Source organism: Trichosurus vulpecula, chromosome 6 (genome assembly GCF_011100635.1).
Source record: "Trichosurus vulpecula isolate mTriVul1 chromosome 6, mTriVul1.pri, whole genome shotgun sequence".
Classification (NCBI taxonomy): Eukaryota; Metazoa; Chordata; class Mammalia; order Diprotodontia; family Phalangeridae; genus Trichosurus; species Trichosurus vulpecula.
Window position 1 is genome coordinate 171,457,539 of NC_050578.1, and position 144,179 is coordinate 171,601,717.

Consider the following 144,179-nt stretch of genomic DNA (forward strand, 5'->3'; position numbering starts at 1 on the left):
GAAGGTGATGAGAAAATTTTCTGGTGGTAAATACTAAATAAAAATAAAGAAAGCTCTCAAGGGAAACCTTGGTAGAAGGTCTAGTGCTCAAGAGTCTTAGATTAAAACCTCTCATGGGAGTAATTCTGCCTTTATAGAAGTGTGGGTTGAATGGCAATCTAGATATTTTTATCTCTAGTTACTATGCTTCTGGGATTTCTACTTTATATAATTCTTGGATATTTCTGGAAGCCTCTCTTTGTGACACTAGAGACAGAGAGTAATATAAGCTTAAAGTTCATTCTAGGGCAAATAGATTAAATGATTCCATTTCATTCTTCTCCACTATGGTGTCCATTCCTTTATAACAAATACTCAGAATTCAATCATAATCATCTTACCTTTATCTAGGCACAAAAGGTAATTATAAAGTTATAGGGAGAAACTAAACAAAGTTTAAAGAGGGTAGAAAACTTCTGAGGGTTAGCAGCAATGAGACAGAGGAGGTTCAGGCCTCCCATGATCCTTCCATCCCTCCTTCTAGGTGGGGAAAAAAAACCCTACAAATCACATCAAATCCCTTGCAAATAAGGGGATGAACTAGAATCATAGATTGTTAGACCAGGAAATGATTTTAGAGATTGTCTCCAGACCAACCCCGGAAACCAGTTTGTTGTTGTTCAGTCGTTTCAGTCACGTCCAGCTCTTTGTGACCTATTTGAGGTTTTCTTGGCAAAGATAATAGAACGTCTTGTCATTTCCTTTTTCATCTTATTTTATAGATGAGAAAACTGAGGCAAAGAGGGTTAAGTGACTTGGCCAGGGTCCCACAGCTAGTAAGTATCTGAGGCCAGATTTGTACTCAGGTCTTTCTGACTTCAGACTTGACACATGGCCACTGCACCATGAAGCTGCCCCTCAGAAACTAAGGTACTAGAGGGAAATGATTGATCCTAGAACTCATGTGTCCTGCTTCGGTTCAACTACTCTATCTACTACCCTCCTCTATCTCTTATCTCCCAAAAGAACATGAAGGAAAGTCCAAGAGCTGGCATAAGAGTGTTGGTTTTATTGTTCTACTAAAGGAAAAGTCATCAAATTTCCATATGTGATCATAAGAGACAAAACAAATATAAAACACTTTGTAAACCTTAAAGCACTATATAAATGCTAGCTGTTATATGTTGAATCAGCATTGGTTTTATAATTTTCCTTCTATAATGGGACAAAATTGAACTATATACAAAGAAATAATTTTTCTCTCACTGTTGAAAATGATGTGTGAGTATTGAAGAAAAAAAAACTTACATAAAATTAACTTGGATATATAAGCGGATCAGAAATAGTCCAGGAACATTCACAGAAAAAAAGACTGAAAAGAAGAGAGGTAATGCCAAGATTACAAACCTGCTAAGACACAGGGGAATTTCAACAAAACATTGTTCTCATGAAAGACTCTTGGTCTCTACTCCAGTTGTTCCTTTTACACTAAACCAAGCAAGCTTAAGAATTAAGAGGTCTTATCAGTTGAAGTGTATGTATTTGCACAGGGCAGAGAGTAAAGAATTCGGGGACTAAAGAATGTTGTGTAAGCATGGGAACGCATAGTGAAGCAGCAATATATGTAGTCTGGATACTTCAAGGCTCCTGGGTCTTCCTTCTTGGTTACTCATGTACCTGATTGTCAGTCATTTTGGGAGGGACATGTGTGGTGGAAATGTTCCTGAAGCATCTGTTAGGATCCATTACCATGCATGTATGCTGCTCCAGATACCAAGCACAAAACATATCAGAAAGGAAAGCTGAGGACGGTTTAGTTTTAGGACAGATGTCGCCTAAGAGCTCCATGTTGGATGCTGTCAACTGAGCTCATTCCCTGGCCCCTTGGGAGACATGCCTAACTGCAGGAATGGAGACATGACATCAAGGTTAGGTCAAGATATATCCTTATTTCTGTGAGGGAGGAAAACAAATCACACACTGAAAAGCTTAGCATCACAGGACTGGATTATGGGATCTTAGAGCTAAAAGTTTTGAATTTTAGAAACTTTTATTTTGCAAACAAAACTTCCATAAATTTCCCCATTCCATCATTTTCCAATTAATCTACCAAATGCTATTTGTGAGCATGATAAGGTTGCTATATGATGCACAGAACATAGAGTCTGAAAGTATCTTAAAAGAAATCATCCCATCTAATTCTCAGTCTCAGGACAAGATTTGTCAAAACCATTTTAGACAGATGAAATCTATTCCATGATGTGCCTAGATAAGCCTTTCCCATCTTTAATGCTTCTAGCTATCAGCACTGAGCTATGATAGGAGATCCTGAAAGACAAGGATTTTACCTTCTTAAAAACTCTTAAAGTATATGATGGGGATTCAAACTGATGATACTAATGTTACATACAAGATGTTGTCTCAGTTCTTTTTGTTCATGGGTATAGGTACTAGGAATCACCAGCTTCCCTACTATTCCCTCCCCTTTGGAAATCTTCAAGATACAGTATGGGATAAATGTGTTTGTGTGGATGTGTATAAGTGTGTACATGTACAAGTGTGATATACAAATAGAGATTAATATAGATGGATGTATATAGAGATGATGATGATTCAGTTCAATTCAATAAATAATTATTTAGAGCTTACTCTGTGCCAGGCATGGTGCTAAGCACTGGGGATGCAAAAAGAGGCAAAAGATGGTCCCTGCCCTATAAGAGCTTAAAATCTGATGGATGATGATGATGATGATGAAGAAGAAGAAGATTAGATAGATAGATAGATAGATAGATCTCCACCTCCAGGATGTGAGGGGAATAGGAAAGGAAAACAAAATCCTTGGGACACAACCTTAAGGCACAGACACTTAGATGTTGAGATAGAGGAGAAGTAATAATCAATTATTCACTGACCATGAACTTTCTTGGAAGGGAAAGCAGAGACCCATTTGAGTGATCCAAGAAAGGGTCATTCCTATACTAGAGAGCCATCTCTTTTAATAAAGAATTAAAAATATTTAATGCCTGACCTCATAGTGTTCCACAGCTGGTCTCTCCCCCTGCACAGAAGGCAGAGAAGTGTTGAAAATACTTCCAATGTGGTTCTAAGCCTTTATTGTGACCTGGATCCCTTTGGTAGTCTGGTGATGCCTATGGATATCTTCTCAGTATAATGTTATTAAATAATTGAAGGAATTGCTACAGTTAGAAATTAGTGAAATAGACAACGTTTTTCATATCCAAATTCATGGACACCCTGCAATCTGTCCACCAAGTAGACTCCAGGTTAAAGATCCTTAATGAAGAGAGTAAGGTTCTGGGAAGTGGATATGGAACAAAGAAAGGTTTAAATCAGCTGGAAACACCTTGCCCCTAAATGGCAGGCAAGAGATGTAACACTGACAATTGAGATACCACTGTAATTGCTAAGTGATTGCTTACATGATATAAGGTGACAGACCCACAGCCTACAAAACAGGTCTTCACTGATGCCTGAAGTTCCACTATTAGAGATTGATTCTTCTGTTTTAAGTAAAAGATTAAGGTAACAGAAATCCTTCAATATTAAGCATTGCCCTCTCCTGTCAGCTTCTGTTTAAAATGCAGACCTTTCTAGAAAGGGTAATGCATTAAACCTGATAAATGTGTTTATCCTAAATCTTTCCTCTCTGACAGGAAAGATAGAATACTAAGTCAGCTCTTAGATGGGGAGCAAAACAGAATCATAACTAGAACTCTAGAACTCTAAGGGATTTTGGAGGCCATCTAGTCTAAACTCCTCTTTTATAGATAAAGGTTAAGTGACTTGACCAAGATCGCAAGGTAGTAATCAACAGAGAGATGATGAAAGTGAGAAAGGGCAGAAAGAGGACAGGCAAGGAAGCTGAAGGTGAATTTTGTCTAGGAAAGAAGGAAACAAACATTTATTAAGCACCTTCTATGTGCCAGTCACTGTACCAAGTGCTCATTTGATCCTCACAACAACCCTGGAGGTAGATGCTATTTTTTGTTGGAGAGGAAAGGCAGGGCAATTGGTGTTAAGTGACTTGCTCAAGGTCACACAGCTAGAAAGTGTGTCAAGTGTGTGAGGTCAGATTTGAATTCAGGTCCTCCTGACTCCAGGGCTGGTGCTGTACTCACTGTGCTGCCTAGCTGCCCAGTAAATGCTACTATTAGCCCCATTTTACCATTAAAGAACCTGAGAAGTTGTGTGACTTGCCCAGGGTCAAGTAACCAGTGTCTGAAACTAGATTTGAACTTAGATCTTCCTTACTCCTGGTCCAATGCTCTATCCCCTGCCCCTCCTAGCTGCCTCTAGGAGCCTAGGCTGGGATAGAACTTGACTAACCAACCAGTTAGCTATCCTTTGGAATGTTTGGATGCAATTTGATTTTCATCCCTCAGAGCCCTACCCTGCAATTTTAATAAGGGAACTTTACTGTATTCATGGCATAATAAAGCCTTATGTATGACCAAGGAATAAATGGTTCTGGAGGGGAAGATATTTTTGATCACTTGGGGTTTAACTCACTGGGGGCCAGAAGTTTAGAACTTTCCTTAAATTTTTTAAAAATATATTAGATACTCCTTTTCATTCTTAAACAGAGTCTATTGAAAACAATTTATCTTCTTCTTGGTAACTCAGCATTATTGCAGTCATACCATGCTACAGCTCTGTCTGTGGCAGATGGCATGGGACATAAGAATGACTGGGAACTGACCCTACCTGCAACTTGCTTTCACGAAAAAGGCACTGGTGTCAGCTTGTTTGAGGGTCACTTGCTATGCAGCCTCATGGTCTCTAGGGCAGTATAACGTGGGGCTGCCACTTGCAAAGTCCATTAGTGCAACAAAGGCTGAAGCGGTATTCTCCCTAGTGGTCAACCTCCAGAAAATCACCTTCATTATTACCAGTGTCTTTTGACTTGGCAGCATTCAAATGATGGCTTACTTGTGATTTCTGCATTCCTAACACCGATCATGGAAACCTTCTTCTCAGTCCCAATCCACTTCTAGCTAATGTGAACTTTTTGGTCTTAGAGTTTGGTGGAGAGTACCCAGGAGTTGTTCAGGGAAAGATCCTCTCCAAGGCCTAAAATGTTCATCAATAGCAGAAGAATAACTGACCTATTTAGCCACAGTTTCTGCTAAGCTCTAAATGCTTGCTTCTTAGCAGAATTGTATATATCAGCCACTTTAATCCATTAATGTTTAATTTGATAATAAGATTGAAAGTTCTGCACAGTGTCTGAATGATGAATCACCTTTCACCTTCAATCTCTTCTACAATAACATTTCTTATTCTAGGTTGAACCAGTATGGCAGGTAGATCGTAAAACTAGTCTTGGAAATTCACCAGTTTCTTGCAGCATAAGGCCCCACAACTGTCTAATCAAAGAGTAATTTTTTTGTATCCTCAAAGAAGTATTACATTCTAAAATGATCTTTCATTGAAAAAATACGAAAAAAAAAACAAGAGATCAACTTGGAGGGGAAAAGCTATTCTTCATGAGAAAGAGCATGATACAATGGAAAGACTTAGTTTGGGAATAGAAGATCTGGGTTCAAATCCTGCCCCTATCATTTCCTGCTTTGTGACTAGGGGCAAGTCACTTAGCTTTTCTGGACTTCAGTTTCCTCATGGGCAAAATAAAGGGCTTCTAACATTCCTTCCAACTGCAAGTCTATGATATTATGATCCTATCTATGCATTAATTTGCATACTCTAAACAAGTAATGTGCCACACCTTTGAAAACTCAAAGAATTCCCAGTCACCAAAGCTTGTAATTCCTGAAAACCAGTGATATAAGACCATTTGACACCAGACAATCTGCCCATATTTTTTTTCATAAATCCTGAGGGGAAATTTGCTTCACTGGTGTCATCAAAATAGAAAACTTTCATCAACACTTCAAAATTATTCAGGAACCAGATAGTGCCCAAATCAATTCAACAAACATTTGTTGCTCGGCAGTAGGTTGTCTGAAAAAGGCACAAGATTATTTTTACTCTCATGATTTGTTTTTTTTTTTTTTTGCCATATGTGTCATCCTCTAGTTCCATGTGTTTTTTATTTTTATTTTCAGTTCTGAATTCTCTCCTTCCATCCAATGAGAAGACATGACATATAATGTCCACTACACATATGAAATCATATTTCTACATTAGCCATGTTAAAAAAAAAATAATAAGGGAAGTGAGAGAAAATTTGCTTCAGTCTAAAGTCAGAGTTCATTAGTTCTCTCTCCAGAGGTGGAAGGGAGTTCAATGTGATCAAAAAATCGAAATCACCAACCTACAAGTTCAATTCATGCAGTTTAGTTAGCTTTATTGGCTCATTCCCTGTCTGTCCCACCCCCATCCCACCTCCACTACACCCTTCAGTGAGCATGGAAGCAGAGTGAGGGGCACCCATGATTTTTTTTTCTAAGAATACATTATACAGAGCAGTTGAGGCATTCTAACTTAAGCAAGTGCATTGTATGGAACTGTCCTAAGGAAATACAAATGGTTCAGAAGCTATTGTCTCTTTTGAGCCTAGAAATCACATAGGATGGTAAAATAGGTTGGACCAACTCATGAATATTTTCCTTTACTCATCCATTTCAAGTCATATATAAATGTCCATTGTCTCTTTTATTATTAGAAAACCTTTCCTATACTTCTAACCCTGCACTTAGGGAAGTCTGGAATCTATATTCTAGATGGATTCTGAGTCACAACAAGCTATGCTGTACTATATCACAGTATGTTATATACTCCTTTTGCATGTGCTGCTGAATTATGTGTGCTTTCATTGTGAGAGGCTGCTTCCCTTAAGGACTATTAAAATGCAGCACAGCTTGCTGTCTCCTCCCACTCTAATTTCAAAGTACCCTAGCATTTCATTCCTCAACACACAAAGTAAAGGTATCCCATAACTTCAAGGGCACACTGAGTTGCTTGTTTCCCCAAGACATTACACCTTTTTTTCCATTTGTCCATTCAGAGCTAAGTCTCTCCCTCCTTCATTCTCAGGATATCTACTACTCATCACACCTATATCTGTCTGTTTCCACTCCCAATCTTGTTTATATTTCCACTATTTATTTCCCCTCCCACTTTTTTTCTTCACTAACTCCTTTCCCACCCCTCTCCCCCTTTGTCTGTTCTACCTCTTGTTGATAATTTCATACCTTTTTGGCATTAGGGCAAAAAATCTAATCTCTGTGCATGCTGCCAGTGATCAAAATGTGCCAAATCATTCAATAAAATCATGTCAGTAGTAATCTCTGTCTTTAGCTCTTAACTAGTTCATTGTTGCTGGTGCCTCTGGGGTTGCTGCCCTCTGTCACAAATGTTTTGGGAGACTTAAGGTGTGGAAGTTGTTTCAAGAGCCTACTTTCCAGACTAGATGCCAAATATTTTTGTCTTTCTCTATCATTTCATCAACCTGCCTAAGTTATTTTTTCATTTTATCTGATTCTATCCCTACATATGGTTGCAAGCCATGCCTCCCCAGTGAACCTAGGCCTGATTGTCATTTGCTGAGTAGCCAAGGTGTTACTGATAACAGAGAAGGGATAATCCACAGGGCAAGCAAACTAAATATAAAAACCATTGTTTTCATCTCAGAATAATTGGATTTTCAAGATAGCTTCAAATCAATTCCCAGGCAGAAATCACAAAAAGAAGATCCACATAGATTCTCTTTGAAACTTATTTCTTGCTTTTGAGTCTTACAGAATCCATAGATTTCTTCATAGAGAGTTCAAGCATCATCCCCTACATTAGACCTTTCTCCACTTTCACTCCCCTTTTTATCAGGACTCTCACCCTCTGATAATTATTTTGCATATACTTTGCCTTTACTTTCTTGTCTATATGTGATATCCTCCCAAAAAAATTCAGTTCCTTGTAGGTAGCAGCTGTTTTCATTTTTTTGCCTTTATATCTTTAGCACCTAATATTCACTTAATGAATAATTATTTAAATTGCATTGTTAGTGGGAAAAGTTTGATGGCACTTATGAGGTGATTACAGTTTTCTATAAGAGGACCAAATGAGTTCAGTGGATCAGTGAGAAAAGATTTTTTTTTTCTGTTTATAACCATAGAGTCAAATGGACATCTTGTGTTTTAAATTTTTAGACTCAGAATTTTTTTAATTAAGACCCCCAAATTTAATTTAAAATAACCTACTTGTCTGTCCACCTCTCTCAGTTTCTATGTCTCCATCTGGTTTTTCTCTATCTCACTGTTCCTCTGTCTCTGTCTTTATCTCTATGTCTATCTTTGACTGTCTCTCTGGCTTTTTCCTTTCTCTGTCTATAGCTCCCAATTTATCTCTCTGCGTCTTTATGTCTGTTTCTATCTCTGTCTCTCTGTCTGTCTCTGTCTTTCTGTGTCTCTCCCTGTGTCTCTCTCTCACTCTGTCTCCCGGTCTCTGTCTCTCTGTGTCTCTCTCTCTGTCTCTCTGTTGTTCTCTCTCTCACTCTGTCTCTCTGTGTCTCTGTCTCTCTTTTTGCTGCTCTATCTCTCTTTCATTACCTTTCAGAGAATGATTGTTGATACGAATTAACTGCTTTCATTTTTGGGAGTGTTACATCTCCACTTCAGAGCTGTTCTTCAGAGTTCCCCGGGTGATGCTTCACAAATACATGTGTCAAAAGCACAAGGCTTCATTCATTATTCATACTTGATGTTTCTGGTTTTAAATAGTTTGTTCCAAAAATACTACATGATCAACTTCTTACAATCCAGGATTGGTTGCATCATAATTTATCACAACTGCTTCAATCAAAGGCAGTTATGACAGTGTTTAAAAGACACCATTGAAAGTTAAATGTTTCTGCACGATGCAACAGTCATCACATGCAGTTTGCATCTTTCTATTCCACATAAATAACGGAATTTGGATATTTGGAAAATGTTAGCATATTAGAACACCATGAAAATAAGAATCGTAAATTCAACTTCTCGCTAATTCAGCTTTGCCACAGGTCATGTCATGCTATTTTCTTCTTTCCTCAAATTTAATAACTGCATACGATAAAACTGCATAACACACAGCCTTTATAACACAGGCTTTAGTCCTCTTCCCAAATCAGCACCAAAAAGGAATTCCACCTTACAATCGCTTCAAGGGAGCTGAAGCCTAGAATGTCTGAGGCAAAGAGGCCATCTTGTGGTGATAGATGGGCACTTGCAAGAACTTCTAAAAGATTTTTCCAGGTTAAATCCTTTAGTCATTAATTTAACAAATATTTATTAAGTAAATGCTATATCCAACACATTGTAATCAAGGTAATCATGATGTAAATGTTCCTAGTGATCTATTTACAGACTAAATTAAAAAAAACCTCAGTAATAAGTTTGGAAATTTAGGCTTTAATCTGTTCCCTTTCCTGCCATATGTTATATTTGAGTCTCTGCCTTTTAAAGAAGTTTGCTTAATTGAATTCTAGACAAATCGTTAAAGAGCCAAAAAACTTAGTTTTAAGTGATTAAGTGACTGTTGGGGACATATAAAAGTGTTGTCCTTATTTGATGATGGGAAGTCAGGTCAAACATAGTCTTTTAGGCCAGGTCATTAGAAAAGCAAAAAAAGGTTGGGGCTTCCATATGTCTGCTGTGCAGTTGGAGTAGAGACCAGCCTTGGAAAATCACTATTCTTAAGAGAGCAAAGTCATAAAATCAAAGAGTAGGAATAGACCTCAGGGGCTACCTGGTATAAGCCTTATCCTGACCAAGAATCTCTCCCTCTAACATTACTAACAAGGGGCCATCCAGCTTTTTTATGTAAAGATCAACAGTGAGCTATAACCCCAAACTTCAAAAGTCATCCCATTCCATTTTGGGACAACTCTTATTGTTCAAAAGTTTTTCCCCTTGACATCAAGCTTAAATCAGCCTCTCTGAAACACTACTTCTACATCTGCCCTTTGAAGGCAAAGTCAAATGCTCTTTCCACATGATGGCTCATCAAATACTTGGAAACTTCTGTCATGTTTCTCCCTCCCAAAAAAAAGACCCTGACAAGTCTTCTGACTAAACATCCCCAGTTCCTTCAAATAATTCTCATACAGCTCAGTCTCTCATCTTCACACTCTCCTGGTCGTGCTCTTCTAAACACTCTCTAGCTTTCTGTGTCCATAGGCATGTGTACAGGGTCTTCTGGGTTCACCCTAATACCACCTCCATCTCCAGGTGTCCTTATCTACATCTTGCCACTGGACCCAAATGGCCACAGAGGAGAAAGTGAAGCTGGTGATTTTGCACAACCCTCCTTCACTCAAATCCAATTTACTTGCAAGCCATGGCATCACCTTCCTGATGTCATGGTCCTCTTCAAGAGTGAAGGACAAACAACAATATGTAGAGGAAATAAGTGGCTTTGCACTTAATTAAATTACATAGCATGGCATTTTAGCTTTAAAGTGTGGATTATCATACAGTATTATGCAAATAAACACCAAACTCAGTAATACAGTTGTTGCAGAAATGTGCAGAAAACAAGAGTTCACTTATAGCATGTGTACACACTAAAACTGCTGTATCAACATTGGTTCTATCCATTCCTGTGATTACTATCATGTTAAAAAAATAGCTACATCAGGTATACCCAATGAAGTGTTTTACTCTGTTGATATTCTTTATCATATGTCATACCCCATTAGGATATAATAAGAGCCCCACCAAATATATTTACTATGATTATACATGTATAGACTATATCAGATTGCATGCTGTCTTGGGGAAAAGGTAGGGGAGGGAGGGAGGAGGAAAAAATTAGAACTCAAAATCTTATAAAAGTGAATGTTGAAAACTAAAAATAAATTAATTAATTTTTAAAAAATAAGAGGCCCACAGCTTTATGTTTTAATTGAATCATCTCATACATCTTTTTAATCTCAAAATATTGATCAATTCATTTTGAAGAAAAGGAACAAACTGAATTAGAATGATATATAAATGTCTCAGATTCAGTTAAGAATTTATAAAAATTTATATTTGTAGGAAGATAATGCTGCCACCAGCTTCACTGAATATGACAAACTGAGGAAGAAACAGCAACCTTTGTCTCCTATTATAGTTCAGTTTAGTTTGATTCCTATCTGGAGCTATCAGCTATTTCATCTGATGATCTGATCTGTGATATTCCAAGATTAGATCACCAGTATTATCTTAAAAGGTCCTTATCTGTCTAGATTGAACATAATTCCAGGTAATACAATAAGAACTAAAAAAATGTTTCCAGTCTGATTCTTATGAAAAGGATAGGTAGTCATAATATAGCCCATCAAAGGATGCAATATTTTGCTTTTGTAGACATTTTTTTCTGTTCTATGAAGCAACAGAAAAAGGTCATAATGACAGAGGGTTTCTTGAAAAAAGATTCCAGATCTTGCGTAGGGCTAATAAATGTTTTAAAAACCACCACTGTCAAAATCTCTTGCATTGATATGTAATTGATGGTTAAGTTCTAAAGAAGGAAAACCTATTGATGAACTGTTGGAGAAGCAGGCTTATCTGTCTCAGTATGAAGAATGGAGTCATAACCAATGTGGAACTGATTGATATTGTTCTGTTTTTGACAAGAGGCAGAAGCCCATTCAAGGATCACAATAAAAAGGTTTTAAGAAGTTTTGAGAAAGATTTCTTTCTGAATCATGTCAGCATGCTTCTATAATGGCAAAGTATTCAATACTCTCCATAAAACACCACCTCTCTACAACAAAAATGATATCCTTATGGCTTTTCTTGTGCAGTATAAGATCATAGCTTTATTAAATGGAAAAAGGTCTCAATAATTGTCTACAATACTGATGACCATAGACACCATAAGCAGATATCCACTGAGGTGTGACACTTTGACAATGTTCAGCTGAACATTTTGTGACTGTCCAGGGGCTATTAATAACTGATGCTCAGTTATATTCCACCAGCTTAATAAGGTCATTGGCATTCTTAAAATTCCCTGTTGATCACTTACGACTATCTGTTTTGGTAGCACATCTGCTTTGTTTGAATTAAAGAAGGAATTCAAATAAAATGTAAAAAACAATAAAATACTCTATGCACACTGCTATGAGTATTGATTGAACCTGACCCTGGTAGATGTTGACACTTCAAGTAAGCAAAACAGAACTGTCTGATTTTGTGTGTGTGCCTCATTCAGACTCTTTAAACCTTCCCAGAAGAGAGTCTTATGGAACCTGCAGAAAGTAAAGAAGAAAAGTTCACAAGAAGTAGGATGTCATTGGAAGACTTTGAAGTTATGGCCAAAAACAAAATGGACATGCAGAGGTGATGTGAGGCTGCTATCAAACAAAATGGCTTCATCATTTTACAAGTATACAAGAGATTACCACAACTTCTCTTGTGGACACAAAAGTCAGGAGCTCTACCCATAAACCAAACTCATTCAGACTCCTCTTTCCACTTCACTTGATGTATCCCATTCTCCAGATGTAGTAGAAGTGAGTAAGGCTCTTCAAGCTGCAAATCCCAACTTGCTTCAACAAGAATTAAATTGTTTGTATAATTCTTTGGCTGTGACAAGGAGCGGATATTTTCAATGACAGTGTGAAAATATGTATAGAGAACAATATATTAATTCCCCCACTTAAGAAAGAAAAGATATCCACTTATACTAATTATATATTTGAGTCCCATCATTACTATGATGCAAAAGAGGAAAAGGAGAAAATCATTGCATTTTACCTACCCCTAGATTCAATGCTGAGCAGTAGTGACCATGCATTTGAAAAAGAGATTTGTAAAATTATGACCACAATAGGAAAGCAGGGCTTAAACATTTCAAGGATGATATGGGAATCATTGTCAATGGATTTAAGGTGCCCTTCGATGAACTGGCAACTGAAGTTCAATTGCATAGGAATTATGATGGATCTATTCCTACAGACAGCACTATGAACATCACAAGAGAGTTCCTCAATTTGCTTAAGGAATTGGATCAGTTTTTCATATTCCAAAACTTGTGTAAATGCATTTGTTGCTTTCTAATCTTACCTCTTACAAGTTGTCCATATAAAAAAGCTTTTTTAAAAAGCAACACATATAAAAAGCAAAATAAAATGTCCCAACAATTCCTTGACTCACTCATTATTTTGTACATTACAGAAGAACTGACTTTCTCATTTAATTATAATTGTGATTGATTTAAATCAAAACAACATCTCATCTAGGGTAGGAAGATAAATAAATCTTAACCTGTTTTTGTCAACTTGGGTTAATATATTATCAGGTGAAAGTTAAATAGCATAAAAATTCATGGCATTTTTCTGTCGTTATCACTACATCAGAGAATTGGTATTTTCTGTCTCATTTTTAAAATTTGTTTCCTTAACTTAAATTTGTTCATTTTTTAAAACAAAATTTGAGTTTTAGTTCATTTAGTAGCATGAATAAAATAACAGTCCTTATGATTGAATATTCCATAAGTGTTCATTATTTATTTTAGATTCAGTTAAGAATTTATAAAAATTTATACTTATACAAAGATAACACTGCCACCAGTTAAACTGAATAAGACAAACTGAGGAAGAACCAGCAAAAACAGCCTTTGTCATCTACTGTGGTTCAATTTAGTTTGACTCCTATCAGGAGCCATCAACTATTTCATCTGATAACCCAATCTGTGATATTCCAAGATTAGATCACCAGTATTATCTCAAAGGTCCTTCTCTGCCTAGATTGAACATGATTCTAGGGAAGAAAATGGGGACTAAAAAATGTTTCCAGTCTGATTGGCATGAAAAATACAGGTAGTCATTATATAGCCCATCAAAGAACGCAACATTTTGCTTTTGTAGACAGTTTTTTTTTTCTGTTTTTTCATGTAGCAGGAAAAGGTCATAGTGATAGAGGATTTATTGAAAAAAAATTCCAAACAAATGTTTTTAAAAACCACCACTGTCAAAATCTCCTACATTGATCTGTAATTAGTGGTCATTTTAATGAAGGAAACCCTACTGATGTAGAGATGGACAAGCAAGTTTATCTGTCTCAACATGAAGAATGGCGTCATAACCAAAGTGTAACTGATTGATATTGCTTTGTGTTTGGCAAAATGCGGGAACCCATTCAAGGATAATAAGCGGTTGCCAAAGTCCATGTCCTAATGAAATGTCCTGCTCATGCCTTTGTCTATATCCTTTCTGAAATTTGGCACCCAGAGCTTAACATAAGTCACTAGCTATTGCCTGACCAAAGCATAATACAGCAGGACTATCACCTTTGATGTTAGAAGAAAACATTATATAGTGGAAAGAATGTTGAACTTGAAGTCATGAAGGATCTGAATTCAATTTCTTCTACTGAGTCTTACTAGTTGCATGACCCTGGGAAAGTCACTTAACATCTCTCTGACTGTTTTTCTATCATTAAAATAGAGATAATAATGCTTGTAGTATTCACCTAATAAGGTTGTTGTAAGGTTGAGTGATAATTATGATGATAAAGTTGAATAAAGTATTTAAAGCACTTTGTAAATCTTATAATACAATAATAATGTTAACTCTCATTATGGTTAGACACCCTAGCTCTCTAATTGCAGCCTATTATTGTATTAGTTTGCCTTTTTTATCCCCCATGCCTTATTGGTGTTTTATAGTGAGCTTGAAGACCATTAAAAACCCAAGCTCTTTTTATATTTTCCGGCCATACCTTCCAATTTTAGACTTGTGAAGTTTATTTTTTTAAACTCAAGTAAAAACTTGACATTTATCTCCCTTAAATTTCATCTTATTGTTTTGTACCTGACAATTTCGTTGGATATCAACTCTCATCCAATGTGTTAGCGATCTCTCCTAGCTTCATGACATCTTAAATTTAACAAGAAAACATTTTAACCTTTCAGGGCTTCATTCAAGTCAAAAATGTTGAACTGCGTAGAGCCACAAACAGATTCCCAGGCTGCTCCACTGAAAACCTCCTTCTAAGTTGACATCTGCTCACTTATGGTTACAAATTTACTGAAATATATCTACCTGTCTCTATCTCTTCATGGATAGAATAAAATACTTTATGAAATTCTTTCCTGAAATCCAAGTGTAATACATATATGGTTATGTATATATGCATTATACACAAATGATTTCCCTAATATACCAGTCTAGTAAACTTATCAAAATGGAAATGAGGTTATCCTGAATGTTTCATTCTTGAATGAGCCATGGTAGTTTTTGATGATGACTGGATCAGCCCTCCTTCACTTAAATCCAATTCACTTGCATGATGCCACCTCCATGATGTCATGGTCCTCTTCAAGAATGAAGGACAAACAACAACACTGTGAGTAGTAGGAGCTGTCCCACCAGGGACCCAACTAGAACTGACCAGTTGAACAATACAGCCCTTTTCTCTCTCTTTCTTCCTTCCTTCCTACCTACCTTCCTTCCTTTCTTTCTTTCATTCTTTCTTTCTTCCTTCCTTCCTTACTCTCTTCCTTCCTTCTTCCTTCCTTTCTTTCTTTCCTTCTTTCATTCTTTCTTTCCTTCTTTCTTTCATTCTTTCTTTCCTTCTTTCTTTCATTCTTCTTTCCTTCTTTCTTTCATTCTTTCTTTCTCCTTTCTTCTTTCCCTTCAGAAGTGTTGCAAGGTATCTAGTGGTTTACAGGCTAGATTTCTTTCTTAGGGACCATGCCTTAAACCCAAAATCACTCTGGCTCTCACTGATTGGCCAAAAATAGGTCCCAGGCCAAGCCCACTTTGTCATTGTTTGGGCCCTGATTGACTCAGAGTGAGTGTAAATAGGAATTGGCTCTGTTTTGGCCAGAAACCCTGAAGGTCTTCCCCTCTGGGTTTGATTTTTTTCTGGACTAAGTTAAAGAGTTCATTCTTTGCCTTATTTTTTTTTAACCTAGCCTTCATCACTGAATGGGTGTTGCCTCAGTCAAACTGAGACCGGTTGAAGACCTTAGCTTTAAATAGCCAACATCTTCCATGTCATCTGGGGCCATCTCCAGTCATCATGATGTGTATCTGGCCACTGGACCCAGATGGTTCTGGAGGAGAAAGTGAGACTGGTGACTTTGCACTGCCCTCCCTCAGTTAAATCAAATTCACTTGCATATCATGGCATCACCTCTATGGTGTCATAGTCCTCTTTGAGAATAAAGGACGACCAACAACCACCCTGATGACTGGATATAGCTGCTTGTTACTAAACTTTAATGCACCCGTGCTAGATTTGTAATCTATTTCTCATTTAATTCTTCCTTTTGTTCTGGTGGTCTGTAATAAACTCTGACTGAAATCATTTCTGTTTTTCTCTCCATTCATCCTCATTCATATGTTTTCCATCATGTTGTTTCCCTTGAGTTCCTCTGTTGCTTTGTTTGTGGATATCCTCTTGTTATGTAATGCTATTTTACCATTTCTTATATATTTTGTTCCATTAGAATAAGACATGCCGTTTCAGATCAGTATTCTAGTCATGAATCACTCAGCCCTAATCCCTTTAGTCTTAATGATACCTAGGAGGTAAAATTGGCCTTCTTGCATTTTGATCTAAAGTTCTCGCTACTTACCTGTACTTGATTCATTGTAGATAGAGATCTAGGCCATTAGTTTTGGTGATCATTCTCTCCTTGAATTATGGTCTCCCCTAAATTATCAGTCCTCTCTATTCATCCAATGAAGTATCTGCTCTTCTCCACAGTACCAGGCTTGGCAGATCTACGTGAGCAGTCTTTTTCTTCCCCTTCTCTTTACAATTTAAAAACATTTTAATTAGCTTTGCAAGACTCTAGGCAAATATTCCTGGAGGTATCTCCCTATTTATGAGCAAGGTTCTGTCATTCTCATCTTTTGGTATAGAAGTCCTATATTTGGAATCCATTATAGCAATTCCAATGTTATAAATCCTTTTATAGAAATTCTTGAATTTTGATTTAGAAATCTAAATTCTGAGAATTCCATTCTCAGATTTTATTTTCTCATTGACTGATCACTTCCTAAATCCAGGCTTGCACTCTGGACTTTATCATGCCTCAGAAATCTCTTAATCCTGGAAGTTCACTCTAGTCCTAGAATTCATACCCTGAAAGTACTCTCTGACCCTTTGACCTCTCCTTCTTATTGGATGTCTACTCTCAGAATCTCCCTTTTTTGGAAGACACCTGAGCTAGTCATTTCTTCATTCTTCTCCAGGATACATCTCTATCATCCCTCTACACCAAATGTCTTTATTCCCCACCCACCTCCTTTTCTGCTTCCTTTTGTGTGTTATCTTCCCCCTTCAAAATATAAGCTCCTTGAGATCATGGACTGTTTTTCTTTCTGCTTATATTTGTATTCCCAACACTTAGCACAGTGTCCAAATTATAATATATGCTTCACAAATGTTTGTTGACTGATGAACTGACGACTTTCCCATCTGAATCTTACTGTATCACTTGACAATAACAATGAAAATATCACGTGCAACCTAAAGTTGTCAGTTTGCCCAGGATTTCATGATACAAAAAAGTGCTTCCTAGCTTCCTCCTCATTCTATCATTTGTCTCCACATGAATCACCAGGAATAGGAGGTTGTCATCAGTTTGAACGAGTCTTGAGAGACTCTCTAATATCCTGCTCCAGGAAGATAGCAAAGCTTTCTTCTTGTTGATGCCAACTAGACAAGAAATCATATTAATATCACACAACAGTACCCAAATACCACTACTTACCTCCTTCCTCTGAGAATTACTAGTTGCCCTTTCACCTACTGACACTTACAAATCCATATCTTCCTTCCTTGGAGCACCAGAAGTTGCTCCTTGAAGAGATTGGGCACCTTCACCTTCTACCAGAAGATTATCACATTTATTATTTAGCTACAAATGTTAAGTGGCCCAGGTTCTTCTCTTAACTGGATCACATTCTTCTACCTTCTAACCTCCTGATACAGGTTCATATTCCTGATGTCCTGCCTTGGGTCTCCTATATACTATCCATGAAAAATAGGGATCATGTCTTGGAATTATATCAAGACCTATAATGCTGTCCATCTACCCTGTGCAGTTCCTGACCTCCCTCTAGGCTAGCATTCTTGCCACAAACAGATGAGCAGATCTTCAGTCAAAGAAAAAAAAGCAGCACTATGTCGTTTTAAAAATCAATAGTAATGTTGATATTCATTTTAGAAATCATTTTTCATGTTCTTTAGCATATTTGATTTTATTTCAATTCAACAACCTTTTATTAAAGCTCTTCTATAAACAAGGTACTCTACTACAAAGACAAAAGACTGATATTTCATGCTTTCAAAGATCTGACATTCTACAGGGTATTTCAAGATATTTTGTCACCAAACCTCCTCCTCCCTTAACAAACCCTCTTGGTCCTTTTTTTTTAATGTCCTAGAATATATCTCAATGTGTTCTGTAGCATTTCTTTTTTCAAGTGAAAATTTTTATATTTTTTCCAATTACACATAATAACTTTCAACACTTAGGTTTTTTTTAAAATTTTGAGTTCCGAATTCTCTCTGTATCTCTCTGTTTCTGTCTCTGTATCTGTCTATTTTTCCCTCTCTCCCTTCCTCCTTCCTTTTAGCCCTCCTTGAGAAGGAAAGCAATTTTATATAGATTTTTTTATGTGCAGTCACGCAAAACATATCTCCATTTTGTCCATGTTCTTCCGCCTCATTTCTGTGGTTATTTTTTGTAAGACAAGAATGTCTCTTCAATTTGTTCTTTTCATTAACAGAAATACTATTGAGGAATATTTTTATCTGACATCATTTGTTTCCAAAGAATATATTACTTTCAGGTTATTTATGGTTTACTAGGACTATTGGTCTTCTTGGGGTTTAAATTTAAATCATTTGCCTTTTTTTTTTGAATTGTGATTTCATTAGCATCATAAAATTCCTCTACCAATCCAAAATTGATACTTTCTCACTTCCTGAACAATTAATAATCATGGAGAGTTGTGCAGGGCACTAAGAGATTAAGTGACTAGTGATAAGCCTAAAAAATTCATAATTTGCTCTTTTTTCAGGAAAACATACAAATCATTAGAACATGTTGGTTCTTTTAATTAAAAAAAAGCTTACTAAAGAAAATTGTCCTCAAACATAACCATAGATGCAACAGAAGGAAATTAAACATTTATTTGCCATGATTCATTTCATTTGTTATTCAACAAATATTTATGAAGGATCAACTGCAGAACATTCAAGGGTATAGAGATAGAAACAAAGTTTATAAGAGACATGGTGTCTTTGCCTTCAGAAAACTTCACTAATATAGACTGGCAGAATTCAGGGGGTATCTGAAGGAGAGATTATTTTTAAGAAACTACAAATTTGTGCTTTGCAAATGCATTCGAGACTTGAAGGCTAGGTGGCATGATGTATAGAACACTGGGCCTAAAGTCAGGAAGACTTGAGTTCAACTCAGACACCATCTAGCTGTGTGGTCCTGGCAAGTCACTTAACTTCTATTTGCCTCAATTTCTTCAACTATAAAGTGGAAATAGGAAGAGCATCTTCTTCCCAGGGTTGTTGTATGAATCAAATGAGATAATATCTGCATAAAACACTTAGCATAGTATTTGGCACATAATAAGTGCTATCTATGTACATACTTATTCCCTTCCCTAGAACAAAGTATTTCAAAGTAGCTTTTCTGTGTAGGAAGTGGTGAACCTCCTTTAATGAAGAGGTGATATTCATTGTCCTTAAGGACATATATTTAGAAATAATATAGAACCCTGTGATTTAACTGATACAGGGAACTTTCAAGGACACTCTTTGTACCAATGCTAACTGGCACCTTTTCTCCAATTTATAGTCCTAGAGAACTACCTAAATCTCTAAAAGGTTAAGTGTGACACAGCCAATATATATGTCAGAGAAGGTACTTGAACCCAAGTCTTCCTGGTTCTGAGACCAACTCTTTATACTATACCATGCTTATCTCCTGAATACTATATAAAAAATAATAGGTCATTTGAGTACAAATGCTTTAAAGTGTCAAAATACTTTAAAGTGGCTGGTTTTCCTAAATAGCTCAAAAGGCCCTTAGAATCCTTCATATGTCATTCATTTTATTAACAATTCTACTTTTCATAGATAAAAAAAAATGTGTTTTAGAGCAGCCTAACTCTAATTGAATATAAACTCTAAATGTATAGATTTGTACATGTGAAGTTTTCCTATGTTTATAAATATCAAAATTACTTTATTTTTGGCACTTCCGTTTCTTCAAATATCTGTGTCAAGAACCTCTAATTGAGATGCTTCAGTGTCTATAATTTCTAGTTATGTGACATCTTATGGTGGTTGGAATGGTGGCTTGGCTTCTAGATCTCATGGTTGACTAGTTTCATTCCATGTAATACAACTAAATAGTGAGTCATATGTCACATATGACATTTACATTTCAGTGCTAAGAAAATAAACTTGGGAAACAACAGAGGCCATTAAAATGTAAGGGGGGTGGGGGGGTTGGACACTGGCTAAAACTTTTAAGTTGGGCATACCAGAGGGAATTAAGTTTGCTGAACATGAATTGTTGACCCATGAAGAAGCACTCAAATCTATGAATTTCCTTTTATTGTCTGATTAGCCCTTCTGTTTGTCTTAATTGATTTCAGGAGGCCATCTATCAAATAAATTAAACTGTGTTATATGGAAGCTGGCAATATAATTTTGACAGAAACTCTCTCCAGGATTTACATTAACATTTTCCCTAAGGGAACAAAAATAGAAAACCATGGTTTTATTGCTCCACATCTGACCCCAGCTGAAGCTCTGAAAATACCTTATTTTCCCACTTATATTTGAGCTCTTCTGAAAGATCACTCCTCCCAGCCTTTCGGAGATAACGAGATAGAAGCCGTTGTTTATCAACTGATGTAGGGAGGGTTTTCTTCCAGAAGGAAAGAAATTCATAGATCTGCTCTGTTAGATTATCAGGATTCTTCAGTTTGACAAGTTGAATGGTGCTCCGTCGCAGAGGGAGGGATGCAGCAAGGGATGCTGCATTTTCTTCAGACAGTTCCTCAGCCAACCAGTACAGCAAGTTTTCCCAAAGGGCTTCTGTGAGGCCAACATTTAACACTCATTATAGTTATCAGAGATCAAACTGATACCTATTCTTAAGTGACATGTTTATCTGGTTTTCCACATCTCTTTGGTGAAAATGCAATCTCTAACTTCAGAGCCTGAGGAAGATTTAATGCAACCCAGGAGACAGTTGTTTGTAATATTTCAGTAACTGCTCAAGGGTGTCTGATTCACTGCAACTGCCAGGTTTCATCTGTTCCTGGTAGTATATATTAAGGGAGCTTTTATGCTTAAAAAAAATTCTCTCCTCATGATGAATTTTACTTATGCATTAGCCGTACTATAATTCCCAGGCAGCAAATTTTCCCCCAACCTGATGTTAAAGGAGAGAGAGATTACAGGTTTAATAGCAGCATTGAAGAGACTGGGACTAGAGCTGAAATGAGCCGATCTGCCCATTTGATATTGATTCAGGATTAGCCTCAGAGAAATTCTGTTACCTTTTTAGTACAGAACTGTCATATGTATGAGGAGAAACTTATACAGTGAGAATACATTAAAACCTGAGTTTCTATATATAAAAAAATTCCTATCTGACTTGGAATCATTTATATCTAACTACATATGATATATAGAGAGACAAATTGAAATGTATACAGTTCTGGACATGGAGCCAAGAAGACTCATTGGTGGGCTTGGAGTCAAGAAAAGCTGGGTTCCAATCCTACTTCTTAAACTTACTGTGTGATCCTGTATGTTGTCACATGATTATTATATATCTCACAATTTGCTTTAATGGGGGAGGTTCCAGGAACTTCTACATTGACAAAGTCATCAGTATTATACATAGACTCCATGTACCAGGTACCACCCTCTTTTAAAACAGCTGCTGAGAGCTTCATCTTCTAAGAAAATTAGAAATATGTAAATGGTAGCAAAGAGGCAACATTCACAGTGTTAAAGGGCCGGCCAGGAAGTCAAACAGACCCAGGTTCATCTTTCCTCTGATATATACTAGCTGTTTGACAGTGGTCAAGTTACATAATCTCTCAGTGCCTCCAGGAAAGTCCCTAAGAATGAATGAGTCACCAAGCTGCATGAATGGTAAATTTCTTTACTGAGAGTTAAGCCTTGTCAATGAAACCACATATTCGAACTGAATTATTAGCTGTTGTTACTAGCTGTGTGACCCTGGGCAAATCATTTAATTTCTGTTAGCCTGAGTTTTCTCATATGTAAAATGGGAGAAGTAGAATTTGTACAATCTGCCTCATAGAGTTCATTGTTATTAGAAACAGGGGTGTGGTATAACATAACAATCCCATTAAAATAAGTTCTGAGGTTCATTTGAGGCTCACTTACTTGGTACGTGTGAATTACTAAATAATAAGCTATTTTACTAATAAAGCAGGTTTCATTCAGAGACAGGGTAGAAAAATATTCCTAGTTCTACTCCTGGGTCCACAATTGTTATGTGATTACTTTAAGCATAGCTATGAATGAGCAGTAAATAAGTGCAGAGTATTATTTCACACTGAAATACATGCATTTTAAAATTATTGACCTCATACATGCGGGATAGTTATCATATTCTAATATTTAAAACCTACTAGTCAGCAGTCAAGTACAAACTGCAATTATTTATTTACTAGAATCAGCAATCATTAGTTCTATGAGTAAGCCTATGTATGCAACCATCCACATTTCTGGTAGTTTTAATACCGCTTTAATTTCATCTGCATCGAATTATCACTAGGGGAATATTTTTAAAATATTAGTTCATTTGTACATGTATTTCCTAAAGGACAATGCATTTATTATGTTGATGAATCAACATTACTCTTATAGCACCCTTGAGTGGAAAGTAATTTTTATAATCAACTCCCTTACATTTTTAATTGCAAAACTATTTTTCTATTATTTTTTTTTCAGGAAGAGACCTACTCACATGAAAATGTTGGGATGATGGAATGCAACCTGGAAAAATGGTTACCTACCTGAAGGATCTGTAGACATTCGTTTAGTGCTCTGTGGATGGTTGATTAATTTCTCATGCTATTGGATGAAAAGGAGGCAGAGGAGCAACAGAAGTAAGTCATTAATTTGGGGACAAAATCTGTACAAATAACTTATATGAGCCCAAACCCTTCTTAGAAATAGAGGAACTACAGTGCATAGTGTGCAAAATTAGTTTGTGCGTTGGGGTCTGGGTGTGCTCAGCAATTGCTTTTTCCCAGACTTGGGCTAAGATTAATGTCACTGGATGCTGATCCAAAACTTTCAGCAAATTCAGCTCAAAGAATACACATTAATGTCATTTTTATAATCCATAAAAATTACTGTGCAGCACTCATACTAACCAAATAAATGCAATCCAAGTAAGATTGATATCTTTTAAGATGAATCTCTGAAGCCTAAAATAATAGCTTCTGTAATGGTTAGTGCTTTACAATTACAAAATACTTTCAAATACGTTATCTCATCCAAGCTACTTGTCAAGCCTGTAAGGTGGGCACTATGAATGTTTATTAACCCCACTTTGCAGATAAGGAAACTGAGGCTCAACGAAATTGTGTCTAACCCAAAGTCATACAACTATTCAGTAACTGACAGAGCTAGAATACAAAAACAATACTCTTGGCACTCTGGGGGTGGAGCCAAGATGGCAGAGTAGAGAAAGCATTCAGCTGAGTTCTCGCAACATCCCCCTCGGAACAACTTTAACATACTGCCTCAAATCGAGTTCTGGAGTGGCAGAGCCAACAAAGGGTCAGAGTAAGACATTCTTCCAGCCCAAGACAATATAGGATGTTGAAAAGAGAGAGATCTATAACAGAGAAGAGGGGGATGAAACACAAGTAGTGGGACTAGGTGGTAGTGACAGAAGCAGTAGCAGCTTTGGGAGTTCTCAAGGTAGAGATGGAAAATGGACCTGGCAACTGATCACAAAGAGATTTCAGGGGACCCCTATGCTAGCACTGGACATAGGATCAGATACTGTTTGGCAACTCCATTGCCTATACTCACTTCTGGGTCATAATTCTGGCAGGGAGGAGTACTTTTGGTCAAGAGGTAGCAAAAGTCCTGAGGAACAGATCATTTCCAGTCCCAAGGGATCAGGGACTCTAAGGAATAGTATTGTTTCTTGTCCCAAGGGAACAGGGGCCCTAAGAAGTGATATTAATTGCAATCCCAAGTGTTCAGGGGTCCTTTCTGGGTAAGGACCAGAATGAAGACCAGGAGAGCAGTGACTATACCTCTCCCCAGATCATACCATCTTAGAAGCACTGAAAACTTCCAAACCTGAGGACTACCTCTGAAAACATTGGTGCAAAAAAAGCCTAAAGCTCAAGACAGTTCTTCCCCTCACCCTGTTTCATGCTGGGAAAAAGGTTGAATGTTAACGTGAAGTTCCAAATCAAGAAATAAAGTGGAAAAATGAGTAAACAACAAAAAGGAACCTGACCATAAAAATCTACTATGGTAACAAGGAAGATCAAGACACAAACCAAAAAGAAGACAATAATGTCAAAACAGCTACAAACAAAGCCTTAAAGGAAAAAAAGTGAAATGTGCGCAAGCCCAAAAAGACTTCCTGGAAGAGCTAAAAAAAAAAAAAGTTTTGATATCAAATAAGAGTTATGGGGGGGGAATTAGCTAAAGAAATGACAGCAAAGAAAGAAAAGGATGAAAAGACAATTAACAGATTTGTAAAAAAAAAAAAAAAAAAAGGTACGGCAATACTGAAGAAAATAACACCTTAAAAACATAATTGGCTGAATGGAAAAAGATATTTAAAAAATCGCTGATAAAAATAATTCCTTAAAAATTAGAATTTGATAAGTGGAAGCTGACTTCCTGAGACATTAAGAAACAATAAAACAAAGTCAAAAGACAGAAAAAAAAACAGAAGAAAATGTGAAATATCTCACTGGAAAAACAATTGACCAGGAAAACAGATTAGGGAGAAATAATTTTTAAATTGTTGGTTTACCTGAAAGCCATTATTAAAGAAATATTCTAGATGTCAGATTTCAAGAGATTGTCGAGGAAAAATGCTCAGATATCCTAGAACCAGAAAGTAAAATAGAAAAAAATCTACCAATCACCACCTGAAAGAAATCCCAAAATGAAAACTCCCAGGAGTATTATAGCCAAATTCCAGAGCTCATAAGTCAAAGAGAAAAATACTTCAAGCAGCCCAAAAAAATGTCAAATATTGTGGAGCAAGAGTCAGAATCACATAACATTTAGCAGCTACCACATTAAAGCAACATATCACAATGACCAGGTAGGGTTTATAACAGGAATTCAGGGCTAGGATTAGGATAACTGTCAGCATAATTGACAATATCAATAACAAAAATAACAAAAGTCATATGAATATTTCAATATATGCAGAAAAAACATTTGACAAAATACAACAGCTATTCCTATTAAAAACATTAAAAAGCATAGGAATCTTAAAATAATAAGTAGTAGCTATCTAAAACCAAGAGCAATCATTATCTGTAGTGGAGCTAAAACTTGAAGCTTTCCCAATAAGATCAGGAACAAAGCAGGGGTGCCTATTAGTTGATGTCACCACTATTATTCAATATTGTACTAGAAATGGTAGCTTTAGCAATAAAAAATAAAAATAAATTGCAGGAATAAAAATAGGCAATGAGGAAATAAAACTGTCACTATTTGTAGATAATATGATGATATACCTAGAGAACCTTAGAGAATCAACTAAAAAAACAACAATCAACAACTTGAGCAACGTTGCAGTGTATAAAATAAACCCATACAAATCACCAGCATTTAGATATGGTACCAGCAAAACCTAGCAGCATGAGATAGAGAAATTCCATTTAAAATAACTAAAGACAATATAAGATACTTGGGAGTCTACTTGTCAAGGTAGGACCAGGGATTATAAGAACACAACTAAAAAAATACTGTTCGTAGAAATAAAGACAGAACTAAACAATCATAGAAATATTAACTGTTCATAGGTAGGCCTTGCCAATGTAATAAAAATGACAATTCTACCTGTCTTTACTTATTCAGTGCAATACCAATCAAACTACCAAAGAATTATTTTGTAGAGTGAGAACAGATAGTAACAAAATTCATCTGGAAGAACAAAAGGTCAAGAATATCAAGGGAATCAATGAAAAAAAATGTGAAGGAGGGTAGCCTAACAGTTCCAGATTTCAAACAATATTACAAAGTGATAATCATCAAAACAATATGATACTGGCTAAGAAGCAGAGTGGTGAATCAGTGGAATAGGTTAGATATATAATACACAGTAACAAATAACCATAATAATCTAGTGTTTGATAAACCCAAAGATCCAAGCTTTGGGGATAAAAAAATCAACATTTGACAAAAATTGCTGGGAAAACTGGAAAGCAATTTGGCAGAAACAAGGCATAAACCAATATCTCACATTGTATACCAAGATAAGGTAAAAGTGGATAAATGATGTAGACATAATGGATGATATCATAAGTTAGAGGAGCATAGAAAAATGAACCTGTCAGATCTATGAATAAGGGAAGAGTTTATGACCAAACAAGAGATAGAGAGCATCACAGGATTTAAAATGGATAATTTAGATTACATGAGATTAAAAAGCTTTTGCAAAAATAAAACTAATGCAGCCAAAATTAGAAGGAAAGCAGGAAACAGAAATAAATTTTCAGCAAGTTTCTTTGATAAGGGCTCATTTCTTAAAGATATAAGGAACTGAATCAAATTTACAAAAATAAGAGACATAAAAGTAAGCTTACATAAGATTGAACAAATAATGTACTAACTCTGGGACAAATATCGGCAACTCAAATATGTCAAGGAACCATCATGTACATTATTATTCCTTTTCAAAAACGTCTAAGAATGTTGATCGTAGTGAACTTTTTGCTTAATACTAGTGGTGTGGAGGAAAGAAGACTGGATTTGAGAGATCTGCCTTCTAGGTCTTGCTAAGTCTTTGATATACTATGTGACCTTTGTTGGCCAAGTCAGTTGATTAACAAGCATTTTCCTATGTGCCAAGCACTATGCTGTCGGCTGGGAATACAAGCAGCTTATGCCTTTGAGGAGCTTACAGCCTAACTAGAGAAGAAAATGCACACACATATACAGGCAGGGCTATGATGGAGCCACCCCAAACTGGCTCATGAGTGGCCATTGTTAAATTTTCAGTGTGAGCATTTACACCTTAGAAAGGCACTGTATAATTTCCCCTAAGAAATCCAACTCAGATTCAGCTCACTGTTCATCTGCAGGGCCTGCCCAACACATCTGTATTGATTAACTAAATAAATGGGCTGCCTATTGAACTTCATGTCATAGTTTAAAAAATAGCCATTCTTCATCCACTTCTTTTCTTTGGAAATAATTTAGGCTAATTGATTTTGAGTGGCCATGAATTTCATTGAGAAGGGTCTGTAGTATTCTAAGGCTCAGCTCCATAAGGTCAGTGTCAGCCATAAACAGACACATGGAAATTTCTTCGCTTTGCACTGTTTACAAGATATCTCCCATTGATGGTAGCAAACCATTTGTAGTACCTAAGGATACTGATAATCAGAGGATTGCTGAATTAAATTACCACTGGTTATGCCTATCAAAGAAGTATCATGGAATACAGGAAAGCATTCTAAACTTGAAGTCACAGGACCTCAGCTTGTGCTGCAGCTTTCTACCCCTGCAACCTTGGATGAACAACTTCACCTTTCTGGGCCTCGATTTGCTCATCAGTTAAATGAGAGGGTTGGAGTAGATGGCTTCTAAAGTCTGTCAAAAAAACTGTGTAATAAACTGTGCTAGGTACTAGGAAGAGTGTTCTCTGAGTTTGACATCTCCATGGAATTCACCTTGGGAGAAGAGGGACTTTATAGCAGCATGCCAATCTAGCCTATCATACTTTTGAAAATAATCAACAGATTGGAAAATACAAACCCAGTATTCTCCACCTATTTTAATCAGTTGTATGAACATGATGATTAGCCCACTGTAGAAAATCATTTGCCATAAGAAGATAGCTCCAAGATGATGCTACTCACACACTGGGAGTAGTGACCAATATCCACCAGGAAATACATACTCAGCTGCAACCATAAACCCTGCAAAGCAGCAAATACTACAAATTACTGCAAAACCTTCAAAATAACAATCACAAAGGAGATGTCACATCCAGAGGGGAATAGACCCAGTGAGGCCAGCACAATAATATCACCAGAAATCACTGTTGTTCCTGAAGCATCAGGAAGCATAGGTTATCCTTCCATACATATTCCCTATGAGAGCTGTGCTTTGAACATTGTTCCTTATGAATACTCTTCATGCATCATTTCCCATGTATACCCATTCTTCTAAATGATGGCATGTGCATTCGTCAGAGAATATACCTCAAGTTTAGTGAGAAGGAAGGTGTTCTATTACTATGTTATTTTATTCAATGTATTTGCTTTGATTGCTTTGCTTTTAATTGCTTTGAGCTAATTGTGTCCTGTGGCTGGCTGGGAAAAAAGAAACACATTGATGGGTCTTCATGGTTTTGAGGGGATGTAGACCAATAGAATATCTTAACCTTGGAGTAGTCTATACTCTCAGGATTTTCAGTATAACCTTTTAGTGTTAACTTCTAACACTTAGCTTTTAAGCCCCCACCTGTGTTTATCTCATTAACAATCAGCAAATCAATTTAATTAACTATTTTAGAAAAGATGATATTGTAAAAACAAGTAGTACAAAAGATTGCCCCACCACCACAACCTAGGGCTCACTCTGCCAAAAATATACATATCATTCATTGGAGAAGGAGGTTCAAATTTAGAGTAATATGATAGGATGTAGGATACACATGTGGCAAAGGATAAGTCACAAATCCTGGTACAGTAATTCCCTTCTCTCTTTATAGAGTCCTCACCCAGCTCACCTAAGGTGCAGCTCTAAGCCAAGTGGGACCCTCAGCTGGGTTCCCAGGATCTCATCCTTTCTTGAGTACATAGGCAGAGCTTTTCTCTTCCACAAGGAATCATGCTGTCTAGAACTGCCTCTTTCCATATCTGTCTGTGCTGTCCTTAGGATGTCTGTCCACTTCTGGCTGGATGAATAATTTCCCAGTGGTCTAGTCCCCCCAATTCCATGGTCAGTGGTGGGAAAAAATATTGTTCTCCCAAACTTGAAAACTCCACTCTTGAACTGACCTACTGTTTTTATACGTAAGCCCAAGAGAGTGACTCATTCAACCAATCACAAGATTTTTCCTGAGTGGTATCATTTTGCCCTTATCCAATTGCCAAAGCCCTATAATCCTCTCAGATTTACAAGGACTTATCCACATACTCTGGTAGGTTTGTGGTAAAATACCTTAACATCTACTTTGTGATTACATTCTAGGCACATTGATTGATTGATTGACTGATTCTGAGGATGGGGAGGGAGGGGGAGGATCACATTTCCCTCCCTTGCCCTTAATACTTTATGATTAAGTTCCAGATTGTCTGTCATTACATTAATTGAAGTGGGGAGGAGGTTGAACCTCTTTCCACCATCCTTGATTTTTTTCTGATTTTTCAATACCTTCCTCTCTTTTAGACATCTTGAAAATCAATGTTCCAATGCTTTCAAAATTGTCTGATCTCTAGCATAGAGTATGTACTTGGTCAGTTCCACCTATTCTTCCTGTACTCTTCTTCTTTAGTATCATTTCCAATTATGCATATAGAACATCTGGGACTTGTGTATAAGAATCCAAATATAGTAGTTACATGGTCATTAGTGGTGAAAATAGTTTGTTAAAGAAATGCTAAAAGACCTGTTCTGGTTTTCTGGTCTTTCTTCCACTTTCAAGTGTGAATAAACTTGGCATGTTTTGACTAAGACTCATCTCCTGCCACGTTTCATGCAATTTTTTTTCCTCCTCTGCACCACTCTTTTCTGTTTTATGATGTGATACTGCTTTTAATCTTTTGCCATCCTCCCATATCACATTTTGTAAATGAATTTCTTTTTTAAACTAGGGTTGCTATTGGCTTTTATAGATCTTTCTTGGAATAGAGATCAACTATTTGCTAATTGAGATGGTTTCTGGATTCTCTGGGCCTCCATGTTGTGATGATTGCTTAATGTTTTTAAAGGTCTGTAGGAAATGTTGACGGTCTGTGTTATCAACTTTGATTTTTTTTAACATCAAAAGCTTCTTTGATTTCATCAAGTGGGAACTTGTGTAAATTCATTCATTACCTTTTTCTCATCTTTATTCTTTTTTTTTCTATTTTGACATGGATTTTAACATTTGCTCTGACAAATGCTGCTATTCTGACTGTGAAGAGTTAGTTAAGAAATAACTCTCACGTTAGAATGTAGTCATTTCCTGACTCTCAAGATATAATCAGTTCTAGTTTTCATAGTCATGTTCACTGCTTGTCAGGTCAAGATTCCTTTTGCTTTCTTCTTTAAAAGATTATTCAAGATCTTTAACATAAGACTTCTCAGTTCGTTTTATGTCTTTGACCTTTTTTGTTTCTTAATACTGAATTACATTTTCCAAAACATTTTTTGCCGTCCTCTTGTTTTCCCTTCATATTGAAGTCAATTAGCATCAATGAGTTGGTGTAGAGGACTTCCCTATCGTTATGTTCTAGAACAAATATTGTCACATAAGCTACAATTATCTTCAAAGTTCTTTTTATGTTTACTGTGAGCACTGTAAGGCGAAATTACTGGGGCTCCTATGAAATGGTTTTGTTGCCTTTGGGCACAGAATGAAACCAAACCTGCTAGCTCCTTTATTTTGTCTCTCAAGGAGAATCTACAAACCATTTGTTCCTGGGTTTTTTGATGATTATTTATGTTTTAGAGATTTTTTTTGTCCTTGGAATTTGAGGCCATACTGTAAATCTTACAATGTAAAGGAGCCACAAACCTTAAATACATAATATGTTAATTACCTTTAATTTAAGGATGTTAAGAGGGAAAAATTAATCAGTTCTAATATCTTCAACTATTTAGTCAGGATTTTAAAAAGAAAAAAAAGATTCACGTGATTATGTAAACCCTTAAAAATTATTCAGGGTTATATTGTAGGGAAATCCATCAATCAATTTGTTTGAGGAGGAAAAAGAAATAAAAATGAAGTTCAGTGAAAAGTAGACATTCTGAAGAATTACATCAAACCCATGTGCCTGTCTTTCTTTCTGCTCTATTAGACAGGTTGTGCCAGCAAAGTTATTTGACTTTGAGAGAAAACAATTGCTTTTGAGCAGCTTCATCGTTTACTTAGAAATCACATGTCAGGAGTTCAGTTGAAAAATAGGGAAGTTCATTGTTTAACTAGCATTACTTGAAAGCAGAACTAGGGTCAACTGATTGCTTACATAAATCTCCAAGCTAGGAACTATTTTAAAACGGAAGCAGATAGACCACTCTGGCATAAAACAGGTTGAGCTTTCAGGGCAAAGGTTTGCAGCTGAATACAACCAGCCAACCCCCGCTGAATGAATTTGTCATAAAATTTTTATTTTAAATTATGGTTTATGGTGCTTTCCCTGAGCAATAAAATTGCCGTTGAAGCTCTATCCTCACATCACTATTCTTATTTCAAAATCTGCAATTAAAGAGTCATTTCTTTGCCCTTAGTCACATATAGCTATGTCTAGAAGAAATCATCATTAATTTACATATAATTGTGAGCCGAATTTACTGGATCCTTATACACCACTGATTCTAATAGGAGGGGAGCTGGGGACACATGAGTACCCTGAGATGGCTGAGAAGAAGCACTAATAGTCATCTTTTCCCCAAAGCCTTGTTTGATCCCCTGAATTACCCTAAGGGATGAGCATAGATCCTTATGGCAATCCACTAAAGGCCTCCTTCCAAATTTATATGAAACTAATAATGACTTCTGTTTGGGTCTATCTATTAAGTGCATTCTAAACCCATTGAATTATTCTACCACAGCCTAACATACCTCTTCATCTTTTCCATAATAACAGCATAAGAGATCTTATCAAATACTTTGCTGCAATCTAGGTAAACTATAGCAACAGCATCCCTTTGATCTAGTAGATTAATAACCTTATACAAAAGGAAACAGAGTTAGTCTGGCAGGACATGTTCTGGAAGTCATCCTGGATTGTTGTGATCACTAAAGTTTCACTATCTCTATAGTGGTTAATATTCTAAAATTTTCCCCAGAAACTGCGGCTGATCTCACAGACCGCTACTTTGCAAATTTGATTCTCTTCATTTTTTAATAGTGGTATAATATTTGTACTTCTTCAGTCTTGTAGGACCTCTAGTGTTCTCCATAGTCTTTTGAAATTTATTGGCAGTGACTCAACGTTCACACTCTGGGATGTAGGTCATTCGACCCTGATAGCTTGAACTCATCAAACGTGCTTAGGTGTTCCCTATCTCCCTACATATTCAGATTATCAAATTCCTATCAGCATTTTTTGCTTTGTTCCTTCTAGCCCCCAAAGTCTTCACCTTGGCAGAGAAATTAGAAGCAAAGAGTTTAACAGAAGGCCCTTCTCTTCATCATCAGTTATCTTTGTCTCATCTATCACATGTAGTGACTCTGTGCCTTTAAAAAAAATATGTTCTTTTCTCTAATGTGGCTTTAGAAAGTAAATAAAAGATAAAAATAAAAACAAAAGCCTTTTTAAATAAAAACCTTATTTCACCTGCTTAGTTTACCTTGAGTTTAAATATACTTAACACTATTCAAAGTAGGACTACCCTATGCTGTTGTACTCATCCTCAATATATATTGACTCTATCTTCTTTATATGTATTTTAAAAATCAAAGTTGGTCAGGGCAACTAGGGGGCACAGTAGATAGAGCCCTGGGCCTGGAGTCAGGAAGACCTGAGTTCAAATTCTCACTCAGATAGCTTACTATGTGACTCAACCTCTCTTGGCCTCAGTTTCCTCAACTGTATTAATAGCACCTACCTTCCAGGGTTGTTGTGAGGATCAAATATAATAATACTTATAAAGTACTTACCACAGTGCCTGGCACATAGTAGATGCTATACAAACACTAGTGATGATGATGATGATGATGACGACGACGAACTCCCTGAGCATTGGTCTCTTGAGATAGTTCACACTTTATCCTCCTCATTGAAATCTTTTCTTTTACTGTCTTCAGGAGCACATTTTTTAGCTCTTCCCATGACTCTTGGTCTAACTTTCCCTATAGAATTTTAGGTTATGAAATCCTATCCATCCTTTTTTTTTAATCTTGAAATCTGTACTTCCAAAACCTAAGGCACATGAAATTTAGCCCAAGTTGCCACTCCTCTATTGCACATTCTAAGATGGAATGTTCATTCCACTTCAAAATTCCCAAGTTTCAAGGGTTCATTTCCCCCTTAGTAAACAACTCCTCTATGTTGGTGAAAAACAGATGAAGAATACAATTCTCCAGATCTTCACCCAAATGCTTCCCATTATGTTTCCCTGCTCTAATTTCTGGGTTTTTTCATGTTAATTATATCTTCTTAATTAACAATGCTAACCTGCTATTTTTTACATATTTATATATAATAAACAATATAAATCTATTTATATATTTAACATTCTATAATCATGTTCCATCAATGGGCCCCATCTTATGTCTCAGTAGTCATGGAGTTTTGGAAATGTAATTTAGTCAAATTTGTCTCTGCATTAAGCTCTTTTGTTCACTTTTCATTTTATCAATACTTCGTACATTTGTGTACAGACAAATACTGGGTCCCTTCTTGGATTTTGTCTCATACAAGGTTCTGGGTGTCTCTACTATTATTCTTCCTATGTTGTAATTTCTCTCCACAGCAAGAGGCCTTATTCTGGGGTCCATGGACTCCCAAAATATATTTAGGGGAGTCCATTAACTTGGAGGCGGAAAATTACATCTCTGTTTGTAATTCTATTACCTTTGTAATCTTATGTACTTTACCTTAGGCATTTAAAAACAGCATTTTCAGAAGGGATCCATAGGCTTCACTAGACTGCCAAAGAGATATATGAGACAAAAAAAAGAATTATGAACCCTTGCTCTATGTTACATAGCATGGTAGATACACATATACATTTTGCTCTTCCTTTCTAGTTTAAACTTTGTTTGTTTTTTAATTAGATTTCCAAAACTCCAAGAAAATACATTTTGATTAATCCTTGTTTGATATACTTCGTCCCTGGGCAATAGTCTATAATTCCTAAATTTCTATTCATGGTACAGAAATCAAATTCGTATTCTCAGACATCACCTTTACAACCAATTGTTACCTTCCAAATCTGCCTTTCTCTTCTAATGCCACTGACTTCAATAAGCAAGAGTGATGAAAGCACCACCTGTGCTCCTTGTGGTAACCAGGCTGGACATAGAATCACAAAGACCTGAGTTCAGATCCCACTTAAGATGATCATTAGCTATGTGACCATTTTCATTTCTCTAAACCTCAGTTTTCTTATCTGTAACCACACCAACTTGAATTCCTTTCTACACTGAGACTAATTAGTAATAGTAAAAGCAAAATTGATCATGAAAGTAAATTGCAATATTATAGGTTGATGGAAAAAATCCTTATAGGATGTGTAGAAGCAAGTATTCATAGCACTGGTATGTGTAAAACTATAAGTGATATTGGCAAGTGATTAAATACTTTGGCAAAGTGCAGACCTTTGAAACATGAAAAAGTTATTTATGAAAATTAAGCTGCCTACATCATAAATGATTCATTTCCCAAGAAGATGCTAGATGCCAGAACATAAGTTAATACTAAGTTCTAAATAATTCATTCAACATTATTAAAAGCCATCTGTAAGCCCTAAGACAATCTTAGATCCTATGAAGAGTTTGAGATATATGCACTATCAGAAGCAGTGTGGTACTTATTGGAGAAGATAGATTGATAGATAGGTATGTATATTTATGTACACAGGTATATATATATATATATATATATATATATATATATATATATATATATATAGCAATACATATATATATATATATATATATATATATATATATATATACATGCATGCAATAGAGACCTCACTGTACGTCTTCTTACTTGCAAATAACACTCCCAAAGCTTCCAACATGTTTTTTCCCACCATCTTAGCATGTAATCCATAGATCAATTAATACTTTGTTATACTCTTTATGGAACCAAAAAAGAAAAATACAAACATAAAGTAAATGTTCCATAATAAGAAAATACAAAGGTCCTAAGGACAGAGAAATTGCTTTTGTATCATTTGAAATATCAAAGTAAGGTATACTGACAGAGTATATATGTTGAATTTGTAAAACTAATTGGGAAGATTCCAAGAACAGAGCAATTGTTTACAATTCTTTTGAAACATCAAATTAGATGGATAGGCGGAGCCAAGATGGTGGCTGAAAAGCAGGGACTTGTGTGAGCTCCCCACCCAAGTCCCTCCAAAAACCTATAAAAATGGCTCTGAACAAATTCTAGAGCTGCAGAACCCACGGAATAGCAGAGGGAAGCAGGGCTCCATCCCGGGACAGCCTGGATGGTCGCTGGGTAAGGTCTATCCCACAGAGCTGGGAGTGGAATAGAGCAGAGCCCTGAGTGGGCTGCACCCGGACCAACCAGACCTGAGAGATGGGCAGAACAGGCCCAGAAGTTACCAAACTTCTTAACCCACAAACACCAAAGACAACAGACAAGGTTAGTGGGAAAGGCTGCTGGGATAGACTGAAGGAGTTCATGGTTTGGCCACCACCCCAGGGGCAAAGGAGGTGGTGCAGCTCTGAGGACAGAACTACAACTGCAGTTGCTTCTGACCCCAAGCCCACCTGGTGGGAAGAATTAAGTGGCGGATCAGAGCAGGAGTGCAGAGCCTCCTTAGATCTGAGTCACAGTCCAGGTTGGCGGTTCTTGGGGGAGGAGGAGCGCTGGTGTGGCAGAACTTGCCATGTAGAAATAGCTCTGAAAACAACAGCACAACCCCTCAAGCTTGGGACAAAGTACTCTCTACTCCACAAGCAGTCATACCCCCACAGAAAACTCAAGGATCAAGTAGTTGGCTGGGAACATGGCCAGGAAGCAAAAACACACCCAGATTCAGTCTCAGACTTTGGAATCTTTCTTTGGTGACAAAGAAGACCAAAACATACAGACAGAAGAAGTCAACAAAGTCAAAGAGCCTACATCAAAAGCCTCCAAGAAAACATGAACTGATCCCAGGCCATGGAAGAGCTCAAAAAGGATTTGGAAAAGCAAGGTAGAGAAATAGAGGAAAAATTGGGAAGAGAAATGAGAGTGATGCAAGAAAACTGTGAAAAACAAGTCAATGACTTGCTAAAGGAGACTGAAAAAAATGCTGAAGAAAACAGCAATTTAAAAAATAGACTAACTCAAATGGCAAAAGAGCTCCAAAAAGCCAATGAGGAGAAGGATGCCTTGAAAGACAGAATTAGCCAAATGGAAAAGGAGGTCCAAAAGACCACTGAAAAAAATACCAACTTATAAATTAGATTGGAGCAAATGGAAGCTAGTGACTTGATGAGAAATCAAGATATTATAAAACAGAACCAAAGGAATGAAAAATGGAAAACAATGTGAAATATCTCATTGGAAAAACCACTGACCTGGAAAATAGATACAGGAAAGATAATTTAAAAATGATTGGACTACCTGAAAGCCATGATCAAAAAAAGAGCTTAGATATCACCTTTCAAGAAATTATCAAGGAGAACTGCCCTGATATTCTAGAGCCAGAGGGTAAAATAGAAATTGAAAGAATCCACCAATCGCCTTCTGAAAAAGATCCCAAAAAGAAAACTCCTAGGAATATTGTTGCCAAATTCCAGAGCAAGGAGAAAATACTGCAAGCAGCCAGAAAGAAGTGATTTGAGTATTGTGGAAACACAATCAGGATAACAGAAGATCTAGCAGCTTCTACATTAAGGGATCAAAGGGCTTGGAATATGATATTCTGGAGGTCAATGGAGCTAGGATTAAAACCAAGAATCACCTACCCAGCAAAACTGAGTATCATGCTCCAAGGCAAAATATGGATTTTCAATAAAATAGAGGACTTTCAAGCTTTCTCAGTGAAAAGACCAGAGTTGAATAGAAAATTTGACTTTCAAATACAAGAATCAAGAGAAGCATGAAAAGGTAATCAAGAAAGAGAAATCATAAGGGACTTACTAAAGTTGAACTGTTTTGTTTATATTCCTACATGGAAAGATGATGTGTATAATTCATGAGACCTCAGTATTAGAGTAGCTGAAGGGAATATATATACATATACATATATATATATATACATATATATATATATATATATATATAAATCAAATTAAGGGATGACAGAGGAATATACTGAGAGATGGAGAGATAGAATGGGGTAAATTATCTCCCATAAAAGTGGCAAGAAAAAGCAGTTCTGTTAGGAGGGAAGAGGGGGCAAGTGAGGGGGAATGAGTGAATCTTGCTCTCATCAGATTTGAACTGAGGTGGTGTAAATACAATCAGTGAATGAGAAGATCTTCCCTGCCCATTTGAGTGGGCATCAAGGGCAGGGCTCTCAGGGTCCTGGGGGGAGTGGCTAGGACTGGAGTCAGTAGTAGGCTCCTGAGTTCTGGTCACGTGATGACATGAAGCCTGTGGTGGGAGGAGCTTGCTGAATGGTTGGAGCAGAACTAAGAGGCAGTTGGTGAGAGCAGTTAAGAGCTGAAGGAGAGAGGAAGCAGTCAGCTAGCTGGAACATAGCTTGGAGATTGCAGCAGAAGCGGTGGCGACGGTGACAGGCGCTCCAAAAAAAAGCAGGACTGACCCTCGTGGAGACCGGAGAGTGCTGAGCAGGGGCTTGAGGCCAGCAGGTGGTCTTCTTGCTGGAGGACCCTGGCATTGGGTGGGGAGAAGCACCAGTATGGCTTGGCTTGCTGCCGTAATGGTTTTGTGGCCTCCTGGTCACTATTGTGAGATGGGCACACCGGTTTTGGAAGGTTCTTGCCAGGACATAGAATTGGGGACACTGGTCCGTGGGTCTGCTACTTTTGAGTTTCAATAAATGCTTTAACTCCTCTGCCTTCTACTTAGAGAATTCCTTATATCCTGTGATTCTGGACCATTCAGGCATATTCATGGTTATCTTTGAAATCATGAATTCTGCCTTAATGATATAGGAGGGAATAACATACACACTCAGTTGCGTATCTTACCCCACAGGAAAGAAGGAGGAAGGAGATAAAAATGGGGGAATGATAGAAGGGAGGGCAGATGGGGAGGAGCTAATCAAAAGCAAACACTTTTGAAAAGGGACAGGGTCAATGGAGAAAATTGGATAAAGGGGGATAGGATAGGAAGGAGCAAAATACAGTTAGTCTTTTACAACATGAGTGTTGTGGAAGGGTTTTGCATAATGATATGCATGTGGCCTATGTTGAATTGCTTGCCTTCTTAGGGAGGGTGGGTGGGGAAGGAAGAGGGGAGAGAATTTGGAACTCAAAGTTTTAAAAACAGATGTTCAAAAACAACAAAAAAAAATTTTTTGCATGCAACTAGGAAATAAGATATACAGGCAATGGGGCATAAAAATCTATCTTGCCCTACAAGGAAGTAAGGGAAAAGGGGATGGAGGTAGTGGGGTGACAGAAAGGAGGGTTGACTGGGAAAGGGGCCATCAGAATATATTCCATCTTAGAGTGGGGGGGAGGGTAGAAATGGGGAGAAAGTTTGTAATTCAAACTCGTGAAAATTAATGCTGAAAACTAAAAATATTAAATGAAATAAATAAATAATGGAAAAAAAGAATGTAAACTCCTTGAGATGAGGGACTTTCTTACTTTTCTCATTGTATTCCTCAGAATGAATGAATTTTTTTTATTGATTCATTAATTCAAAAACAAACAAACAAACAAAAAAGAAGCATCAAATCAAGACAGATTGACTAGGTAAATATGTTGAATTCATAAAACTGATTAGCAAAGTGACCAACAACACCCTCCACCACTCACTCACCTTAGGCAAATTCAATGGTAATTTACAAGTAGGCAATTGATGCCAAAAGTCATTAAGTGTAAGTGGTTGGTGCAAGTTCTTGGCTATTTTTTCTTTGGGTACTTTGTAAACTGCAACTGTACCCTTGTAATGAGGGGAGCTGTAGTTGCCAAATTCATCCACCTCCTTGAGCTGGAGTTCCAGGCTGGGCTTCCTTTGTAAGTGAAAAATAAGCTTGTAGTCTTTTCCATAATCTTTTCCATTACCTAAATTTAAGTAAAATGTGTTGGTTACCACCACAATATAATAGATGAATTCGGTTAAGCCTTTGGCAGTCAAATAATCATTTAGTGCTTGAAATGAAATACATTTTACATTTGATTCAATTTCCAATGTCTCGTTAATCTACAATGACTTGCTTTCAGATAAAATACGAATTTTCACAGGAATTGATACTCACCAAGCAAAAGCAATGGAAGTAGAGTGGAGTACAAAGAGCACTGGACTCAGAATGAAAAGAGTAGGCTTCTAGTCCTGGCTCTGTCTCTAACTAGCTGAGTGAATTTAGGCAAATTACAGCTCCTCTGGGCTTATTTACTCATCTATAAAAGTATGAAGGGAAGTCTTGCTGAGGTGATTTTGGTTTTTCTAAAAACAACAGGATCTGCAAGAGCTGGAAGAGGAAACCAAGTTGAGCAACATAAGACAGTTTTCCCATGATGCTCTCCAGTTCTAATGACTGACTATCCTAAACACAAACAATCTGTGCCAAACGGGGAGCAGTGTTCTTTGGCCTCCACTGTTACAGTGACTAAATTCTGTTTTCTAGAGTGAAAGAGATGTCCTGCCCAATGCCTAGTAGAGTACACAATCAAAAAGTATCTAGTTACAGAAAGGAGAAAGCATCCGGCCCATCCATCTCTCTCATACATGAAAGTATATGAACCCCCACAAATAGAGAAATATTTATCTGTATTTTGAGTATAACATGCCTATAATAATGAGTGTAGACACTCTCAAATTTCTCAAAGAGCTATTATTTGGATTAACTTAAATTGGATATTTATTTTAGAATTCCATGTTCTTTTTAAATTCTAAAGGCCATTTTTACCCATGAAGGCAGAGGCATTATGGTAGAAAGAATGTGGGATTTTCAGATAGAAGATCTGTGTTTGAATCCTGGCTCTAGGACTAGCTCCCCATGGGACCTAGGGTAAGTTACTTAATTTCTCGGATTCTCAGTCTGCTCAATTTGTAAGATGTGGGAATTTGTTTATATAATGTTTAAGGACCTTTACAGCTATAAATCTGTAATCCTGTAAGGGTGATAGTTTTGAACTTTCTTGGATATAAAAGGAATATTGGATTAAAGTAAATTCCTGCCTTCAGGCAATTTCCTCTTCAGATTCTGGTTGGAAGTACCAGTTAGTTCCTTACATGAAACACTTCATTTCCTATCTCCATAATCTTTGCTGGTTATCACCCATGCCTAGAATTCTCTCCCTTCCCATTCCTGCCTCTTAGATTCTCTGGCATCCTTCAAGACTTCGCTCAAATGCCACTCTCTATGGAAGGCCTTCCCTGGTCCTTGTATTGAGAATCAAGATGGGCTCTTAGCATTTATTCAACCAAGTGCCCTTAAAGAGTTTGGCCTTTGTTTCCTTGATTAAATTAGGAGTCCTTGACCTCCTTGCCTCAAGGGAAAGCCTAGTTTACATGGGTTTGAGTGACATGTTCATGACATCAGAGTCTTTTAGACCACATGGGTTTAAGTAGAATTTTTGTGACCATTTTAGGTCACATGGGTGAGTCGCATGTGTGACTCACCTTTGACCCTGAAAAAGATATACAAATGCAGAGGTTGGCTTTCTTTTTCGGAGCTCTGAGCCACAGCAGGAGTGGTGCATGACTCTAGGCCAGCCATTGTTATTAGCTCCCCAGTTTGATGTTGATGCTTCTCTGGTAACTGTATATCGTGATTTTGTCAGACAGTAATCTGTCTGTCGATTCATGTTTATTTTCTCTGTTTGTATTCGCTCTGCAACTCAGGGTGTTGGCTTTTCTCCCTGAGCTGAGTGAATGATATTTGTATTCTGGATTAAAGTAAGATTGTTAACCCCTTCACGTTGCTTTCCTTATTAAAGAAGATCAAAAGAACCAGGGCTTGCAGCGTTCTGTGTGCTGGTTATTGTTGGTTTTACACAGCCACAGCAGCTGCTAGCCGGATTGTTACAACAAAGCTGCTAGTGTCTTCCCCGTGAAATTACCTTCCGTCTGCACTATGTATATCACATGATGTAATTATTTATACTGTTGTCTCTTCCATTTGAATGTGAGCTTTGAGTGAAGACACTGCTTTTGCCTTTCTCTACAGCCCCACCTTGGTACATCATATGGTCTTAATAAATATTGGTTGATTTGACTTGATTAACAGTGTGACTGCTGGAGGTACAGGAATATTCACTTAGGCCTAGTCCTCTCAGAAGTATGCAGGAAGAACTGGTAAAATAGGGAAATGATCATTGTCAAAAGTCTGCCAGCCCCATTCATTCATACTCTCAAGCTGTTTCTGCTTATTTCTCCTTTATTTACCCTTCCTTTACCTGCTGTTCCCCACATCCAGGTTCTGAGACTATTTGAGGCTAAAACACTCATTGATAGTATCAACAATGGCACTATTTACTACAGCCAGTATACAAAGCCTAACAAAGGAAATATTTCAGTCATCCACATGACTTGTTTGGGTGGGACAATTCCGTTTTGTGTCTGTCTGTGTCCTCCGTGGGAATAGAGGGTGTATACCACGGCTTCTGCTCTGGAAGCCAAACAGGAAGGAACTTCTGCCCTTCCTTTCCCCTTTCCCTTTTCTCCTCTCCCCTCTATTTTTCTACGATTTCCTTGTCACTTGAACAGCCCTTCTTGGCTAGTTTAGACCACATTCATTTCACTAAAGGCCCCTAGATCAAGACAAATGGCTGATGCTGCACAGAAGGGGTTCCACATATTCCTAGGATACATTTTAAGCACCACAGGAAGGGCATCTCTCAGTTTTAAAAATAATTTGCTTCAAAGTTGCACAGAGTTGTAACAGAGTTGGAGAAGGGCTAAAGGGAAGGGTATCCAGGATACACTTTGTGAATAGAATATCAAAGGAATCCTAGAAAGGAACATGACCCAACTGAACCTTCCCCTACTGCTGTGAAAACTACTAGATTTCTTTCATTGATTGGAGATTTCATTGGTGGAGATACATGAATCTTAAGGAAGAGGATACAGTCAGAACAATGGCTAAAGCAAATGTTTGGTTCTCTTCTCTCCTCCCCACTCACATATCTTTCATCACTTACTCTTGTCTTTGCTTTGTTATCTTTTATTTCATCTCAGTTTGATCTCTTGTTTGCTTTCTTAGTCTTTCATTTTCTCTTGTCTCCGTTTCCCCAACTACCTCTCTAACCCAGTACACGTGTACACACACACACACACACACACACACACACACACACACACACACATGATTTTCAACCCTTTCCCCTTTCCCAAACTGAATCCCAAATTGGTTGGACTAATATATGGTCATTTTACTTTGCAAAGGCCCTTTCTTCCTTGTATATCAAGGAACATATTCTTTAAATGTGTAGGTGAGCAAATCCTTTTTTTAATGTTCCCATCTGAGATTTGGAGGACCCATAGAGGAGGAGCAGCTTAGATTAATGAAAAGAGCCTCATACTCAGAATCTGAAGACCTAGATTTGAGTCTAGGTTTGATATTTTTGAACTATGCGAAGGTGATTAAATTTCTCTAAATCTCAGATTCCTCATTTGTAAAACAAGGGTCATAACATCTGAACTATCTACCACACAGCATTATTCTAAGGAAGTGTTTTATAAACCTTACAAGAGTCAATATGTAAATGCATGTTATAACTGAATTTATTCTACTCCCAGGGTACACTCATGTATTCCCCATAGACAGCTGGCATTGTTCATTCTCTGTACATTCCACAAATGATGTAGCAAGACTATCGTTACATCACAAAAAGATGACTTCAGATGCTCATGACTCCTTATTTAAAAAGTAAATGGGAATATGAAAATTAAGTACAGAGTGGTTACACTTTCATTTGTGAAGGGATGGGAGAGAAGACACTTCTTTTCCTTCCTTTCATAACACAGAGAATATTAAGGGAAGCATGGGATTTAGAGCTGGAAGCAACCTTCGAAATGATTGACATTAACCCTCATTATTTTTACAGATAATTAAATGGAAACCCAGAGAGTTAAAGTAATTTATCTAAAGTCACACAGCTAGTAGATGACAGAGTTGGAATTTTAACCTAGGACCAATGACTCCAAGTTTCTAACACTTTCTAGCACACCACACTTCTCTAGGTTTCTTTCCATTGAATAATGACAATCCAGTCTCTGACTAGGATGAAGCATAGGGCAGAATACATAGATGAAAATGTAAAAAAGTGTTTGTACTTACTTGAAGCAAAAATGTTCCCATTAAACCTTAAAATAATCTGTTCTCCTTCTCTCATTTGGAAAAACTGGGATGGTTGTGGAGGCCCACTAAACCCTCTCTTATGTAGGCTCTGAAGCTCTTGGCTCAAATCTTTAGAAGGCACTAGTGAAACAACTGCTTTATGAGGGTTTTCTTTATTTCGATATAGTACTACACAGGCCATGGTACTGAAGGTAGCTTCCTCTAGACACTTTGTGAAAAGGACTAGATGGGAATTGTCCATGGTGGAAGAAAGGCGAAGCACAAGAAATCTGCATGAGAAAAATAAGAAGAAATACTCGGGAAAGAATGTAACTGTTATAGACATATAAACAAAATCCATTATCAGTTGCTCTTCAATTAAAGTTAAATAGATGGGTGGCAAGACAATTCAGTGCATTAATAGAGGCAATAGACTTTGGTACAGTTAGGAAATGAGTCTGAGTGGAAATGTACCAATGATGAGATGCTAAGCATTCAATGTTCTTCTATAATGAGATAGATAAGCAGAAAACAGATGATACTAAGATAAATATATAATTCTCCATTGTTTCCTTTTCAACTCACCACACATTTTCAGTGTAGCATATTTAAATCTGGACAAAGGAAGCACCATTTTTCAAAATGTAATTGTTTCTTAAAGCAAGCACTGTTATAGATTGTAAATTAAGCAAATATGGAAAAGGGATTATCAACAGGACTCAAAAATAATTTTTCTTACTTATCTTTTTCGGGGTAAAAATGAGTATCTTTATATTAAATATACACCTTGAAATACTTATCCTTGTAATTGTCTAGGTAGAATATAAATGACTGTGATGTTTACCCCTAAAGAGTCTTTCAAAGAAAATTTCTATGGACTATTTCTTTTCCCCCCTTTTCTTCTTAATAGCTGCACAGAATTATATAGGTTCAAAGGTCTTCACACACATTATTTCATTTTATCCTCATAATAACTCCTGAGAAGTAGAAAAAACTGATACTGTTAACCTCATGTAACAGATGAGGAAACTAAGGCTGAGAGTTCAAATGACCTTCCATGCTCACACAGGTAATAAGTGGTAAATTCAGTACTTGAACCTTTGTTTCCAGACTTTCAAATATAATATTTTTTCCACCATAACATGCTGCCTTTCTTATTTGAAGTGTATGCTTCTGAGAAAAAAAAAACACTCTGATACTTACTAAATTATCTACATTTGTTAAAAATAAGAAACACTTTATACTTTATATTCTTCAAAGTACTTCTATAACAATTATCACAGTTGCAAACCTTAAAGTGCCATGTAAGTGTGAATCAACTGTAATCTACCATAACCACCAATACCACCAAATGCTATAGAAATTATATTCAAAGGGGGAAATCATTTGTATTAGAACAAAAAGAGCTGGCTCAAGAAGTGAATGCTACCTTTCTATCACCTCCAACCACTACTAAAAAGTCAGAGCTATAGAGCTGTTCCCTCATGGATATTCTCACACACACACACACACACACACACACACACAGAGCCGAAACATTCAATTGGGTCAGTCAATGTAGTGAATTCAGGCCTAAGCTTTCGCCCGTCTTGTTGTTTAGCAGTCTCTGGGGCGACATTCAGATGACTGACTTCATCAGTTTCCTGACTTGACCAAGGATGTAGGCACTGCTTCTGTTCATATAGCACAAAGTGCAGTGACCGCGTTAGTCAGCACATCCTGTAGAAAATTTCCTAGAGTTAAGGCACTGTGCAAGATACTGAAGCAGCACAGAAAATTCCTATTAATGCCAGTGCCTTCCCTCTGTTGATTGGCTCCAATTTAGCCTTGGGAACAAAATCATGTGTCTTGTTTGTACATAGTTGTCTGCATGTTGCCTCCCTCATTAGACCGAGGACTGGTTTTTCCCTTTTTCTTTCTATTGCCAGTAATTAGCACAGTGCCAGGCACTTTGTTGGTACTTAATAAATGCTTGTTGACTACCTATAACGTTCTTGAAACACTTCAAGAAGCTTATGATTTAGTAGAAGAGACTTTTCATCTGCATGTAAAGGGGTAACAAAGGATGAAGGAAGTGTAGGATACCACCTAGAGAGGTGGTCTGGTATAATAGAAGAAGGAAGGAAATAAACACTAAGTGCTTACTATATGCCAGGCCCTTTGCTAAGCACTGTGAACATAAATACAAGCAAAAAAAAAAAGACAATCCCTACCCTCCAGGAGCTTATATTCTAATGAGGGAAGACACCACAAGAAAGGGACAGGATAGGAAGAAAATAAAGATAGCTGGCTTGGGGACATAGTTTTGAAGTCCAGAAGAATTCAGGAACAAGACCAAGACCAAGAGAAGGAAAAAAAGGCAGGTCATCCTTAGTCCTTCCACAAAATGGAGGCACCAGGTAGAAATTACTAATGAGAAAAGGGAGAGGAGGGAGATTGCAGAAAGCCCATGATGAGTAGATGATGAGGGTGGTAGGATGTTCCAGGATAAGGAGGCCTGAATTCTAGAGTGAGCCCCAGTAGAGGGGGCCTGGTTTTGAAGTCCAGAGGAAGTCAGGAACAGGGCTGGGAGAATAAAACTGGCATCAGAGTTAGGAAGAACTAAATTCACCAGTCTGATCCTGGAAAAGGTGCTTAACCTCTTAGTGTCTCCAGCAACTCTCTAAGACTTCAAATTATAGAGAAAGGACTCATCAGTATTGGTACATGTAGTTCCCCACTGAGAACTACCTTTATCAATGAAATCACAGTTTTGGTCTCATCCTTCCTCTCTTCCTCTAGCCCTCAAAAAAAATGATAGTATCACTTGAGTGTTTCAGACAGTATGGAGAATAAAAATTCAGAAAAGAGATAAAATAGCATATCTTGGGGTGGTCAGGAAAGGCTTCATGAAGAGCGTGGGGATTAGAACTTAGCTGGGGAGGGTCAATTTGAAAAAGGGCAATGGAATATACAAAGGCTGAAAAATAGAAAATAGGAGTTTGTGTCTGGAGAAGCAGAGAAGATAGATAATTGGATCAGAGACTATATTAATTCATTTATATTTATTAATTCATTCAAAGTTTATTTCATTGAAAGTCTAATATATGCCTACTTCTGTGGTAGGTTTTGTATGGGATATAAAAGACATAAAGGTCATATGAATAGGCAACTGAGAACCATTGAAGGTTTACGGGGAGGGTTATGATCAATGTAAGACCAATTAGAAAATTAACTCAGCAATAAACTAGCTAATGAAAATAGAAAAACTCAAGAGAAGAAGAATGGATAATTTAATATGGTAAGGCTGGACGAAGTAGGAGTTTTCTAAAAAAAATGACTCTCAGATTTTAAACCATATAAGAGAGTTACATTTCCATTTGATATAGTAAAATATCAGAACTGTCCCTACAAAAAATGAATCATGTGGATGACTGAAATATTCCTTTTTCTAGTCTGTATATAGACTGTGACAACAAAGACTCTTCCAGTTTCCTTGGTGACAGAGAGAACGATGGTATCATTTTCAGAAATAGGGAAGTCAGGAAAGGGTGCCAGTATGGGGGGAAGATGATGAGTTCATTTTTAGACATGTTGATTATGAGGTGATTGCAGGATATCAAAGTGAAAATATTCAGTAGGAAGCTGAAAAAGTGGAACTGGAGCTTGGAAGAGAAGAAGGCTAGAGATTTTTTAAATGTGGGCCTCTCCTATGTAGAGGAAGTAGCTTAAATTATAAAAGCAGTTGAAATGTAGAGAGAGAAGAGCCAACTAAGGACAGAGCCTTGGAGGATGCCTGAATTTAGAGGGTAGAAGGTACAAGAGGACTTGGTAAAGACAGAGCCAAACGCATACAAAGAGGTAGAGTATCACAAATAGTGTGAGAAACAAGTCAGGATAGACTTTGAAGAAGGAAGGTCTAGCCAATAGTATAAGTTATTGAATGGGAGTCAAGGAGTAATAGGACTAATAAAAGACCATCACATTTGCTATGTTGCAGGTCACTGATGACCTGAGAAAGATGTGTTAGTAAAATGAGAATAGAAGAAATCTGACTGCAGAGCTGGCTGTACCTTAAGGAGCAAGCCTAAGAAACAGGGGACGATAAATGAAAGCAGCTAATAGAGAACACTTATCTGAGAAGCTTTAGAGTAAAATGAAAGAAAAAGGGGGTGGCAGGGGATGGGTATCAGCATCAGGGATGTCCCTTGTAGCCTTTTCAAAATAGAAGAGACTTTTATATGTGAAAATGGTTACTTCAAATCAACTCAGCAAATATTTGTTAAGCAACCACTATACACAAGATATTATGTCAGATACTAGGGATACAAAGCCAGGAATGAAATAAATGTTTATGATTATTATTTATGTTGTTATAATTTTTGTTATAGGCCCTAGTTGAATGGAGAGGGAGAAGCAAATGTACAATTAACTGTAAAATAAGTGAGAGTGAAGCAAAGGCAAAAGATAGATAAAGGCAAAGGAAATTTTTTTAAAAAATGAGAAAGGAAAAGTCATTTTGACCTATTTTGAGGATGGACAAAGTGAAAACTTTGAGGAGTTGGCAGATGAAGGTGAAAGTATGGCCAAAAATCAGTTTCATTTTGGAGAACGTAAGTAAAAGCATAGAGACAAAGGGGGCAGGGAAGGAAGAGAGAATTAGTAGTTCAACTTGGCATTGAGAATACATGTAACAGAGTTATGGCCAATGGAGCTCTATCCTTATAAAAGGTACAATGTATTCTGCCTGCTTCCAGTATATGTGGAGGAAGTTGAGGAGCCTGCTTCCAGAAAGGCATGATGACCTTTAATGAAAGGTCCCCACTCTCCAATTCAGAGAATACACAGACATCCTCTTTCCAGTCCCCTTATGTAAAGAAGAGGAGCCTTTTGACTGGCTGCTGAGACTGCCTTGAGAAGGCTTACAAAAAGCATTAACTGGCCAAAGTACTTTCTATTTCCTGCCTAACTGTGTTAGAGTGAGGAGGTAAAAACTACTATAAGCACTTGAGGAGGAGAAAGGCTTTTGTCCTTTTTCTGTTCATCCAGGCTGCTACCAAGTGGCCAATGAGCAAACTAGCCCTACTATTGCTTCTGTCTATTTTTTTTTTTGCTTTTAAGTAGAGTATTGTTGATGGATATTCTGACCTATCAGTGCTCACAAGGTCATAGCCATCTTTTCATTGGGTAGGCAACAGGAGAAGCACATTATATACATTCTTATGATGTCACTCAACTAGTTCCTCGTTACATATATAAAGTAAGGTTGCATGAAATAAGGCTTGAAGAGGTAGGTTGAGGTCAGATTATGGAGGATCTTGAATAATAGAGACAGAAATGTATGCTTTGGTTAGTCATCAAGGGGTCATCACTGAAGATTTTGAGTGGAGGAATGACATGACTGTAGCAGAGCATTAGAAGGATCACTTGGGTGGAGCTGTAGAAGATACACAGAAGAGGAGATTGACTACAAGCAGGAAGACTAGTTAGGAGAACATTACCATAAATAACCCATATCAAACTACCTGCCTTCTCCATGAGGAGGGACAGGAGAGAGGAAGGGAGAGAATATGGAACTAAAAAGTTTTAAAAACAAATGTTACAATTTGTTTTTACATATAATTGGAAAAAATAAAATAATCCATTTTTAAAAAAATAAAATTTCACTCTCTGCAAGAAAAAATAAGAACAACACAATAATGAGAAGCCAACGGGATATGAACAAGGCAGGATTGTTAATAAAACGATATAAGTGAGGGAATGAAGAGGAAGAGAAAGATATGAGATACTGTGAAGTAAAGAAAGATTCAGTGGTTGCATGTGAGTCGGTATGAGCATGGGATACTGGAGGTAGAATCATGCTGTTAATTAAAAAAAAAAGGATAGGTCATGTGGGGAAGGTTATAGATAGTTTTAGGAGACAAAATGATAAGTTCAGCTTGGGACAGTTTGAGTTTGAGGTGCCCTAAAACATTCAAGTGGAGATATTGAGTAGTCATCTGGAAATGTGCAATGAGAGTTCTGAAGAGTACCTCAGAAATAGAGATGGAGATCTGAAAATCATCTGGTTGCTTGTAAGTTAAGTAAGAGGAGAGCATCTTGGGAGGCAAGGGAAGAAAAATGTTCAGGAGCAAGAGGGGACTGAATATTATATTTAAAACTTGGTCAGTGGACTAAATGATTAGAGATCATTTTTGACCTTTGAGAGGCCAATTTCAGCAAATCTATCTCAATGTCAACATGTACAAAACAGAACTGTTTTCAATCACACGCTTCACCCACGCTCCCATCCTGCCCTTCCTCCAAACACCAATATTGCTGATAAAACTATCGTCATCTAGTTTCACAACCTCAGAGGCATCCTCAACTCTTTCCTCTCTTTCAGCTAATCATTTACCAGATCTTATTGATTCTATCTCCATAATACCACATGCATCCATTCTCTTCTCTCAACTCATACAACCACCACCCTGTTTCAGGCCCTTACCATTCCTTTAGCTACTTTTACAATAGATTGCTCATTGGTCTCCCTGTTTACACCCTCTCCCCTTTCCAATCCATCCCACCTACTGCTTCCAAAATAATCTCCTGAAAGGAAAGTTCTGACCTAATCACTTCTGTGCTCAAAAAATCTTCAATGGCTCCCTACCGCATTTAGGATAAACTACAAAACCCACACCCTGACATATAAAGTCCTTTACAATATGCTTCAGTCAACCTTTCCAGAGTTACCACACTTCACTCCCTTTCCCATGTTCTATGTTCCAAAGTGTCCTATTTGCTCTTCTTACAACTGGCATCCCATCTCTCACTTCTGTGTTTTGGCCTGGAATGTCTTCTATTCTTAGAATATATAATTTGTTTCAAAGTTTAATCTCTAGGGCTACTTCCTATGAAAGGCCTTCCTTATCCCCCTTGTTAGTGCTCTTCTGTGCCTCAAATTACTTTATATTTCCTTATTTGCTTACATGTTGTGTCCTCCACCAGCACGTGAGTTTCCTTGAGGCCGGGGACAATTTTCTATTTTTGTCCTTTTATCTCCAGTTTCTAGTATAGCACTTTGAACATAACACATACAAGATAAAGGTTTGTTGAGTTGAACTGTTGTTTAAGTGCTAGAATACAGAGTTGAGGAGTGAACTAATAGAGAAGAAATGGAGGCAGTATAGCAGACCACACTTTCTAGAACAGAGGTTTATTTTTTTTTTGAGGCAATCAGGCTTAAGTGACTTGCCCAGGGTCACACAGCTAGTAAGTGTCAAATGTCTAAGGCCGGGTTTGAATTAAGGTCATCCTGACTCCAGGGCTAGTGTTGTATCCACTGCACCACCTAGATGCTACTTAGAACAGAGGTTCTTCACCATTTTTGTGTACCATGGAACTCATGTGAAATGCTCTGTTTAAGCATATGGATGCCTTCTTGGAATAATGATTTTAAAAGCAAAAAAATAAATACATAGAATTTTAAAAAACAATTTCATTGAAATATCATTATCAAAATATTCCTAAAACAGTTTTATGGAACCCAGATAAAGAACCTTTGATCTAGGAGTTTGTAGACAAGGAAAACAGAGAGCTAAGACAATGTTGAGGAATCCATTCATTTTACTTTATGCAGTATATATACTGGGCTAGTGAGTAATATAGAAATCATCACAAACAAGAGATAATCACATGTTCAATTAAAATAGATAACGTCTATATAACCTATAAAATAAACCTATATCTGATTGCTTACTATCTAAGGGAGGGGAGAGCAGAGAGAGGGAAGGAGGGATAGAAATTGAAACTCAAAACTTAAAAAAAGTTTAATAATTGTTTAAATGTGTAACTGGGGAAAAATTGTGTGTGTGTGTGTGTATATGTGTGTGTGTGTGTGTAACCTAGAAAATAAAATCACACAAAGAAAAAGGTTATAAATTTAATATTTTAAAGTTGCTTAGTGAAAAAGCAAATTTTACATATATAGATCAAAGGTAGCATATTGTTCCCTGCACTGTAATATATAGTGAATCTAAAGTTTAAATATATAAAATCTATCAACATCTGGATCTTTACTAGTTAGTAAACTCTACCTCAGTCTACATAATACCTTTTGGTTCAAAAGAAAAATAGCAGGGATTTTGGCTAAATGCTATTTAATAATGGGAGTCAGTAGGGTATAATGCAGAAAGACTGGGACTAAAAAAAAAAAAGACTGGGGCTCATGGCCCACCTCTGAAACATACTCACTGTGTGACCCTGGACAAGTCACCTAATTTGTATGTTCTTTAGAGAGGTCTCTCAAGTTAAAAGTTTCAGAAAAGCTGCTGACCTGCACTGATAAGAGGAAGTTTCCTCACCAGAGAGCTCTTTGTATTAGTAAAATCTTAGGCACAGTCTCTTTGCCTACTATGTAATAACTATCAATAATGTTCACTTATATTATTGAACATTTTAGACAACTTTCTACATACTTATTTGAAACACCCTGTTGAGATTAACAAATACTTTTAAAATTTCAATATCTGTCCATTGATTGAGTCTAAAGATTGCATATATACATCTACATATATATATCTGCATTCAAAAAGATTCTTTTTCATGTGGCTTCCATCTCTTTATGCCTTCTAATATCTCCGTGGACTCCTAAGACATCTAAAAAAAGCCCATTTTTATAATTAGATCAGCTGCAGTGTATTGAAATGGGAAAAGAAAATGAAACCACTCCTGAAAAAACAAAATCTAGTCTACATAAACATAGTCATTTGATGAACATAAAATAAACAGCTTTCCCATAATCTTTATGGAACTTTCAGGAATGAAGATATTAACATAGAATCATGCTGAAGTTAGAAAAGTATTAGAACTGTCAAGACAAGATCAGATTAGTTTGGGGGCACATCTTTTGTGAAACTACCGTGAAGGGAAGTAATACCTTATATTACCTAGACATAAATTTGCTAACCCTGTTTTGCATTTTCAATGCAGCCTAAATGACTCTTCAGTACTTCCACTTCTTGAATTATGATACTCATCTCAGGATTTCTGCATCTGTAAACATAAATTATGGTGCATCAAGAACCAAGACGTTGAAAACCTTGTGCTCATTTACTGAGGCTTTACCTGTCTAAATGTTCATGCAATTCAAATGATACAGTTCCACTCTGCACGTTTCTCACAACAATATCATCGAGGACAAACCAGCTTCCCTCTCTGCTTCTGAAACCGAGTAGCTTCAAGGACTCACTGACATCCCCAGGTTTTCTTATAGAAGCACTCTTGGCCCTACGTAAGGGGAACATACAAGAAATTAGTGACATGGCTATAAATAAAATCACAATTATAGACATTAAAAAATTGTCACAGAAACATTAAACACTCTGCCATGGGTAGTCAAGAATAGCCAAGAATAAAACTCTAGTCCAGGGGTAGGGAACCTGAGGCCTTGAGAACATATATGGCCCTCTAGGTCCTCAAGTGCAGCCCTTTGACTGAAGCCAAACTTCACAGAACAAATGGGCCCTTTGACTGGATCTAAAGTTTGGATTCAATCAAAGGGCCATGCTTGAGGACCTAGTGGGACACACGTGGCCTCAAGGCCACAGATTCCCCACCCCTGTCTTAGTCCCTTCAGCCCACTTCTCATTTCTCTTAGCAGTAATTTCATAAGGATAGGAGGCAAGAACTAGACCTCTGAATTCACTGGTATGGGTAAAATTCCTAGATGAGAAAGTTCCACATATGACCAATATAACTTAGCACCTTCTCTTAAACTTATATGGTGGGTTAGATAAGACATCACCCCATGATGCCATTGGTCCTCTTTGAAAGGAAAGGACAAACAACAACAAGAACTGTGTTAGAGCAGAGATTCTTAATTTGGCATCCATAAATATCTAGGGTCCATGGATAGATTTCAAGGAGTTTGTGAACTTGGCAGAAAAAAAAATACACTTTATTTTGATTTAATTGGTTTCCTTTGCAATACTACGTACTTTATTTTATGCATTTAAAAACATTATTCTGAGAATGATCCATGGTCTTCACCAGACTGCCAGAGAGATTCATAACACAAAAAAGATTAGGAATTGTAATACAGAGTTGCCTAACATATTGAGAGGTTAAGTCACTTGTCAAGGGTCACACAGTAAGTGTCAGAGGTTGCATGTGAACCCAGGTGTTCCTCACTCTGAGACCAGCTCTCCATCTACTATGCTTCTTATGGTAGTCTGATATTTACTTTAATTTGCTTCAATGATATTTAATAAATATTTATAATATTACTGCTGTATTCATGGTCCTGAGGAGGCAATAATAAAATAAGAGTCCCTGCAGTCAAAGATTTTATAATCTACTAGGCAGTTGACAGGCACACAAATATTTATGATACAAGGCAGAATGGGATAAATGCAAAGGAAAGGTCCAGATGATGTGCTATACAAAATATGAGGACTAGGAGAAGCCCTTATGGGGGAAGTGACCCCTGGATCCAACTCTGAAGGAAGAGGGTGATTGCAAGAGGCAGAGATGAGAGTGTTGAATAAGTGGGAGGGTATACTCCAGGCATAGGGGAATCATGTGATCAAAGACACAAAGACAGAAGAGGACAGGATGAGAACTGAATTTGGCAAGCAGTCACTTTAGGTATAATACAAAGTGCATGAAGAGAAATAATGGGGGGAAAGATTAGACTTGAAAGGTAGGTTAGATCCAAATTATGGATGGCCTTTAAAGCCATTTTATAGAATTTCTATTTTATTCCAAATGTAAATTGAGCAGAGAAGTGACATGATTCCAAGCTCTTTGAAGCGAATGTTGGGCAGATCATAGGTTGATTGATCTTGAGCTTAGACAAGCCTTCAGAGATCATATAGTCCCATGCCTCCAAATAAATGAGGTAACTGAAGGCAAAGTTGAATGACTTTCCCAAAGCTACACATAAAGTAAACATTAAAGGTGAGATCCGACTTCAAAGTCAGCATTCTTTCCACTGTACAATGTTGTCTGGTATCCCGAATGAAGCCTGCAATGATGTGGTTTATCCCAGGTCTAGAAATGTAATCCCAGGATTCAAACTCCCACCCTGTGAAGTTGTCACCTTAGAACAAATTCAGAATTCTAGAACATCAGCCAACCAACCAATTTCCTAGAAAGACTGGGTTAAGGGGAGGAGTCCCATGGATGTGCAACTGGACTACTTCCTGGGTTCTCTTAGATTAAGGCAGAATTCCTTAACTCCTGTCAAGTTGGATCTTCAGTCTTTGTAGCTCCCACAGAATTAAACCATTCCCTTAGAGTGAGAGAGGGCAAAGTCTCCATTTACTTTGTGCATTTTGGTGTAAAACTTGGACTATATCTTTCCAGGAAAAGACAAGCAGTCATCATGGTATCCAAGGAAGCCTGGTTCACTACAGACATGACTAAGTAAAATTCCAACAATTTATATTTCTTCCTCAAATACATCACATCTTCCTTTTTAGGGTGCCTTTCTGAAAACTATGATTTTAATATCAGGACAATGGAAACAAAGAAACAAAAAATACATTGAGCAGTATTATAAATATGTATACATGTGTGTGTATTACTACATGAAAAAAATGCATTTTCTCTGTCACTCTAAAATGTCCTATTCCATAGCCTTGAATGGATTTCCCCTAATAAACTGCCCTTTTTCTTCTAAGTGATATCATTGAATGACATGAAATATTCAAGCACAGCAATTTATATTGATAAACTGAAAGTGAAATACCCCATATTCTTATATGTTACTCATAAGTTTTCTTATATATGATACAGGATATATGATACAATATATAATATATTGGCAGTTAGGTGGTACAGTGTTGGACTTGGAGTCAGGAAGGATGGGACCCTAGGCAAGTCTAACCCTAACCCTGAAAAGACAGTTTGACACATTAGCTCAGTGTTGATGATTAGCTCACAAATTTTGAGGTGGAAGGGACTTTGGAAGCATACTAGTCCAACCCTTTCACCTACAGATCATAATTGTTTATATTTCATTCCTATCTGAGTAGCAGCTGTATCTTCCTTACTTTCTGTGTCTTTATCTATGCTGGTTTGAAGTTGGTTTGGAATTTAAAAATATAAAAAGAAATGGGGGAGGGCAGGAGAGTTTAAATGTGAATATATAGTTTGAAATCTATATTTTATAGCAAAAAGTTTAGATCAGTCTAAATATCAGATCAACCTACCCCACTATATATTATCAAGAAAATCCAACTTAGTTCTTTGTGATAAACTAGACTGCAATCATTTTAAACACAAAGACTATGTTTTCTTATTCTCTTACATTTCCTATAGCATCTAACCCAGCAATCAGAGCATAGTAGGAAATTCTGACATCGTGTCCATATCTTTATACTTAGGAATACATAGTATTTTACAATTTGCATTTTCTTAGTGGAAGTATTTCAGAATAATCCAATAGAAATATTTTCCTAAGAGAGTACTTAAGTCAATCATTTGAGTTTCTTTGTCATGAATTCATCTTCTTTTATCAAGACCTATCATTTCACTCTAAGCACAGGGAACTCCTGACCTAGAGATTCCCCATACTAGATTAGCAACTCATCTCTAACTTCTAGCTTAGAAAGTTGATAGGGCCCTTTGAGGTCAAATGATTTTCCCAGGGTCTCACAACTAGTATGTGTTAGAAGCAAGGCTTGAACTTGGGTTTTCCTGACTCCAATGTCGATCTTCTCTCTACTATAACAGGCTGTCTCTCTCATCATTTTTTGATATGTCAAGTTAACATGTCAAGGTCTTACTCACCGGATGGGGTAGGAAGTTGTGATCTTTCTAGAAGTAGCACTAGTTGCCCTATTGTGGTCTATCTCAGCACCATGAGTTTTTCTTTCTGTATTTGGAGAACAGGGCAAGATGACAGTGACTGGTTTATGAAAAGGATGTGTTGCTGGGTGTTGGAGATGAATTAAAGGGCTAGTTGATACTACTGAATAATAAAGATCTTGTTTCATTTTTAATGTTGACACTAGGGAAGGATCAATTGGCTGGACCTAAACAAATTAGAAGAAAAAGTAATTAAGTCTCATTGATTAACTTTTGTTAGAAGCAAAATACAATTTTTTATGAGCTATTTGTCTTGGTGTATTATAGAATATAGTTTTGTGTGTGTTGTTTCGTCTAATAAATCCAAACTTTTATGACTACAACAGCCCCCATAACATCTCTTTCCTCTAAATTATCTTCAGTCCAATCGTTTCCACCATGAAGCCACACATATTATGTAGGTACCCTCCATCTTTTCACTTTTTGTTCTGAGAGCCGTAGCCAAATCAATACTACCATTTCCTCTCAAAAGGGTGTCTCAATTGACCAGCTTTATTGTTCCCTTCACAATCTCTGTAACTTCCCAGTTACCCTTCTCTGACCATGACTCTCCTGTATCGATATTTTATTTTTGTAAGCTTCTCAAAGCAGGGCAAATCTGGATCTGATATCTCTGATAGAAAATTTTTTAAATTACTATTGGTGGTCTGGTGAGGGGGTACACATGGCTGCTGTTAGGTATCCACTGTCTTTCCACCCACACATCTACATAAAATTGAAGTAGAAAACAAATTTCCAGACTTCTCTGTGCAGTGACTGGATAGGGATAGCAATGATATATTCTAAAAGTGGGGGCAGTTAAGAGGAGGCAGCTAGTTTCTTTATCAGTCTTCAAAATCCTCACATCAACACAATCCTCCAAACCCTCATGGACACTTGGCTCCCCTCATTGTATATGGAAACTGCCAGAACAACCCCTACTTTGGAGATTCCCTTCTGAAGTAATTGTATTTGTGTATATTAAAAGTTTTTCTGTTTGCAAGTTAGAAGTTAATATATTCTATGTAACTTTTCTAAGAAGCCTTACTATATATATGAGCTCCCTACCCCAGCCCCAACCTCAACTGTAAGATAATGGCAACTTCTTCCAAGATCATTCTCAGGGAAATTATTAGCACTTGCACTGGGGGACCACCCCCTCCAAACTCATTATTGAATAGTAATTTTAAAAATCACTCACAGAAAATTGTGGAGGCATGCTAACAGTGAAATACTATGTTTTATATATATAATATCTATTTTTAAAAATCAATTTTACATGATTTAGGTGTAGTACCACTTAAAGCATAAGGTTGAGGGTTAGGAAAGTATTCCATATTCATCTAACAATTTAGTTATGAATATTGCTGTATTTGTGTAATATATCCCCCATACCACATTTTCAGATGTACCTTCCTTTGGGCAGAGCAACAAGAGAAAGAAACTCCCTCTCCCTCTCCCTCTCCTTCTCCATCTCCCTCAAGAGCTCTAACAGAAAGAAAGACTATATACTTTAGGATGAAAGGGCATGATGGCAGCATCCACTTTTTCCTTGAAGAGTGACCAACGAAGCACAGCAGAGACAGATTATAATGGTTCACTGTCCATGTGAGCACAGTTGAACAAAGACTAGAGAACAAGCAAGTTGTTGAAGAGAATTGGTTAGCATAACAATGGCCTACCTAGGAGCAGTCCTGCAATGCCAGAGGTATGAGTTGCCTCTTGAGTGGTTTGCCATATTCCTTGTGTGCATACCACTTCATCCATGCTACGCCTACTCTTCCTACTGATGTGCATGCTCCTGGAAGAGTGACTCCTCATTTTATGTGGAAAATGCTTTGTTGCTACATTTCTTATTATACCATTTCATTAAATGTATTTTCTTCTAAGTCCTTTGGCTAATCATTAAAGGTAAATACTTCAGTGGGATATGCATGAGCTATGACTTTAGGAGATGCCAAAGATTCACAGAAAACTTTGAACCTGTGACAGCTATTTACTGCCGAAGCAGCCCAGCAAGGTGGGATACTACACAGTGATAACATTTGAAATTTCTGCTAATATGGCAAGAATTCAAGTTGGGGGAAAAAGAATGAAAATGATCTATTTCATCACAAGTGGTTAGTTTATGGTCCAGGGACTCTGGGGAATAATTTGGAACTATGCCCAAAAAGCTCTAAAACTGTACACGCCTGGGTCAGAGCCAAGATGGAGGCTGGAAAGCAGGGACTTGGTAAGCTCTCCCCCAAATCCCTCCAAACACCTGTAAAAACTGGCTCTGAACAAATTCTAGAGCTGTGGAACCCACAAAACAGCAGAGTGAAAAGGCAATCAGTGAATGGGAAGATCTTTCCCTCCCATTCACTGGGCTTCGGGGGCGGGGCTCTCAGCATCCTGGGGGGAGTAGCTGGGACTGGAATCAATGGTAGGCACCTGAGTTCTGGTCCACATGACGACATGAAGCCTGTTGTGGGAGGAGCTTGCTGATTGGTTGGAGCAGAGCTAAGAGGCAGTTGGTGAGAGCAGTTAAGAGCTGAAGGACAGCAGAAGCAGTCAGCTAGCTGGAACATAGCTTGGAGATTGTGGCAGAAGAGGCAGCGACAGCAGCAGGTGCTACAAAAAAGCAGGACAGACCCTTGTGGAGACCAGAGAGTGCTGAGCAGGGGCTTGAGGCTAGTAGGTGGTCTTCTTGCTGGAGGGCCCTGGCATTGGGTGGGAGGGGAAGCACCAGTATGGCTTGGCTTGCTGCCATAATGTTTTTCTGTGGCCTCCTGGTCACTATTGTGAGATGGGCATACTGGTTTTGGAAGGTTCTTGCCAGGATGTTGAAATGGGGACACTGGCCCATGGGTCTGCTACTTTTGAGTTTCAATAAATGCTTTAACTTCTCTGCCTTCTACTTATATCCTGCTATTCTGGAACATTCAGGCATATTCATGGTTATCTTTGAAGTCATGAATTCTGCCTTAATGATATATAGATATACACCATGGGCCATGCCAGGAAAGACCAGACCAGGAGTTGGGCGGAGCAGGCCACAGGGCCATGAATCTTTGAGTTGTGGCAGTTACCAGACTTCTCAACCCACAAACACCAAAGACCATTGAGCAGGTTAGTGGGAAAACTGCTGAATCTGGGTGAGAGCGGTCCGGTCCCAGCCCTGGGGGTGGCAGAGGTGGCATGGCTGTGGTGGCAGCAGCATCAGGAAGCTCCTGTGGCTGCTTCCAGAGTTCCAATGTCAACTGCTTCCAGAGACCATGGCTCACCTGGCGGGAGGAGTCAAGCTGGTGGATCAGAGTGTGAGTGCAAGGAATGCTTTGCTGGTGAAGAGGCAGGTTCTCTCGCTGTGCCCTCCTTGGATCTGGGTCACAGTCCTGCTTGGCGGTTCTGGGAGGAGAAGGTGTACTATGGTGGCAGAACTTGCAGTGACTGGGGAGTAGAAGTAGCTCTGAAAACAGCAGTGCTTGGACCCTAAAGCTTGGGACAAAGTACTCTCTTCTCTACAAGAAGTCATACCCTGACAAAAAGCTCAAAGGTCAAGTAGTTGTCTGGGAATGTGAACAGGCAGCGAAAAAGGACTCAGACTCAAACTCAGACTCAGACTCTGGAATCTTTTTTTGGTGACAAAGAAGACCAAAACATACAGACAGAAGAAGTCAACAAAGTCAAAGAACCTACAACAAACGCCTCCAAGAAAAAACATGAACTGATCCCAGGCCATGGAAGAGCTCAAAAAGGATTTGGAAAAGCAAGGTAGAGAAGTAGAGGAAAAATTGGGAAGAGAAATGAGAGTGATGCAAGAAAACCGTGAAAAACAAGTTAGTGACTTGCTAAAGGAGACTGAAAAAAATACTGAAGAAAACAGCACCTTAAAAAATAGACTAACTCAAATGGCAAAAGAGCTCCAAAAAGCCCATGAGGAGAAGAATGCCTTGAAAGGCAGAATAAGCCAAATGGAAAAGGAAGTCCAAAAGACCACTGAAGAAAATACCACCTTAAAAACTAGATTGGAGCAAGTGGAAGCTGGTGACTTTATGAGAAATCAAGATATTATAAAACAGAACCAAAGGAATGAAAAAGTGGAAGACAATGTGAAATATCTCATTGGAAAAACCACTGACCTGGAGAATAGATCCAGGAGGGAGAATTTTAAAATTATTGGTCTACCTGAAAGCCATGATCAAAAAAAGAGCTTAAATATCATCTTTCAAGAAACTGTTAAGGAAAACTGCCCTGATATTCTAGAACCAGAGGGTAAAATAGAAATTGAAAGAATCCACCAATCACCTCCTGAAAAAGATCCCAAAAAGAAAACTCCTAGGAATATTGTTGCTAAATTCCAGAGCTCCCATGTCAAGGAGAAAATAATGCAAGCAGCCATAAAGAAACAATTCAAGTACTGTGGAAACACAATCAGGATAACACAAGATCTAGCAACTTCTACATTAAGGGATTGAAGGGCTTGGAATATGATATTCCAGAGGTCAATGGAGCTAGGATTAAAACCAAGAATCACCTACCCAGCAAAACTGAGTACCATGCTCCAGGGTAAAATATGGATTTTCAATAAAATAGAGGACTTTCAAGCTTTCTCAATGAAAAGACTAGAGCTGAATAGAAAATGTGACTTTCAAACACAGGAATGAAGAGAAGCATGAAAAGGTAATCAAGAAAGAGAAATCATAAGGGACTTACTAAAGGTTTTGTTTACATTCCTACATGGAAAGATGATGTGTGTAATTCATGAGGCCTTTCTCAGTATTAGGGCATAGAGTGAGTTGAATATGAAGGGATGATACCTAAAATAATTAAATTAAATTAAGGGGTGAGAGAGGAATATACTGAGAGAGGGAGAAAGGGAGAGATAGAATGGGGTAAATTATCTCACATAAAAGTGCAAGAAAAGCAGTTGGAAGGGAAGAGGGGGCAGGTGAGGGGAAATGAGTGAATCTTGCTCTCATCAGATTTGACCCTGATACACATTCAATTGGGTATCTTACCCCACAGGAAAGAAGGAGGAAGGAGATAAAAAAGGGGGGACAATAGAAGGGAGGGCAGATGGGGGAGGAGGTAATCAAAAGCAAGCACTTTTGAAAAGGGACAGGGTCAAGGGAGAAAATTGAATAAAGGGGGACAGGATAGGATGGAGAGAAATATAGTTAGTCTTCCATAACAAGATTATTTTGGAAGTGTTTTGCATAATGATACATGTATGGCCTATGTTGAACTGCTTGCCTTCTTAGGGAGGGTGGGTGAGAAGGGAAGAGGGAAGAGAATGTGGAACTCAAAGTTTTAAAAGCAGATGCTCAAAAAAAAGGTTCATTTTTGCATGCAACTGGGAAATAAGATATATAGGGAATAGGGCATATAAATCTATCCTGCCCTACAAGACAGTAAGGGGAAAGGGGATGGGGAAGGGAGTGGGGTGACAGAATGGATGTCTGACTGGGGAACTGGGCAATCAGATCTGATATATGCCATCTTGGAGTGGGGGGGAGGGTAGAAATGGGGAGAAAATTTGTAACTCAAAATCTTACGGAACTCAATGTTGAAAACTAAAATATTAAATAGTAAAATATGAAAAAAACAAAAAAACTGTGCATGCCTTTTGGCACGGAAATACCACTATGAGGTTCGTATTCCAAAGAGATCAAAGAAAAAAGAAAAACCTATATCTACAAAAAATATTCATAGCAGGTCTTTTTGTTATGGCAAAGAATTGGAAATTGAAGGGAATGCTCATCAGTTGGGGAATGGCTGAGCAAGTTGTGGTTCATAGTGATGGAACACTATTGCTCTGTAAGAAATGACAAGCAAGATGCTTTCTAAAAAACCTGAGAAGACCTATATGAATGGATACAAAGTGAAGTGGGCAGAACCAAGAAAACATTATACACAATAACAGCAATATTGTATGATGATTAACTGTGAAAGACTTAGCTATATTCTGATCAGTGTAAGGATCCAAGACAATCCTGAAGGACTTCTGATGAAAAATGCTATCCACTCCCAAAGAGAGAGCTGATGAACTCCTAAAGGACGACATTTATTACTTTATTTTTAGTGCTTTTTTCTATAGCATGGCTAATATGGAAATATATTTTGCATGACTTCTCATGATTTCACAGCAATATCATATTGTTTGCCTTTCCAATTTGTGGGGGAGGGATTGAAGGGGAGGGGAGAATTCAGAATTTAATTTTTTTAAATGAATGTTTAATAAATTAATAATACATTTTAAAAGATTAGAAAAACCAAGCAATATATACCCAAAAAATGTGGTTAGTTTAGTCTCTATGAAACATTAGGTTAAAATATTCACAAAACATCATGTTATATAATTCTATCTGAGCTCTAAGGATCCATGTCTCATTATTTTCAATATTGCTTTTAATCTTTATAAGCCTCAGTTCTCTCATCTGTAAAATGGAAAACGTAATACTTGCAGTAACTACTTCACATGATTGTTGTAAGGATTAAATGAAATAATAACCACAAAATTCTTTATGAAATATAAGACTCAGGAATTATTGGTATTTTATTGGAATAATCCACTTACTATTATTTTAAATATTATGTCTCTCATTCATCCATTTGTCAAACGCACAGTTGCCAAGTCTTTAAGATTCTACCTCCACAACAGCTTTTGCAAATATCCACTTCTCTCCAACGGAAGGGGGTAAGAGGAGGAGAGAAGAAAAGCATTTATAAATTGCCCACTATGTGCCAGCCACTCTGCTAAGCACTTTACAAATACTGTCTCATCTAAACCTCACAAAAACTCCAAGAGGCGAGTGGCATGATCATCCACATTTTACAGATGAGGAAACTGAGGCAGACAGAGATTAAAGTGACTTGCCCAGTGTCACACAGCTAGTAAGTGCCTGAGCCCTGATTTGAACTCAGGTCTTCCTGACTCCCAGACCAGGACTCTATTCACTGTACCACCTAGCAGCCACCCTTCTAGTTCAAGTCTTTATCATTTCTCGCCTGAACTCTGGTTAATAGGCTACTAACTGATCTTCCTGCCTCCAATACTTTTCTTCTCTGATCCCTCGACCACACAGCTTCCAAAAATGAAACTCCTAAAGTACAAGTCTTAACTTCGCTGCTCAAGAAGCTTCAGTGTCTACTTATTTCTACAAGATAAAATGCAGACTCCTCTGTTTGGCATTTACAGCTAGTCACATGGAACAATGGGGAGAGAGCAGAGAATTTGATGCCAAAGGAGCTAGGTTCAGATCCCAGAGCTGCATGACCTCATGCAATTCATTTACCTCTGTGCACCAGAGTTTCTTCATCTGTAAAATAAGGAGGTTGGATTAGCTAACTGGAAGGTCCCGTCAAGCTCCAAACTTATGATTGTGTAGATTCTCTCAGTATGACTCCAGACTATCTTTTTGGTATGATTTTATATTAATCCCCCTTATACACCCTATGTTTCAGTCAAACTTTTATTTTTGCTGTTACCCATACATAATCTTCTGTCTCTCATCTCTGTGCCTTTGCAAAGATGCCCTTCAATGCTTTCCCCCCTCTGCTTCTCAGGATGCCTAAGTCTCTTTAAGGTGCTCTTTCCTACAAAAGACGTATCCTATTAGTTATTATTGCTCTCTGTGCTCCCAAACTTACTTTGTATTTCCCTGGCATATGTCCCATACTGCCTTGTCTGTGTACACACCTCCCACCACTCCCCAAGTAGCACCTTAAGGTCAGGAGTTATTTCTTTGTGTCTTAGTATCATTATCAGCTGAACAAAGAACAGGCCCTTAATCAATGGAGGTTTTAGTGGATTGAATTGAATGAAAAGGCAACTACTATGATGCATACTTACCTTTAACTGTACAAGGACTGAAGAGCTGAAAACTCCCAAGGGGTAACTTAAGGAGATCCTGGGGTCCATGCTGAGCTTTAGAGAAAGACCTTTCTTTGGAACCATGAAGGATTCTTTCTTCAGGCATGATACCACAGAAAAGATGCCAAGTTTATAAACTTTTACTTCAGCCCAGGTTCCCTGAATGAATTATAGCACAGAAAACAAATGCAAAACACTGGGGCATGGGAAAGAAAGTCCTACATTTCAGTAATTTTGTAACACATCTTGAGGTTCATGTCTAGCTAACTGTGTTCTTCATTGCTTTTCAGGGAAGACAAAAATGGTGAAAAGAAAACCTCTTAAATAGATAGCTACCTGCACAAATAAATGAAAATTCTGCATACGTAAGTTCCCAAAGATGTTAAAGTTTAAGAATCAGAAAGGCCAACAGACTACAAATTAACTGACTGACCACTTGTATTAGATGGGAAGTCTATATTGCTCCAGGCACACTTTGTGATTTTCCCTTATACCCAGGACACACCCACAAAATGTGGGGGTTAGAGTAAATGGTCTTTGAGTTCCATTCCATTAAAACCTAATTCTCATTACCATTATAAAAGGTACTGTGGCTGTTAAATTTAGTCTGTGAGAATACAGAACTAATTAAAGCCACCCTGATTTTGTCTTAGTCTTTCTCCTCAGGTAAACTAATTAACTATATTCTGTTCTATGACATCAAACTCCACTCTCCACTCTGGGAAAGGATCTCACAAATGTGTATCCTTGGACATTAAGGAAAATAAGGGATGGCTACTACTTGGTCTTCCTCTGGGAGTCCTGTGGTCTGTACAGCCTTCCTTAAGGATTATTATAGGGTTCTTCCTCAGGACTTTGTCCCTGCCTAGGAAGTCCAGTGATCCCCAAAACCATGTTTCTCACACAAGTGATTGGTACCATGATACACAAATTATTGATCATAGGAAGAACAGATCTCCAGTCCAACACAAATAATCAGTAGCATCATCTTCATATTTCAGGTTGTTATTGTTGTGTTTGTCCTTTGTTTTTGAAGAGGACCATGACATCAGGGAAATGATGACAGGACTTGCAGTCGACTTTGATTTGAGTGAGGGAGGGCAAGGCAGGGACACCGGCCTCATTTTCTCCTCCAGAGCCATCTGGATCCAGTGACCAGATATTCATCAGGATGACTGAAGATGACCCAGAATGCAATGTGGCCCTTTTAGGCTAAGGTCTTTTCATGTACTCACTGATAGTGAAGTAACCGCTAATTCAATGAATAGGGCTCTTTAAGAAGTGAGTCCAGGGATGGCCCCTTTAATTAGAAAAAAAAAAATCAAGCTGGGAGAGGAAGACCCTCAGGATTGCTGTTCCAAAGAGAAACAGTTACTATTGACATACACTCTGAGCCAGGAGGGCCCAAAATACAGCCATTAAGTGGAGCTTGGGCAAGGACTTTCATATTTCAAAAACAACATGGTCAGCAGTCTGAGTATATTAACAAACTTGGCAAAATAGAAGGATCCCCAGCATTTACCAACCTTATGACTTCCTCGTGTTCCTTCCAATGAACTTGGGGTTATATAACTTGATTGAAAGTCTCTATCAGACACTTTCACCATGATGTCTCTGTAATTTCCCCGGTAGCGTGCACTAAATGGGATTGCAATGCTGATTGGAAATGGTAGTCCCCTCTCCTGGTCTGAGTACTCAACAGTGATGACGTTGCTAACCAATTCTTCAGAATCATTAACCACCAAAGAACTAATACTATTTGTTATCTGGCAGGTCAGGTTTTGTAGAATAGGTGATGGTGCTATGATATAACAAGCTACTTTGGGGCTGGTCTCATCAATTGGAGTAATGAGATATCTGTAAAAAAAACACATGATGTTTTTCCTTCACATAATTTTATTTACATATGTATATTCATATATTTGATTTGATAAATGATTATACAATTTTTTTTATCATATTACAGTTTAAATTTGAAGACTGCTATAGAATCTCAGAGTTAGAAGGGCCTAGAGATCATCCAGTTCAATGCCTACTTAGAGCATGAATCCCCCACACAATTTTCTTGGTTATCCAGTATATGTTTATACATCTCCAGCAATGAAGAACTCACTGCCTCATGGGGCCTGTTCTAGCTTTGGACAGCACTAATTGTTTGGAAAAGTCTAATGTCCTATCTTCTTCCCTTTGGCTAAACAGAAAGTTAACCCCTAATCCAGATGACACCTCCTTCTCCTCACTCCTAGATCTGTGGATAACCACACCTTGCTTCTTACTCTATAGCCTTTGACCCCTCAAGGACATCTTGGACTTTACCCTTACCTCCCCATATGCAATCAACTCTCACAACCTGGAGAGTCTTTGGCTTTTATCTAGTCTCCCTACCTCTAGTCCTTCCTCCTTTCCAATCCAGCTTTCAGCCAGCCACCCAAGTAATCATTGTAAGGTGAGTCTGATGGTATGAGCCTTCTACTCAAAACTTTCATTGGATCTCTATTGCTTATTGAATAAAACACAAATTCCTTAGCCTGGCATTCAAGGCCCTCTAAAATAATGGCTCAGGTGTCATACACCTTCACGTACTTTATATGCCAGCCAAACTGGATTGTTGCACAGACTTATGTTCATTTTTACCATTGCTCCATTTTAAAGAAGGGTCCAAATTCCTGGAAAGCTCTCTATTTTTACCACCACCTCAGAGTCTTTCTTTCTTTTCATTTAAGGCCTACCTTTTCCATGAAGTCTTCCTCATCCCCTAACCATAAATAATTCTCCTTGTCCCCTTCCCCATTTTCCAGATCTCTCCTATACATATCTTATCTTATGAGTTGTATTATATTTACTTACGTATTTTTTCTTAATCACCACCACCCCCTAATTAGGCTGCAAGGTATTTGAGGACAGGATAATAGAATTAGAGCTGAAATGAATTGTAGAAGTCATCTAATCTAACCCCCTTATCTTATAGATCAGGAAAGTGAGGCAGAATAAGGACCCAGGTACTTCCATCTCCAAATTGAGCATCTATGTTACACTGCATCTCTGAATCTCATTTCATTTTTTATCTCCAATACCCAGAAGATGCTTTGAAATAGTGGTTACTTAACGTTTGCTGAATTGAATTCTTTAAATATCTGAAGATGGCTATCATTTATTCTCTAATTCTTTTTTTCTTGAAGATAAGTATCACCAGTTCCTCCAAATAATCATAAATTTTGAGTCTCATCCTCAACATAAAAGTATAGTAGTTCAATTTTAGAATTAGAAAGAACATTAGAGGTCCTCTAATACAATTTTCTTATTTTAGTGATGAGAAAACTGATTTTCTCTCATCCAAGGTCACATGATAACTAACATAAATAAATAACAGAGCTAGAATTTGAACTCAAGTCAACTGATTCCAAACTCTACTTTCAAAGTCGTACTACCCCACTTTCAGGAAATATATTATCAGAAAAGAAGGTGGCCACATAATGAAAGCAATGGGAAGTGGATGGATGGCCTGAGTGCTGTGTTGGTACCCACAGGATGTCACAAATACGTTGAGTAGATCCTCTGTGGAGTATTTATGGGTATACACGCACAAGAATAGCTCAGAATGAGAAGAAATGAGTGGATCGCAATCACAGTTGCTGGATTTCCATGTTTTCTCCTGCTTATGTAATGGATGACATTCTATAAAACTGGAAAACAGTTTAAATAGAAAGTCTATCATAATCCAGCCTCGTATTCAGGAATGATTCTCTCTGATATTTGCAAAATGTATTCCAGGAAGCCATATCAAGGTTAACTTCTTCCAAGAAGCCTTACAAGCTTGACAAATTAAGCAGAAAAGGGGAGTTCATCATGGCATAAAACCCAATAGCCCCAACTCCACCCTATAAATTTTGTTCCCAATAACTGAACTGATCTATAATGGACCTTCTCACCTTCAGGCATGTGAATTACCTAGGAGCTATGAAAGAGAATAGGGTCAGGGCAGCTAGGTGGTGCAGTGAGTAGAGCACTGGCCCTGGAGTCAGGAGGACCTGAGTTCAAATTCGGCCTCAGACACTTGACACACTTACTAGCTGTGTGACCTTGAGCAAGTCACTTAACCCCAATTACCCTGCCTTCCCCCATCCAAAAAAAAAAGAGAATAGGGTCTTTTTAAGTGAGTTATCCACAGAGGCACCCTAAAGATTCTTTGTTTGCTAAACATTTTATATTAGGAAGGGTGATGGCTCCTGATCCTGCGGTAGCATGATGAGTCATGATCTAAATTTACAAACCTGAATAGGTTATGTTGGACGACTAGGAAACCACTAAATGAGGAACACCCACAATGCATGCTATAGGGTGTGGTGTTGGTTTGAACTGTTTAGGCCTCTCTGTGACTTACTTTGAGCTTTGCTACTATATGAAGTACTTTATTTCACATGAAATAAAACACTAATATAATTCTTTTAAAAATACTCCTCACTTCAGATTTTACCTGTGACACTTTCTACCTTTGTGGCCATGGGTAATTCATGCTATCTCCATGGCTCTCAGTTTCCTCATCTGTTAAATAAGAGTTGGATTAGATGGCCAATGAGATCCGTTGTACTTCTCAATCTACTATCCTGTAATCTGTAATTCTGACAAAGAGGCAATAAACTTGAAGTGCAGAATGAGGCATAGCTTTTTAGATATAGCCTTGGGTAGATTTGATTACTTGACTCCGTTATAAGAGTTTTGTTTTTGTTTAGAATTGCTGAATGCAGAAGTTGGGAAGGAAATAGGAGATAATAAGAGTGATGAAAGAAAGAAAGAAAGAAAGAAAGAAAGAAAGAAGGAAGGAAGGAAGGAAGGAAGGAAGGAAGGAAGGAAGGAAGGAAGGAAGGAAGGAAGGAAGGAAGGAAGGAAGGAAACGGAGGGAGGAAAGGGAGGGAGGGAAGGAAGGAAGGAAGGAGGAGGAAGGAAGGAAGGAAGGAAGGAAGGAAGGAAGGAAGGAAGGAAGGAAGGCGGGCCATTGATGCATGTTTTTAATGAATAAAAGGGAAAAGAAAAAAGTTCTAAAGCAGATACAGAAAAGCAGAACAATTTTAAAACTAACACATTGAATTTATTATTATTTCAAAAAAAAATCTCTGCATAATACAGGGTCCCTAAAGTCTAGACACATAGGAAAAATGCATATTTGGAAATATTTGGAAGATTAACAGTCCTTAGCCCCCTTAACTTCTTTTTCTGGGGTATGCTAAAGAAGAAGGTGTCCTCAATGAAAATCACAGATGCAACACACTTGACTGAACTCATAAAGAGTGAATGTGCTAAAATAGATGGCAACGTGGAGTTATTGCATCGAGTTCATGTGAATCTTGCGAAGCACATCAACCTTTGCATCACAAATGATGGAAATCATGTTGAAGATGTTATTTGTTAATATTCCAATTAAATAAAATGTTGTTGAAAATTTCATTCATTTCATTTCTTGAAAATATGCCAATGTGTCCAGTCTTTAGGAACACCCTGTAGCAATTCATGATTTCATGTGCAATTTTCTGTTTTTCTCTATGAAAATGCTCATATTTGTTGGTGTTTATTAGAATATCAAGCAGAATTATTTTTAAAAAATACTCAATGTATTAAAGCTAATTGAGGTATGTGGTGACTGTTTCAAACTACTAAGGTATCATTTAATATAAAAGAATATCTTAAATATATATTTTCCTGGGGGGAAATGACCATACCTCCTATAGGTACCTAAAATGCCAAGAGAAAATATTGTTTATTCACCTGACTTAATCTGGTTTATGGTAATTTTATTTAGTCTTATCAAAGCCACCCTGAACTGACAGAGATACTGAAGCTCTGTGATTAGCTTAAAAATACCAATTTGGTACGGAATATATCAAGTACCTTCAACATGTTCCATTTTGGTATTCAGATCTTTGTTATCATTGGTGCAAAGGTACTATTCAATGAGAAAACTGTCAATCAATGTGACAAGTGTTTTTCAGTTTATAATTTTATTGAAGTGCATGATTAAATCTCATCCACATTCACACAGCTTGTAGATGTCAAAGGGGAAACTTGAATTCAGATCATCCTGACTCCAAGAAATCCTTATATCCACTGTGCCATGAATGAATAAAACACCAATTAAGTTCTATGTGCAAATCCCTTTACTAAACAGAAAAGAGAGTCCATGCTCTCAGAGTCACATTCTAATGGAGAAGACAACACACATGAAAGGTTTCAGCTGCAAGTCAGTTGGAGACGGGCGCAGAAGCAAAGCAAATGCAATGCCTTTTCCTTAATGTCATTACTTAATGTCGCTAGTTCTAGGGCAGTTGAGTTCTAGGTCCTGGGCTGTCTCCATTGGGGTCTGAAGGAAGATAGTGGCTAAGGTACTGGTCATGGTTGGTTTGCCTGGCAGATGCTGCCTCCTGTCTCTCCCTCAGGCTGCCTTACTGCTTCACTAGGCTGACTCGGTTACCTTATAAGTGGCAGTTGGCTAGCATTTGCTATGGATGAATGGCCCCTTCTCCACAGGGATGAATCCCTATATGATGGCTCTAAAGACAGAGCTGAAAGCAGAGCTGGTAGTCTTGAGGATGCTGCCACTCTTGGGGCTCCTGTGCTTATGTATCTACTGGGAGATATAGGTCAGCAGGTACTGCTTGAGGTGGTAAAGAAAGAGGGCCCCTTCTCTAAAATGATTTGGCCTCTCACTGATGGCTTTGGGGTAGGCTACAAAGCAGGTCCAATGGCCTGGGGAACATTGCCATTCCCAAGCCTCTTGGGTTCAGAGTATCAGACTGTCACTATCAGGATCTGAGGGGAGATGGTGATCATGGAGGTGGGTATGGGGATCTGACTTGTTTGGTACATGCTGGCTCCTGTGTCTCTCTCAGGGTGCCTCACTGCCTCAGCTAGGATGGATTGCCTGCCCTGACACGATACCTCTCATGGTATCTTAAAATATATTTTCATAATGGGAGAGTTATTGATCTGGAATACATGTCTAAATTTCAATTTTATCATAGTTATTCTGTTTCTTTCATATTTAATCAACTATCCCCTCCCTTAATACTAATGCCTTCTGTCTGAAATTAACTTCAGTTTATGTTTCACATATCTTGTACATAATTGCTTTCATATCTGTCTCCCTCATTAGATTAAGAGGTCATTTGGGACTTTTTGCCGTTTTTTTTATCCCCTGTGCCTAGCACAGTTCTTTGCACATGCTAAGTGATTAAAAAATGCTTGTTAATTAATACAATTAATCAAATGCTTGATTTGATTGATAAATGCTTGTTAACCCTTATCAGTGTGAGTTCAGTCATTGGGTAATACAGCAACTGGATCCAAAACATTTCCTTTTATTTATTGATTCACTTCTGAGACTGGACTATGTTTAAATCCTCAACTTTGGACTCCCAAGGAATATGATTTCTTTTCTGAAGTTGGGGGAATTTATGTCTTCCAGACAACCTTATTATGATATATAAGGTACCACTATATTTTAGCTAAAAGAGGAGTCTAGAACTAGGCCACCATGCCACTTCCCAGAATATCTTGAAACCATGCTGCCTATCTTACCAACCTCCCCTATCCTCCCTGCCAACAGTAACTCCTCTATATGTGTTTTTTCCTTTATTACAATGCAAGTTTCTTGAGATCAGAGACTGTTTCACTTTTGTATTTGTATCCCTAGAGCTTAGAAGAAATGTCATTTAGTGGATGGAGAGCCCGCTAGACACTTCACCTCAGTGCTCTCAAAATAAATGTCTAAGAGCATAAGCAAAGAAGGTGCTCATTTACATTGGTAGAGGTAGTTCTCTCACTGAAAGTTCTAGTCCAGTCCTATCCCACCCAAAGCACTTAGCACATAGTAAGCAATTAGTAAGTGCCTTTTCATGGCCTAACATTGATGCTTTGATATTTCTGGGCTTCAGAAAATCTCTATTCTGTCCTTCAGTGCCTATCACTGCCCATTCATGCCTTATTCTGTGTGAATTTTGCCCACTTTCTACCACAGATCCTCCTTGAAGGATCTAGCCAACAAAGTTAAGACATAATAACAACCTACTAGTACAGTAAAATTCTGTTATGTGCCTAAATTGAGAAAGGAAGGAATGAATTAATTCATTAGTCTTCCCCAGTATCTCTACCCAAAGACTTCCAGACTCCTTTCCTGTCTTACAACTTTAAATTCTTCTCCCCCACCTCCCAAACTCCTACATCCTTTTCCATTGTACAGATTCCAAACTTCTTCCCTTCACATAAATCTCAAATTTCCTTCACCTCACAAAACTACAGACTCTCATCTTGACTCACAATACTCAAGTTTCTCCCTAGCAGGGACCAAAACCTTTTCCAGCTCAAAAGCATTCGTGCTTTCTCCCCTTAAAATTCTCAAAACCTCTTCATTTCACATTTCCTCTCAGAAAACAAAAACAAAACCAAAAAAAAGTTACCAAAAATCATCTCTCCATTCTCAATACACATAAAATGCTGACACAGCTTCTTCTGAAACTGTACCTTACACATGTTTACTTATATAGATGATACACTAAGATCATCCTAGACTCCAAAACTCTGAACTGAACACAAACAGAATCCTTAAACCTATTAGGTAAGGTACATTGGTCAAATTCTCTCTTTGCTTCGAAACTGACATCTATTCAATCCAGAACACACCTATAGGTGAGGGAAGTGATACAACTATAACAATGAGTGAAGGAAGTAAATATGGCATTACTCTACATGTCCACTGGCTAACCCCATTACATAACTGCCTGGTCTTGTTATTACATTTGGTTGAATATGTACTCTAGGAAGCTTGCCAGAACATCCCAAACCACAAAATATGTAGCTGACCCTAATAACCACAACAGCTGCATCCAGTCAATTAGTATTGTCTCAGAAATGCACAACATAAATCTATAAAAGCCTTCTGCAGCAAACCCCCAATGTCTTCCTTCTTCTCCACAATACCTCTCATATCTGCCCCCATCTCTCCATACACACAACTACCACCCTTGTATAAGCATCTGTACTCATCATCTCTCTCCTGGACTATTACGATAGCCTTAAAACCAGTCTCCCTCCTCCAATGTCTCCCCAATACAATATAACCTTGATTCAGATGCTAAAGTGATTATTCTACATGCAGGTATGACCGTGTGACTCCCCTATTCAGTAAACTCCAGTGGCTCCTTCTGGCCTCTAGAATCAAATATAAATTCCTCTGGCTGTATTATTTAAAACTCTTCACAACCTAGCCCCAACCAATTTTCTTAGCTTATTTCATATGACTTCTTTTCACACATGCTAAGGTCTAGCCACATTCCTATTTTTCTTCACATATAACATTCCATCTCCCATGTCCATTTCTGTCCCCCATGCCTGGAATGCACTCCCTCCTCTCCATCTCTTAGAATCTTTAGTTTCCCTCAAAGTTCAGCGAAGTTCCACCTTCTATATGAAGCCTTTCCTGAACCCTTGAGCTACAAATGCTTCTCCTCCCTGCTGCATGTAATATTTACCTACATGATAAATACTATCTCCAGACTAGACTATAAGCACCAGAAGAACAAGGACTCTCAGTGTTCTTCATTATTTTCCCTGGACTAAACACAGGGACAGGGGGCTACAATCAAAACTTAATAAATACTTGTTTATTGATTGGTTGACTTGAGTTGACAAGATCCTATTTCATGCAAAAACTCTTTGGAGTCAAAGTTTCATTGCATCTCTGCAGAACTGAAAGGAACACATGGGAAGCTGCATATCAGCCAGCCACTGAGGCCATGAACTTCTCCATACCACAAATATCCTTGTTTTAATTTTGTCCTTCCTTAAACAAACCCTAGCATTAAAAAGCAAAAAGCCCCATGCCTGCTTCATTTTTTTTCAATTTTCCAAAAACAAAAGGAAACAAAATAAAACAATCCAATATACAGGGAATTTGCCCACAAATGCAGGAGATTTTGCAGGCCTTGCTTCTTTCATTTTCTTGTTTGTCCTAATTTCATTTAAAAAATACATTTCTTCATAAATCCTACATGTTGTTCACAAATCCCCAAAGCTTCAAGTCCACTCAGATGCTTAGATTAATAAAAGCATGGCAAAAAATCAAGAAGCATTAAATACCTATATAATAGGATGCAACATCTCAGTCACTTCTCAGCTACAGCTCTCCTTTCAGGTTGAGGTTGTTTTTCACTTTCTTAAATCTTATCAGATTTAAGGGAGATAACTTGGAAGTTCAGTGTCTTAAAATAAATTTCACATATCCCCACAAAGTAGTAGTAGTAAATGCTCAACAGATTGTCCACACATACATTTGAAAGGGCAGAAGAAGCTATTGGTGATTCTCTTGGTGGTAGCTGCATGAGTGCACCAAAAAGATCCCCAGTTCTGTGGTCCTATTGTGATGTGTTCACATGGTTTGTGGAGATATTTGTCCTTGTAACCCCCAACTCTGAAAAAAGGCATTGCTCAAATATTCATGGGCTACCACTACCATGACACAAATCCATCACAATATAAATTATATAGATTGTTTTGGATTTGTGTCACAAAATGAATGACAGTGATACAGGTGTGGCTGTGTTTTAGTCCCAGACATCACTTACTTCTATGTCCTTTTTCTTAATTTTCACATGCCATTCTTGTATTTTTGTATGTATACACATGCATATGTGTGTGTATATATATATATGTATATATATATACATATATATATACATATATATATATATATCAAGTTTATTGATGTCTTTTGTTTTTGCAAAAACTAGGAGGTAAAGTTAATCAGATGGCACCTGATCGATTAATCTACCTCCAGACCATTTGATGAAATTAAAGGATATAAGGATATAATAAAGGATATTACCTGTTAGGTAATAGAGATAACACTTAAATAAAGTGCAAAGAAACATATGCACTTCTTTTCTCCTTTAGGAAATATGAAGAAAAATTTTTCTATCAAATTTGATGGAATTATAGGACATCAATGCAGTGTATGGATAAAGGATCATCTGTATCTTAGTGGCCTTTACAAAACAATACACACCATCTAAGGAGTCTGACCAGTCATGGGACAGTAAGAGCTTTGTAAGTATGGAGAGAGATTTAGCCCTGATCGGGAGTTAAGCCTCAGAGGAACAGACCTAGTGAGTCCTGGTGGTGGCTGACCTGTTTCACAGACCTGCTGCTCCCAGAAAAAGCATCATTGAGACACTAGGAAAGGAAAAAGAGCATGGGTTCTTCAATGCCGAAGGAGTAAGTTTACTAAGTCATGGAAGTACCCTGTATGTGCATTTTTCTTTTAGTGAAAACTTGGCACTCTTCTTACTGGTAGAGTGTGTGTGTGTGTGTGTGTGTGTGTGTGTGTGTGTGTGTGTGTGTGTTAATAGGAGAATGTATCCAGATTTATGGGAGGAACACTTTGTTGCCATTGTTCTTGATATCAGTTACAGGAATGCCTTTGAACTCATTAAGGGAAACCCACTGATACTGGCTTATGGGCTACATTGTAGCCGCTAGAGTATTAAGTATTCACATACACTGAAAACCTTTCATCTCAAGTAGTTGTTGACCTGGGCACCCATGTGTGAATGTGAGTTGGGGGATAGACTAGGCATGGAACTATATAGTCATTTCCTGACATATCTCACCTCAAAACCACCGTCCAGGAAGCTTTTCCACATAACAAGAAGAAAAGAATTAAGCAAAACCAACTTGTTGGCACAGTAATTGTATGTGTCAGCAACTTCTGCATTACAAATCCTCCCCTCCTTTTCCTGTGCACCCCACTCCCCAAAGATTTCCAAGGTCATTACAGTTATCTAGAATTGAGATTCATTTCAGGACTGCTTTCATACATAGTATTGTATTAACTGTTTATAAAGTTTTCTTGTTTGTGTTTACTTATTCTATCTGCTCATTCAAGCATACATATATTTCTCTGAATTCATCATATTTATCATTTTTTGTTGCAGAATATCCCACTGAATTCATATAGCACAATTTGTTAAGCTATTCCTCAAGAGATGAACACCTACTTTGTTTCCAATTGTTTGGTTTTTGCTACCCCCAAATTCCTGCTATGAATATTTTATCATAAATAGGACCTTTTTTTTCCTATTTTTTAAATTCCTTGAGGTATGTAACCAGAAGTGAAGTCAAAGACTTTGAATAATTCACTGATTTTTCTGACTTGATGCTTTTTTTAAACATAATTCTAAATTATTTTCCAATTCCAAATTGACCGATTCCCAACTGTGACAATAGTATATTAATGCCCCATCTTCCCACAAACTCTCCAACATTAATTACTGGCATCTCTCTTCATCTTGAATGATTTGACATTTTGTGAAATCTTTGAGTTGTTTTTAGTTAATATTTTCTTATTATTAGTGATTAGAGCAATTTTTCATTTAATTGTGCTAATTCACTATTCTTCTTTTGAAAAATGTTTATTCATAGCCTTTGGTCATTCATATGTTGGAGAATGGCTCTGGGTTTAGTTGTATATCTCTGTATTAATTCTCTATAAATTTTAACAAAGTCTTCACTGATGATTTATTCAAAGATCATTTCTAATTAATAATTTCCACATTGCCCTACCTGCATTGATTTTATTACCACAGAAGTTTAATAATATTACTGTCTAAGTGGGGTCATAAGCATGAGCCATTTCATAACTGTATTTCCAAGCGCAGAATTCTTATGAACACTGGGCATATTTTATAAATCTGCCCCATAGAAATAAGCCTAAGTCTTGAGTGTGCCTTGGCAAATTGACTACTCAATAACTCATGCAGTCTGGAGTTACTTTGAATGGGATTTTTCTTTCTATTGATAAATCTCCATTTCCTCTTTTGTGTGTGTCTATTGCAATGTATACTGATGATGATGATTCTGGGAATTTATGTCATTTCTGGTTACTTCCCTAAAGCTATCAATCATCTTTGCTGATTCTCCAGAGTTATTTAAGTAAGCCACAATATGATCAGCCAATAGGGATATTTTTTTCCTCTTTTTGTCTATTTTATTCCTTTAACTTTTTTTTAGCCTTCTATAATTGCCATCACTAACATTTCCAGAACTACTTTCAAATAATAGTAGGGAGGGCATCCTTCCTTTACCCCTGTGTTTATTAGAAAAGGTTCTACTATTTGTCCATGGTAGATAATATTTGCATTTGGTACTAGATACATACACTTTACTATGCTAAAAAGAACCCTTTCATAACCATGCTTTTTAGTTGTTTTTTTTAAAGTATAAATGAATGGAATAATTTCTATGTCATCAAAGTCCTAAACAAATAATCTCCACATAACTTTATCAAAGGGATAGGATTGACTGCATTAAGACTGTACATATCTAAATTATAATATAATTTGAGGAGGGAATGTAAACAATTAGAGGTTCTAGAAAAAAGCATTCTCCTGTTGGTGCCTGAGTGGAGCCTTGAAAAAAAGCTAAGGATTCTAACATGCATTCCAGTCATGCAAAGACAATGAAAGGTATCCAGCTTAGTGGAGAAAAGGCGATCTTCTGTGGAGAAAATCATGCATTTTAACTATTATACAATCAAGCCTCTTTCATTCCAGAAGATAATCAACACAAATCCACCTTAGTTTCTTTCACAGCCTAAAGGAGTAGAAAACAAATTCTCACTTCACTAAATTCCAGTAGGATAAGTCAGGGTTTCTATTCCACAGTAAATTCAAGGAATACTTCATTGCATGGGATTATTTCTGCTTTATTTATGACCTCCAGGCCAAAGGACAGAATTCTATCCACTAACAGGGAGGAAGTAATTGCTGGGGAAAAATGATAAGAACCTTGGAGGGAAGTCACTAATGCCATCTTAGAGATTGTGATAGAGGAAGAGAATTATGGTGAGAATATATTATGCATCCTAGCTTTTAGGAAAGATGACTTCCAAGGGGTCAGAGGAAAGAGAAGATTCCATGGACAACAAAATGCTTCAGGAGACATTGGCCTGGGAGGGATGGGATCCTCAGATGAAGATGCAGAGGAAAAATCCATTGAGGAGGAACAACGGGATTTATCTGAAGAGACTGATATAGATACATGGAAACTCACTAATAAGCATATTTTAAAAAGAAATATACAGAACATGGAAGCAAGTTAGTGTAAGATAAGATTATATATGGGTGTCACAATCCTGTAAAAATATCCAAAATACTAAAGTTCAGAATTAAGTGAGGCTGGCATGGGAAAGAGCACAAAAATGGCATTTTAAAAAATTTTTATTTCCAGCTAAATTGAGAGAAAAAGGAAAATCAAAGAGATAGGACTTTTACTTGCTACCATGATAACTAACAAAATAGGGTAGGTAGAATTGCCCGGCCTCCCATTTTGTTTCTGTTTTCTCTGCCAAGGGGGGTAAACCTTATACTTGAAATGATAAAAGAAAAATGACTAATAAAGAGTTTATGCCCAGGATCAGTAAAGAAACAGTGAGAGAATAACTAGCTGCCCTTAATGAATTTCAGTTGCCTGGCACAGATGAACCTCTTGATTGTGTCCCAGGTAACCACGTAGACATGATTCCTGTAGCCGATGGGAGCCTGGTAAGACAATGTCCATGATATTTGAAAGACCATGAAAAGCAAAAGAAGTGTCACAAGACTGAAGGACAAATGTCTCGATCTTTATACAAAAAAAAAAAAAAAAAAAAAGAGGAGAACAGAATCTGTAAAACGTAAGCCAGTGAGCTTAACTTTGACTTCTGGGAAACTTCAAGAAGAAATAATTGACCAAATGTTGTTGGTCCTTCATTTTCGAAGAGGACCAATGAGATGTGTTGACTCATGTATAAATTAGATTTAAGTGAGGCAGAGTTGTACAAATTTGTCAACCTCATTCTCTTCCAGAGTCATCAAAGTCCAGTGGCAAGAAAAAAAGATCAAGATGACTGGCAATGCCCCATGAAGCAGTGAATGGCCTTGACATCTCTGATGTCTGACCAAGCCCTAAGCACTCTGCAAAACATGCTTCAGCCTCTTTCAGGGCCATTGGAATAAATGCCCAGCCACTCATTCTGCCTGGGAAAGTCTTCACACACTTGGTGTGGTCACCCCCCTAACTCACTGACAGGTTCGATGCCTGTAATTTACCTTCACCCTGGTTTAGCCCCTCTGCCAAGGTGGTTTTACTGGGGCATGGCCACTGCACATGCTACATCTTCTTGGAGCCACAGGTGAGAGCTGAATGCCAAGTAAACACCAAAGGTAAATGAGCAGCCCTGAAAAGAGCTCAGCAAGCCCTCACACCAGAGGTACTGGTCCTCTTTGAACACTCAAAGTAGAGCAGTGATTATAAATTATCAGAAGGACTTCATCAAGGGTAAGTCATGCCAGATTAAGCTCATTTTGATTTCTGACAGGATTGCCCAACTAGTTGAGAATATAGTTTACCTAGATTCTAGCAGATCTTTTGATAAAGCATATCATACTTCTCTTGTGGAGAAGATGAAAAGGTAGATATTAGATAAATATATATCAGATGGGATAAGAACTGATTGGATGGCCAAATTCAAAGAGTGGTTGTTAATGATTCAATGTCACTGTGGCAGGAAATCTGCTGTGGAAAGCCCCAGATATCTATGCTTGGCTAAGTATTGTTTAATATTTTTATCAAAGACTTGGAGAAAGACATAGTTAGCATGTTCATCAGATTTGCAGATGACAAAAAGTGGGGCAGGATAGCTACTGGCTACCAGTAGTAGATAACAGGATATAAAAAGATTTGACAGGCTAAATCGGGTATCAGCAAACTATGGCAAAGGGCCAGATTTGGCCAGCTACCTGTTTCTGTACAGTCCAGAGCTAAGAAAGTTTTATATTTTTAAATAAAGTCTGATTGTATTTTTTAAAAACATAAAGGCCATTCTTAACTCATTGGTCTATGTAAAAACAGACAGCGGGTGGATTTGGCCCTTAGGCTGTAGTCCTTTGGGTTAGATGATTATTGTGGTCCCCTCCAATTCTCAAATTCTGTGATTCTGAGAGTTAGGCTGATTAAGATAAATATGCTCCATATAAAGCAATGATAAAGCAAAATTAATTAGAAATAACATGCTTTCTAAAAAATCTTGTAGGTACTCAAGTTTAAAATATTCATATCTGTTTCACTTAAGACATTTAAAATCATCCCCTTTCTCTTTGAAAGAATTCTTTCCAATGATAATTTGAAGATGAGAATAAAAGTCAAAGATCCCAAATCTAGGCCTAATTAAGCCACTTCTTTTTCCATTTCCCTGCTCTTTCTTTTTTTTAATCTCATGACCCAAATATACAGTTTGAACACTAGCAGAACTAGACCAAGATGGAACACGTTTCTGTCTGATATGAAAAGATTCCTTCATGTGAGTTAAGCTGTATGAGCTGCTATGTCACTCAATGAAAGGTTTTATTTTTCCTTCTCAGTTTAAATTTCAGAATTCTGGGTGTCCATTTCTTGAGTTTTCCTGAAGACAGATAGATGACAGCAGAAACCAAAATTGCTCTGGTCACTAGAAGAACCAGTAAAACTCAGGCAGATATCTTAATGATTGAAGGCTAAGGGCTGGTCCAGAGTACTGAACTAAGCCTGTCATCAATTTATTTACCCATCTATGAAAGACAAGATAGAGATTTGTTCTATTTGAAGAACTGTATAACCCCCAATTCTAGATATTGCTGAGAAAAGGAGACCAGAACATGAATTGTGTTCCTATTAGGTTCTAGATTAGGTAGAAGGCTTCATACTATCTTGTGGTCACATGCAACAAGATTTGAAGCCTTAGGAGATGGAAGTGATTGTTTTTTTCTGCTAAGTTTGGCTTCTTGGTGGTTTCCTGGTTTGCTCTGGTAGAGCAATTTATCTTTATGAACTTATTTTAAGTTTCCCTTTCACCTGAATAAAAGCCTCTTTTACTTTTCATCCTTCCACACACTACCCTCTGCATTTTTAAATTCTAAATTTGCCTTTACCACCCACCGGAATACAGTTGACCTGGGCAACTTTATCAGCCTCTCCTCATGCCTCTGCATTACAAGATTGGCCAGAGAACAGGTGGTAATCCCCTAAATAATTTTCTCTCAATCACATTTCAGCCCAAATATGTTTGTCTGAAAGGAGGGAGAAGAGGACCTTTAAGAGAATGAACCCAGGATATTAAGGTTTCATGCCTCCTTGCCCAGACACTTCAGAAAACTCCACTGATTTCATTACACTTTAATTATTTGTGGTTCCCCACCCACCCACCTCTCACTACATTATCCCCATCTGCTACTTTATGTAAGGAGTAAATCAGTTGATCTTAACTGAATTTTTAGTTTTTCCTTGGCTTAGAGCCAACCTTCTTTTTGTGCTAATGCTCCCTAAACCCTACCCAAGCACTATTACCTCCAATTCCACAGCTTTACAGGGGTCATCTCAGAGAAAGCCTTTGTGGCTAGATTGTTCAAGGCAAAGCTTATGGTCCCCTTGATTTATACATCCCCACTGTTGTAGCAACTCTCTCCTGTCATCTACAGGCTCCTAAGGCAGGATCCAGGCAACCTTAAACTAGGAATTCTTCAAAATTCTTTCTGGTATTATAGACCCTTTAGCAGTCTGGTAAAGCCTGTGGACCTCTTTTCAGGATGATGTTTTAAAACAATGTTAGGAAAAGGTAAGTTTCAGTTAGAGGTTAATGAAAATAATGAGTTCATTTTTTCCCATCCAAGTTCATGAACCCACCTGAAATCTACCTGCAGACCCCTTTGGGGTTCCACAGACCTCACATTAAGAAACTTTGTTTTAAATAGGATAGCAGAGGGTAGAGCTTTGTGTTTGGTTGCCTTGTATCCAAAAGCTTCTTGCAAGTTCCTCAGTCTTCACCATCATGAATTGAACATTGTACATTTGAATTACATCTGTGGCCTATAGCTCTTCTCACAACATCCCCTCAATGTCCCTCAGATTTCATTTGGTCACAGTCTTCATTGCTGCAGTGTTTGTAGCAGACAATTGGTGCCTTGTACACAGTAGGTGCTTAATAAATACCTGTTGCCTGAATAAGGGACTTCAGAGTTCATCTTATCCATCTTCCTGCTACTTACACTTCAGTTCAAGTATCGGAATAAAAGGTCAACTTTAACCTCTCTTCCAAAGGCCCCAGGCAGATATGAGAGAAGCCCTCATAGCCAGAATACCAAGAGCTAATTATCTGAGACAGAATCTAAAGAAATGTTTCTTCAAGCAGCATCCTCTATCATTTCCTTTGTTTTTTCTATCTCTCCATCTCTGGCATTAGGCCTTGGTAATGCAAGAGCATGAAAGTGCTGGCAAGAATAAATGGGCATTTTTCATTATGCAAGGTCCTCATCTCCCAATGTTTCTGCTAATCGCACAACCAGGCTTCATACCTTAGAACATGTAAAGTCTTGTAGGATTCCTGGCCTATTCATTTATTTGCAGCATCCTCTGAAAACCCTCCAAGCTATGTGTGATGAGCTGCTTGGAATAGAGTTGAGTAAGGGACTCCAAGAGTCTGCACTACATGGGATGACATGATGGGACAATTGGTCAACTGGAAATTGACCTTCCTTTCCTCTTCGCTCCAGATCATCCAGTGAGAGGTTTATGTGTACAAAGAAAATGGGTAAGAGGATCTCATTTTCTGAGGCCCGGTAGTTAAATGCTAAGGTGTGCACCTAAAGTTAGTCAAATTCCTCTCATTATAGGGACTTTTAGAGGCTATTTGGTCCATCCAAACAGGATGATATCTAAGATCATTAGAGGGAATATTAAGTTCTATTTAGGAAGGCCATCATGCTAAGTGCTCTATGTAGACAGTAAGACCACAGACTGGTCTTCAAACAGAGAAGGCTCTTTAAAGGTGCTCTCATTCATCCTTTTGCCTCCAGATAGTCCTGCCTTTAAGACTGTTAGAAGGTAGCAGGGCACTGTGCTCCTTGAGAAAGTGTCTTAAACCCCACATCTCATCCCCTACATCTTCCTTTCCCTGACTAATGTCTAAGAACAAAATGTTTACTGCTCAGGTTGGCTAAAGAAAGGCAGTAGACCTAACCACTTACAGAGGAGAGGAGAAGTGAAACCAAAACAAGGAGGAGATGATTTCCAGGCTTCTGCTTTGTACTTTACTGACCACGGCACCTCGTGAAGACTTTGGCAATTTGTCTAGTTCCTTTACAAGCCTTTTATCACACCTATAAACTCTACAGAATCACACTGCTGGTGTGATTCTAACCAACCTGTTTTAAGTGACGTTTACTTGATTGTAGGGATGAGAGAGAGGATAATAAGCCAAACCTTCACTTCTCCCTACATCAGGCCTTTATCTTTCTTGCAACACATATTCAATGGACCGTGTGAGGTAAATAAAATGTGAAGACTTCACAGGGAAGATATATATATATATATACTAAGAAATGTTTAAAAATCAAGAAATAGGAAAGTGAAAAAAAAAATTCTGAGGCTGTGAGAGTCTAATGGCTCAGCCTCTGGGAAAGTTTACCCTGAAACTTTTTGTTCTTTCTTCTGGTTCTGGTTTAAAGATTTGCCCGGTAAGAACAGGGTCATAATGACCTGTTCTTCTCTACTGTAAAGAGTAGAGAGGGTCTTCCCCTCCCCTTTTCCAATTCTCCTTCTTTAGATTTATAGATGTCACCTCAGTTGTAATCATTAACTAAGGGAATGGGAATTGGAGTTTCTGTGCCTCAATTTCCTCGTTCTTTGTCTAGCTTTCATGCTCAGATTGTAAGCCCACCTCCCAGCCAATGGTGAGAAGGGTCAGAGGAGGGCGGGAATTCTCTTGTGTTAGGTATAACTATGGGTGCTTTGCTCCTTGTAAAGCACCTCCCTTGCTAGATCTGTTCTAGCAGAGGATGCCCAATTCTCAAGAATTGAATAAAATTTATTTCTGTTCCCACCCTGAAATGGCTCCTTATTAACTTTTAATTGGTGAGGGTCTTTCATCCCACACAGGAATATGCTCAGGTACATACCTGGACATTTTAAGAGGAGCTATTACATCAATTAGGAATATCACTAAGGCATGTGTCATTGTACATACTTTAAAAAAAATCAAGTCCTTTCACTATAAGGCCTTATGGCAGTTCACACTCTAGATTTGGGTTGAATATAATGATAGATTTGGATCTGAAAGAGGCCTGGCAGAGTAAATGCTTTAAAAATGCTTAAAAACTTACTGACTTGACTCCAAATCTCTTTGCACTATGCCAAACTGGAATAATAATTAAGTAACAAAATATAATATTTTAATAGGCAGGGTTCATTGATGAGTAAGTGGCAGCTAGGTAGAGCAGTGGATAGAGTGCTGGGCTTGGAATCAGAAAGACTCATCTTCAGGAGTTCAAATCCCACTTTAAGCACTTACTCGCTATGTAACCCTGGGTGGGTCACTTAACTCTTTGCCTCAGTTCCTCATTTGTAAAATGAGCTGAAGGAAATGGCAATCCACTGGAGTATCTTTGCCAAGAAAACTCCAGATGGAGTCATAAAGAGTCAGACACAACTGAAATGACCAAACAACATCAATGGGTAAGAAACTGGTTCTTTATACAAATTAGTAATTTTTTGTCTATTAAATGGCTTTTTGCAAAAATCTGGTATTACATAGAAGACTTTACCAAATTGGAATGTCAATGATATGATAAAAACAAACTTGAAACAAAAAACAAATTTTCCCTTATAAAAATGAATATTTTACATTGAACATACATTTTAGGAATAGGAGAATCATGTCAGGATTTCCTCAATTATTAGTGTCCTCCTGCTCAAAACACTTTTTATTTAACTATTTTGTATTTATTTGTATCTATGTATGTGTCAGGCACTGAGTCAGAGGAACTGGACTTAAATCTCATCTCAACTATTTATTATTTTTGTTAGAAAGGTCACTTTACCCCTCTAGACCTCAGTTTCTTTGTCTATAAAATGGCACAAATGGATAGATGCTGTTCAAGGTCTCTTCCAACACCAAATCTATTAGTTTATTCTGTTTCTGCAGGGATGCCAAGACAGGGACCATTTCCAGATGGTTTTGTTGAAAGTGTGGGTCAGATTAGTTGGAATAGGAACATATGTCAGACACAGCACCGGGAGCATGGAACTTGAGAGTTAAGGAAAGAGGCTCAGAGATAGAGCAGTAAAGAAGAAAGTAACTCCCTCTTCCTTTACCTTTAGTACTACTAGGGAGCTCCCTGCTCTAATAGCTTTCAGAGAGTGTCACTTTTAAGGTGCAATGCCAACCCAGCCTTGAAAAGACAGGTGGCCCAGAACAGCTTGCGGCCAGAATATGTGGACCAGAGGAAAAGAAAGTGGTTTGTACTGATGAGTACACTCTGCCCTGACCAGCAAGATCCAAAGGGAATTTCAAAATGCAACAATCTGTGAATTAGCTAACTGAGTCACTATTATGTTCCCTTCTTTTCACTACACTCTCTGCATAGGTGGTGATGGGAATTTGTGAAGCAAATGAACTTCCAGGTTATCTCTTCCCCTAGAGAAACTCAAGAGAATAAAACAAAATAGCCTGAGGAAGATGATTTGTCTTCTCTTTAGAACTGGACAGACCATGAAAAGACTGTTTTATGATACAAGTGGCTGATGATTTCTTGATTTTACCAGCTAAATGACTAATCCAATTTAACTATTGTTTAAGCATGACCTTGAGGTGAGTGATTGAAAGGACACCTGAATCTGAAAGGGATCAGAGGGATTGGTAACCGGAGTCAGAGCCATGGGTGAATGGACAGATAATCCTGGACATAAAACCTGGGATGTAACAGTAAGGAGCTGAGTACTAGGTGACTGACAGTCACCTGCCCCCTAGTTCTGACTACCAGCAGGATCAATCACGAAGGTATCCTGTTTTTCTTCTTGGTGTGGTTTCTCCCCATTTATTAATTTCTCTTATATTCTTTGCCCTTTAAGCTAGCCTTTACCCCTCTCTTCTCCTACGTTCCCACCCTAATTCTGAAAAGGACCCTGATCCTGTTTTGTCTCCTACCACTTTCTTTCAGAACTGGAATAACAGTAGACGAAGTCATGACTCCCTAAACATCACAGAGATATGGTGTGAAGTGCAATCTCTGATACCCTCTTCCAAGGGAGTGACCAGAATACATGACGATGACAGGAGACTCAGTAGCAAACTTGAAATAATACTAAAAATAGTTAACATTTAATGACAATAATAATAGCAGCTAGCATTTATATAAGGCCGACTGTGAGCTAGGCACTGTACCAAATGCCTTACCAATTTCATTTGATCCTCATAAATACCCTGGGTACTAAGTGCTATTATCTCCATTTTATAGATGAGGAAAGCAAATGCTAAGTGACTCACCCAAGGTCATGCCACTAGTAAGTATCTGAGGCCAAATTTGAAATCAGGTCTTCCTGACTCCAGGACAAGTTCTCTACCCACTGAACCACCTAGCCATTTATACACAGCACTAAGGTTTACAAAGAATTTTGCATTTATTATCTAATCTGATCTTCACAACATTCTTGTGAGGTGGGTAGTATTTTTATCTCTTTCTTTAAAAATGAGGAAAATCAGGCTGAAAAGTTAAGTGACCGGCCCAGGGCCACACACATAGTATCTCAGGCAGGATTCAAATTCAGTTCTACTTGATACCAAATACAGTGCTCTATCAAAAAAACAACCAGGATCCTGTGGCTGCCTCATCCAAACCAGAGTAAGATTCTACTTGTAGGTCTACTTTGTGGACTTCCTTCCCTTTTAGAACTCAGCATTTCTAAGAAAGATATTAGACGTACCATTCTAAAAAAATCTCAGCAACACAGGCCCAAATACTTACCCATCTGTGAAGACCTGAAGCCCCTGCTCTCAGTTCCTTTGATATTATTGTTAACAAAATTAAATTTGTTCTTAGTATTATTTATTGAACTGAAGACTTCTTCCGCTGCCTCATTACAACCCTCTACCACAAGTACAGATCTGATACTTCTTAGGATTATGGATATTCAGAGCTATAGGGAATCTTAGAAGTCATTTAATCTAATCCTTTCATTTTAGAAGAGTAGGAAACTGAGGCTCAAGGAGGATGTCACTTGCCCAAGGTCATACTGGCAGTGATCTTCAAAGGCAACTTTTAAACACAGGTCTGACCCCCAAAGCCAGAGTTCTTGCCACTGTAACAAATTCTAATTTTTATGTGTGGGAGGAGAAAGAAGAAAGTATTGTAGGATGCTATGGTTTAGGAACTGCTAAGGGACTATCTACTCCGGCTGCATTATTCTCAAGAAGTAAGATATGAGCATATCCATAGACAGTGATCATGATGGCATCTGTATATCCAGGCCTAGTGCTTAAGTGTTTTCACACACCAGTGTTCTCTCTGGACACCCCTAGAGGCAGTTCTTTACAGTAGACTTTCTACTGTACCTTCTAGTGACAAACAAAAGAATATCTGTTCCAGAAATTTCTCATTTAATGAAATTGTCCAACACTCTCTAGAATTCAAAGGGGTAACAAAAGCAAGGCAAACACCTCACTTTGGGAATGCTAAGCTAAAGGAGGTATAGGAAAACCAAAAAATATATACCTATTATCCCAATCGTTCCATGCCATTATATTGTGGGGTGGAGAACTCCAATTTTGAATTCTTTCTAGGGCCCCAAATTAGCTGGTCATAGCTTCCCTAGAATTGCTCTCAGAAAGCAAGGTTTAGGTACCTCCAACCAGTATCTGAGAACCCTTCTTCTGTCAACTACAGGACACAAATCTAATTATTCCAAATCCTTCTTCACCTACACAGGGGCCAGAGGCATATATGCAAATAGAATTTTATCTCCATGACTTTTGTTTATGCTCTTCTTCCTGCCTAGAACACCACCCCCAATTGCAATCCTTTCCTGTTGAAATCCTACCCATCTTTTAATGCCCATTTCAAATGCCACTTGTTCCATCAATATTTTCCCTGGTCCTTCCCAGTCAGAAATTACCTTCTCTTCCTTTGTCCGTGAAGAGCACTCTCTTATATTCCTATAATATTTTATTTTGCAGCAAACTACAACTATACAGTAAGTCTACAGCATCTGTGCTTGTCATGTTATCTAGTAGACGAGGAACCCCATGAAGGTAGATACCTGAGCTTTATGCTTTCGTACTACTCCCAACACCTAGCATAATCCTTTGCTCCTAGTAAGGTATTAATAAATGGGTGTTGAATAAGTAAATGAATACATAAATTAAGGGATGAAGAGTCCAAAAATAAGCCTCAGCATCCCATTGTCTGCCAAGCTAAATAAGCAAGGTAAGGAGGGGGTAAACATAAATATTTCAAAGATAAAAGTGAATGGCTCTGAAAGCAGCAAATCTAGGACTAATTCATAATTGATACAGATCCCCATTCCCAACATAATTTTTAGGATAACAGGGTCGATTATGACAGAGGCCTGAGAAATAGGGAAGGACAGAAGTTAGGGTGGGCAGGCCCCAATAACAGAGGCCAGGAATGTGCCCAAATTGTCTGACCACTAGGCAGGGTATCTAGAAGCAAAAGCTACTATTATTTACTTCTCACTAAAAGAACAGAAAATTAAGTTTGCCCTCTACTCCCAATGTGAATTCCATCACTATAGCAGGGGTCCTTCTCTGAGTCTATGAATGTTTTGTTTTGTTTTTAATGTTTTGATCATTGTATTCTAATATAATTGTTTACCTTTGTAATTCTATGTATTCTCTTTACAAATTCAAAAACCTGCTAAAAAGACATCCATAGGCTTTACTAATGCCAAAGGGATCCATGACATCAAAAAATGATTAAGAACATCTGCCCTAGAGGATTCCCAACCTGAGGGACAAATAAACCAGACTCATCATCGGAAGGATCCAGATGGATGTAATAATGTAGATGGGTGTTATCGCTCAATGCCTTCTATTCAGTAGCTTCCTACTTTAACTATTCATACTAACTGCAGGCTAAACTACTTTCTATGCTGCTAAAGATATATGTGTGTTAAATTTTGTACCCTCTAAATTTCAGTGACCTGGAACAAAGAGCTAGGTCATCATTCTAATTACAACTCTGCCATGAATTTCACTGACCTGGTGAAAAGACCCTATCCCTTTATCTTCCTTATGTCCCCTAGCCTAGTACAAAGTGTTATTCATACTAGGTACTTAACAAATGTCTGCTGAGCATGTATTTACTTGCATTCTAATACTATCTTATACCCTGTAACCTCCCCCACCACCCCGATGTAATTCTCCTTTCATAGTTTTATGGGAAAGTCTAGGGGGATTAATTATGGTTTGAAAAAAAAATGAATCAATAGAAGAATGAAATTGATCTTATGTACAAATTCTATTTATAGCCACAAACACACATTACCAAGAAAAATATATTTACTTACTCCTTTTCCAGAACATGATTTGTTTGGTTTAGATTCTCTGAATAATTTGTAAGAACATTTCCCCCATGTCTATTATCAATATCATTCATCAAAGACACTGTCTTTTCTTCATTCATACTCTCCATATTCCTTTGAAATTCTCCTTCTGGAAGTTCTTCCCTAGATCTTTTAGCACTAATCTCTTCCCTCTTTGCATAGTTTTTCTCTACAACAGCATCCTCTATTAGTTTACCATCCTTATTTGCCATATTTTCTGAGGACATTTCATTAAATTCCATTTCTTGCCTCATGACATTTCCATTCAATGATGAGATATTTTCTTTCTCCGCAAATGCAGAAGTCATCAGTTCCTTGTTTTCTTGTATCTGAATTTGGGTCATACAATGACTTTCTCCTTCCTTAGGGGGAGAAATTTGGGGAAATGGTTGGCTGGGATCAGGAGCTGTTTCTATACAATCCATTTTCCCTTTTTCAGAAATGTTTGTTCCACCAAAAGTATTTTGGATGGTGGTCTGTGTGTAAAGGGGAATATATTCATGGTTCATGGCATATAAATTAACTATGTCTTTTTCTTCTTTCTGAAGATGTATAACAGTGTTCCTCAAATTTTCACTTATTTTCTTGAGGTAGTCTATCAGAGCATTAATTTCTAGATTAAAAAAAATACAATGAATACAAATGGTAATCAAATTGTTTCTACATTGTAAGTATTTATCCAATAGAATCATCCTATCTTAGAGAAGGAAGGAGCTTTACAAGATAAGAATTATATCTATAACATCTTTTAAAAGAGAAATGTAGTCTCTTCTGGAGCATCCCCAGATACAGAAGCATAACTTACAAGGGCCCTCTTATATCCTCTTTAAGAAACTATTGCGGCTGCTGTGCCAAGAATGTTCGTTATTAAACAGCTGATTACAATAAAGTTCTTTCCTATGATTCAAAATCTACCTCCTTCTAAGCTTTCACCCATTGATCCCAGTTCTGCTTTCTGCACAACACAAAATAGGCCTCCTCCCTTTTCTACATGGTAACTCACCACATATTTGAAGATAGCTATCAGTTTTCCTGTAAGCCTCCTATACTCCCAGGTGAATATCCTAGTTTCCCGCAATCATTCGTTAAAGTAGAAAAACTATATGGCCTTTGAGCCAGAAGAAATTAGGCTTTGAAATCTACCTCCATCACTTCTCTAGGTATCTTTCTATGGGCAAGTCACTTTACTTTCCCAAACCTCATCTTCCTTAACTGTAAAATGGGACCAATAATGTCTGTGGTAGCTACTTCATAATACTGTTATGAGACTCAAAATGAGGTCATGCACATAAAATGTTTTCTGTGGCTTAAAGCTTATATAAATAGTAACTATTCTTATGATTTCCAGACATCTTGTCCATCTTCCTCCCAACACTCTCTAGTTTGTTAATGCCCCTTGTTAAGTGTAGCACCCAGAATTGAACACATATGTGTGATTTAACCAACAGATATAACAGTGAAGCTTTATATTTCTATGAACAATTATGATGCTCCTTGCAAAATGTTTGGCACATAGCAAGAGCTTAATAAATGCTTTTCCATCTCATTGCATTATATTACCTGAGGAGGGCTGGGTGAATGAGGGAGAATTGGTAAACTACCAAGCATGATCCAAATGTATTTGAAGATACTCCTTTGCATATAAAGGTCATTTTTAGGCATTTTTATATCCCCAGCAATGTCTAAGACATGTCATTGGGGGCTTTCTTTCAAGTTGACATCAATCAATTAATAGTCTTTGGTTATGATTATTCCATGAGATGAAAATCTACCTGTCCAGGAAAATATTTTTCTTTATCAAATTCTTTCTTCAAGTCAAGATGTGCTATGCATATAGTATTCCTCCGATTTGTTTAGTAACCATATCAAAAGATGAAAATGGATAACAGTGAATTTTAACATACCTAATTTTGCCTGCTTACGTTTCCAAAGACACTCCATTTAAGTACAATGTAAGGAACAATATGAGTTTTCCTATAAAATTTTATAAGACGTAAATTTGGCTTGATATTTTTAAAAAATTATGTAAAATGAAGATTAATATTTAACTGAGATTTAATCATTTAGTATTATATTTTAATGGTATAAAATAGGTCATAGAAGTATACATGGAGGTGCAAACTAGAAATTGACTTCACCTCTCATTTTTGAGGGCATGCCAATTTTCCTCTTTGGTATTACATAGCATAAAGGTATTAAAAGGAAAGCATTAGGATCACCATATCACATGTGCCATAATAAATGATATATTAAATAATTATAATTGTAGCAAAATATTTACTTGCCTTGTCTCCAAATGCAAGGTTTCTGTTCATCAAGAACATGCAGTTGCTGGCAAGTGGCTTGTAGTGTCCCTGTAACACGTTCCAAATGTTGGCAGAGAGCCCCACTAAGCTCTTGACATAGCATGATCATTGTAGATACCCATGTCCCTATGCCATCTTTATCTTGAAAGTCATTGCACGAAAGGGTCTCGTTTAACGATTGGTTTTGCCACCAAATCTGCTTTAGTAGTTGACTTAGTTTACCTGTGTCCATTCCAATTGGATCCATTTCCTTCCTATTGGCAAGTAAAAAAAAAAAACAGTAAATAAATAAATAAACAAATAGATTCAAGCGTGTCGCTGATTATTATTTCTCAAACCTAGATATTCAAAGTTCGTCAGCTGAATCCTCTCTAAATAGCATAGCAATTAATTCCTTGCTGAGCATTATATTGTTGTTAACCAATGTAAAGTTACTAGGTGACCAAAGGAGGGGCTTTTGGGAAATCAGTGAGCAGTGGTGCACGCACACCATGTGCTATTGTGTACAGTACAGATTAAACTCAGTTTCTGTTTTCTCTGCCAAGGATAATGATCTCCAGACTCAAGACGATGGGAGTAAAAATGATTAGTAAACTGAAAACCAAGATAAGTGGGAGGACAAGAAGCCACCTGGCTTCCCTCAAGAGGTCCTTTCAATAAGTACAGATGACTAATGTGATTGCTAAGTTTCTTCCAGTGATCATTAAAACAAAACAACAACTCTAGAGGATGGGAGACAAGCAAACATGTCCCCAAGTTTCAGAAAGCCTCAGGAAATGCATTTTTTGAAATGGTGACATATGTGACCTTCGGTGAATAACTTTCTATCTCTAGTATCATCTAAAAAATGAGGGGAGGAGGTATGAATGTGAAGCATTGGACTAGATGGTCTCTGTCGTCCCTTTCAGCTCTCTATGTGTTATGCTGTGACCTCTCATGATTTCTTCATTAACAGGATGGGGAGATGTGGATTAGATAATACAGTAAAGTGAATTAAGAAGGAAGAACAAAGAGACAAAAGGTGACTAAAGTAATAGGTCTCAGAAGAGCTAACACCAGCCAGTATACACCAAAGGAAGTTGCTATCAACCCAGATTGTCTAGGTTTCTCTTGGTCCAGATTTGCTTGGTTTTTCTGTACTTTGAAAAAGTTCTACCATATCAATAAATAATATCTTTCATCTAGCTTTGAGCCTCTATCCTGGGATAGCTCCTAGTAGTTAAGAAAATCTATGGCTTTTTCAATCATCCCTTGGTGGAATTTCAACACTAAAGGTCCACACATAAATCAGTATAGTAATAACAACCCTATATTCAGCTAGCTTACATTCCACCCCGATCATGGACTACTAATACTTCAGTCACAGTGTCCTCTTCTCGTCACTCTCTGTACTGTCGCTGCTGAAGATTTTTAGGCACAGAGGTTGTGGCAGGGTGGGATAGCAGCTCCTTCCTCCCCAACCCATAGCACGTGTTGTATTTGGGGGCTTTTTACTGCAGTAGCAACTCTTCTCCCCAAGTTACTGCTGAAGTTCCTGATGGCCTTCCCTAAACAGGCTTTCACAGATCCAGCTCATAAGATTTCATCCTGTCCCTTTTCACGGGAGTAGGAGCAAACCATCTCATTGGTCACAATTATCATGCTCCAGGTGAATGGAGTAGATGAATGCTGGAGAATACTGGAGAATATATCCCTGCCTTTAGACCAGGATCTCTAGTAAACCATTACAGAATTATCAGTGCTCATGCCTCAACCCAATCATAAACTATAAGCTTCTCAAGGGAAGAAATTTCAGTTTTGTTTTCTTTGTATTCCAAGACCCTAACAAGGGCTCTTGCACATAGTGCGTACTTAATAAATACTTGGCAAGTTGAAATGTTGAATTATTGTTTGTCACTCATTTAGCATTTTCCGTTTACTCTTTTGAATTGTTAGTTACTTCTTCAAAAACCTGCTTTTATCTCCCAGAGAAGATAAATAGATAGTAGTTATTAAATCCTGAAGTCTAGGACTTTTTCTTCAACTAATCAATCAACAAGCATTTGTAAAGTACCTACAGTGTGTCAGGCATTGTGTATAAAGTATGCAAATACAAGGGACAAAATTCCTACTTTTCAGGGGCTTATATTTTTCTGTTGGAGGAAATAAGCTATACATATTGAAGAATTTATCTAGTCTAAACCCTTCATTTTCCAGCTGAGGAAAGTGAGGCCCAAAGAAGTAAATTAGCTTGCTCAAGCTCACACAAATAGTAACCCAGGTACACTGACTCCAAAGCTAGTAATTTTTCCACTGTACCATACAGTTTTCTCTTCATATATAAGCATATCCAAAATAAATAAAAGTAAATACAAGGAAGTTAAGTATAAAGTAGTCAGGGAGGAATGGCATTCTCTCATCTCAGGCCACTTCCTCTACAATCTACTCACCAACCACCCTACCACCCACACATCCAATCTTTTGACAGATCTTGTCATTTGTACCTTTACAACATCTCTCTCATATACATTTCCTTCCTACTCACACAACCAGCACACCAGGTCAGACCATCCACCTCTCACCTGGAATAATTGTAATAGCCTTTTAATAGCCTTTAAGAGCCTGTAATAGCCTTTTCCCTGCCTCATCTTTCTCTCTCTGAACTTAATGCATTCAACACTCAGCTTCTAAAATGATCTTCCCAAAGCAGGGATCTGACAATGTCACCCTTCTACCCATTAAATTCAAGTGGTTCCCTATTACCTCTAGGGTTAAATATAAAATCCTCTATTTGGCATTTAAAACTCTTCAGAACTAGCCGCCTTTCTAACTTTCCAGACTTCTTATGTCCTCCCCCATATACTCTTTGATCCAACTACACTGACCTATTTATTCTTCACACATGACACCCCATCTCCCAACTCTTTGTATATCCATTGGCTGTGTCTCATTCCTGAAATGCCCTACCCTCTCACCTCTGCTACTTAACTTCCCAGACTTCCTTTATGCCAGAGGTTTTTCCTAGTACCCAGCCCCCCTCAGCTACTAGTGGCTTCCTCTGAGAGAACTTTGCATTTCCATTTCCTTCCCCACCCCCACCCCTGCCCTCTCTCTCCCTTTCTCCACATGTGTGTGTGTGTGTATCCTATATGTACATAGTTACTGATGTGAGTTGGCAAGTACAAATAAAATTACCTAAAACATCAACATAAAGCTTACAAGTATATACAAAGTATTTCAATATAATGCAGCATGACAGGAAGGACATTAGTAGTTGGGAATGAGGAGAAGCAAGCAGAGATCAGGAAAGGCTTCATATAGAAAATAGTGTTTGAGCTCTCTCATAAAGGAAGAGCCTAAGGTAAGAAGAGAGTTTAACCCAAGCATGGCCAGTACAAGGGCACAGGAGATTGAATCTTGTCCACAGGAGAACATAACAGAGGAAAGTCCAGTTTGGCTGGAAGAAGAACGAGCAAAGGAAAAATAGTAATGTCCATGGAGTCTAGAAAGACAGGTTGGAGCCAGGTTGCATAGGTCTCTAAAAGCTAAACAGGAAGTAATGGGAAGGTAATGGAATTGGTTGACTATGTATGGGAGCAGGAAAGGCAATAGAGAGAAAATGAAGATTAGAGAGGGATGAAAATGAAGATTAGAGAGGGATGAAAATGGAGGCAATCTGCTGGAGATGGTGGAATCAAGGATACAGTAAAATAGCCTTTGGCAAAAAAAAAAAAAAGACCATGCCTTCATCTAAGATGGATGAAAGAGGAGATAGTGAGTTAAGATGTCTAAGTAATGTCATAAGAGAAGAGAGAAGAAGAGGGACCTCTTTGTGAATGGCCCCAATTCTTTGGAGGAAATATGAGTTGAAATCGTCAGCTGAGAGGAGGAGGAGGGGTGACATGGGAGGTTTGAGGAGGCATGAGAAGTTTAGGAATTGCTGCTGTGGCAAATAAACTGGAGGGAGGGTCTAAAAGTATTGCCTTACTGCAATAAGGGCCTAGTTGATGTTATAAAGCATATGTTTGTGGTAGACCCAATCAGAGTGGTTCAGCTTCAGCAGCAGCACAGGAGCAGGAACAAAGGATGCAGATTCTCAAGGCTGGAGTTTGGTAAAGGATAAACAGGCAGATGAGTGCATAGAAGAGAGTGTGCAGGCCCTGGAATCAGGAAGACTTGAGTTACTAGCAGTGTGGCCTTGGACAATTCATATTGCATCTGTTAAGAGAGATTCTATGAGGCAAAAGAGAAGGAAGGAAGTATTCTAGGCATGGTGGATCGCCAGTGTGTTTGACTAGACTGTGAAGTGTGAGAAGGGGTGTAATGTATTATCAGTCTGGAAAGATATGCTCCCACATCTCCTAAAACAGTGTCTTGCCCACAGTTCCTCAAGAGAACTTAAAGATCATGGATTGATTTTAAAAAGTTGATGTTTCATGGAGCAGTGGAATACTGGACTTAGAAGAAAACCTCAGCTCGAATCCTGTCAGATGCTCATGTGGAAGCCCAAATTACTTAACTTTCTTAAGTTTCAATTTAATTCAATTTAAGTTTCAAAATAGGAGTAATAATGAGCACCTACTTCAAAGGGTTATTTTGAAAGCCCACGAGATAATGATTGCAAGTGTTTTGTAAACATCAAATGCTATATAATTGTCAGCTATTACTTTTTAAAATTAGTTTTCCTTTTTTACTTGTGTTCTCTATACTAGTTATGAAATAGAATATGTTAGCCTTATTTTAAAGGCTGAAGAAAGGCCCCCCCCCCCCCCCCGTACTAAAGTAGAGACAGCAGTGATGATTTTATGCATGTGTTTGTTTATATAGTAAACGGGGGTAGAGCACAGAGGAAAGAAAGATCCAGGCCTCTGGTCTTCCAGGTAACACTTTCTCTAATTGGAAAAACAAAACAAAGCAAAACAAAAACCACCCTCTCTCTCTTTCAGGAGAAAACCCTGAAAAGAAGCCTTGGTTGGGGTAGGGAGGGTTGCTAATGACATCTAATTAATATCCCTGTGCAATATTAGGGGGACCTGGCCACCACTGCCTCAGTGTCTCAAGAGCATACTCCCAGATGGGGTCTCAGAGATAAAGGTAGGGGAAAGAAGGAAGCAGGAATGGCCTCCCCCATTTGCTTGCCACACCCCATCAACCAAAAGAAATAAAGTACAGGGGAAACAAATCAGAGAGCATTCCAGAAAAGTTTCAGTTCTTTGTCTCCTTCAGAAATAATGGAATGCAATTAAACCTCTCCAAAGATAGCCGGTGATACTTCCCATCCCCCAGCTCCTCCCACTCCCTCTCTCACCTCATCTAAAGCCCCAGGGTTCTTGTAGCTACTTTGAAGATCCTTGGAGGACAGGAAAAACAGAGCCAAAGGACCCAACGCAGCCAAAGGCATAAATATTGCCTAAGTGGCTTCTGTAGGTGTAAAGGTATGTGGACAGAAGGGATGAAGGGGGAGGTCGAGACAAAGAAGAATTAAGGTCCTAGCTACTTTAGAGTTGCTCACTTCGCAGAGAATAAAGGACAAGAAAGAGGGCTTTCAGAAATTCAATTTGTGGGGTAGGGAGGTAATTACATTCTTCATTTTGCTTACGTCACCTATTGACTAAATCTATCTTTTACTGATACACATAAGTAGATACCTTTAATTTTCAGAGTAAAGGCTCCCGGATATAGCTTGAAAGGAGATTTTAATTGTATAATTATCTTTAATAGTGATTTGGGCCTGGACCTGTGATTTTATTGGTGTAGGAAGCCCTTAGTGAAGAAACTGCCTCTACCAAAGCAGTCAGCACTTTATGGAACTTCTAGTGCAGGGCTGGAGAACCTTTGGCCTTAGACCTTAGGGTCCTTAAGGCAATAGGTTTCCCACCCCTGTTCTAGTCTTAGACAGTTGCCGAGAGCATAGAGAAGTCAGGTGATAGGCCTAGCATCCCATATCCAGCAGGTGTCAGACTCGATTTGAACCCATGGTGCCCTGGCCCTGAGGACAGCTATGTGTCTACTAAACCAGCCAGGCTCTTGAACAAATCATCTTGAATAGTCAGAAAAAAAAATTACAGTGGTATTTTGAAAGTCACTAGATTATATATACAAATGCAAATATATATAAAGCACTTATATATGTCTGTTTCGATAGATGTTTTTCCCTCTTAGTCATGGACTATAATCCCTTCTCCAGAAAAACCAGTTTCCTTAACCTCTATGACATTTGCTTTCATCAGGCCTGAGCTTGCAATCTGTCTGGCTTCCTGAGAGCATATGAGTTGCAAAATCAAACCCATCACACACTATGATGCATTTACTTGTTGAAACTAGCATCTGCTAGCTCTTAAATCTTGTTTTAAATTAATTAAAGCCACTAACCCAGAAGAACAGGTCTTTATAGCCAAGAACTAAGATAATCACAAAAAGTAAACTGAAACCTTGTCTTGAGCCTTTATAACAGGGCATTTTTATTACTGTTACTAATAAACTTATGGAATTATTTAAAAATAATTTTTACTTTTCAGTAAAATCTTTACTTCTAATAATACCAAGCGAACTATATGAAGTCATTGAAACACATACATTATAAGGTGAAAATAAAAGGGTTGAACCTTCTGTCTTCAAACTCCTACCTCCATCCCTGTCCAAATCATTTGGTCAACAGATGATATCACTTCTAAGTTAGTTGAGAAGATTGAGGCCATTTTGTTAAGCTTTCTCATCTCTTCTACACCTCAAAACTTCTCCACATTCTCACCCTTCCTAGTGGCCCTCTTCCTTGCCCAATAGGCAAGGTAAACTGGTATTGACTTTGCTAGCTGAGGTACAACCTAAGCTCTTTTATGCTTCTCTTTATAGGAATGTATTTATATTGGCTAAAATTCTTCAGGATGTTTAATACCCTACTAATTGACTGAAACTACTCTCTCAACCATTACCAGTAAGATTTTAACTACCAAGCCAATGCCCTTTTCTCAGTCCTTATTCTCTCTACTATCATGAAGTTCTTCTTGAATACTTTCTCCTCTCTGGGTGTTACTGACACTTCTCTTTCCTGATTCTCCTAAAGCCTTTACTGCCACTTATTCTTATTCTCTTTGATGGGTTCATTGTCTTCCTATCTCCAAAGTGTGGATCTCTATCTATGATCTCCTTGATCTCATTTACTTATATGGCTTCAATTATCATCTCTATATACAATTCTTGATGATGGTTTTCCAACCTTTATCTCTCCCTTTAAGTTTATTTCTGCAATTTCAACTGCTTGTTGGATATCTCTGCTGAGGCAACATGCTTATATTTCAAACTTAACATGTTCAAAACTTTCCCCCAAAATCCTTTCCTTCCTTCCAACCTACCTATTTGTATTGGTAGTACAATCATACTCCCAGGCACACAGCCTTGAAAACTTGGAGTCATCTTTGTTCTGTCATTTCCCTCATGGCCCAGTCTAATCACCCACCAATTCCTGTTTCTTCTGCCTGTACAATAGTTTTTGTACCTCTGCCCTTCTCTCTTTCTGTATTGATGCTGTCCTAATTCAGGCCCTCCTCACCTCTCACCTGATTTACTGTAAAAGTTTCCTAATAGATTTCCTTGCCTCCAGTTTATCTTCATACCCATCCTTCCTCACTCAACTAACAAAATAATCCCTAATGTCTAGGTTTGACAGCATCATTTCCTGTCCTTAAAATCTTTAGTGGTTCCTTATTAGGCTTACAATTAGATAAGACTCCTTTGCTTGGTACTTAATTCCTTCTGCACTTGGGGTCCAACTTGTATTTCGTACTATTCCCTTTTGTGTTGGTTTCACTACTGGCTTTTCATTGATTTTATCTTGTATTTATACATATATGCTTACATATATGTGCATATGCGCATATATATATATACAATATGAATTTTATATTTATCTGAGAATTTCTTAGGCCATTTGCTCAAAACAAACTCCCTCACATATTTATGCCTAATGAAATCTTTGTCTTCCTTCAAGACCCAGATCATGTGCCACTTCTTCAATAAAAATGTCTTTGATTTCCCCTCAGCTGAAAAGTATCTCTCCCTTCTCAGGAAGGCTTTGTGAAGAACATGAGATTTTATCTGAGTTTTGAAGAAAGCCAGGAGGCAAGGGAAAGGAGGAGGATCATTTCAGACAAAGGGGACAGACAGTAAAAAAGCACAGGGACAGGGAGACAGAATGTCTTATTTGAGGAACGAAAGGCCAGCCTCAATGGGTGGTAGGTTGTGTGAAGGGGAATCAAATGTAAGAAGGCTGAAAAGGTGAGAAAATGCCAGGTTTAAAAGTTAAATGGAAGATTTTACATTTTATCTCGCAGGTAACAAGAGACCACTGGAGTTCATTAAGTTTGTATGGGGATAGGTTTGATATGGTCATATCTGCACTTGAGGAAGATTATTTTGGTAGGTTAATGGAGGATAAACTGGAGTGAGGAGATAATCGAGATAGGGAGACCAATCAGAAGGCTGCAATAGTCTAAGTGTGAGATGATAAGAGGCTGCACCAGGGTAGTGACTGTGTGAGTGGAGAGAAGACAATTTGCACCAGCAATGTTACAAACATAGAAATGACAAGACCTGGCAACAGATTAGATATGTAAGGTTAGTAGAATGAGGGCCAAGTCTAGACTCTATGATGACACCTAGGTTATGAATCTAGGTCATTGGGAGGATGGCAGTGCCCTTACCAGTAATTGAGAAGTGCAGAGGTAATCAGAAAACTTAAATTTGACATTGCCAAGGATATCGAGTTATTTCCTTGTATGTTAAACCTCCTCATTGACTTTGGAAACAGCCTTCTCTCTTGTTATAATGAGAAAATGGTAAGAGTTCAATGAAAGATGCCTAAGAATGTACTTGAATTAAAAGTGGATCAAATTGGCATATCAGGAATATCAACCAGAACTGGAATCATTAGCCATGTATGAACTGGATATGTATGGGGTGACCACTTCTGGGCCAACCACATGAGCCTGGCCTAATTAATAGGAATACACAAAGCCTCACACAGTGTTCCCCAAAGTATGTGCTCAATAAATGTTTGTCATTGATGATAAATTAAATAAACAAGTCCAAAGACCGACCTTTCTCTTTAAGAAATTTCCAAGAGCAAACAACATAGCTTAGAAATATTCAGAGCAAGATGTTATTATTGCTTACACAAAGGCTAAGACGGCAGTTTAAAAATAGGTTTTAACAACTGTTTACATTTTTGTCACTGTTTGTCAATACAGTTTTGTGGGAAGAGAAAGAATACTAAAGATGTTGCTTTAATATGGGTCACCAGATTGAAAAGATTAGAGGAGACACATTTGCTGACAGTCTGTTCAAATAAATTGCTGATTCTTTGCTCCTGTTGAATTATAACAGTTATTGTTTAGAAATGCCTTCTCACATATGAAAGTGTACCACTAAGAGTTTGCATTGGCAAGGACTGCTTGCTAAACACACAGCAGTTGCTAAGAGAAAACAATGGCATGTGCCCTGGGTGTTAGGGGCTGAGCTGTATTCAAAAAATGTTGGTATTCAGCTATTTGGATAACCCAAGCCCTCTTCTCATAACAATAAAATTTGAAACCAATCCTAGTACTTTGGATTATGATTTTGCAACTCTTGTCTGTTTTCCAGTACTGTATATCATGAGTCACTGTTATAATTGAACAAATTGGAAAAAAACTATGTTCTGTATTTATAGCTTCATGGAACCATAAAATGAAACCAAATGAAATACATTTTAATGTATTTTAATAGGCACCAAAAAAATCACAGAACCTATTTTCTTTCCTGAAATTAATTTCACAAGCAGAGTTTCAAAATTTGCAAGTGTCATAGGTATCAACACAGTGTATCTTGTGATATCCTGGTGCTTGGAATCAGTTCCTGAGCTTCCTTGGCTGCCTAACTCACTACGAGGCAGTGATAAAAAAAGGATGCTGAGAGAGAAAAAATATCTGAGAGAAAAAAAGAGAGGGAAGAAAAAATAAAATAAGAGATAAAAGTATAAGGGACTCATAAACAATTGCTATGTTGACATAATATTTTGTCGCGACAAAGCACAATTACAGAATCTCAAAGATGGAAAAGACTACCTAGTCCAACCTGTACCTGAACAAGAATCCCCCCTACAACTTCTGTAACAGGTGATTAGACATATTGCTTGAAGATCTCCAGTTAGAAGGGAGCTCATTACCTTCCTAGGCAGTCAATTTCACTTTTAAATAGCTCTAATTGTTAGGATGTGTTTTCTCATATCAAGCTAAATTTGCTTCTTTGTAATTTTCTTCTGTTGATCCTTGTTCTTTTTCTCTGGAACCAAATAAGAGAGAAAAAGAGAGACAGGGGGAGAGAAGAAAGATGAATGACTACAAAATAATTAACAATAATAAATTTAATTTATAATATCTATTTAATCATTCTTCCATGATACTTTTAAATATTTGAAGAGAGCTCCCACCCCTTTATGCCCATACTATTGGCTCCAAGTTTTCTCTTCAGTAGGCTAAACATTCCCAGATCCTTAGACTTCTATGGCATGATCTCAAGGCCCTTCACAAGCCTATTGCTCTCTACCTAATGCTCCCTGGCTTATCAGTGTCCTTCAAACGTCATGCCCAGATTTAGCACACTCATTCTGGCTCTGCTCTACCAAGCTTGGGATACTGGACAAATAGCAACTACTCTAAGCCTCGTTCTCATCGCTCTAAAAAATAAGGTGGACGAATGCTGTATTAGATGTTCATTCCAGAATCTTTTGGGTCTAAAATTCCATGATTCTATGATTCTACCTAAATTATCTTATTTGATCCTCATTAGCACCCTCTGATACAGGAAGTTCAAGTATCAACTATCCTCATTTTACAGAGGAAGAAACGAAGATTCAGAAATGAGTGATTTGGCCCTTGTTATTCACCCAGATGAGGCAGGTTGTCCCTCTCACTGCTTTTCGGGAGAATCTTTTCATTAACGTTCACTGGACTGAAATAACCCAGAACCCATAATATCAACCAGTACAAGCCTGCTCTAGTCAAGTTGGCTATATCACCTATATAACCCATTCTCTTCTACTCTTAGACCCTTACTATTTGAAGGGCCTCTGGTTCGGTGTACTAATAACCCTCAGATGCCAAACAATGACCACATTAGCAACAGATGCATATTTGGCCTCTTTCTCCTCCCCTGTTCCAATGTTACCGGAAGCACAATCCTCCTCTCCAATCTCGATTCATTTCTCTAGGTTTTCTTTACCATGTACCAGAAGTCTCATTACCTTAGATTTCACTTCACACCTGGACTTCTCACACTGGAAGTATACTTTGTCCCTGCAGCCCCTTCTTCTGATGGACTGGTTCCTCCAGAGCCTTCATTTCAAGGAAGCCAATGACGTCCTCTCCAGTCTCCACTCCTAAGTCTCTGAGTCCCTTTCAGCTTTCTTGTACTCATCTTTCCCCATTAGAATGTAAGCTCCTCGGGGTAGGGAACAACTCCCTTGTGGCTTAGTACAGTGCCTAGAACATCATAAGTACTTAATCATTGTTTGTGGACTTGGTGTTAGAGTTCAAGTATGATGGGATCATTGTCCTTGATGGTGAAAATTCTTTGTAGATCTTTTTACATCTTTCTTCTGTTTGTTTTCAAGCTTTGATTTTTGCTCTTAAAGGCCCTCTTGGTAACTTAGTTGGATCTCTTGGCAAGCTTTCTTTAAACTTGTTTTCCCTCTACTGCTTCTCTCTTCTTTACAAAACAACATTGCTCATAATCATTCAGCATCCTGATCATAAAATTTTGTAAATGAGTTTATATTCTAAACCAGTGTTATATTTAGCATTTCTACACCTGATTTTTAAATAGAATCAATACCTATATTAAATAAATCATTCTTTAAAAATGATAAACTACCAAACTCCTTTTAAGAGAAAAATATAATTCAATACCTAAACCAAGGACAACAAAACAAAAGTAGACTTATAGGCCAATATCATTAACGAATACTGATTCAAACATTTTAAATGAAATTCTGACCAAAAGGCTACAACAATTTATCCAAAAAACAAAACACAACTATGAACTATGGTCAAATTGGATTTACACCAGAGATGCAAAAGTGGTACAAAATTCACATAGTGAATTGTATTTTAAAAAAAAAAAATCCAAAACCGCATATCATATCAACAGATGCAGCAAAAGTTTTTGATAAAGTACAACATTCATACTAAAACCCTGCAAAGCATAGGCGTGATACCCTTTTTTAAAAAATCATAAAAAGTATATAAAATCCAAAGCCAGTATTACATGCATTGAGGAAACTCCAGACATTTTCACCATAAGCATGGTGTCAAAACAAGGAATCCTCCTTACCTCACTGTTTTTGTTGTAGTTCCAGAAGTATTAGCATGGTATTGCCTCAGGCTATTAAAGAACCCTATGGGTTTGGGTTTTTCTATAATTGTTGTTCAAGAGCCCAAATGGATTAGATCGTTGAGTAGATTTAATTAGATTTTATAAAATTTATTTACTGAACAGTACTGCAAGGAAGTTTTTATAGAAACATCACCTGTTTCCAAACCAGAGGCATATTTTCTTCTGGGAATAGTCAATAGAGGCAATATAGAAAGATGAATCCACTAGTGCATGGTGGCTGGATGGACCTGTGAATTGGCTCAATTATTCTTAAAAGCAATTTGTAAGATCACAGAGGAAGGCCTCATGTATACTAAAATGTTCATAGCAACACTTTTTTTTTCTAATGGCAGAGAACAAGAAATTAAATAGATTCTCATTAGTTGGAAAATGACTAAACAAATCATGGTACCTGAATGAAATGGAATATTGCTGTGCTATAAGAAATAATGAATATCATGAATACAGAAAAGCAACAGAAAACTTGTATTAACTGTTACAAAGTGAATTAAGCAGAACAATTAAACAATATAAACAATGACTATGATGAAGTAAAAAGAAACAACACCAAAACGAGTGAAATAAATTCTATGAAATTTAAATGACCAAGCTTGGCCCCTCAAAAAAACTATGAAAAAGCACCTCCCATTTTCTTCTCAGAGTTTGGGGATTATGGATATTGAATGCTATAGATAATGTTATTTTTTTTGATATGGTACTTAGTTTCATTGATTTTTTTTTGTTATAAGGAATGGCTCTGGGTGGGGGAGAAAGTAATGGGAATTACACATTGGGGAAGTGAGGATGATTTTTAAAAAAAGATATCAAAAATGTATCTTAAAAAAGGAAAGGAAAATACTATCCAAACTGAAGTATATACAGGAGCATATGCTGTAGTATGCATAGCAGAAAAAAGAAAATTTGAATTTTTCAGTGTAACTATTACAGTGGCAGCTATCTAAATAGAAGCAAAGTTGGTCAATAGGATTTTCTGGATTCAAGCAGGAAGTCAAAGCTCCATGGATAAATAATATTTTTTTATTATTTATTTATTATCTAGAATTTCTCATTATCATTAGACTCTGGACCATCACACTTAATAATGATGTTCTATGCATCTGTATATTCAGGACTGGGCTGTCATGCATTGAAAAGTAGAAATGGAAACCCTCATGTAATGGGGAACTGCCCAATATCCCAGGTTGTATGAGCCTGTGCAATGCACTCAACTAATGTAATCTGCACATGGATTTTGGAGCATGTATAGAAATTCTGTAACTGGTTCTGGTCTGGCCCAGTTCCCAGTGGGAACTGGAGTCATTTTGATTGATAATAGAGGGTAGGTTCAAAAGGCATTAGTAGGCAAACACCTCTTCCTTCTCTTGGTCTTTCTTGTTTAGAGATATTCCTTCGAAAGAGGAAAGAAAATGCTGTTAAGGGGAGAGGCTTTGGGTCTTCCCCATATGAGGCCCACATATGACCTGTGAATAACTATGAATTGCCTCTACATTTATTCTAGTGTTTTAGGTGAAGGATATTGGAGGTAAGACCTTATGAGTTCTAAAAGGTCAGGAAGGCTTTCAGGAAGTCTGGGAGTAGAGTTTGTACTGAGGTTTGTAGCCAGCTGGTCTAGCAGTGATATCCCAAGTAGCTAGGAAATATAGTGGTAACTGAGAGGACTCACCCAGTACCAATGATATATTTGGATACAAACGTGATGGGGCCAACATTATGTAGAAACTTTGTTAAATCTGAGTCCACTTTCCCCACAGACACAGACCTCTGTCTAAGAGGTGCTGGGGGAAAATGTGCTTCTGTTTCTATAATGTTTTTGAAGTAAATATCTCTTTGTAACCAGTAACTGATATTAAATGACTAAATGGAGCTAGGGTGCTAGTCATTGTCAGCTAACAGTTAGAGGGAACACATCAAAATGGGTATTCAAGATGAAAGAATTAAAGAAGAGACAATTTAACCTTTCAGGATTATCTGTTTAAAAATAATCCTAAGGGAAATGAAGCTGAACCTGCACTGAAAAAGTAAGACCAGACTAGTCACTACCTTGTTAAAAGGAAAAAAAAAAATTCTGAAATAAGAAAATGTCTTTGATGCTACAAACACACTACTCTTCTGCACTCATTCCCAACATTCCAGCATCCCCTCTACCATAGGTCCTGTGTTCTTATCCTGCCCTGATCTTTTGGGAAGAAACCAATATAATAAATCATTAGCACTAAGATGATAGGTATTAAATGCAGTGCAAATTCCAGAAATATTTATATTTTAAAAGAAAATTGAAGAAAGATTAATCTAAAGGAATGAATGATTCTGTAATAGCAGAATGTGACAATCATTCATCCTATTTCCTGTGGATTAGATGGTAGCATTATGAGGTACACCCAGAACTGTTTAAATGACCATACCAAAAAGTAGTCATTAATGGCTCAGAATCATCGTGGAGGTAGATCTCTTGTGTAGTACCTCAATAATATGTGTTTGACCCTGAGCTATTTAATGATTTTGTGACTCACTAACATAAAAGAATAAATTATCAGATTTTCAGATGACACAAAGCTAAGAGGGATAGTTAACACATTGGATGACTCAGGGTCCAAAAATATTCTGATATTGTGAAACATTGGGCTGAATCTAAGAATATGAAACTTTAAAAGGTATTATACTTATGTTTTGTTTTGAATCACCTTTTCAAATAAAAGGTTGGAGAGAGATGGCTAGAAATCGGTTCATCTGAAAAAAAAATCTAAATTTCTCAGTGGATTTTAAATTCTATATGTTAGCAGTGTGATATGACAGCCTTACAAAGATAATGTGATATTAGGCCTCTCTTAGAAATAGTTTCTTGAATTAGGGTGGTAATTGTCTCCATTGCTTTACTGTATTGTGCCTTAGTCAGATCACATATGCAGTTCAAGTCCAATTTTGCATACTACATAATAGGAAAGAACTTTAAAAGCTTCTGGTATCTCAAACTATGAGATCCTTTGAGATCAATAGGAGAACTTCCCCAGGACAGTGGCCTAAAAGTTAAGAGACATATATTATGAATAAGAGCTCATACATTATGAAGATTAGCTAAAGAAAACAAGTATGTCTAGCCTAAAAAAGAGAAGACTTACATGGAATTGCTATCTGGTTTTAAGTATTTGAATATTTTTGTGAGGAAGAGAGATTTTAGTGTATCTAGTCCTGAATTGGGGAGGAAAAATGTAATGATGGATTTAGACTTGATTATGAAATGGAGGGAAGGAGAATAAACAAGGGAGTCACATGATTCTAGATGAGCTGAAGTGCCAAAATGTAAACTTAGGGACAATCACACTAACCACACTACAACAAACATAGGCTCATCTCCTTATGAACTTCTTTGGGCTTAAAGGCAGTATAATGGGTAGGCTCTCGAAAGTATCAGAAGTTGCCAAAAATGAAACACCTTCCCTCTCATTTACTCAAGGCCCCAATTTTTTTTTCCCATGAGATGATTTGTTTCTCATCTCAATCTCACAACCAAATTTTAAAGAGGAAATAAATCAGCATTAATGGCCAGAGGTATATGGGGTGTTCAAGGAGGGTTGCTGAGCCCTTTTCAGGGCTGTTCATCCACCGTCTGTGTCCACCTGTCACCCAACTCTCACCTGTGACTCCAAGAAGTTGTGGCATGCTCAGCGACTCCACTGTAGTCAAACTATCTTGGCAGGTAATGGCTAAACCAGGTAGAGGGTAACCAACAGGCCCTCAAACCCTGGGGAAATATCTATCCCAAGCATGTAACAAAGACTTCCCCCAGTGCAGACAAAAACAATTTGCTCCATGAGAGCTACTAAAGCAGGTGCTGTGGAGTGCTTGGAGTTTGGTCAGACATCAAAAATGCCAAGGTCATCCACTGTATCCTGGGCCATCATCATTTGTCTTGACATGTCTTGCCACTGGACTTTGACAATTCTGGAATAGAGTGAAGCTGACAACTTTGTACTCTGACAATTTTGCCTCTCTGAAATTCAATTCACATGCAAGTCAAGACACGACCCTGTGATGTCATTGGCCCTCTCTGAAAATGAAGGAAAAACAAGAAGAACGATAATGGCCAGGAGGCAGCTTGGTAGGACAACAGTTATAATGTCTGACTTGGAGTCAAGAAGATCTGAGTCACAATCCCATCTCAGATACTTACTAGTTCTGTATCTAGACAAATCTTTCTCAGCCTCAATTTCTTCATCTATAAGACAGAGATAATTGATAGCACCTACCAGAAAGGGTTGTTGTGAAGATCAAATGATATGATGTATATACAGCGTTTAGTAAATCTTAAAGTACTGTATAAATGCAGGCTATTATTATTGCTAGTATTTGATTTAGTAATCTCCACTAACAGAAAAAAGGCAAGTAGACCTTAAAAAAATTCAAATCAGCCTACAAAATAGATTGCAGTCAATGTTGAATTTTCCTTTCCTTCTATACTTTCTCCCAGCTGGTCAAAGAGGAATAGAGGAAAAGGGATTAAGATTGAAGCCCTGGGGTAGTATCAACTGCAAGGAAGATAAAACCAAGAGTGAAAGAAATTGTGCACTGAATGCTTTTTTTTAACATTTTATTGCATATTCTTTATTTAATATTTTTAGTTTTCAACATTGATTTCCACAAGATTTTGAGTTACATATTTTATCCCCATTTCTACCCTCCCTCCACCCCAAGATGGCATATATTCTGATTGCCCATTTCCCCATTCTGCCCTCCCTTCTGTAACTCCCCCCCACCCTTATTCCCTTCCCCCTTACTTTCTTATAGGGCAAGATATATTTCTATACCCCATTGCTTGTATATCTTATTTCCCAGTTGCATGTAAAAAAATAACTTTTTTTGAGCATTTGTTTTCAGAACTTTGAGTTCCAAATTTTCTCCCTTCTTCCCTCCCCACCAACCCTCCTTGAGAAGGCAAGCAATTCAACATAGGCCACGTGTATCATTATGCAAAACACTTCCATAACAGTTATATTGTGAAAGACTAACTATATTTCCCTCCATCCTATCCTGTCCCCCTTTATTCAATTTTCTTCTTTGACCTTGTCCTTTTCAAAAGTGTTTGTTTTTGATTACCTCCTTCCCTGCTCTGCCCTCCTTTCTATCATCTCCTCTCTCTTATTCCCTTCCCTGCTACTTTCCTGTAGGGTAAGATGCCCAATTGAGTGTGTATGTTATTCCCTCCCTAAGTCAAGTCTGATGAGAGCAAGATTCATTCATTCCCTTTCACCTGCCCTCTCTTCCCTTCCCTTTTACTCACCACTTTTATGTGAGATAATTTACACCATTCTATCTCTCCCTTTCTCCTTCTCCCAATATATTTTTCTCTGACCCCTTAATTGTATTTATTTATTTGCTCATTCGTTCATTTATTTATTTGCTTGTTCATTTAATTATTTATTTATTTGTTTATAGAGATCATTCCTTCATAGTCAACTCATCCTGTGCCCTTTGTGTGTGTGTGTGTGTGTGTGTGTATGCATGTATGTATATTTCCTTCAACTACCCTTATATTTAGAAAGGTTTCATGAGTTATAAATATCATCTTTCCATGCAGGAATGTAAACGAAACAGTTCAACTTTAGTAAGTCCCATATAATTTCTCTTTCCTGTTTACCTTTTCATGCTTCTCTTGATTCTTGTATTTGAAAGTCAAATTTTCTATTCAGCTCTGGTCTTTTCACTGAGAAAGCTTGAAAGTCCTCTATTTTATTGAAAATCCATATTTTGCCTTGCAGCATTACATACAGTTTTGCTGGGTAGGTGATTCTTGGTTTTAATCCTAGCTCCTTTAACATCCTGAATATCATATTCCAAGCCCTTCGATCCTTTAATGTAGAAGCTGCTAGATCTTGTGTTATCCTGATTGTGTTTCCACAATACTCAAATAGTTTCTTTCCAGCTGGTTTGTAGTATTTTCTCCTTGACCTGAGAACTATGGAATTTGGCTATAATAGTCCTAGGAGTTTTCTTCTTGGGATCTTTTTGAGGAGGTGATCTGTGGATTCTTTCAATTTCTATTTTACCCTCTGGTTCTAGAATATCAGGGCAGTTTTCCTTGATAATTTCTTGAAAGATGATATCTAGGCTCTTTTTTTTGATCATGACTTTCAGGTAGTCCAATAATTTTTAAATTATCTCTCCTGGATCTATTCTCTAGGTCAGTGGTTTTTCCAATGAGACATTTCACATTGTCTTCCATTTTTTTCATTCCTTTGGTTCTGTTTTATAATTTCTTGATTTCTCATAAAATCACTGGCTTCCACTTGCTCCATTCTAATTTTTAAGGTATTATTTTCTTCAGTTGTCTTTTGGACCTCCTTTTCCATTTCAATAATTCTGCCTTTTAAGGCATTCTTCTTCTTATTGACTTTTTGGAGCCCTTTTGCCATTTGGGTTAGTCTATTTTTAGGGTATTATTTTGTTCAGTATCTTTTTGGGTCTCCTTTAGCAAGTCATTGACTTGTTTTTCATGGTTTTCTTGCATCATTCTCATTTCTCTTCCCAATTTTTCCTCTACTTCTCTTACTTGCCTTTCCAAATCCTTTTTGAGCTCTTCCATGCCCGGAGGCCAATTCATATTTTTCTTGGAGGCTTTTGATGTGGGCTCTTTGACTTTGTTGACTTATTCTCGCTGTATGTTTTTTTTTTTGTTTTGACCAAAATTTTATTGAAATGTTTTTCTTTCTCTCCATCACCAGAATCTTACCCCAAATTCCTCCCCCATCCTCTGCCAGGCAGCCATTTTAGATTCCAAATGATTTTTCTTCAGGGGGTGAAAGGGTAAAAGAAAATCAGCTCAAATGATCAACATGTCAAAAAAAAAAAACACACAAAACCCCAAACCTGCCATCTCTGCAAAGTGGTGAGATTAGAGAGTCTTCCCTGATCTCTCCTAGGAGTTGTGTTTTTCTGTATAATTTTGCCACATTATTTGAGGTGGTTCTCAACTTGAAATTTTAGTAGTCTTAATAGCTTCCTCAAGAAGGGAGAGGATAGGCAGGTGCAGTGAGCCTGCCTTCTCTAGTGTAAAGACTTCCTTTGTGTCCCCCTAGACATGAAAAAAGAAAAGCAGGAGAGAAAGAGGCAGTAAAACCTGAGTAAAACCCCATCAACTCCTTGCAGCTGATCACTGGCAGACTCTTGAGTCTGAGTGTACATTGGCCTCCTGGGGTTTCCTGGTGGCATTGGAAAGTGGCACCTAGAGACCCTCAGCTCAATCTACAAAGGCGAAGCTTTAGAGGGAATATGCAGCCTAAAAGATGCTCTGGCTCTGGCTCCTCCCCTCCATCCAGATCTGACTCCCTGTTGCTCCTCATCTGGTTACCAGGTGGGCACCTGGGATACATCAGGTCATCTTCAAAATCTTCCAATTGTCCTGGGACAGGTGAGGGGGACCGAGGAGCCACAAGTGATTCTTCATCAGAAATCTCTTCACTTTCATTGCTGTCTACATCACTTGAAGCAGATGTGCCACTGTCATCCAAAGTGGAGCCTGAAGGTGGGGCTTCCTGATCTTTCCATTGACTTCTTGCTTCCCTCTCTTTGTGCTCTTCTTCCTCTTCCTCTTCCACTTCTACTGCTTTTCCACTTCTCTCTATAGTATTTGTGTAGCTGTGTTCTAACTTAATTTGCATGCTGTGAAGGTGGGAGCCACCAGTGTGCATTCCTTGTTCTTGGAGTTTGACATGGTCATTGCTGTAGGCATCACTGGCATGATCATCATGACTAAGATTGCTACTGGGATCACTGCTGCTGTCATGCTTTTCATTGCTGTCAGAAGTCTCACCGTTACTGACACCACTGGTTTCAGTCTTGTAGCCAGGTGGGAGCCTGGGATATATAAGGTGATCTTCAAAATCTTCCAATTGTCCTGGGACCGGTGAGGGGGACCAAGGAGCCACAAGTGATTCTTCATCAGAAATCTCTTCACTTTCATTGCTGTCTGTGTCACTTGAAGCAGACATGGTGCCACTGTCATCCAAAGTGGAGCCTGAAGGTGGGGCTTCCTGATCTTTCCATTGACTTCTTGCTTCCCTCTTTTTGTGCTTTTCTTCCTCTTCCTCTTTGTCTTCTACAGCTTTTCCACTTCTGTCTATAGCTTTCGTGTAGCTGTGTTCTGACTTGATTTGCATGCTGTGAAGATGGGAACCAGGGTGCATTCCATGTTCTTGGACTTTGACATGGCCATTGCTGTAGACATCACTGGCATGATCATCATGGCTATGATTGTTACTGGGATCACTGCTGCTGTCATGCTTTTCATTGCTGTCATCACAATTGTCACCATTACTCATATCACTGCTGTGAGTCTGGTAGGTGGGTCGAAGGTCAAGATTTATAAGGGCATCTTCTAAGTCTTCAAACTTTCTAGGGATAAACTCAGGTGGAAAAGAAAGCAGAGTGAATTCTTCATCAGCACTCTGTTCACTTCCACTGCTCTCTGGGTCATTTGAAAGTGACGTGATGTCACCTCTGGCCAACATGGAACCTGAGGTTGAGGCTTTGTTATCTCCAGGCTGGTTTCTTGAGTCATTCTCTTTTTGTAATTCTCCTTCCTTCTCTCCCACTTCAACAACTTTTTCACTTCCTTCTTCAGTTTGTCTTTTAGAGTTTTGAAACATCTTTGCTTGGTGGAGAAAGTGGAGGTAAACACTGTATGTTGCCTTTTCCTAAATGTTGAACTTTGATGTCTTTCCTGGAGACTTCTCAGGGGGCCAGAGAGCTTCAGTTGCAATCTCTGCTCTGAGCAGGAATCCCTAGCTGTATGTTTTGATCTTCTTTGTCACCAAAAAATGATTCAATAGTCTGAGTCTTTCACTGCCTGGCCATGTTCCCAGCCAACTACTTGACCCTTGAGGTTTTTGTCAGGGTATGACTGCCTTCAGAATGGTGAGTGCTCTGTCCCAAGCTTCAGGGGCATTGTGTTGCTCTTTTCAGAGCTACTTCTACACAGCAAGCTCTGCCACAGCAGCACTCCTCCTCCCCCAAGAACTGCCAACCAGGATTGTGACCCAGATCCAAGCAGGGCAAAGAGAACCCTGCCTCTGCCCCAGCAAAGTGCTCCCTGCACTCCTGCTCTGATCCGCTGCTTAACTCCTTTTACCAGGTGGGCCTGGGGCCAGAAGCAACCACAGCTGGAGCTCTGGAAGCAGCCGCAGGAGCTTCCTGCGACTGCAGTGGCTGTGCTACACCACCTCCACTGCCCCCAGGGCTGGGACCAACCATGTACTCCTCTCCCCACCCACCCCCCCACCCCATCCAGCAGTTTTCCCACTGACCTGCTAAGTTGTCTTTGTCATTTGTGGGTTGAGAAGTCTGGTAGCTGTCACAGTTTAATGATTCAGGGCCCTATAGCTTGCTCCACCTGATCTCCTCAGTGCCTGGTCTGTCCTGGTGCAGCCTATACTGGGCTGCACTCCACTCCCAGTATGGCACCATAGACCCTCCACAGCAACCATCCAGGCCATCTTGGGCTAGAGACCTGCTTCCCTCTGTTATTTCATGGGCTCTGTAGCTCTAGAATTTGTTCAGAGCCATTTTTACAGGTGTTTGCAGGATTTGGGGGAGAGCCTAAGCAAGTTCCTGTTTTCCTGCTACCATCTTGGCTCTACCACTGCACCCCCCCCACCCCTCACCAATGCTTTTTGCTGTCATGACTACTACTGGTCCACTCTCACCTCCAAAGTCTCCATGATATCTCATCACATCTTGGCTACCTTGCTCTTGACTCAGCTGTTCTCTGACTAACAAAAGTGTCTGTCTTCATCTCATTCTTCCTTCTCTCATATTCATGCAGATTCCACTCTTAGTCAGAAGTGGGAACACTTCATACCCTAAATGGCCTTTTAGCAGGGGAAACATAGAACCCTGGTCATTTTCTCCTCCTCCATTTCTGCCACATGGTCTTATGAGACCTGTATGGAAAATCCCTTCTAAGCTACCAGAATAGTAAAAGACCTGAATTCCTGTAAACTCGTGGAGATTCTAGCAGAAGGGATTCTCTGGTATCTTCAAGAGGTCCTTCTAAGTCTCCATGACATCTCTGTGAGAGAGATAAAGTCAAATTACAATCTAAAGGAAAACTTCCTAATAAATGAGAGCTATAGAAAGTAGCACTGGGTTATCTCAGTGGAGATACTCAAGAGAAGAACAGAGAGCAGGGAGTCTCATGTTGGCACCAGTGTCTACGAGATTCATAGTCATGTTGAACTAGATGGCTTCTGGGCTCCTTGTCAATTCTGAGAGTCTGTGAATTTCAAGTTTCATTTCAGAAGGCCTTCCTAGAACCTATTCTACCAATATTCAAGGCCTAGGGGTGGAGGGGTGGCAGGGGAATAAGGAAGGAACTATTTAGAGCATTTCCTTTTCATTACCACTTCAAATTCTGAAAACCCAATTGCTATCCTCAGGTAGACTAAAGATCCACTTTATAACGTGAAATTAGCTAAAAGATAATCAGGACAGAGGATAAAATATAATAAAGCTTATGGAGCAAAGTTACAAGCCTTGGAATAACATGATTTTTTGCAAAAAAAAGTGTCCTAAAAGGGTCAGTTTCTCCCAAACTTGTTTTAGAATCTAGATAGTCCATAGCCATATCTCATGTTACTAGTTATCTGTTGAAATTGTCTATCTGCAATTACTGGTAAGCAAAGAGTTAACAGTACCAAGTGATGCTGAGATTTAATCCCAGATTCCCTTATTGAATCAAACTTTTTCTGTAGGCTATTTAGGTCAGATGCTTTGGAAATGCCCTCTCTGTGTCATTTTCTTATAAATGCTGCATACATTCCTTGTTAGAGAAAGTGTTATTTTTAGAGTTCATTAAACAGGTTAAGCTCCTTAATGCTACTAAGAACAGAAATATTCTGACAGTAGAACTGAGGTTAGAGCTAATCTCTATGGCATTGTTAATGTTTCAAAATTAAGGCCTTTTCACTGTTTACTTTAGATTATTCAGCGTATATACAGTGTGCAGTGTGTAAACAGGAATTTAGCAAATCATTTGAAAATCATATCTCAATAATCAGATCTAAAAAACAGAAGAAAAAAGAACTTAATCGTTCTCTTGTTATCTAAGACTATCAACTTCATTAAGAAAATAAGTGATTAACTTTAGCAACTTGCCTTTTTGCCCTGTGAAAGCAGTGTTCTAATTTAGTCACAAAAAGTCTGCCTTGATCTCCCTACCTTTCCTGTCCTTCTACCTGTCTTCCTCCCTGTCCCAACTATAAAGTCACACTCACTTTATTAATTCGTTTTGAATTCTCTGAATGTTTAAATAGCCCTATGATAATAAATGAGGTCTTTAGGAAAGAAGACTTTCAAAATCTGGTAAGTTGTTCTAATGTTATGATTGTTTAAAGAGATATAGTAATTTAGTATGTAATATGATTTTGATTTCACTGTATTTCCTAAGAGGAACATTAGGTATAGAAAAGAATATGTATTAATAAACATTCATTTCTCAGTTTTCTGACATAAAATAAATAACATTTAAATATTAAAGGAGATTATAATTTAGATACCTTGAAAAATATCAACCTCTTTAGCATTAAATCCTCCTAATTTTAGTGAGAATTAGAGAGAAATGCAAGGGTTTCAACTTCTAAATACAAAATTACCTAGCAACTTGGACAGAGATAAATCTAAAAATCGGATCTTTGTGTGCTACCTGCATGTGATTTACAATGTGACTTTTTAAGTCTTTTAAATACACTCATTAGCAATGTCTAGATAGGTTATATGATCAACTCAGTAGTATCAAGGAAAAAGCCACTAAAAGACAAAAGTCAAGCCAATGCAATGATCAATCATAACTCCAGAGGACTGATGAAAAACATGCCTTCTGCCTCTCCATAGAGGCCTATAGGAGGGAGTGAGAAAGATATAAAGAGAGATGGGGACAGAGAAACAAAAACAGAGACACAGGAAAACAAAGAGATAATATTTATTATGGGTCAGTTACTGTGCTAAATCTTGGAGATACAAATACAAGGGAGCAGGACATTCCCTGTTCTTGAGAAACTTAATGGGGGGAAGCCCACAAATAGGGATCTAGAAAAAGGAAGATATGTTCTGGAAGTAGCCTGAAGACTAGATTCCAGGTAAGATAAGGTGAAAAAAAAGTGAAAACTCATCTGTCTGAAGAGGCATCCCAGAGGCTGAAGCAGAAGCAGCATGTTTCGGGGATGACTGGGAAGTGGTAACAGCTCGCCTATCAGAACCCAACGTCCCTGGGACAGAGTCCAAGGTTCAGATGAGGCATATGCTGTCTGACATGGCCAATGTGTTGGTTTTTCTTAATTATTCTTTGTTAAAAGGGAGTGTTCTTTGGGGTGGGAGTCATTGAGAAGAGAGTCATGTAAAATAAAAGCAATAGGAAACATTTATTTTGCAAAGTCTAGGTTAATTATTTAAAGAATAGACCCCTAGTCCCCTAGTCATTTTACTGTACTAAACTACTCTCACCATTAGAAACATACTTGAGAATGAAGGTAAAAATCCCTAAAACACCAAGAAGTCAGAGATTAGGGAACTCTAGGGAGCATAGTCCTTTCTCTGGAGGTGCCTGGAAATAAGAAGCAAGGATATACATATTTTTAATTAGGCCATGCTTGCCACAGATAGGAAGAAGTGGATCCTGGGAGTGCTCTTCGTGAATGAGTAGGAGTCACCCAGGGGACCTATTAGATATTTTTTTTTTAAAAAAAAAAAAGCAGATTTCTCTGAGAGCTGGGTTTCTCTGAGAAGATAGAAACATCCATGTTTTTGCATGCCCTTGGTGATAAGGGTATTTTAAACTGTCACGGAATTGCACAACCTTGGCAATAGTCTATCACAAATATACTAACAAAGTAGAACATTGTAATAATACCCACAGTTTCTTGGGAAAGTTTTCTGGCAGAGTTTTTGACTACATCCATGCCGATTCAGGCTCCCCAACTCAAAAATATTCCAGCGTGATATTGTAGCACCTAGTCTGTTCTGTGGCAGTGAGATTTGGATCTGTAATAGGTGTCATGCCTTTCTTCTGGGCAAGTTTTTCTTCATCAGTTGTTGACCACACTCAGTAACAAAGAGGCAAGATCATCCAACAATAACATCTTGGAAAGAAGTCAGGTAACCCTGAAGAGCTCTCCTGCTGTCTGTGCACATACTATGTGCAGAGCCAGGTATTAATCACTGTGGGAAAATTGAAAGGAGATAGAAAAAGGATAAAAGGTATGGTTACTGCCCTTGAGAAGATCTTACAAACTAGTTAGAACAACAGGATATTGTATTTGCAAAATAATGAAGAAAGTTCTAAACTAAGAAACAAACATAATATAATGTTTGCAGACCGAACATTAGCTAATTACTGGAGTATTGCAATGTCAAGGAGGGCTCAAAGACAAATGGTTCATCTTAGAAGCTCTTCTAGAAGGTGAATTATATGCATATGTGGTAAGGACAGGGATTTTTGGTCACTGGTGAAAAGTAGACGAAGCTGCTCTCTCCACCAGCTTTGAGCCTTTCAATATTGTTCACCAGTGGCGTGCCATGGTCCAGGACAGTGGCGGTTGTCCACCAAGGCTGTAGATAATAACGGGTCAGGTGCATTAAGGAGGGCACCTTTGAGGAAAGCAGAGAGTGCATAGATGAGGAACTGTCCTCCTAGTGAGTCTCATGAAAGCAGCAGGGATTAACTGCAGTAAATGGGGCAGGTGAAGCTCCCAGATGTTGGGGGTAGTGAGGAAGAGCCTAAGACACAACGTGCTTTCTTCCCCTCCCTGGGGCTGCAGCAGAGTTCCAGCATGGGAGAAAAGGAAGAGCCTTTTTCCTTAAACTGGAAGGAGGCAGAGACAGCTCCCCAGAAGGAGTCACTACCATTAGATGACCAAGCTGGCAAGAATCTCCAGAACCTGGTGGTGGGCAACTCTCTGCAGCTTAAGAAGTGTTTTTTTGTTAAGGGAAAAATATTTTAGGGTATAACATGAATGTAATTGAAAAGAATTAATCCATTACTTCCCCCCTTTTGTGTTGTAATATTTATTTTATTTTAATTTTATTGGCATGATTATATTATGAAGTTCAATTAAAAATTTTCACTGTATTATTTTCTGACCAGTATTGTTATTTAATTCATGATTATTGCTGAAAATAGTTTTGTGACATTAACGTGGGTGGATGTTAAACTAGATAAGACCCTGTTGTTCACAAGCCGATTTGAATGAAAATAAGGGACATTAGGAGGGGAAGATGTTTAAAGGAATCCCTTCCCCTAGATTCTACCTAGTTCCTTTGTAGTTTTGCTAAGTGGAATCCCCAGGATAACTAAAAAAGGATACATACTAGTGATATAGGAATATGAAAGGAGATAAAAAAATTCAAGACCATAACTTTTAAAAGTTTAAACTAAGGAAAAGGAAAAAGGGATTTCAAAAGATAGTTTTAAAATGCTTCAAGGTTTCTCTGGCTAGCCAGAGTTTAATTTCCTGAGGTTTGCATCATAAAAGAGCTAAAGAGCATGTGGAATTATCAAACTATAGATGGAGAGATGATAGATAGATAGATGAATGTTAGATAGATACATGGATGAATGGTGGATATATATACACGCATGCACATGTCTGTATATATGTGGTTATATATACACATATATAACATGTGTATATCTACATGTATCGTATATTTCTTCAACAATGGTGGTATCACAATATGTGGAAGAGTGTACCTCTTGGTGTATGAGGCATCTTCTTTTCACTTACATTAATATGTTTTTTAAATATCTTTACTTTGAATGGATTTATCTTCTAATTGTTAAGAGAAACATATTGTTGGGGGCTCCTGAGCTATGATTTTGAGTAGATGCTGGCCTACACTCCTGACATGCCTTGAACCTGGGATGCCATTCAGGGGTTACCTTGTATGAGAATAGCAAAGGGCTGTACAGGTTTTTGAAGTGTGTAATGAGAATTGGAAGTAAGTAGAAGAGAGGAAAGAGGGAGACATTTCAGTTCTAAGAAGCAAAAGCAAATGTCATTTGTAGGTGGTGAATGTCAAACATAAATACCAAATAAATCCTTTTCAGATATTACACTCAAATTCTTGACTTTTAGGAAGTATACCAATGTAGGGAGCAATCATGAGGAGTCCATAGTAGAGTTGCATCTCAGAAATATCATAGCATTTTATCTGTTTACTTTCCTAGAAATCTATTTATACCTGATAGATTATGTCTTGACGGAGATATAGTCTGTGAAATGGCCAGTGTGAACAGCTATGTAGAAACAGCTGCTGAGATTTTATACAGACATTTTAGACCAAGTGAAATTTGCCTATTTGGTACCTAGTTTGTGGTTATAATTTAAAATTCACTCAGAGAGGGGTAGAGGATGTGAATCTGAATAAAAATTTAACCAAAGCATGTAAAACACTATATAAAATTGCTCCCTTTGTAGGGAATTGTCAGATTTCACTAGTTACTAAGAGCTTGTTAAGGCAATCAGACTTTTCCCTGTTCTTCCCTTTTGGGATGCTAAGACTATCAAGTCTCCCCTTTGTTTGAATTGGTAGAAAATCTTTTGCTGTCTTTGTTTTGGAATATTTCTCAGCTATTTCTCAGCACTGAGGCAATCAGGAGTCATTGACCTGTGTATGATGTGATACTGGGTATGGGGAACTTTCACACTCAGCCTGGGTGAGGTCAGAGCCCTCAGTGCTCTTAATACGATATAACTGAGGGGAGCTTGGTGTTTGACTTTTGGGGGCACGCTCATGGAAGGAGTGTTGAGACTCTGGGCAAGCCATAACTACTGCCCCCTGACTTTGTAACCCAGATTGATGTTGGTGCTTCTCTGGTAACTATGAATTGTGATTCAAATCAGACAAGATCTGTCTGTTGATGTTTGTAATTTCTGTTTGTTTTTGCCTTGAAGTTCAGGGGACTGATCTTTTCCACCTGCACTAAGTGAATGATTATATATATATATATATATATATATATATATATATATATATATATATATATATATATATATATATATATATATATATATATATATATATATACATGTTTAATTAAACTGAGATTGTTAACCCCTTAAAGTTGCTTTCCTTAGAAAAGCAGTTCAAAGAACCTGTGTTAGCAGCCCTTCTATATGATGGTGTTATTGGTCTTACACAGCCACATTAGCTGCTAGCTGAATTGTTGCTACAGAGCTAATTGCTGAAATGATTATACTATGTCTTACTCTCAAATAATTTTGGGGGGTATGAAATTGAAAGCCTGAGAGAAAGTGTTTTTATCAGATAATAATATCTTAGTAGCTTTTAGTGGATCCTCAAGATTCAGGGCATTTTAACATGATAAACTTCAGAGAGTCATAACTCCTGAGCCATATCTGAATTGTATTAGCTAAATTAATCAGCTTTTTTCAAGCTTGGAAAGATGTATTCTTTGGCGCCCACAATGACAAGATGAACACTGCATATCTCTTACAGTATTTAGTCATTCAGAGTTAAAATTATTTCTCAAAACTGGCCATTTTAGTTTTCAACATTTTAGAAGAGAAAGATAGATGAAAACAACAACAGTAACAACAACAATTTGAAAACCTTGAACAGAGAAAAATAAACAATTCCTTGGTTGCCATGCACAGTACAGACTGACTAAGAGTTCTTCATCTTCTTTTGCATGTCATGGATCCCTTTAGAAATCTAGAGGAGCCTACATACCCCTTATCAGAGTAATGTTTTTAAATGTATTAATGCGTAAGATTACAAAGAAAAATAAATATATTGAAATGCAGTTATAATACCTTTTAAAGTTTCATGAACACCTAGTTAAAAACCCTCAAGAAACAAAGCAGATGGATTATATTCATAATGCCATGCCCTTTTTCCAAGATTAAACCTATATCACTACCGGTGGCATCTTTCAATATAAAGAAAAGGCAAATATTTTATAAACAAATATGATAAGAAGTTCCCTCCTTGAGAATTCTCTATAGTAATGACATCACGTTTGGATTTTTAAAAATGTTCAATGTGTATATGTAGAAATTAAACAGTACCAATGCGTATCACAGAATCACCAAATCTCAGAAGAAATCCCACAACCTAACTAGTTCAACTTGCTAAACAGTTCTCAATTTAGACCATTTTTTCCCTTGATTCCTTCTCTCCCCAAACCCCAATTTAGTCATATTGTGCTTCTATTTTCACTAATTTTTAATCTCCGGTAAAACTATTGGAGCAAAAATAGCATATGAAGACTCATTGCTGGCTCTCTTTTAAAGATGTTACTACACTTCTTAGAAATGATGAAGTCCAACCTTTAAGAAGTCTATATTTAAGATGAAGAGAAAGATATTTAATTATTGGCCCTAATCATATACCTTGAGTACTTTTTACAAAGCACTTTCTTCCTACCCACCTTGTGAGGCAGGTAGTATAGGCATTATTAATTCCATTCTATGGTGACATATGTATGGCTTTTTGTGCTGTGTAATTCCTTCTCATCTCCTTTTTTCTGTAGAGAGCATTAATCTAGTATCTTAGAAATACTTTCTTGGAAATTTTAATATTTTGTGAATAGTAGTGTGACTCCTTCAGTTACCCATCTTTTATCCTCTACCCTCATTGCCCACCTGTTTAACTCTTTGTACCAGGGAAAATTTTATGACTTCCTAGAAAGAGAGCAGTTTCGTTTAGTGCTTTATATACTTTTGATCATGCTATTTATGCTAATTTGTCCATTCAAGGAATTGCAGGTGACATTCTAGAGCCTATGACAGCCATTTTAGGTCACTCCATTGCCATTTGGGTAACCTGAAATTTTTATTCTTCGGATATTGTAATGCTCAGTTATTTAAAGTGATATATCACTAAGAGAATACTGATGCTCAAAAGATGTTCTCTGGAGGTAGACAGCAGCTTTTGAAATAGCTAGTTGTGCCATGCAATTTCATTCTGGTCCGTAGTTTATTGTCAATCTGTATTGTCTGCCTAAGATTAAGGACTGTTGAACTAACTCAATAGACTGGCCATGCAACTACATATCTGGGCCACATATAGTCTTTATCCGCTTAGTTTTTATCATGTATGGATTACACACATAAAACACACACACACACACACACATGCAGAGTTATCTCTTCCACATCACAATTTTCCCCACTAAGGTTTCAATATATTTTGGGTCAGCATAACAAATTATATGGGAATTTTTTGGGAGTGTTGCAGAAGCCACAAACGACATGTGAAGGCCAGAAGATGACACAGGAAAAGTTTAAAAACTCAGAAATGCTTATAATAGGTGCATACTATTATATAATATCAAAATATTTTATCTTTGAAGTCATAATAATTCAGACATCTTCTCTGGTACGAAAGGAGGGTCAAAAATTTTTACATGCATTTTCCAGATTGTAGTCATGCTGCGTCCCTAACTCCTGTGACATGGAGGGGATGACTATATGTATGTACATATACATATATATGTACACACATATACATATATCTATATCTATGTCTATATCTATTATCTTTGCTTGGTTTTGGATCCTATTGTTGTTGTTTGTCCTTCACTTTTGAAGAGGACCATGACACCAGGGAAATGATGACATGACTTGCAGTTAACTTCAATTGGAGTGAGGGAGGGCTGTGCAAGGTCACCAGCCTCACTTTCTCCTCCAGAGCCATCTGGATGCAGTGGCCTGATATTCATCAGAATGACTGGAGATGACCCAGGATGCAATGGGATACCCTGGCCCTTTTAGGCTAAGGCCTTTTCATGTGCTCACTCAGAGTGAGGTAACACCCATTCAGTGAATAGGCCACTTTAAGAAGTGAGTCAAGGGATGGTCCCTTTAATTAGGAAAAAAAAAAGATTTAAAAAAAATCAAGCTGGGAGGGCAAGACCCTCAGGGTTGCTGTTCCAAAGAGAAAAAGTTACCATTGACATTCACTCTAAGCCAGGAGGGCCCAAAATACAGATATTAAGTGGAGCTTGGGCAGGGACCTATTGTGATCTAAGAGCTCATAGATTGGATACTATTGTAGTGCTTTGTAGCCTGACAATCGGCATAATATTTTCTACACTGATGGGACATCTGGAGAATCAAACAAAATATAAAGAATTCATTTCCATTTAGACTTGGGGCAGGATATCATCCGTGATGGTGGCAAACTCCTTTTGGGAATGTGTCTCTTCCATTTTGATTAATAGTCATAATCAAGGGATTATTGAAGAAAGTTAATTCTGTGGTTGCATCTTTGAAAGAATCTTGTATGGTCTTACCATATGCATACATGGAGATGTGTTGTAGGGATAACCTTTATAGTAATCTTTTGATCTGCTAAGACAAACGTTTTTGCCATCAACAAACAACCAATACCATGGAATCTTAGCTTTTCTTATGAAGCTGTGGTCTGCTGTTAATGTACCATCATGAATCATTATGACTAAGTATAGGTATAAGTAAATACCACTATGTAATCTTTCCACTAGTTTGTTGTTTGTTTTTTTTTTTTAATCTTAACCATACAGGAAGATCAGATAAGAACTCTACAAGTAGTAACCTGTAGAAAACAGTCTGATGTTTCGACATTAAGTAATAACTCATTCTTTCAGATCTGACCAGTTTGTTTTCCTTGACCTTAACTACTAGGACAAAGTAAATGGTAGCAGATTGATAATAATGCAAAATTTAAGTAGTTATAAACTCTAATCTCTATTGGAGTCATAGATTTCTTTTATTCACTATCTGATGAGGCACTGAGAAAGATCTCAGTTCTAATTTGGAAAGGGTAGCAGTTTGGAGTCAGAAGACCAGGTTTTTGTACCTTAGTTCTGCTTTGTGTCATTTCGCTATGTGACCTTGAACAACCCATAGAAACTTTGTGAGGATCAGCTTCCTCATGGTAAAATGAGAATTAAATTGACACAGCATACTCTATGGAAATATTGAGAGATTCAAATGAGGTAAAGAATGTGAAATACCTTGTAAAGTAAGAAAAAATGACTAAAAAAATGCTTTCAAAGTACATTCCACACAGTAAAGCATATAGGACCAGTAAATATAATCTATTTTTATCATTAATGAGCAAAATCAGTACTCCTGTGGTTTCCTATTTGCTCACTTTAGGACCCCAAATTCTCCAAGCTTTGGATGGCCTTAGAAATTGGGCATGTGATTATTGTGTTCCTGATCTTTGAAAAATCATGGAATATGGGAATATGTGAGAGGTTTAGGACTATACATGGGAAAATGTTTCAATTTTCCGAAAGGAAAGAAAAAAGAAATAAAAAGTAAACAAAAGGAAGAAGGTAAAGTCTGAAAGTCACTAGCCAGTGAACTTAACTTTAATTTCTGGCAAAATTCTAGGATATTTTAAAAGGGATGATTTATAAACACTTAGGAAGGAGGTAGTGATTACTAAGAGCCAACATGGCTTCATCAAGAAGCAGTCATGCCAGACTAACTTCATTTTATTGACAAGGTTATTATCATAGACAATATCATAGACAGGGTTTATATGATTTCAGGAAGCCACTTGAAATCTCAAGCTATACTTGGAGAGATGTGAGCTAGAAATAGTATGCTTATGAGGATTAAGTCCTGAGTGAATGTCCAGCCTGAAAAACTGACAATTATTAATGGATATAGGGTCTGTATAGTAAAATGGTCGGGGGGGGACGAGGAATTGAGGAGGAGAGATAAAACTGATCTCCATACGTAGGTTAGAGCCAAATTTTTTTTCAAAGAATTCTTAATGTAATCAAATCACTATTTTTCAAAATAATTTCGAATTTATAATATGCTATATTAAAATTTATTCGATTAATTATTTAAAATAAATAATGGGGAAAACTGTTCCTTTTGCTGGCTCTTTATTAAGGTTATACCATAGATTTTCCCCGAAATGCTATGCTGGGCCCTCTTCTCTTATGTTTCACTTAGTGATTCCATCAGAGTCCATAGTCTCAGTTATCATCTTGATGCTGATGATTCTCAGATGTATTTATTTAGCCCTCACCTTTCTGCTGACCTCCATTCTCTCAGCTCCAACAGTCTATGAGACAACTTGAACTATATTTAGATATCTTAAACTCAACATGTTCAAAACAGAATCCATTATCTTTCCCCTTAAAAGCTCTCTCCTCTTCCTAACTCTCCTATTGTTGCTGAGGGCACCACTATCCAGTTACCCAGGCTTATAACCTAGGTGTCATGGTAGATTCCTTATTCTCTCTCACCTCCCTATTTAATCTGTTGCCAAGTCTTGTCCATTCTACCTTTTTAGTATCTCTTGTATATGCCTCTTTTTCTCCTCTGACATTGCTACCACTCTGTTGCAAGTCCTTATCACCTCGTGCCTGGAGTAATGAAATAGCCTGCTGGTTGGTCTCAAGTTTGTCGCCACTATAGTCTATCCTCCACTCAACTGTGTAATTGCCTTCCTAAATAGCAAGTCTGACCATGTCATCTCTCTACTCAATAGACTCTACACAGTAGGTGCTTAATAGATGTTTATTGGTTGATTCTTCCCTGTCACCTCCAGGACGATATAAAATCCTCTGATTGGCTCCCTATTACTACTCTAGTCTTATATTTTACTCCTCTTCATACATCTACAATCCAGTGAAGTTGGTCTCTTCATTGTTTCTTGCACACAACACTCCATCACCCAACCCAGACCCAGGCAGGTGTTTCACTCCTGTCCCTCAAAACTGGAACACTATCCCTAATCATCTCTGCTTCCTGGCTTCCTTGGCTTCCTTTTAATCACAGCTAAAATTCCATCTTCTAAAAGAAGCCTTTCCTTATCATCCTTAATGCTAGTGCCTCCCTCTGTTGATATAATGGCAAGCAAAGTAGGACTTTTTGTTTTCTTTTGTTTTGAAGTGCTTCTCAGTACTAAGGCAATTAAGTGCCTTTGAGTCTTGCCTTTGTTTGAATCAAGAGTCTTGATTGGAAACAACATATATGATGTGGTGCTAGTCATGATTGGAGATCTTTCCCACACCTTTTTGCTAAGTAGATGCTAAGCCTTAGGCCTACACCCTTTTGCTTAGTAGGGCTAAGCCCCACGGCCCTAAACAGGGTATATATGCTGTGAGGTTAGCATTTTCCTTTGGGGGCTTAGTCATGGGAAGTGTTTGTGTAATTTGGTCAGATGAGACTGTGGGTAGCCATTAGGGAGCACCTCCCTCCCACTTTGAAAAACCCAGATGTTGGTGCTTCTGGCTCTCTGATAACTATGTATGTATTGTCTTGTTCAGACAGCTAGAAGCCTGTCTGTTGATTTGTGTTATTTTGCTCTGTTTATATAATTTCTGCTTGTAATTTCTGTTTGTGTTTTCTCTGAAGTTCAGGGCGTTGACTTTTTCTCCTGAACTGAGTGATATATGTATGTTTAATTAAAGTAAGATTGTTAACCCCTTAAAGTTGCTTTCCTTAGAAAAGCAGATCAAAGAACCTGTGCTAGCAGCCCTCCTGTGTGCTGGTGTTATTGGTCTTACACCCCCACAGCAGCTGCTAGCAACATTGTTGTTATAGTTGATCATCTCCAATTTCTGTATATATCTTATTTGTTTACATGTTATCTCCCTTATTAGACGGTGAACTCCGTGAGAGCAAGGAATTGTTTGTTGACTTATTTTTTGTATCCTTAATGTTCAGCATAGTGTCTGACACATAGTAAGCACTAAATAAATGCTTGCTAACTAATTGACTGGCTGACTTTCAACCAATATTTGAGACACTGAAGAAGAATTTCATTACATTATTAACATTTATTATGTATTTTTTTCATTGGCTTGTCCAGATCACAAAGAACTAGTCAGTGGCAGAGTCAGAACTCTAATCAGTTCTTCAGATTTTCAACCATATTTTATTTCTACTGGATTATGCCAAAGCTAAGAAGCTATATAATCACTATGAAATATTATTCACTCTGTGCTGTATTTGTTTATAGATGGGCATGTTGTTTCCTTCAAGTAGAATGTAAGTGATTCTTGAGAGCTAGGTTTCTTTTTTTTAGTCTGCATTTGAAGTGCCTGATACATGGTAAGCAATAATAAATAAATGCTTTGTGATTGATCTGTAGATATTGTTACTATTACCACTATAAATAGCTGAAATAATACTTTATAGTTTACAAAGTTGTTTAGCATACATTATTTCATTTGCTTCTCGCAACAGCCCTGAAAGCCTTATAACAAAGGATTATAGGCTCATAAAAAAATTAAACTGAATTAAAATATAGCCTGTAAAGAAGAACTTCAGGAAAAAATAGAAATATAACCATAGCCCTGGTGGGACACATTTTAATTCTTTATATGAATCATTAATTATATTTATATGACTTACAAATCTTCTAAAATTTGATTTTCCATTTAAGATCTGAAGTGGAAATACCATCTTATTTTCCAAAAGCAAGGGAACAGCTACCAGATTACTTTATATGTTCTTGAATTTATGACTAATGAGTAACAAGTAGGTCCCAGAAATCTTTGGAAAACTGAGTAATTATTTCAATGTTCCTACCAGAAATAAAGTAAATTTGCCTGTCCCAAGAAGGCCCCTCAAGATTCTAATGTCATATCCAACCAGACAGTGTTATTGTCTGAGCCCATTTTTCAAACACTGATGGTATGTGTAATAGGCCTGATAATACTGAATATATTTTATGAAGCCTTTTTCAAGGATGCCACAAGGGATCTCTTAACTGGTATTAGAACACATTCTTGTCTCCTGCGAAACATGATTCAGTAAAACATAAATATCACTGAGTGTCTCAAGGAATTGTATTTATAGATTGCTAAATATGATGACTTATTAGTGAGGTGATTTAAGATATGCAAAGAAGGTAATTGCTTTGCAGATTCAGCTTAATGCCATTGTTTAACACAACTGAAGCAGATAGAGGTGATGAAACCAAGACATTCCACATTCAATTAGAGTTCCATCAATATCCCAAAGATGGGAAATTGTAATTGATGTGTGCAATCAAAGCAACACACTATCCATTGATGAATTGAGAAAAAACATAAACCAATATTGCCAGCATCCAGACCCTGGCATTATGGAAGCCAATAAACCTAAATAAAGCTCTAGACTTAAGAGGTCAACATTTGCAACCCATTCATTGCAGTCTGATCTATAGAGTTAGACCCTGTCTCTGACTGAACAATTTGTGTCTCCAGTCAACACAACTGTACCTTCCTGATTGAAAAACCAAGACCCTTTGACTTATCATGAATCACATTGCTTTCTCTCTATGAGAGCTATCTTCTGGAGCCTTCTGATTGACCTTCCTGTGGCCCTGTCCACTTAGAACCAGATCTTTGATCACCTTCTTTTATTCACCCAACTCAGATCTATTTTCATAATGGATCTTTCTTGGGTTGTTTTGTCAATTCACTTGATCCTTCTCATTGCCTGACTAGTGACTACATCACTAACTTTGCACTGAATGCATAGAAAGAGGAAATTTATGTTTATTTAGATTTCCTGGCACCATGAAAACACTAATAAGAACATAGGTTCATAGATTTAGGGCAAGAAGAAACCTTAAAGATCATCTAGATCAAACCTGTCACTACAGAGAAGAACTAAGACCTACCAAGCCTAAATGACTTTCCCAAGGACACACAAACTTCAAATAGTATAGATAGGATTCCAGTCCTTAACTTCCCACTCCAAATATGGCTCTACATGAGAAAGAGATCTTAAAAAAGATGTATCCTTGTAGTTCAAACATAGCCATGTTTAAGAAACTGTAAAATTTAAGTTGGGAGAAAATCTTTACAACCAGTGTCTCTGATAAAGGCCTCATATCCAAAATATACAGGGAACTGAGCCAAATTTATAGGAATACAAGTCATTCTCCAATTGAGAAATGGTCAAAGGACATGAACAGGCGGTTTTCAGAGGAAGAAATTAAAGATATCTATAGGCATATGAAAAAATACTCTAGATCACTATTGATCAGAGAACCGCAAATCAAAACAACTCTTAGGTACCATATGTCTCCTGTCAGATGACAAAATAGGAAAATGATAAATGCTGGAGAGGATGTGGGAAAGTTGGAACATGGTTACATTGTTGGTCAGTTGTGAACTGATCCGGCCATTCTGGAGAGCAATTTGGAACTATGCTCAAAGGACTTATAAAAATGTGCATACCCTTTGACCCAGCAATACTACTCCTAGGGCTATATCCCAAAGAGATCATACAAGTGGGAAAGGGACCCGTATGTACAAAAATATTTATAGCAGCTCTTTTTGTGGTGGCAAAGAATTGGAAATCAAGGGGATGCCCATCAATTGGGGAATGGTTAAACAAATTGTGGTATATGAATGTAATGGAATACTATTGTGCTAAAAGAAATGAAGAACAGATGGACTTCATTATCGCCTGGAATGACCTATATCAGGGCTGTCCAACCTTAGATTTTTATTGAAACAATAGACAATATATTTTGATTTGCCATTTTAGTGAGAGCTCTGCAATAGTTCAGCTTCATTTACTAAAGCATTTATGTTAGTTTCTATGCTTATAGGTGGCCGCATAAATCGCACTGCGGGTACATGTGGCCCACTGGCCCATTTTGGACAGCCCTGACCTATATGAACTGATGCTGAGTGAGGGGAGCAGAGCCTGAAGATCATTATATAAGATTGCAGACACACAGTATCTGTAAAGACTAACTTTGATAGACTTGACTCCTCTCATCAATGCAAGGTTCAAAGACCACTCCAAAAGACTCATGATGGAAAAAGCTATGCACATTCAGAAAAAAAAAATTATGGAATCTGAGTGCAAATTGAGGCAAACTTTTTGCTCTCTTTTTTTTCCTTCTTTTTTGGTTTCATTTCTCCTTTTTTGTGAATCACTCCATTGGTTATAATTCTTCTTTATAACTGGACTATTATGTAAATAATTTCAATGTGAAGGTATATGTAGAATCTACATTGCATTACATGCTGTCTTGGGAGAAAGGGGGGAGGAGAGGGAGGGAGAGAAAATTGTGGAACTGAGTGTTGTAAACTAAAAATAAAAAATACATTTATTTAAAAAAAAAGAAAAAAATTAAGTTGTAGAAAATGCTGGGTGGTCACAGTACCGAGTTGCACCGGGAGCTGCCCCATGACTACACACTTAAAAGCACCAAGTAGTCTCAATTAGTCAGGCAGGGGTTAATTGCTCATCCTGTCCTATTTAGGCTTAATGGCTTAAATCCACTTTTTATAAATGTGAGCACTGAACTTCCCTCAAGAGTTGTTCTCTTCCCAACCCTGCAACAGTAGCTGCCAAGGCTTTGAAGAATTGTACACAACCACTGTTCTGAAGATGTCTCCCATTGTGACTATACCATCTTGAAATAAAGCTTGCTTATTTGCATTATTAAGGACCATTATGTCTCTAAAGAGGTTCTCAGTATCCTTTAAATGCAGTTTCAAAGGTAAGGCACTCATCATCACATCAGACTTCTTTCTCTCAAATTATTCCAATGCATTTTTACCTTATTTTGACCAGAATAAACTGTTTCCTCTACTCAAGAGTATTTCCTACTATAATTATGAAATTCTATAAAATCATCCATCTTGAACTAAGTTCTATCCATGTTATAGACAAAAAATCACAAGATACCCGTTGGTAGCATAAATTTATCATACACATACAGCCACATGTTTAATCTTATGCAGTTTAAGTAGAAGGAAAGAAAAAACTGGTGCAACATATGTAAAACTATAGGATCAGAGATATTTTTTCCTATATTCCTAAGTCACCTGGATTTATTGGTAAAATGCAAAGTTTTATCAAACTTGAACATTTGGCTTTTTATTGTTGTTGCTTCTACATGAAATTTTGTAATTTTGGCTCAGATAACAAAAAGTATTTCTTTTCTAATTTTGAGTGTTATTCTAATTCTATTATAAGTTTAGAAAGCCACTAAATTCTCATACAAATTAGCAAGAAGATCTGAGGAGTATGTGTGGAAGAGCAAATCTAAAGTGCTTTGAGAAGTGTATTGAATCTCCTACTTACTGATCCATAGTTATGGACTTGTACTCCAGATACCTTAACTACCCAATATCCCATTTGACTTACAAGATTTAGGTAACTAGAGGGGAGGGCTGAGAAAGTAGGAAGATTCAACAGGAAATGATTGAAGGTAAAATAATTTTTTTATTGTTTCAATTAAAATGAAGATTTGAAAACAATCCTTGCTCTTTGACTTTATTTTAATCCCACTTGAATCTATCTCAGCTGAATTCAGGGAAGGATGATTCAGTCCTAACCAGGCAAGATAATAACATTAACAAAAATGAAGAGAGAGTTTATATACGCATATACATAAAATCTGGGGGAGTAACAAAAGAAGTAAGGTCAGAAATGGAGAGAAAAAAGTCTGGCTCATGTTGGCAAGCCAGTAAAAAAAGTGAGACACCTGTAGTGGATAATGCCAGAGGGGTTAAAAAGGCAGGGATTCCTAAAACACAGGCCCTCTTTAATCTGCCTGAGTATCATTACCATAAACTACTTTCATCTCTCTGTAGCAATAGTCACTTATTGGAGTCATATCAAACACATAACTCTGTTCCTAAAGGCTTTGTTCTCACTTCACCTCCTTGACAAACTTCCAGATGAGAAAGCAATCCCCATTCTCCTTATTCCAGTTTTCTTCTGGTTACTCCCTCTTGGCTTCGTCTCAACTAACAAGCCCAAATATTGCCACCAAAGCTTTTTTACTGTCTACCAGACCCTACAGAACAGATAGGCATGACTTCAGCCCAGTCTTCATGCAGGTACATTTGATTATTTAGTGTCATAGGTGGACAGGTGTGATGGCTGAGCTGCTGTCAGTAAATATGTGAAATATTGTGGAAAATGGGAGAAGTAGCACAAGATTGGAGAAGGGCAAATGTCCTCATTTTCAGTAAAGGGTAGAGAACAGAGTCTGCAAACAATAGGCCACTCAGTTTCTCTTTGATCACTGGGGAATTTCTAGACTATTTCAATAAAGAGATGGTTAATGGACTTCTAGAAAGTGAAGAGATTACAAAAAAAAAAGGATGGTTTCATCGAGAATAATAATGTCAGACTATAATCTCATTCCCTTCTCTGACAGGGCTATTAAATTGGTAGATGAAGAAAATGCTGCAGCCATAGCTAACCTTGATTTTTAGCAAAGGTTCTGATAAAGTAGTTTATGCTGTTCTTCTGGACAAGATCAAGTACATGGATTAAACAGCAATTCAGAACTGGTTAATAGATGCAAAACCCAAAGATCATTCTTTACTATTCTATCAAGATCTTTACCTACTACTTTATATTGCCTAATTAGCCCTATACTCTTTTATCATCAGTCAATAGTATTTCTTCTACCCTAGGTCCCATGGAGCTAATTTGGTATCTATGGAACCTTGCCCAACCTCTTGGACTAAGGGTTCACTTCGGCTTCTATCTTGGTATATCCAGATCTGCAGAGGTTTGATTCAATGGCTTCTGAGGTTCCTATAAGAAATTACAATCTGGTCAGATATGTCAGAAGTCTGTATTCTGGAAAATACATGAAATGAATGGAAAGAATCTTCCATTTTCTTGCTAATCCTTTCTAAAGCAACATTCCAAAAAAAAAAATCAGCAAAGTGTCAATGTTGGGAACATCAGGAGCAAAGGGTTGCTGACACACCATGAAAAAGCTGATACTGGGCAGGTTGAAGGAATGTTTAAGACATCGGACAGGGTTACCAGGTAGTGATCAAGTCAGAGACTGGGATCCAAGGTGAACAATCCAGAGAGACACTATTCCCAGGTACTCAAGGTTGAAAAAGTCCATGAGTCTGAACCATGCAGACAAGATGGTGTCTGGGGATATTCAGTGAACCAGAGTCAGGGCAAGCATAATTATAACAGCTATTCTAGCTGTACCTCACTTTAAGATTTGCAAAGCACTTTGCACATATTGTTGTTTGATCCAAACAGTAAGCCAGAAGTCAGACACAGGAACCTGAAAAATACAACCTGAGAGCAAGAGTAACAGCCAGGAATGGACATGATGAGAGAAAAGGAGTAGAAGAGACATGAGGCACAACTAATGAGGAACTAACTAAAGCAACTTCTCTGCCTTGGGACCATTTTTGTTTCTGTTGTGTCTCTGTTATTGTTTCCTGTGGAGCCAGGGATGGATCCTGCTGTGTCTAATTTAGAATGAGCAGGTAATTAGAAATGTCTGGCTCAGGTGACCAATGTGTGGACAAAGAAAAGCAGAAGGTTCTGCAAAATCACATCTCTTCTCTTGCTGTCATTTCCCACCCCATCCCAAAGCCATGAAATGAATGGGGTTTGGGTAGAAAGACTGAACTTTTATTAAAACATTTTCCTTCCTTTTGGAGCCTCTTTCTATTAATATCTCTCTTTTTTTCCTCCTGGGGTTCTCTGGCTTTTTCATAGGCTATTCACCACTTTGGGGGCTGTTGCTCATGAAGGGAAGCAGCCTTGTGTAATGAAAATAGTATTGCATCACAAGTCAAGAGATGTCTTCAGGTTCCAGATTTTATTCATATTAACTAGCTATGTGACCAATTGATTCATATTCCTTATCCACAAAATGAGGGGTATTATATTAGATGGTCTTTAAAGTCTTTTCAATTCTAACACACTTTTCTTCTCATTGGGATGTGTGGTATGTGGTCACTGTTATCGGACTATCCCCTTGTGCCACACAAAACACTATCAGATTATTTGCTAATGGAGTGAGACCTTATGAAATTTTGTTATTAAATGGCTATAAAGGAGGGGGGAGAGAACATTGTAGGCACAGCAAGTGGCATGAATAGAACAGGGACAAGGAATTAATGATCCCTGCTGAGGCTTGAAGATAACACACCTTCCACTCCTTCAATCCCAGTGAAAGTATGTGCACTCATTTGAAAAGTGTTATTACAACAAGGGTCTCTTAGTATACCACCCTGTGTGTTTCTTTTGGGCAACTGTCTCCTTTGTCTATTTCTAGTCCCATCACTATCTAGGTATGAAGCATACCTACACACATTTATGCAGCATGAGAAGCCTACTCTGGCCCAAGGATGAGGTTCACATAGTAGAGAAATAATGAATTAGGGGGGATTTGTTGGTTTAAAATTTCATTTGCTTTTGGGGATTGTAAGCTATCTAATTCAACAAACATTATTTATGTGTTTATGACATTCAAGGGTATATGCGAGATGCTAGGGATATAAATATGAAATGTGACAAAAATCCCTGCTTTCAAGAAGCTTGAATCTTTGTACTTTGTTGGTGTGCTGATCACACCGCCACCACGTAGCTTTGAGAATATCAGGTCAAATTTCCTGTGTTAGGGCAACTGGTTGTCATTTACTTGTTGGTTCCACCCCCCCTGGAAGTGTAGTCACTACTTCTTAACAATGCTTATGAGTGTGTCTGTGTCCACCAGTCAAATCACTGAGCTCCACTGCCCGGTCCCCAATCTGCTTAGCTCCTCTCTTCTATTTCACTCTGTTCTCCTTCACATGACCTCCAAAATATCCTCTACCAAGTTCATTACTTTAGAAAGTATTGTTTCAAAATGACAATATTAATAATAAAGTACTCACCTCTTTATCCTAGACTACATCCTAGACTCTCCTTCTGTCCCCCTTCAACCTTGCTCTCTGTAGGGAGAGTAAAAAACAAAACAAAATAAAACAAAAAACCAACCCTTGGAAACTAAATTCTTGGAAGCTTCCAGCTGGGAACTCAACAAAAGCAATTCACTCACAAATAAATTCACTGGTTCAGAATGTACTGAGAAATTCAGCCTGTGCCAATGAACGAAAGAACCACTGGGCACTTGTCAGTCTTAACTCCCCTGGGGCTCTGCGTTGGTCTCTTCTCCTTTGACATCAGATGGTGCATTGCTTGATCTCTAAATTTGTCCTTCTGGTATTAGAAAAATCTTCTAAGTTTCTTCATAGGGAGATAACTAACATTTCCTGGCTAGAAGAGTTCCTTCTAAAGCAAACAACATAAGGTGATTGAGAGAGCTGACTTGGATCTGGTGTTTTTTAGTTGTGCCCAGGTATCAGCATTCTCCCTTTCAAATTGCTCAGTCCTTCACCCTCACCCACCTGAGTAGGAACATCACCTCTTGCTAAGACTCACCTGGATATATTAGTGTAAAATGACAGTCTCAAAAGTGACACTACCAATACAGAGATTAATTTGGCCTATTGTCAACATACCACAATCTGTTTCAGAATGACTAAATTTCTTAATTCAATTTAGAAATTAGGAGGTTACATGGACTGTATAGGAGCAGGTTACCTGACCATAATAAGTGGGATATATTTTAGGAAGTGCAGGTAGGGATGCTTGTGTGGTCAATCTCGAATTCTGATCCACTACCTTAAGCTCCAAATCACAAAAGAAAATTTCTACCCATATTTCTAACAATGGCTTTTATAGCAGAACACACTTATTATAGTATAAAACTTACTCAAGTCTTACAAATAAAATCCCCACATTTACAATCAATCTATACCAGTAATTTAATGGCCTCCTTCCCCTCTATGTAGATATATTACTGGATTAAATAAGTATTCTTCTTTGTTTAGCAAAAATAATGACTATTCTGAGCAAAAATAAAGAAAAAAGAAAAGTAGCTCTTTTTTCTCTAGTTTTTATTGAGAGGAATGGAAATTTCTTTTTCTAGTGTCCTAGTAACTATTGAAATAGCAAGGCATTCATGGGTGAATGACTACATCACCAGCAGTTCCTTTAAAAGTGAAAGAAAGCAAAGTTTAATCAAGCGTGGCCACTGCAGTTTCCAATGTGCTTGTAAAACTTATTAGGCAGAAGGCATCTTTCTGATTGCTAAATAAGACTGAAGCAGAATTCGTTTGGGTCTGAGAGTTTCCACAGGAAAAAATACAAAACCATTGTACAGGATGCTAACCAAAGTTATGGCTAGTGAAGGAAATGCAAAAGTGTGCTTTGTGCCCTTTGAAGGCTGCACCTGCAGCTCTAAATAACTGACACAGATAAGTCATATTTTAAAAAAGAAGATCGAGTTGGAGATAAATGTCCTTTTTTAAAAAAAGTAAGCATTAAATGTGACGCATGAAAGAAACTTGCAAAGTGTCTTCTAGGCGTAACACTAAGAAAAATGGTTCATTTAAGGAAAAAAAAAGGGAAATCAACAGACCTTGAAGTCACAAGCCAAAGGTACGAACAGTACTTGAAACCAATGACAAAGATACTTTCATGTAGGTATCAGTTTTTGGCGCCATTATGTGAACAGGAAGTAACTTGGTTAAAGTCTTCAATATGAGGAGAAAACCCTTATGGAACACCCCAAATATTCTTTACCACCTTTTCTCCTCCAATAAACTCATGAGTTACTTCCTTCTCTTAAGCAAAATATGTTTCTTGAACTTGGACAAAAGATGCTAACTTATTCAAAAACTTAACCCCAAATACACTTTGTTTACTCAAGTTACAGTGTGAATTCAGAGCTGACAAGTATAAAATGAGAAACAACTGTTCACTTTACTTGCCTATAAGCTTGAATACAAGGCTATTTCTTCTCAAATGTGTATAATTAAACAAAGTACAATTGCATATGAAGTAAAATATTTGTGCACACTCCAGAGACCAATTTAATGTTTTACCCATTTTATTTTATTGCTTTCCAAGCAATTTATTTCTAGTTCTTGCTTTTGTGCTTTAATTAGAAATTTAGCCATTTCCTAATCCTATTTTTTTGCTTCCTTTCCTCTCCTCCCTCTCTTCCTTTTTCTTTCTTCTTTTTAACTTCTGCATCTCTCACTTGCATTGAATCATCCTTTGTGTGTGTGGCTTTCTGAGGAAGGATGGAAAGGATGTTTTGAGTTATAATATTTTCCCCCTCAAGATGCAGCTTGGAAAAATGAATTTTATATTTTATAAACTAAAGTCCAAAAGCATACATGAAGGAATAAGAAGCAAAAAGCTTGATAGTCAATGAATGCATTTCATCTTCTGTTCCTGTTCATTAGAGTGGATAATTGAGTTGACTGGGTATTTTTAAATGATGCTATTTCTGTCTTATAACCATACAGTAAATGGTACACTAGTGACCTGAAAGAGTTAATATACCTCCCAAAGCAATTAGCTTAAAATGAAGGAACATGTTCCATGAAGCTTCATAGAAACCCAACTGTAATTCACACGATATTTATTATCTTCTATACACAGGTTACTGTGCAAGGCAATGTGGGAGGGGGATACCCAGAATTACAGAAAAGAGCTGGAAGCAGTCTTAATAGCATTTATACTCTAGTAGGAGGTATAAGCCAAGTTATATAAAAACAATATAATAGATTTTAATTTTGCTCTTAGCTTTATTATATGTCAAAGTGATCATAGAATATGCAATGGATACATCTACTCTATACAACAGTGTTCTCTGAGTTCTTTATAAACCTTAATGCCTTTTAAGTCTCATGAAGCAGGCTGGATCACACAAATACTGGGATCTCCTGGTAGTACAACAAATACCTATTTTGTTCTCACTGAATGTCCAAAATATAATATTTTGAACAGCTTCGGTCACTATGCTTTCAAGTGCTATCTGGTGTGATAATTAGCCTTTAAGGGCTAAAGTAAGTCAGAAAAGGGAAAATTTATTTGAATTAGGGCAGTCAGGAAAGGCTCTATAGAGAAGACAGGTCTAGAATTATCCCAATGGCAAGCAAAGTGGGACTTTTTGCTGTTTTTTCTTTTGAAGAGCTTCTCAGCACTAAGGCAATCAAATGCCTTTGATTGAGTCTTGCCTTTGTTTGAATCAAGAGTCTTTGATTGAATCAAGAGTCTTTGATGACCTGCCTAAGTCACAAGAAAGCCTAAGTCACATGAGTTTGAGTCACATGGTTGTGGTGCCTTCTGTGGGCTGACCCTGTACACTCTGAGGTTAGGATTTTGCTTGAGGTCTCACTCAATGGAAGAGTGTTCCCGTGATTTTGCCAGAGGAGACTCTGGGTATCTGTTAAGGAGCCCCCCCTGGCTTTGAAAACCCAGATAGTGGTGCTTTTCTCTTTGGTAAATATGTATGTATTGCTATGGACAGACAGTTAGAAGCCCTGTCTGCTGATTTGTGTTATTTGCTCTGTTTATATAATTTCTGCTTGCAATTTCCATTTGTGTTTTCTCTGAAGTTCAGGGTGTTGACTTTTTCCCCTGAACTAAGTAAATTATGTGTGTGTGTGTGTGTGTGTGTGTGTGTGTGTATGTTTAACTAAAGTGAGATTATAAACCTCTTTGTTTTCCTTCAGAAAAGCAGATCAAAGAACCTGTACTAACAGCCCTCCTGTGTGCTGGTGTTGTTGGTCTTATACCTCCACGGCAGTTGCTAGTAACATTGGTGTTACAGAAGGATGTATAGTATTTTCATTAGTAGACAGGAAGTTTTAGGATGTTGTAGGTAGGAGGAATAAAATGAACAACCATTCAAGGGCAGAAATGAGTATGTATTGCAGGAGGATAAATATAGGATGAAAGATTATGACCTAGGCTAAGGGTTGAGTGGTATATGGAAGTATAGTGGGAGATGAAGATGGATATAAACATTGGGACACTGTGGAGGACCTTGAATAGCAATCAGACTGAAGTCTGATGCACATAGGTATGTAAGCGCATATATCTGTATATATGTGTGTTCATATGTATATGCATATCTATGTATGTATGCACTCCTATATATCACTCTCAATCCTTAATCTAGGTCATCCTCTCTCACCCTATATTCATTCTCCTGGGATACATACTCATTTCTGCATCGAAATGATAGATCGTTTTACTTCCTACCTGCAACATCCTAACCCCTCCATTCTACTAATAGAAATACTATCTATTCTTCTAGGCCTAACTCAATATATCTGCACATATATATTGGGCAGGGAGTAGTGCAGATGAGTTCAGTTCTTTGAAATGTTTAGTTTGAGAAACTATCTCATCTTTCAAGTGAAAATATTCATTAGATGGAGATGATTGAAGGTCAGCAGAGAAGCTATGGGAATGCATGAGTTTCTGGAAGGCGATAGCATGGGGGCAACCAGAGGGTTGTTCAATTCAGTCATTGAAACAGGTCAGAGAAGGAGAAGGAAAACTGGGCCAGCTGGTTTTAAGAAAGAAAGGGTGGTTAGCATCAAATGCAGGAGAAAGATCTTGGAAAATGCAGAAAAGGCCAGGTGATTCGGTCATTAGTGACCTTTGATGATTTAGTTTCTGAAGAATTGTGAAGTCTTCATTTGTGTTAAAGGCTTTGGGTGACTAAGGTGGAAATTGTGGGCATTCTGGCTCTTCAGTGGTAAATTTTGGTTAGGAGGAACACTTTCCCACTAAACAGGGACTTCCTTTTACCACCTACACATGATCACCTCTACACAATTCAGAGAACTGTGAAAGATCATGAGTTTGCTTTAGTCCTTCCTTGCAGTCTCACCAAGCCTACTACATCTTTTAAGGAAATCGAATCTCAGTGCAAATATAGCAGAGATTTAGAGCTGTAAGGGACCTTAAAAGTTATTTAAAGTCCTTTCATTTTACAGTTGACCTTTGCATTAAACTAACTTGTGAGAAAAGCCAAGAAAGGGGAAGTTTCAGGAATTTAGAAATGTAGCATGATGTAATGGAAAGCCCAAAACATCTTTAATCAGAAGTGGGTTTGAATCTTGACTCAGCCATTCACCATCTGGTGTGCTCTTAGGAAAGCCATTTCAGTTGTCTGGGGCTCAGTTTCTACATCTGCAAAATAAATGGGGTTAAAGTATATGAACAGGAAGTAAGAAATCCAAGCTATAAACAATCAGTTGAAAAAAACATTTTTCTAGTCAGTGATGTCAAACTCAAATAGAAATGGGGGAGGGGCGCTAAATCATACATAAGGATCTTGACTTAGAAAAACACTTATTAACATTATCTATGTTTTACTGTATTTTTATTTTTGTTAAACATTTCTCAATTATATCTTAATCTGTTTCTGGTTGTACTTGGGAATGTTGTGGGCTGTGTGCCCTGGCCTGTGTTTGCTACCTCTGTCTATCTAAATCACTAATGATTAGAGAAATGCAAATTAGTGCAACCTTGGGGATCGACTTTATACTCATCAGACTCGGCAAGGATGACAAATGAGAAAAATAAAAAATGTTAGAGAGCCTGTGGGAAAATTCACACCTATACACTGTTAGTGCTATGATATGAATTGGTCCAGCCATCCTGGAAAGCAATTAGGAACTATGTTCCTCAAATTATCAAACCATGTACACCAGCAATACCACTATTAGGCCAATATCCCAAAGAGATCAAAGAAAAAGGAAACTACATATATGTACAATAATAGAGCATTTCTTTTCATAGTAACAGAAAATTGGAACTTAAGGGAGAGAATGTTTAAACAAATTAAGGTATATGAATGTAATGGAATATTACCGTACCATAGAAAACAACTGAAATGAACTGGAAAGACGTCTACCAACTGATGCAAAGTGAAGTAAGCAGAATTAGGGCAATTTATACACTACCATCAAGAAACAACTTTGAAAGACTTTAGTACTTTTGATCAATGCAGTGATAAACCATAAATCCAGAAGAAGAAAGATGAAACATTCCACACTCCCTGACAGACAGAGGTGATCAACTTAACACTCAGAGTTGGACCTTCATTTTCCCAGATGGCCAATGGGCGAATTTGTTTTGCGAGAGTATGATAAATCACTGTTCCTTTCTTTCCTTTCTTCCCTTTCTCTCCCTCTCTTTCTCTCTCTCTCTCTCTCTCTCTCTCTCTCTCTCTCCTCTCTCTCTCTCTCTCTCCCCCTCCCTCAATTCCGGAGAAGGGAAAGATTAGATTTTAAAATATACAAATAATTATTTGATTTTTAAAAAAAAAAAAGTTGGAAAAAATGGTCCTTTCCAGCCCCAAACAGGGACCATATGTCATTATCCTAGGATGGCTGGCGAGTTAACGTGACTTTTTAGGCTGGCAGCCAATGGCTCCTCCCTGCCCTGGCAGAAGAGCGCCAGTCTGAGTCGGTGGGTGGGGGCTGGTCCCACCGGGGTCCCCCCCCCCCCGAGACGTGCCGGGGATCGGGGGCGGGCCGGGGCCAGGTGCGGCGTGGGAGGACGGGCAGCGCGGGGGGCGGCCGAGGTGAGGAGTGAAAGGGGCAGCAGGGCCCTGAGAAGTGGAGCGGGCACTGAGTCAGCTGCTCAAGTATGCGGCAGAGCAGGGACTGCCGGCCCGGCCGCCCCCGCGGGTGAGCCGGGGCTCCGACAGCGCCTCCGCCGACGCGCGCGGCTTTCCCGACTCCGAAGCTTCCCTCCCCCGCGGCGCTGGGCTGGGTGAAGCCTCAGCCGAGGCTGCGGAGGGTGGCAGGGGGAGGAGGGGGCAAGAGGAGGCGGAGGGAGGAGGAGGCGGAGGGAGGAGGAGGTGGAGACACCTGGGCATGGGAGCTGGGCGCAGGGGGCGCGGCTCTTCCGGGGTTGCGCTGCCTGCGCCGCGTGCCCGCCCGCTCGATCGCTCGCTCGTTCGCTCTCCTGCCTGCCGCCTCTCCCAGGTGTTGCCGGGTGTTCAGGTGCGCGCGGCCCCGGCCCCGGCCCCAGCCCCAGTCCTGGCACTGACAGCGCCGCACGCGCCCGCCCGCCCGCAGCAGCTAGGGGAGGGAAGCCGGCGAGGAGGAGGAAGAGGAGGAAGGAGAGGGCGAAAGCAGAGTGAGAGGGAGCGGAGGGACGACGGAGAGATCGGAGCGCCCCGGCCGCGGAGACGTCGGTGCCCGTCCTGCTGCCGGCGTTCGGTCCTGAGTAAGTGCTTGGAGATCGCGGACCGCGCCGAGTTTCTCCCTGTAAGGTGGTGGGGATTTAGAAAACACTAAACCAAAAAACTTTTCCTTAGTAATTTTCTGGAGCGAAACGGGCTTGGCTCGGGTCCCTGCCCCCTTAATTTCGCTTCTTGGCGTGGGCGTCTTTAGGGAAATCAGGGGCAGAAACTGATACAGGGCTAGGAACTCCCTCTGCCTCTGGGATTTGTGCAGAGGGGCAAACTATCAAAACAAGCCTGGTATTTAAAAAAAAATCCGACTTGTCTTCAAAAGGGTCTGAGTTACTGAGCCGCGCGAATAAAGTAGTTATTTACGGCGTGCAAATAATCCCTTCGGTTTGCCTTACCCCTGTGCTCGACAGCTCCCGGCTTGTTAGGTTACACCGTACCGTAAAGGCCCAGCTAATTATCTTTAATTACAGTAGTTTGACCTTCACTTGCGTGAAAGTAATATTATGTATGTACAGGGAAATAGTGTGTTTCACAGATTTCGGGCAGGCTTTTGCCATTGAAGACGTTGGAATACAGTTGTTCATATTCTTGTAATATTAGGTTTGATTTTTACCCAGAATCTGTTTCATTCTGTTTTTTTTTTTCTTTATGGGCATTTAAATATTTTTCTGGGGAGATTTTTTTTTTACTTTGGGTTGTTACGTTCCATTTTATTATATAGTGAAATAAAAGGCCTTTGATAAGGAAGAAAACGTAAGAAAACGATGAGCTCCCCAGATGTTGTGTAAGGTAATCCTGAAGTTACAGCTTCGCTTGGATGTGGCAGCCCAATCACTGGATTGCCCTTGGAGACAGTTGTTGAGATCCCTGTTGTCCGGGTCTTGAGAGAAAGAAATGGATTTGTATTTAAAAATAAGCCATTTCAACAGTGTACTTTACCTTTGATGCTTTTATTATTCCTAATTATAGTACTGTACTTACAAGGTCAGAATTGATTTTTTTTCCCCCCACTTAAGCACTTTCAGCCCACACTGGCTTATTGAACAGTGCCCAGGAGTACTTGGAAGCTGCAGGTCGTGCTTTTTTCTAAAAGGAAGTTCATTTAATTTTGTTGAAAACAAAAAGAGAGTACCAATAAGTATTTACTTGACCTTTATGAACTCACCAGAGAAACGCATTTAGGGCAAAAATTGGATAAGAAAATAGGCTATTTCATAATGTTTAAAAAGTGGGTCGTGAAAGTAGGATAAAAATCCACTGGTGTGGAAGCAGATATTTCCAGTTCTTTTCTTACACACTGAATATACTTATAAACAGTTTAACATGGATCTTAAATCTGAAGTGTTAAAGCCTTGGCTTGTGGTACTCAACAAGGATTTATTTAAACTAAAACATAGCTGGGGGGTAAATTGAATGACTTTAAAACTTATTTATGTGGGTGTGTATACAGTTTGTATTTTTTTACTTCCTCCAGAGACTTGTCAGATTTAATATGAGTTGGCCAACACTGAATGGTTATGCTGATGGTAGTTAAATAATCCAATGATTTTTTTCCCCTTAATGACTATCAGTGTCTGTACTAAGCATTTAATGGGTATTTGAAAAATGATTTTTGAGCCACTGTAGATGAAGTTTTGAACCTGAAGAAAGTAATATGATGAACTCTAGACTTCCATTGGTCTGTCAACAGTCAATAAACATTTATTTAGCATTGTACTAAGTACTTGAAATTAGGGTAGCCCAAGGCTCTGCTCTGTGACTTGGAGCTGGGTCCCCCACCACCACCCCGCTTCATGCCCAGTTGCTTTTGAGGTGGTGTGCACCCTATAACCATTTCTGGATTCTCATTAATATAACATTTCCTGTATATGGTCATTGCTCAATGGCTGAACCAGTGAGCACCATTTTTGAAACTCTGAGTAATCTTGATCAAAGACGTTATTAAAGACACAAATTTAAAATGATATTTATTGCTTGAACCACCCTCTTATAACTATTAGGCATTTCTTCCCTTGATAGTTTTATAGGGTGATGGTGGAATTTCCTTCTGGTTATTATTAAGGTGGTCAAATCTTGTAATTTTAC

General features: G+C 38.0%; 1 protein-coding gene across 1 annotated transcript; it reads right to left on the reverse strand.

Moving 5' to 3' along the window:
• Positions 1 to 20,694: 20,694 nt before the first annotated feature.
• On the reverse strand, positions 20,695 to 92,115 carry DTHD1 (death domain containing 1). Its single transcript, XM_036762330.1, has 10 exons — positions 91,848 to 92,115; positions 89,527 to 90,175; positions 65,640 to 65,970; positions 64,093 to 64,272; positions 56,202 to 56,446; positions 52,533 to 52,694; positions 43,449 to 43,738; positions 38,984 to 39,228; positions 22,979 to 23,036; positions 20,695 to 21,014 (listed from the first exon to the last, which is right to left on the reverse strand). Exons 1-10 carry the CDS (start codon positions 92,113 to 92,115, stop codon positions 20,695 to 20,697), a joined length of 2,748 nt encoding a protein of 915 aa, XP_036618225.1.
• Positions 92,116 to 144,179: the final 52,064 nt, after the last annotated feature.

Coding starts and splice junctions, on each gene's coding strand:
- DTHD1 (XM_036762330.1), bottom strand. CDS start 92,115: ATGGATCCAATTGGAATGGACACAGGTAAACTAAGTCAACTACTAAAG. Junction 65,971..89,526: donor AATCATGTTCTGGAAAAGGA/GTAAGTAAATAT, acceptor TTTTTTTTACAG/ATATCTCATTACTCCAATTG. Junction 39,229..43,448: donor TGGGAACATTTTTGCTTCAA/GTAAGTACAAAC, acceptor ACTTAAATTTAG/GTAATGGAAAAGATTATGGA.